The following is a 144,179-nucleotide window of genomic DNA, read 5'->3' as shown; positions in this document are numbered from 1 at the left end:
GCAATGGCTCAGCAGCCTTATTTCTCTCTGGAGCTACTTTAATCCATTATGGGCTGATATTTGACACTTAGAGAACAGTCTGTTGGCCTCATTTCCAAGATCTCAGTGGGCACCTCACCTGGCCCTCAGCCTTCACAATAAAGGGCTCGCCCCAGGTAAGTCTCTAGTTCCTTGGGTTGCTGACATAAAGCTGGCATCTCCTGACGCTCAGTTCAGTGTTTCCCACCACACTTCTTATCCATCGGAAAAATTATTTGGATGTAGGACTTGTTCTCAGCTAGTAAGGATTTCATAAGATCATTTGCTGTAAGTTGCTAGTGTTGACAGACTGTATTTTCATAGGAAACTGCGACAACCCACAGGAAGGATTCCAAGGGGTGGGAATTCTGGCAACACTGGAGGAGGTATCTGGGATCAGAGAACATTACTAATGTTCTTAAATGCTCTCAGGTTGGCTACCATCTGCTCCTAAGGGCAATCTAATTAATTCTGCAAGCCTGGGATAAAGAAGAAATGCTGCTGCTGCTGTTTCCAGGACTAATCAGTCACTGTCCTTCCAGATAATGTCTCAGGAGCATAGGGATTTCTCCCACTTTTGGTTACCCTCAGATATGGAAGGTAAGTTGATAAAATTTGATTAAAATCTCTGTGACCCAATGATATAAAAGTATTTGTTGAAAAGCAAAGATTTCTTATCTGCAATTGGGCAAGACACTAGAGATGGTCCCGTCCACCCCTCTCTTGTTTTGCAGATATACCGGAGGTGAAATCCAGAAAAGGTGCATTAACGTGTGGGAACTCACCCTGCGCTTTATGCCAGCTGTCAGCTCCTCACTTCTGGGACTTAGATGCAGTGAATCGCAAGAGGATACACCCGGATATGTCTGAACAAGAAATAACTTGCGGAAATGCACACCTGATACAACCCCCAGAAACAGAATCCTACGAGCTGCTGCCTGGTGTTCTTGAGGACATGGACGGCACATTGCAGGCCTGGGCCGGCCGTCGGTTTGTAGGTTGCCAGGGTGGTCCTGGTGGCTTCTGTCAGTTCTCAGAGCTCACCTGTGACTTTACAATCCCTGCCACCTCTTTCTTGTTCAGTTGTTTACTGTTGTATGACTTATGTGGTGTCTGCTTTTCAACACCGAATGTATCAGGGACTTGGTTGATTAATTTAGGAGAAAAGCAAATGGGCGTGAGGTGTGTGCAGAACATACTGAGTTTTCAAAAAGTAGGACTTATGGAAAGATAAGAGGCAGAATTCTGAGGACTTTAATTTCAGAGCCTTACCAAAGCATGATGTTCCACATTTACTCCCAAACTCAATTTTTAGCTAAGCCATTTACCCTTTCTGGATAACTATAATTTTCATTTGAAGCTACTCACATTTAGAAACGAGCTATAACCCAATTTGTAAGGCAATATGACCAACCTGGAGCCTCCCAGAATAATAAAGCTTTATATTTCTCTAAGATATAGTTTACAAAGAACATTATCTCATTTGCTCCTTATAAATACTCTGAGATCAATTTTATTATCCACATTTAATAGATAAGGAATTAAAGCTCATAAATTTGGGAGACTTTCCCAAAGTGCCATAGCAGAACCAAGACTTAAAGCAGGTCTATAGATTCCCAAAGTGCAGGCGTAAAACCAACCAACCAATCAATAAACCAGCCAAACCAAACCAAACCAAAACAGGGTTTTCATTCCTGACCGAGACTCCAGACCTTACTTTGACTCTGTTCCTTCCAGCCTTGATCTAGAGACATTCTGGCCTCTAAGGTAACTTCCAGCAAATCTCATCCATGATATATGGATTTATTTTATCATCAACAAGTTATAACAATTAACATCTACTAAACACAATGTACAGACATGGTAATGAATGCTTTACATTCACTGACTCATTTTATTCTCATAACAATCATCTGAGGTAAGTACTATTACTTAGGCTCATTTTACAGATAAGGAAGCCAAGGCTTTAGGTGATGACTTGCCAAAGACCACACAGCTCTTAAGCTGTGAAGCCAAGATTTGAGTTCAAGTCATTTTGACCCCTGGGCTCTTAACCATTAGGCAGTACTGCCTTCCAGGAGTAACCCAGCATCCACCTCCTGGGACACCCATACACTGAACACAATAAACAATGGCAAGTGGTACACTGGTGCTTGCTTTGTTGAAATTTAAGCTTAAAAGTTTAGAATATAATTATTAGAAATCAGTCCATGATCTGGGGAAAAACACCTACAGAAAGAGACAATGAGAAATCTGAGAACCCATTTGTAAAATCAAGCAGTCCACAGTACATTGCTTATTGCATAACACTTTGAAAAACACGTATTGTGTGATGAGCTTAGGCGAAACAGTGAACCAGGCACAGAGTCCTTGGGAAGGTGGCCAAGAATCACTGCCACTTCCACTCCAGAGGGGGGCGCTAGACACCAAAGCCAGAGAGAACCGGTCCCCTTCAGAGACTTCTTGCCATTTCTCAGACTCTGGGGGTTTCCTAATGCATAAACAAATAAATAAGAGTATTTCTATAATTTTCTATGTGAAAGCAATAGGCTTTTGGTGCTTATTTATAAAGGACATATCACAAACCCTTGATGTCCCAAAAAAAGAAAGCTTTTCAAAGAAACAACATTAAAAAGTTGTCCTGAGGCCTGTTTTGCTGATCATATCCTCCTTTGTTTTCTCCTGGGTGACTCAAAATTTTAACAATGAACAAAAGCCAGATGTGGCTGGAAACTAATAGGTCACCATTTGAATTAACGTAGATCAAGAAGAAAACAGAAAAATGAAAATCACAGATAAGACCCAAACCTCATTTCGACAATTAAGATTTTTCTCCTTTAGATATTTTACAGAACTGCTAATAAGTTGTCAATAATTACTTTATTGAGCATCTGCAAGGTGCACAGCAATATACATAGCTTTAAAGCATCAACTTGACTTTTCTGCATCCTCCGTAAAGCCATCCATGATTTCCATAGTTTTGTTGCTTTTCCTCCTGTGCTTCCGAAAGCAAGCTCTAGTACCCTTATGGCAGCACTTACTATGAAGGGTTGGTTACACATACCCATTGTACCAAGTTTCTCCCCACTAGATTTTGAACCCCTCAAAGATGGGATCTGTGCATTGTTCATCTCTGCAACTTTGGTATTCCATACATACTTGATAGACGAATGAATAATTGAATGAAGAATGTACTCCACTTGGGTTCCTTCTCCCAATTCCCTAGCCTGAATTTAGACAGAAGCACTAATGCTGAGTGAGAAGCCAACATTGAAAAGGCACAATGGAAAAGAGGAGAGTTAAAAGGTGTAGCTGACCCACAGACTAAGATCAGCTCCATTATCATGATGGGTTGACTGACTTCCCCAAGGGCCTGAGGACATAAGAGCCACAGCAAAATCCTCAAGCCAGAGGTGAGGTTCCTAACTTTGAACTCCCACCTCAAAGTCTGCAGGAGCTCATGGGGAACAGGTCAGCAGTCCAGCTACCTGCCGGGGCTTCAGGCCCAGAACAGCCAGTTCCAGTGAACCAGAGGCTCAGCCAACACAAGTAGTCCAGAGTCAAGGGTTTCAACCACCAAACCTTAAGGCTATTTTTCGCTTTATTATCACTTCCCAGATTTCAAATAAGGCCATGTGAGAATAAACAGAGAGACACTGAACAGCCATAAGTGAAAAGAAGAGGTTTTCAAATGGCTCTCAAGAGACACAGTTTGGATGCCCTGTCCTTGCATGCTGCCTGGGGGCTCAGGCTGCCACGGATGCCCTCTTTGGGCCTTTCAGAATGCAAATATGTACTATGAGGGAATAATGGATTCCATGGGATGCAGTAAGCTTGACGTTGTGCATGGATGGCTAACTGTCATCAGCACACACTCCAAATCCAATTGATTAGTCAGGGCTTGGACTCTGACGGTTTAAAACATTCTGCCACGGTCCAGGGAGGCAGGTGAATGGTAGGACATACACCACATATCTGGCATCCCAGGAGTGATGGGACATGTGCAAAAGACCTTGGCTTCTGATCCACCGTCAGCTAGCCATGAAATCAACGGCAAGACTGCTGCCTCCTTGTGCCTCAGGATCCTTTATTAAATGAGGATTTGGCCAGACTGTCTCTAAGGTCACTTCTAAGATTCTCTTTCTTTCATCCAGCAGGATTCTTGACCCATAGGCACCAAGGCAAAACCACACTGTTCCATTCACATTCATACAGTTGAAAAGAAGGAAAGCCCAACTATGAATTTTTATACTCACTAACAGAAATGTTGGTAAAATACTGCTGAATATTCTTAGATAGATAAATGTAGTGCATATTTCCCTATCTGGTGTTCATACTCCCCAACCTTGCTTCACAAGTCAATCAAGATGGCAGCTTGCTGGCTGCTGTTCTACTTCGGGTGCATGTCAATGATCTTCCTGCAAACTGTAACTCTCACTATACTCCCGTTTCCCATCAACCAACCCGATGCAAAAGGTTGGCACATCATTCTCTCTTTAAACATGTTGACTTTTTCTACCCTAATTTTTGCATCTAACTTTCTGATTACTGGTGGCCTGCACCCTCAAGATCAGTATTTTACACTGGGCCCTTCCCTACCTCAAGGCAACTCTTTGAGCACTCAAAAAATCCTGGTGATTCCATCCCAGCTGTGGAAGGCAGAGTAAGGTTTGGGAGATTTTGCTTCCTCCTGCATTTCTAATGCAAGATTTAAAACGACAAAGTGCTTTATCAAAAATTTGGTATTAATTGTGAAATTGAACTTGCATTAATGGGAAATCTGTGTTTTCCAACTTCAAACACACACAAAAATAATTACCTAACAGTATTTACTTTGTGGTTCTTTGTATATATTTATACCAAAATATTCATTTATAGACAGAAGTCGGCATATCGGGTACTTGTTTGATGCATAAGAAAGTTTGATCTAGCATGTTGAAGAACGTGAAACTTCATGTTAACTGAACATGTAGGTCTTTGAGCTCAACTTTGTCAGCCAGAGATGTAATATATACCAAGTCAATCCAAGTTTGGCTGAAAAGGTCCTAGGATCTACAGCACCTTCTTGGATCAAGGCCCCCACCCTTCTGGTCTCTTCCTTACACCTGAGAGGACTGTATTATGCTGTATTACACGGTTCAAGGAGCAAAATAGCATTACCTAAAAGAAAAATACAGCAGAGTTCAACGTGGAAAACAAAAAGAAACCCTCCCAGTCTTTGAGAACCCTGGAAAGCTAAGAGATACAGCAGATACTCTAAAACCAGCTAAGAAAGTTCTCTCAGCTGAGAGGCATCATCTGCACTTCACTAAGGTCAGTTGGGTTGGGAAGAAAAAGAAACAAGCATTAACAAACTGGCCAAGGATATTTACACATATTTTGCCTCTTGTCTCAGAAAGCAATGGGAGGAACATGATTCCTTTCTCCTTTCCTCGGAAGCCCTTTCATTTAAAGTTGTCCGATTCCTCCCTCTCCTGTAAATTTTATTATCGCAAATGAACACCAGAACATCTAAGGTGGTCATATCTATCTGAATGAGCGCCTGAACTTATTAATGGCTTGGAAATTTGCACGTATCACTGGAGGTACACAGCAGATTATCCACACGTAATCCCTTGGGTCAAGTCTAAATTGCACCATCTTCTTTGCAAAACAGGCAGACTCCCCCACCAAAGGCCAAAATGTCAAAGTAATTGACAGTGAACAAAAACCCACTATAAAGACAAAACATTCCACCTTTCTCTATCAAAAAAAAACCATATTCACTGTGGTTGGATACTATTGGTTTTTTGAATTCTATAACTCTCCAGAATTGTCCAAAGTAACCTTGTAGCCAATCCGTTTGAAGACACCAGAAATAACTTGAAACAGGCCACCCATGGTGCCAAAAGCAGCATCAAAGAGCAGAGAGACAGTACCGCCAAGGCCCACGGCAATGTCCTTGCACACGATCGGAATGGCGCCCAGGGTGTACACCGGGAAAGTGGCCACATCCACAAGGACTCGGACAGGGATGCCCAGAACACGGCAAACAGCCTTCAGCAGACAACAAAGGATCCGGAGGATGGCCCTGATGATTTTGGCCATGACCTTGAGCACCTTCCAGGGAATGCTCACCAACTCTTCCCCAATGGCCAGGAAGTATGAGACAGTGGCTGAGCCCAGGTGGTAAAAGCAACTTTCTAAGCCATTCATCACCTGCTTGGCAACATACCATAGGAAATAGACAAAGATCTTCAGGAGTCCTAACACAAGGTAATAAATTAATTGGAAAAGCCTGATGACTGGGGTGGCAATGAAGCCCATCAGTCTTCCCAGAAGGCTACTACTCTCTCCAGGTGCCTCTGGAGGCAACAGAGCAGACCTCTTCCCTCTTGTGCTGGAAAGGGGAATGGAACTCTCTTTAGATTGCACCATTCGCTCTTCATCCTGGACTTGGTTAACCATTTCAAGGATTTTTTTCATTTTCTCTGTGTCTTGCTCAGTTTCAGCACAATTATTCCGGAACAGCTGTACGTTAAATGGAAGCAGTTTCTCGAGATCTTTCACCATCACGTCTTCTATGATGTCACCATCCCGTGTGTGTTTGACAAAGCCCATGGCCCAGCCTCCAGGAACAGCACAACAGGCTGCCAGCCAGACAAACTTGGGGACTGCCACTTTGTCTTTCACTCTGTGCTCTGAGGGCACAGCACCTGCGATGATATATAGGTCTTCCTCATGACCGCACTGTGGGGTCAAGGCCCGGTCCATTAGGCCGTTGAGGTTCATGTACCACCGTTCCCTGAAGGATGGGGTCATCGGAGCTGCATTCGTAAGAGTGAATGTGGCTGTCTGGAGGGCATTGCTAAGGGAGACCGGGTACAGCTGTCCTCTCTGGTAATCAGAATCCAGATAATCTGTATTCAGGGCTTGCTTGCTCCCCAGATTGGTCACAGAGGTGATGGCGTCAGCTTCATTAATCACCTCCTCCAGGTTGCTAGCGGGGTCATCAATCTGAAAGAAGAGAACAAGTGTTGAGGTTAATCTCGTTCATGGCAGAGAGAGTGCACCTGAATCATTCTACCAAGATTCTAGAGAAATCCCTTCTTCATGATCATTTCGAATGTTTAGGGTTTGGAAGGGCGTGGTTCTCTGGTGCAAGCAAACTTCATTCTTAACATGCAGCAATTCTGGTGTTTGAAACTTCAAATAGGCTGTGTGGTGGTTTGAAGCTGTATGCACCCCAGAAAAACATGTTCTTAAATTTATTCCATTCCTATGGGTGTTAGCCCATTGTAAATAGGACCTTTTGATGAGGTTACATCAATTAAGAAGGTGTGGCCCACCTCAAGCAGGATGGGTCTTAACCCTGTTCCTGGAGTCCTTTATAAACTGAGTGAAATTCGGACCAAGAGAGAGAAAACCACAGGGAGCAAGAAGCTGAGATTCAATGGAACCAGGAAGAGAATGGGAGCGGGCAGAAGAGACCACCTGTGCATGGTCATGTGACAAGCCAAGGCCCAAGGATGGCCAGCAGCCAGAACACTGCCCACAGTCCTCAGAGAAAAAGCATCACACTGATGATGCCTTGATTTGGACTTTCTTTTAGCCTCAAAGCCATCAGCAAATAAATTCCCCTTGTTTAACCCGACCCATTTCATGGTATTTGCTTGAGCAGCCCAGGAAACTGAAACAGGCTGCTTCTTATTTTACTCCCCATGTGTACCTGACTCCTGCTCTGTAGTAACCACCACCCCACCACCAAATACGATATTGTGATGTTCATCTTTATCTGCTTTGGCTTTATGAATTTCATAGCCCTTTTTTGGAATATTTTTCTATGGGCTTCAAATTAGAAGTAAAAGGGAAAACAGAGAGAGTAGATCTCAACAGGCTCATAAAAATGAGAACTGCAATTCAGATAATCAGCTTCCAAAGATGGCTGCAATTTAACGCACACATTCTTAATGAATGTTTATACATTGTGGGGTATATGAAACTCTAATCAGAACATTTAAAGCAAATGGGGGGAATTGTATCATTTATATCAGTTATTAGATATTAACCAGGCCAAGCTAAAACTCAAATTTGACCAATGCCTTCATAATGTTGAATTTGGCAGTGATCTCTTACCTACGACATCAAAAGTACAAGCAACAGAAGAAAAAATAAATAAAACGCACTTCATCAAAATTAAAAGTTTTTGCATTCTAACTAAGCCACCTTAGCAGGTGATCTCACTGCCCTACCCCCTACATGGAACCTGACTCCCAGGGGTGTAAATCTCCCTGGCAACGCAGGATATGACTCCTGGAGATGAATCTGGACCCAACATCGTGGGATTGAGAACATCTTCTTGACTAAAAGGGGGATGCAAAATGAAATGAAACAAAGTTTCAGTGCTGAGAGATTCCAAATGGAGTCGAGAGGTCACTCTGGAGGACATTCTTATGCACTATATAGATAACACTTTTTAGGTTTTAATGTACTGGAATAGCTAGAAGTAAATACCTGAAACTATCAAACTTCAACCCAGTAGACTTGACTCTTGAAGACAATTGTATAGCAATGTATCTTACAACGGGTGACAGTGTGATTGTGAAAACCTTGTGGATCGCACTCCCTTTATCCAACGTATGGATGGATGAATAGATAAATGGGGCCAAAAACTAAATGAAAAATAGGGTGGGATGGGGGGATGATTTGGGAGTTCTTTTTTACTTTTATTTTTTATTTTTATTCTGATTCTTTCTGGTGTAAGGAAAATGTTTAAAAATAGATTGAAGTGATGAATACACAACTATATGATGGTACTGTGAACAGTTGATTGTACACCATGGATGACTGGATGGTATGTGAATATATCTCAATAAAACTGAATTTAAAAAACAAACAAAAAATAAATGTAGTATATAAAATCATAACTTTGTAGAAGAGCAATAGTCAAATCATTATAATCTCTTGCATGTGAATTTATTTTTGATGTTTTAAAGAAATATTAAACAATGGCAAACGTCAAAAAAAAAAAAAAGCTTTCACATGTTGACGGTCATTACCAAGAAAGTGAAAAAATAACCTACAAAATGGGAGAAAATAATTGTTAACTATATATCTGAAAAGGGTTTAATATCCAGAAGATATAAAGAACTGCTACAACTTAAAAACAAAAAGACAAACAATCCAATTTAAAAATGGGCACAGTACAACATTGTGAATATATTTAGTGCCACTGAATTGTATAATTGAAAGTGGCTAAAATGATTAATTTTAAGTTGTATATTCATTACCAGAACTGTACGATACAAAGAATGAACCCTGATGTATACCATGGACTATAGTTAATAATATAATTATAATAACAATGTTTCATCAGTTGTAACAAAGGTTAAAAAAAAAACAAAACAGGCAATGGACTTGAATACACATCTCCAAAGAAGAAAGACAAATGGCCGATAAGCACATGAAAAGATGCGCAATATCACTGATCACAAGGGAAATGCAGATCAAAAACCACAATGAGATACCACACACCCATGAGGTGTAAATAACAAGTGTTGGTGAGGATGCAGAGGAAGTGGAACCTTTATACATCGTTGCTGGGATTGTAAAATGGAGCCGCCCCTGTGGAAATCAGTTTGGTGAATCCTCAGAAAGTTGAACACTGAATTAACATATGACCTAGTATTACCACTTCTTGGTATATACCCAAAAGTATTGAAAACAGACACTTGAACAGATATTTGAACACCAATGTTCACAGCAGCATTTTTCACAAGAGCCAAAAGGTAGGAACAACCCAAGTGTCCATCGACAGACGAATGGATGTAAACAAAATGTGGTATATGTACACAATGGAATATCATTCAGCTGTAAAAAGGAAAGGAGTTCTGATAATGCTACAACACGGATGCACTGTGGAGACTCATATTGAGTGAGATAAGCCAAACACAAAAATATTATATGACCTCACTTACACAAAACACCTACAATCAGCAAATTCAGAGACAGATAGTAGATTACAGGTTACCAGAGGTCAAAGAGTGAGGCAAATGGAGAGTTATTACTTAATGGTCACAGAGTTTCTGATTGAGGGGATGTAATTAATACCACTGAACAGTACACTTGAAAGTGGTAATAATGGGAAATTTTGAGTTGTATATATATTACTACAATAAATTTTAATTCAAATATGACCAACTGCTGTTTGAATGAAATTTCCACATGACATTTGCTATTAACAAGTCATTTGGTCTTTGTCAATCTAGATATGTGTTATATCTATATATATATATCTCTCTATATATTATATACCAGTTATAATCAATATATATAATCCTTCCTTGGTTCTGCTTTTTTCTTTTTTTAATTCAGCAGTCTAATGCTGAAAGAACGCTTTGCCAATCTAAAAGGACAAAGGGAAAAGCACTCAAGAATACAGCTAGTTTTATGTTTTTATCTCCCAAACTAGACTGTAAAGTCCTGGAGACAAGGGTCTATTTATATTCCCCATAGGACCCAGCCCTGGGCCTGACACACCCTAGGATCTCAAGGCACTTTTAATCTTTTTGCCCTGAAAAGCCATCACAGTGGTATTTATAATAGCGGGGGTTGAACCAACCTATATTTTCAAAAATAGGGAAAAGCTAAGCAAATAATATTATATCCATCAAAGAAATACCTCAAAGTCAATATAAACGTTGTAATTATGAAGAGTTTGTAATGATGGGGAGATCTATGCCATAATGTTGAAAGGAAATGGCAAGATATAAAATTAAATGATAACAAATATATGTTTTTAAAGTATGAAAAGATGCAAGAAAAACCTCTTGAAAGAAGTACGTGAAAATATCACCACTGGTGGTTTGGTTGCTGGGGCTACAAGTAATATTTTCGTCATCCGTTCTCTTGCTTTAGTTTCTTTCCCTGCATCTTCCCTACCCCCTTAAACCCCCAATTTATTAATAATATATATTACTTTCAAAATGAAACAACAAAAAGAAAGTAATTAAAACAACTAAATTCTTGTTAATTGATTCCCTCAAGTTGGTGCTACTCACTAAACCCATTGAACAACCCCTACTGCCCCCAGGGGTGTCAAGGCCATGCAGATTGTGTCGTACCTCTTGATGGAGGATGACCCAATTGTGCTCTTCTCCAGCTCGGCAGTGGTGAATGTAAGCGCATGTGCATGTGCACATGTGTGTAGGAGTAGCAAGGGTAACGGATGAGCAATTTGGTGTGAAAGCAGGAGTCTTTGCTGAAGCCTAATGTGGAGTACCCCAGAGGCTGACCCTACTCAGCATCCCAATCTTGGAATGCACATTGATCCTTGATACTCTGCACTCCCACCATGTCTCCTACAGCACAGAGAAGAGAAGCTCATTCATTTTGCAAAGCTTCTGCCTCTGCTCTCCTTTAGCTAAGAGGTATGCCTCATGGAAATTTGAGCCTCATTCCTGAATCATGCAATCAAGATATGGCAATCTTAGGTTTAAGGTCAGGGATTTTAAGAGGCACATTTCTCCATGGTATCGCCATCACTTCCGGGAGAAGACTTGAGACAGTTTTTTATTTGGTAGCCCTGTGACAGAGCCTAGGGCAGCAGGCTGGTTTGTCTTCAGCCATCCAGGGGCTGGTGGTGGGTCTGAGGCATGAGCTGGGAAGAGAGACTCTTGGAAGAGGAAGGAGAAGGAGACAAAAGAGAGAGAGAAGTCAGAGAAGAGGAAGGAGAAAAGATAGGGAGGAGAAAAAAGTGTCTGTGTGAATGTGTGTGACAAATACAGTATCTTGCTCTTAGGCAGAAATCAGAACTGTAGGTTGATTCACGCTCAAACTTCAGAGCATGGTCTCCCAACCGTGGGGGTCACAGGAGACTTTACTGGCTGCCTCTGTATCCTCTTGGGCCACTAGGGTTCACGGGCTCCAGATTTCTGCCATGGCTAGATACGTGACAGCCAGGTCTTTCCTGCTCACACTTCACAGGTGCATGGGAAACGGGCCAGAATGGAGCCCAGTTGGCTGGGAAGGCCAGGGCCCAATTCCCCCATATGCCCTGGACACCTCGTTGTCCTGGGCCTCCCTAGGTAGGGCAGTAGCTAACTCTATACCATGAACATACAGGCAGAAAAGAGTACATCTTCCCTCCTCTTCTCCCTGCTTCTACAGCACCCCATATCCACGGTCACTATATTTTTATGACTCCCAAATTTGGCCCTATGGTTTGATGAAAAGCTAGAACATAGCATTTGAAATCAAGCCAGAATGCCTGGATACTGTACGAATATGGTGATCAGGGGTGGAGGGAATGGTCAGGGACTAATATTGATTGAACTACCAATTAGATGTTTTCAACATAACATTATATGTAAGATTTTTTTTTGTTGATGTTTTAACCTCATTTTACAGATGGAGAAATGAAGACACAGAAAGATGAAGTAACTGTCCCAAAGCCACCCAATAAGTAACGGCAGGAACCAGGTTTGAGCAGAGATTAGTATTTTTTTTCTCCCCAAAGCTTATTTTCTTTATACTAAGCCCTACTTTCTCCCATCTAAATGGACCCTTTATCAAAGAGTGGGGAAAAACAAAAAACCCACTGCACTATTTGTAAACTCCTTTTCTCTCTGTGTCCTGGAGTAAATGAGGATCCTTAAGGCTGTGGGGAGGACTGCTCTTTGCCTTTGCCCAAGGCGGGTGGCAGCTGAGCCGCTGGCCTCGCCGTCTGAAAACGTGGCGGCACAGGCAGTGGGCAGCAGGCCAGGGCAGGGTCCAGGGTGCGACAACCCCCGGAACCTGGTGTGCTGGTTGCTCCACAGGAGGCTCGCTTTCTACTAACCCTTTACGTTGCTACTCCCTTCTCCTCTCTACTCTAGCAGGGGCAGCACAGAGCAGCAAGAACCCAGGGAAAGCAAACCTCTTGGAGAGAAAGAGTTAAACCAGTCCCCCACCACAACCTCCTCCAATCCCACTCCAGAGAGACATTTAGGAAAAGGACCCTCTAGACCCAAGGTAACCTAGATAAAATGTACAGTTTAACCGAGTCTGGGCTGTATTCCTTGAGAACTTCTGTTTCCAATTAACAAAGACCCATTCAAGTTGCCTCCTGTAATAATGGGTTTATGGGAGCCAAGAAAAGTTGAACCAACAGGCCCCTCAAAGAACCAGGAATTTATCTCCCTTGGTGTTGCTGAAAGCAGAAATGGAAGGCAGGCAGTCCTAGGGAATCTTAACAGTAAGAGTTTGTGAATGAGACGAATTAGACACAAATGACTGCCATTAATGAGACCACCACACTTGACCTCTCTGTCTTTCTCTCCCACCTGGCTTCTTCACCTACTTCTTTTTGCATAACTTTACTGTTACTTCTGCTCCTGCTTACCTGTGGTTTTTTTCCTTCATAGCTGAGTCTGCATGTGCACCATCTTGGCCTGCCTATCCACTTGCTATATCATAAGCCTTCAATCTTAGCTTCTGCTGCTGCCTAATTTCCTACTTTGAACGCCCAAGAAATGGAATCTGATTTACACAGCTCATCTTTGTATCGGACCACATCAAGACAAGCCTATGGAGCAGCTGTCCTTGAGCCAAAGGCCCACCTCTGCCAATCAGCTGTGGCTGGTGCTGGAGCGAGGACTCTGGTGATGCACACAAGGCTGCCCCTTCACCGGCGACTGTGGGCGTGTCAGGCATTTTTAATTTGGCTTATCATGGCCTTAACACAACACATTAGTATGGTAAATCAGTGTGGATCCTCTGGCCAAAATTAAAGCACAAAATTTAAAAATAGAGAAACTTCACAAGGTTCACATAATCAAGTATTAAATTTCTGACAAAAATACCAAAGGATGTTTTAGAAAAAGACATGTTGATCTTCCATGAACCCTTTTTTCTCTCCCTTGAGAACACAATTAGATATACCTTGAGGCCTCTGTCTTTTATGTATCTTTATCTTCTTTTTCATATTTTATATCTCAGTCTCTTTTTAATGCAGGGGTAGGGGAATACTAGAGAATGTCACCTTCCCCCAAGTCTGCCCAACTGTCTCTCTCTCATTTTCCTTTAGCTCTCCTGGTTCTGGGTGCTCATTAGCCATTGTGTTCCTCCCAGGCGTTTCCTCCCATCTCCTGGGCCATAGGAGCTCGGCCCTGCCCTGTCCCAGTGCACAGGAGCCTGGCTGGGAGCACACCCTGGCCCTTCCTCCTGTCACCAACTTATTTAACAGGAATAAACCAATTAAATGGAAATTAAAGAATTTTTTAAAAATCTCTTTTTAGAGGTCTCTTGTCTACTTAACCTCTTTGTTGAGTTCTGTTTTGAGTTCAGTGGCAATGTTTGTCGTATCTAGCGTTTCTGTTTGGTTCTACTTCAAATCATCCTGTTTCCTTTTTTCTCTTGTGATGTTCACTCTTAATTTTTGAATAGTTTAAACATCTTTATTTTCAAGTCCCTTGAAGATTTCTCTATTTTATTTGTTCTCTCGGTTTGCTTTGTGGCTTCTACTGGTGGACTAAAGGTGATTGGTATATTTAAGTGCTGTGCAATTTTTGCTGGTGAGCTTACCTTCATTAGAGGCCCGTGGTGTTTTGTTGAAGAAGGAAAAAAACAAACAAACAAAAAAACAAATAGGATTGCTTTTGTGGTTGCCTCTGCCCGAGTCCTGTAAAGTTCAATGATTCTAGAGAAGTTTTTGAGTTATTTTCTCAGTTCAGGGTTTCCACACAGAAAAAGCAGTGTGAATTTTTGACCCCCACACAGGGAAGGTACTGGCTCTGGACTTACTTCTGGAGGGTGACTATTTCCACTCATGACACAATCACAGCTTGCAGGTAGCAATTTCCTGCCTGCAGCACTTCCCGTCTCCCAGCTTTACTTGGTGAGGCTAGTTCCAGTTACAGGCCACATGGCCTTGACTGTGCTCCCAGGCAGGCTGGGGCCTTAGTGCCCGAGGCCCAGGTGGCTGCCCACACATAGCGCTGGCTAGTGGTTTCCCATATATTTCTGGCACCTGAAAGTTTCCCTTTCTTATTTTTTACTCAAATATTAATTTAATTTTTTTAAAAGTACGTATTTTATCTGACATTTCCATGTGCTTACAGTGGAAGGGGAGGAATTTCACATTTGCTCAGGCACTTTGTCCAGATGTTTTCCCCATTGTCTCAGGCTTGAAAATTTTCTAAAGTATGACCGTTTCCCTTGATAATTCATTATAGATTTATTGTCCCAAAATTTACGCACTTTGGTTAAATCTCTTTTTTCTATTTGGACTACCTCTTGGATAAGTGTTGTGTAAGAGCTAAGTTTGGGATCCGATGCATGAAACACAGTCTCAGAAGTCCTGGGTTTGAATCTTGAATCAGCTCTGTCATGGCAATTACTGGAAAAATAACCTAACCTCTCCACACCTCTCTTTTTTTCATTTGTAAAATGCTGTTTTAATAAATCCAGCAATTGAGAGAATGTTTGACACAAGTAATAATACATAGTTGCTTTTTAAAAATATTAACTCTGTACAGAATTTTATTTGCATGTGCCATACTTATCTCTTTCAAGCTTCCTGAGATTGTCATTAGTACAAAGCTGTTTAAAAATATTTAGGCCTCGCCTTTACAAACTCTTCCTGATTTTATAGATTTGGAACATAGCCTCTCTCAGCCTCCACTTCTCTAGATTTGAGTCTTTCAAAGGGTTCTGTTTGCATACCGAAAACCTTGCATCCCTTCATCCATCCATCCATCCGTCTGTCCATCCTTCCTTTCATTTCACAGTATTTTGTTACACTTTCGTTGTATGGACTTACTCATTCATTTCTATCTTGGGATATTAGAAACCACACTCCATAGTCCAGAAGTAACTACTACTACTACAGCTAACTTTTAATGAGTTCTTACTATGTTCCAGACACTGCTAAGCACTTCATATTAATTCATTTATTCAATCCTTACAGCATCTCTGGGTTAGATATATTATGAAACCCACGTGAAGGTACTGAGGCTCATTTAGTGCTGGTAAGCTTCCTACAGTCATGCAGCTAGAAAAGATCAGTCAGAGATTGCAGTTTGCTCTGGCTCAATATGCAGCTGGTCCTTGTAACCACCCTGCTGTGTTTGGTGTAAGTAGAACAGGATTTTTCAAAACCTCTTCTATGAACTTTATAGGCTAAAGGACCTCACTAGGAATAAGCTGCAGAGCCTCCCAGCCCTTTCCTAAATCACATTAGCCAGCTCGTAAACAATCTGATTCTGTCTTCTTACTAATTCCTTTGCATAATCTATTACCCATAACTCTTTTGTCTGTTCATGTAGCTATCTCGGTCTTCCTGAAACTTATTCCCATTGATTTTGTATTTTACAACTTGGAGTCACGAAAAATTGGACATTACATTATGAACTCACTTTTCCATATCATTTATCAAAAAAAAAAAAAAAGATGTAAATCCCTGGATCATATAATATCCTGCCAACTGATCTCTGCTGAGAAAAAAAAAGAATGCCCATTAGGCATTTCCAGTTCTTCCTGTCTTAAAAACAGTTTTTTAACCAATGATAAACTTTCTTTGATACCAAGATGACTGATGTTTTAATAGACTTTGTTAAAGAATAATCTGAAAAATCTAAATAAAATGACTGTGCCAGCTTTCCATCATCATTCTGCAGTTAATTTTACATATCAACCAAGTATATTTTGGTAGGCTCTCACTTTCTGAAGGGCTGCCAAAGTGTGTATGTGTGTTTAAAATACTTATCTGATGTAAAGAACCTATATTAAAATAGTAATAGTATTTGATTAAAACATTGCTCATATATTCCTTGATCCACTGTCACTTAAAAGGCAGATGTATTTTTCCATGCTCTCTGCAGACATAGCTTAATGATCTGGTTATTGCAATTACAGTAAATTACTAACAACACTACTCCCTAAAGACAAAAATATACCTATGATGTAAGAGGTAATTGCAGATTACAATTTCTGGGTAACACCTGCCCTTTTGCGTGCACCACCAATCTTACTCTTGGTTTCCCAGTGGAATCTCTGGATGTAGAGGCATAAACAGAACTCTCTATCTAATCCACCTCCCTGGTTGACCTAGTCCCCTGGGCTGACAGTGTAATTTGATACAGTTCCTGTATTTAATGGAACTTTCTTTTTCTAATCTCAACACCGTTAAGTAGGTTTTAGAAGAGTGAGCCCTCCTCCTCCCCCTCCCCCAGCATCCTGTCCCATAAATAATCTTTTAATAAATTCCTTTTCAAATTTAGTACCAAGAAAAACTTTTCTCTCAGCAAGCTGCTCTGTTTCCTTATACTAGACAAGAAAAACTATTTCAACCCAGGGTGTTTCTTTTTTCCTTAAGAATTAAATGAAAGAAGACTTCCCATTTTTGTGCAAATATGCATGCAAGAGGAAAAAAAGGATGGAAAATTGAAAAGCAGTACTGGAGGGGAAATGGTTACCCGTTCATCGATATTTATTATGTATATATTATGTGTGCTTAGCATTGTAGGAGGAGGTGCAGAGACTGAAAATACCAACACTACAACTAATAATAACACAACCAACATTTACTGAGCACTATATGCCAGGATTCTGAGTTTCACATGTATTCAATTAGTAAATGGCAGAGCTAAGTGTTCACTCATTTACGCTCACAACAACTAGGTACTCTTTTTATCACCTTTTATAGGTGAGTAAACTGAGGTACCTCAAGATGAAGTAATTTGCCCAAGGTCACACGGTTAGTACGTGGTAGAATCAGGGTTTCAACTCAAGAAGTCCAGCCCCACCACTGGCATGCTTAATCATCAACTGTTCTATATGCCTCAAAAATAGGCCTTCACATCAAGAAACCCATTATCTATTTAGGGAAACAAGGCACAGATATATAAAAGTTAAATTGAAAATCCAGAGAAAAACAATTGTGTAGTACAGTTTATATTAAGTGCAAAATGAATGGTATGAGAAAAAGAGCAATAGAGTTGCAGAGAAAGGAAGGGACCAGTGAGTGCAGTCAGGGAAGACTGCCTGGAGGAAGTCAAACCCGAAACTGGACTGAAGGATGTGAAAGATTTTTATAAAGTTAGAGAAATAGGGCAGTAAAGATTCGGCATGACTTCTAAACAAAGCTTGGGGACACAGACAAGCAGCCTATGCAAAGAGGATTCTGAGTAAGGGAAAGTAAAAGATTTAATTGTAAGGAAAGCTGGGGATCAGATTATTAATGATCTGATATACAGATAACTAGTTAGAGGATAATTATCACTACCACTTATTGAGTGCTTACTATGTACCAGGCACCATGGTAAGTGCTTTACATCAGTTATTTTGTAAAGTCCTAACAACAGCTCTATTGTCACCTTTTTACAGAAGGGGAAATTGAGGCTCTGAGACATTGAGTAACTTCCCAGTGTCACAGCATCAGTGAGAATGGGTGGTCTGATTTCAGTGACTGTTTCTGCTGTCTGTGGGGCTTCGAATGCTCTGCTTCAGTTTGGACTTGACCTTGTACAAAGTGGAAATTCCCTGATGGTGTTTGGGGACTGGAGCACCATTATGCACGTTGTGATTTCAGGGAGATACACCTGGTGGCACTGCACAGAAAAGTTGAGACCAGGAAGGTAGCCGAGGGAATGGAAACGGAAGGTCGTGTGCGAGATTCCTGAAGGATGACGCCTTGGGATGCGGTGGCTAATGAGAGAGGGTGAGTGGAAGTGAAAAGATAATGTCAAAGGCTGGAGCCAAGGTCACTAGGGAAATGAGGGCTCTAGTAAAAGATAAACTAGGGGCCGCGGAGGGAAAGTGGACAGGTTGACCTTTAAATGAAATTAAACTGACAGGCAGAAATGTTTTCTAGCAGCTGGAGATACAGAACTGGATCCTAGGATCAAGGGCCCGGTTGGAGATACAAATCAGCAGCCATCCGCTATGGCTATGTAACAATAACAAAGCTCGGCATGTTGCATGCTTTCTGTGGTCCCCTGTGAGTGGCTTAATCATGATCTCCAACTTCCTCCCACCGTGGTGTGTGGAGCCCTGGTGGCCTTCCTGGTGAATCAGCATTATGCAAGTGAACATTTTGATTTTTAATAGCTGTGCACTTATGTTGAATGTGCATTGAAAAATATAACCAGCACTTCCTACCCATGATTTCATGATCTTATCATTTAGGACAAGACTAAATTTGTTTTCATGTGAGTTGATTTAAAGTCAATGTAAGAGCCCAATTTCAAGTAAATAATAGAACATGTAGTAGTCGGATATGGGAAAACCTGTAACGAGGGTTTGCAAATGACTAAATTTTGAAAACTTGGCTGCATCCCATTTACTCTTCAAACAGCCCTATGAAGTAGGCATCAGTATCATCTCCATTTCCATTTGCCACAGGAAAATTAAAAAAACTCAAATATAGGTATGTCCAAGGTCATCCAAGTAAGTGGCAGAGGTAAGGCTTAAGTCCACCGTCTGTCTCCAAAGCTCCTAACCACATGCCAAGGACAGCCCAAGCCTCTGATTGCAGAAGGGAAAGCAGAGAGCACCGGGCGGCCACCCCTAGAGGACAGGAGGACAAAGACACAACTGGGAGGCACGAACGGAGTGGCTGGAAAATCGGTTGCCTAGTGTCACAAAAAAGTCAGGGAGGAAAAAGCTTCAGCTAGAGGGGATCCACAGTGTGCGCCCTCTACCACAGGGGGAAAGGGAAGGGTGAAGAGAAAGGCCCAAGCCTCTGATGATTAGAAAATCTAGAACATCCCTAGTGAGATTTCAAAGGTAAATTTCCACAGAGGGCTGAGCAAGGAAGACAGTGACTGGACACGGGTAAGAGGAGGCTGCAGAAACGGGCCTCCTGTTTGAGAAGTCTTTAGGAAAAAGGCAGGAGATGCACAGGGCCTTAGCTTGAAGGGCAGGGGTTGTGGGGATAAGCAAAGATTGTCTTCCTGTCCCCTGCCTTTGCCCGAAGAAAAGGGAGCGTTGGGAGGTTGGGCTACTTCAGTCTCTACCCAAGGAGCATCTTGGGGTTGTTACTTGAGTTACCCTCGGGAGGAAGGATCAGAAGGTGAGTGGCTGGAGGAGCCCTGAGCCAAGCCCCGGTCCCTGAGGGTTTCTGGGCAGCAAAATCCACACAAACCTCAGGGAGTCACCTGGTGCAGATTTGCCTCAGGGAGTTTGTCACCCAGGAGGAGGAGCTGCTGGCCGAGTGTGATAATGAGCTGCAGAGCACAAATACGAAGCTTTGGCTGTTGTCAGCAGTAACAGCGCTCAGCAGCACACACTGGCTGTCTTCTCTTCCTCCCTCCTTTCAGTCTCTTCTCAGCTCCTTCAGGACAAGAATCACAATATCTTCACAAGCACTTACAATGAAATAGCTCCCAGATGTGCACATAGAAGGGAGTTCCTTTAAATCCCTTCCCAGAACAAAGCCTGTACAAGTATTTTGATGTGACAGAGAGTCCCAGAGGCCAGAAGATTAGGAGGTCACATGTCCCTGGTGAGACCTCCAAGATCAGCCAGTGGACAGCACCATGAGGGGTGGCCCTGAGAGTGGGTGGAGGGTCACAGATCTGTCCCAGAAAGCACAGGAGACCAAGGAGGCTTGCAGAGAGCAAGGCTGGCTGGCTGGGTGGGGAGGATGGGAATGGGAGGGCAGCTTATCATCAGAAACCAAAATTAGTTTTAAAGAGCACCCAGAGGACCCTAAAGGGGGTTTGAAAAGTCAAGAGGAAAGAGTTATCAGGAAAGAGAAAACTGCATGTGCCAGAGAGACTGTAAGCTGCTTGAGCATCGGCATCCTATCTCTTAAGCACTGCCCACCTGTCATAATGAGGAGCTCTGCACACCATAGGTTCTTGGTAAATATTTGCTGATGGTTGCACTGATCATTGTGACAGCAGCAATGGAATATGGGCACTGGGACAGAAAAGAGAAGTGCTATCAGGGACTTGTGAAGAAGAGGCAGCCTAGGATGAGGGGAGCCTCTTCTGAGAATGCCGAGGAGGATGAGAGGAGGGAGATGAGGGAGCTGGTGTTGGTGGCTTCTCAGGGAAGCGGTGGGTCAGTTCCCTGCAAACAGGATAGAAGGGCTGACCTCCAAGCCCGGGTGGGCAGGGCTGGACCTGCTGGTGAAGGCTAATGGCACTGCTGGTGTAGAAGAGATTGAGCCGGTGCAAGTGCCGGTGAAGAACAGGACAGGCTCAGGAGATGTGGGAGGGTGAGAAGGCTGGAGCAGAGGGCAGTGAGTCGGCAGCTCGCAGGTAGACGGGCCAGGTGTGGCCGGGCTGGTGAGTGGGCAGCTGCCAGGAGCAGAGCCCTCTGAGGAGTCGGGACAAGTGAGGATGGAATTAGGTAGTCTGACCACCAAAGACAAAGTGGGATGAGTCTCCAACTGCACCGTCTGTCTGTCCCACTGAATCGAGCGGTCAGGGCCAGTCTAGAACAAAGGCCCTGCATACTAGGCAGTGCCTGGTGTCATTGAAAGAAGGAGCTCATTTGACTTCCACAACAACCCTATGATGCACATAAGATTTCCTTCAGTGTGCAGGCGAGGACAGAGGCTCCAGAGGGCACTGGCTGGCCTCTGGCCCCACTCCAGGTTCAGCAGCAGCATGCAGAAAGTGGCCCAAGAGGAGGAGCATCAAAATAGTTTTTAAGCTTTGCAATGATTTGCCTTGGGAAGGACGGCGTTTCCTTCCCCTGGAGAATTTTAAGCTGAGGATAGATAAGCACATGCAGGGGATGATTCAGACAAGATCCTGTGATCAGGAGCTGGCCCAGAGAGCTTCAGTCTAACTCTGTGGGTACAAAGAGGCCGTTTCCTTTGGGGTTTGTTTCATTTTTCAACAAGATTTAAATAACAGAACGAGTTGAACAGTAAGTGTTCTATTTTTGTTTCTGGGCTATGTGTTACCAAGCTCATGTGCACACACACATACAGGGACATAAGAGATGCTCTCGTCCGCTGCCCATCACCAGGTGGGTGGGAGAGCCCTTCTCCTTACAGGGAAGCATGAGTGGAGCTGACAATCAACAATCAGAACATCAGATAATCTTATCAGAGCTGGTACTCTGGACGGTCACACACGTTAGAATGAACTAGATCTGAGGCCTTGGCTAAGTCCTAGCAGAACCTATTTGCTACAGAAAATACCCAGCCAGGGAAAGAGGTGCCTTTCAGAAAAGAAGGGCGAGGCTGGTAAGGGGACAAAAGCAGGATTAAGGACATTTAAGGAGGAGCAAACCACCTGACCTTTCACAGCTCAAAGGAAAGGAATACACAAAGCTCAGACCCACCCATAAAAGAGGGAAAAAAACACCAACAAGCCTTCCTGCTTGACATCTAAAATATTCTTTATCTGTGTGGGAATAAAACAGCTTTAAAAGAATTAGTACCTTTTTTTTTTTTTTTAAAGGAGCTAGAAGTGCAGCGTTTCATTTTCCTGGCCTGCCCTTTAGCACTAAGGCGGGCTCTCCATCCTCCCCACCCTCCTCCCGGTGAATCACCCTTCCCCTGGGCTCCCAGCGCCACTCACACACCTTCCTGCCTTGGCGTAGCAGGAGGCTTTCCCAGCCCTTGCTTGTGCGGTGCACACCCATAGGTGTTTAGTGTGTCAGACCAACTATGGAGATGGAAAGACAGATGACTAAAGGGTTTTCTCCTAAGTCAGAAGATAGTAGAACAGAAGAAATAACGAAATGGTTTCCCATTTCCGGTTCAGACTTTTCTATTTCTTGAAAATTTGGGAAAAAATCTAAAGCAGGCAAACAACAACAAAAAAGTCACCAACTCTAAATTGGCAACCAACGCAAGGCCTGAGGGAGACCGGAGGCAGGCCTCAGGGGAAAACAACCACCTGGGGATGTCTTGGTCTGCTCCTGCTCACAGGGCCCCACTGTGAAACTGCTTTGGGAGCCTCCGCCAAATGTGCTGACTCCTTTAAGACCGTTCCAGAGCCACACGACCTCCTCAGGTTACATCAGCCCGGTCCTCTCAGGTTTCCTTCCTCGTTACTCACAGAACCCTGTTTTCCACTCCACACTCGGCTTTCTTCTGCAGAGCAATTATTCTTAGCATTTGACTATGTGGTACAGAATTCAGAAAAACCAGGTGCATCAAGAAGTCACCATTTCTAGTTTTTCTACCTTTTGAGTTCAGACTAGATCAGAGGTGCTCAGTCTTGGCTACACATCAGAATCAGTTGCAAGCTTTAAAAAATACCATCCCCACCCCAGGGCCTCACCGGAGACCAATTAAATCAGAACCTCTGGGGGTAGAGCCCAGGCCCAGGTGTGTTTTTAAAGTTCCCTGTGATTCTAATATGTTCTGAATTGGGAACTCCTGGACTAGATCTTTTTCAGATTTCTAGTTATCAGACTCTAGTGGAATCAAGCCCCTGCCTTGAAAACCTCTACATGTAATGAGTGACATCTCCTTAAATCAAGAGTTATCAAAATTCAGTTTGTATTGGAAATCTCCTTGGGCCTTGTCAAAAATACAGATCCCTGCACTTCACCCTAGAGATTGAATCAGTAGGTCTGGGAATGGGAATACACATTTTTTCCCATTTTTTTAAATTAGCACAGTTGTAGTTTTACAGAAAAGTCATGGAAAATACAGACTTCCCATAGTCCCCTCCCCACTCCCCACCTTACGGGCAGTTTTCTCTATTATTAGCATTTTGCATTCGTGTGATACTTTGTTACAGCTGACGAAACCATATTATTATAATTATACTACTAACTATAGTCCATAGTTTACTATAGTGTTTATTCTTTGTGTTGTAGGAGTTCTATGGTTTTTCTAAATTTGTATTCTGGTTATATATAACGAACTTAAAATTTCGAAACCACTTTAACCATTTTCAAATATACAATTCAGTGGTGTCAATTACGTTCATAAACCACCACCCCCAGCTGAGGCTGATGCAGGTGATTCATGAACCCCACAGTGGAAAACAAACATTTAAATCATCTTTGAAGTAGCTCCGCTGAGTTTAATTTAGTCAGATGAGACTAATCCTTTGTGAGAGGCATCAGCTACAAATCACAAGAGCTGTGATGATAAAGTCAAGGTAGAGAACAAAGTATTAGTGCCATCTGGATCCTCCGCCTAATGTTTTGATTATATAACATGTGTGTAAACACGGATTTCATACCTTCTTCATGCATAGAATGAGAAGTCTGATTTTGCTACTGACACTCTTTTGAACATATCACTACTGTCTCGAGCATCTTCAATGACATACTGTTACTTCCTGGTTATATGACAAAATGGCATATTTATGGGCCACTCCACCCCCCACCCCCCAAAATTCCTTCCCCCTCTGTTCTCAAACTTTTCCTTCTACTCTACCAAATCAGTCCAATCCCTGTCCCCCAACCACATCATTTACATATCCTTGCTTTCCTCTGTACAACTGTCCATGTCCTTACTGGCTGGGGGTATCCTCGCCATTCCTCTCTGCTCCTTAAGTGGGGTGCCAAGCCCAGCTCACACCTCACAGCTCCTGTGAGGCAACAAGTTACGGTGACGCATCAGGGACTATCAAGAGCAGAAAGCTGTTACCACCCTAGGCCTGATGGAGTAGGGGCGGGCGCCTGGTGACAGCTGTGACTGTAGAGAAACTCCACCAGAGCCAGAATCCTGGCACCCAGTGTGTGGGGGTGGGGTGAGGGTGGGGTGCGGCTCCGGAGCAAGGGAGTGAATTCTTCAGTGTCTCCTACTCTCCTTGCCCTCCTCACTGGCTGCCCTCGTCAAAAGTCAGAGGGTCAGGAAGCTCAGGTGATGTCGTCCATAGAGTCAGCCTCCCAGGACAGAGCAGAGCAGGGTGGAGGATAGATCTGGGAGGCAAAAGGAGAGCTGGAGAGAGACCCTGGAGCCTCTATGAGACCATTTGGTTTCTAGAAGTTTCCGGGCTCCAGTTCCTCTGCAGATTGCATGTATCTCAATTCCTGTGCCTGCAAATCTACCAGTGATATCTTACAATAACCCTGCCCTGTGACCAAGTAAGTTTGGATGAGTTTATAATTCTTGTACCAACAAGCCCGAAACATCCAGAGTCCCAATCTTATGAGAGCCCAGTAAGCCTCCTGAGGGAATAGAGTCAGGCACCTTTTGGAAGCAGGAATCGTCTAGACACCAGAATTAAAGCTAGGAACAAATGAAGAGACAAGGCTGTCTTAGTCCCAGAAGTCTGGGAGCAGATGAAGGGGACATGCCAGAGGACAGAGAGAAGGAACTTCTTCCAAATCCTTCAAAAGAGAGGCATATGAGCAACAATGACACAGAGGATGTGCAGAGGCAGCTAAATCCAGATAGAAAGTTGAGACCAGTCATAGGTAAGATGGTGATGGAGAAGAGGGTGTGTGTGTGTGTGTGTGTGTGTGTGCATTTTGGGATGAGAGCAGGAGCATTTCAGCAATAATACTGGACAAAACTAGGATCATGGTAACTTCATCCTGGTTGACCCCAAGGCAGACATGTCTGAGAAACAACATACACTTCCTCATTGAGCACGCTTAAAGTATTTGTATTCAGGGCTTAGGTACAACACAGAGTGCCTTTTGCACACACTGTCTCATTGAATCTTCAGGTCTCCTCTGTGGGATCAGATGATTTATTAGCCCCATGCCACAGATGGGGACCTGAGCTCTGTAAGATTCAGCAATGTTTCCCAGGTCACACAGTTGATAAATGGCAGGGCTGGGACTCAACCCAATTTTGTATCACTACAAAACCCATTTTTTAACCACCTGTTATGCTCAGTCCTGACCCCCCCGGGGACTAACAGTCTAGTGGGAGAGGGAAGTACTTAAAGACACTTCTTACTAATGATCTGCCTTCCAGACTAGTAATAAGACGCCTGAGGGCAGGGACTATGTATTGTTCTAGGACTATGTCTCAGGCTCCTATTTCTTGACTTAGTTCTGAAATCTCAATAAATGGTTTTTGAGGCTGACGATAATGACAACACAGATAAAAGTATCACCTTTTGCATTGCTAAGATTCTAGGGCTGCTGGCCAAGAATGAATGAATGAGTGAACAGATGACCAAGCAAACAAATTAGCAGGGTAAGCTTGTTTCTGTCACTGAAGATCCATGTAATTCCATGCCTACCTCCTAAACCCCAGTTCAATGATAGAGATGAGAACAAATTAATGATAAACTCTTTTCTCTGACTGGCTGACATTTATTTTATGAATGGATGGTTAGAATAACTGAGAGAAACACACACACACACACACACACACACACACACATGCCTTAGCTTCCTCGTTCTTTGACAATAGCCTGAGACACAGGGCTAAAGCAGGGATCGGGGAACAGAAGGGTACCCAATAGTGACAGCAGCAGAAGCAAGAGCAGTGACATCCATGATCAAAGAACTAGCTGGGCATGGAATTACAGCCTTAGAGATACCACTGTCAACTCAATTATGGAGCCACCATCGGAAACCTGGGAGCCTGTCTCCACATAAGATTATAACTATGGGTAGCCTTTCTCCAAAGTCAAGGGGCAAAATTTACCCTTCATTTAAAAGAACATTAGAGAAAGGGATTTGACAGCCCTTAGGCCCTTTTTCCTTTTACCATTTTCAGGAAATGGTTTATTTGCATCTAACCTAAACACTCCTTGAGCTATTTAAGCTTACGACCTCTTGTCTTAAAAACAAAAGAGACAAAGAGCATCTGCTTCCCAATGCTGTATAATAAATATCACTTGATGCTAATAAATCTGACCTCAGGCAAAATAATTCCCATTTCCTTGGCCTTTTCTCCTAGGTTTTATGATTGTAGTTCTTCTTTAAGTTCCTCTATCAGAGACTGCAGGGCAGCAGAATTTAGTAACAGAACACCAGATTAGAAATTAGGAGATCTGTTGGCTCTGTCACTCACTGGCCTTGTAACTTTGGGAAGATCAGTAAATCCCTGGGCATCCATCTCCTCTTGTCTAAGAGAAGATAATGACTCCTCTGTTCAGAAACAAGGAAAAGAGAAAGAAGATATGATTATTTTAAGGCAGCCATAAATTACACTTTCGATTTCCTTGAAAGAAAAACTTGATGATGTAGACTTTGCATTTGAAGACCCCAGGTGTCTATTTCTAGGTGAAAATATTCAATGTAATAAATAAGTTATATTTATGGTCAAATTCACCCATCAAAAGGTCCCCTTCACTCTTGCACTCCATGGGTGTGATGATTGTTTGGGACTTGTCAGATGTGGCTTCACAGCGTCCAAAAGGATGCGGAACCTTATGACTAAAATAAAGGGCATGAAAAAGCATGACAGAGTACACGTGTCTCCATGTGTTATGAAAATTTCTGGAATGTTACACAAACACATACACATGCACAAACTGTGAAGACTGGTTATCTGTGAGAAGTGAGGTCTTTTTCTTCATATTCTTTTGAAATACTCAAAAACTATTTTTACCATGAACATGTAAACTTTTATAGTCATAAAAAAAAAAAACCTAAATAATAAAAATCACCACGACCACATGCCCTCATGGAATTTAGAATCTAGTTAGGTGGCACTCAGTCACAAAAATAAATGTACCATTGCAACAGGCTAGCAAAGAGAAGTGTATTTGTGGCTAATGGAAAGTATTATGGGCATGTGACCTTGTTGGGAAGATCACAGAAGGCATAAGAAATAGCAGATACAAAGGCCCTCTGATGGGAGACAACATGGAAATAAAAAGAAAACTGAAGGAAACAATGTGGGCAGAGCTAACGGCAAGGCAAGGGGTGTGATACGAGATAAGGTAGGCGGAGCACGGAGGACGGGCCACACAGGACTCCTGAGACTGCGATAAGGAATTTTGTCTTTATCTGAAGAGAAATGGGGGGCTCTGAAAGGTTTCCAATGAGACCACTGGAGTCACAAGATTAATGTTTTGAGAGGATTTCTCTGGCTGCAGAGAAAGGACAGAGGAGAAACAGGTGGAATGGAAACAAGGTGGGAAATTGTTTTGCAGGGGCCTAGATGAGAGACGATGGGAAACTGGGCCTCAGAGTATATGTAGATGGTAAGGATGTGAAGTCTGTCAACTGAGGAGCAAAAAGTAAGGTCATCCATCATCACAAGCAGTCAACCCATCTGTGAAGGAGGTGTCTGATATTACAATGGGTAAGACGGCTCCAGACACAGCAGAGATATGGAAGAATGAGGTTCATAAAACTTTCCTTTCTCCATCCTTCCATGTGTCTGAGACTGTAGTGGATGCCCAACCTTTCAACAGCGTAGACAGTGTCCATGGTTTCTGTTCAATCATTCATCCCAGGCAATTCAATCAACAAACTGATCAAAAGGGGAAAAGATCCAATGTGGATCCATTTCTTCCTTATAAGTAAGATAATGGTGAGCAGATTTCCTGAAACCAACACTACATCTCCCAGATGCATAGAGAAGGTACATCTACCAAGCTGGGGGTTTGAATCGAGATGACCCAGGATATAAGGGCAAAGGTAAGAACGTGTCGAGGTGAAGAACTTCAGTCATAAAAAACAAAGGACTTTCTGCACCTTTGAGAAGGTGGGATTTTCTGAGTCAGAGCAAAGTCCCTCTTCTGGTCCCAGAGTTGGGCGTATTGCATGTCTGGCTTATTCGATTTCTGAATGTGCTTTGTTCAGCCAGCTTGACTTCCCTAGGGAACTAGGGTAGGTGCACAGGAGGGACTCCTGACCTGGCTGGGGCTGGAGGATGGATGAGGGAGTGGAGGTTCTGCCTCTGCTCTGGAGGTGAAGCTCCGGAAGGTGTGGTGTGGCCGGCACTCCCTTGCCCCCCAGGAAACTGACATCTGGCCAGGAGCTGGGCTCTCCTCTGGCTCATGCACCGCACCCAACTGCAAGCCCTGCCTCTCTGGCAGCAACAGCTCCACACCCTGTAGATGTAAAACCCCTCCTTTATCCTTGCACTTCTTTCTCACAGACACCCAGGAGATAATACCTGCTGCTCGCCAGTTAACACAGTTTTTATATGATTCATTGCCCCTCCACCAATGCGGTGCCTTATGGAGAAAGTCTACTTGCACAGCATCATAGGAAATGCTCAGGACAGATTGGAATAGGGAAAGACTGCCATGGGGGGGCAGCACCCTCAGCCCAATGCCATGTTTATCGAACTTGGAACACACTGGAGGCTGTGATCATCTGACAGTTCACTGGCTTGTGGCTGTGTGGCAGGGAACATGTTCTGCTCCTTAAAATCCTGGTCAATGAATGTGTGAACTTTCAAAAGAGGAGCTTCATTCAAGAGAGTTAAATAGGAACTCTCCCAACACATTAATAGGTTTGGTAATGAGGGCAGCTCCGTGCATGTGTACTAGGGTCTGACAGCCAGGGTTCAAGCCCCAGCTCCACCACTTACTAGTGTGAACGAGGGTAAGTAATTAAACCTCTCTATGCCTGTTTCCTCCTCTGCCTAGGAAGGATAACATCAGCACTTACTTCCTATTGTTGCTGTAAGGATTAAGTGAGATTACATGTGAAAAAATATGTCTAGAAAAGTGCCCAGCATATTTCAAGCACCCAGCAGTCTCTAGACCCTAACTTCAAGCACCACTGAATACCTAAAGGCATCTCACACTTAGTATGTCCAAATCCCAGTTCTTGAGATGGCCCCAAACCAGTTCCTCCTCTAGTACTGCTTATCCTTGGCAACTCCTTTCTCCCAGTTGTTCCACCCAAAATCTTGCAAACACCTGTGACTCTTCCCTTTCTGTCACCACAGACTCTGTTCTTCAAAATAAATCTAGAACGACAGTGTTGTTACCAGACCAAGGCAGTGGATTCTTTTACCTGATGCACTCAAATGACCAACTCCTGAGACAACAGGGTTTCAAAGAGAGAAAGAGTTTTATTGCTAGGCTCAAAGCAGGAGAACAGATGGCCTATCATTCCAAAATCTGTCTCCCCAAACTGCAGTAATTATGATAGCCTTATAGCATCAAAAGATGGGCAGGTTTTAGGATAATGAGTACAATGGCCCCAGATGACGCAAGTAGAAGTGATCTAATTATTGAGCACGCGCAGATGGATTACACGTTTAGTCACAGAATGTATGTAAGAAAATGGTGGCCTTAATATGATGATGGAAGTGATTTTTAGTATTATAATGAGGTATAGGTGACTTGTAGTTACAGTCTAAGCTACTGCGCATTGTCAGGCGGGAGCTTTTTGGTTAGATCCAGGTTTGGTTATCAAGATAACTTTGGACTTGGGGTGGGTTAGTTCTGGGCTGACCCTAGACCCTTCATTAACAAACATTAGGGGCTGTCTTTAGTGATCATAAGACTCTAAAGTGGAAAAACTGGATAAATGGGTACAAGTGAGGGTCAGTCACAAGGTTTTTGCAATCACAAGGCCACAAGATAAAGGCTATACAATCATTATCAGAGATCAAGGCAGCTGGATTACAGTTCAGCTCAGGTATTTCCCTCTGTCTACTCTAATACACCAAAAAGTAAAAAGGAAAATCTATATGATTCAGTAATCATAATCAGTCCTCAAATCCTAATTCTCGGTTACTCTGTCACTACCCGGACACACCCTGCCGCCTCTTTGGCCCAAGCTACCACTGTCTCTGACCAGATTACTGAAGCCTCCTAAATGTTCTCTCTGCTTCTGCCCTTGACCCCATACAGTCTATTCTCAACGCTGCAGCCAAAATGATCCTATCAATCCTCTGCTAAGAACCCTGAACAGAGAAACCAGCCAAATTTCTTACAAATAGTCCAGAAGGCCCTAAATGATATACCATGCCCCTTCCCACTTCTCTGGCTTTACTCCCTGCTATTCTCCGCATCTCTCCTACTTTATCCTTCCCTAGCCACACTAGCTTCTTTGTCCTTCCACAAACACCAGGAATACCCTCAGGGCCTTTGCACATGCTGTTCCCTCTGCCTAGAACATTCTTCCCCCAGACACTGCATGGCTGGCTTTGTCACTTCCTTCAGGTCTTTACGCAAAAGCCACCTTCACCGTGATGCTTCCCTGGCAATCTTCTAAAACCTTACCCTTTCCTTGATATTTTGTATCCTCCTTCCTTGCTTTATTTTTTCCTTAGCACTTAACACTATTTGATATGCTATCTCTTTTACTTATTTTGTTTATCATCTGTGTCCTCTGTTAGACTTTAAGCAACACGAGAGTAGGAATTTTTGTCCGTTTGGTTCACGGCTCTATTTCCAGGACCTAGAGTAGTGCCTGACACATAATAGATGTTCAATAAATATTTCTGAATTAATCGACGGGGTTTTGTAAAACATTAGCTGTCCCTACCAACTGAAGGTCAATCAAAACTGAAGACCAATCATCTCTAAAATTAAATTACAAATCAATTAGAAAATGTAATTCAATTACTATTCATCCACTTGTGCTACTCCATAGAATTAAATTCACTCACATTTGCAGTTTGGATCAAAAACATCAAATGTCCTTCTGTACAGTTGTATAAAAATGTAGCTTATGAGGGATGACAATAGGATTGGGAAAGCCATAAGGACCACACTCTACTTTGTCTAGTTTATGGATGGATGAGTAGAAAAATAGGGGAAGGAAACAAACAGACAAAGGTACCCAGTGTTCTTTTTTACTTCAATTGCTCTTTTTCACTCTAATTATTATTCTTGTTATTTTTGTGTGTGTGCTAATGAAGGTGTCAGGGATTGATTTAGGTGATGAATGTACAACTATGTAATGGTACTGTAAACAATCGAAAGTACGATTTGTTTTGTATGACTGCGTGGTATGTGAATACATCTCAATAAAATGAAGATAAAAAAAAAAAAAATGTCCTTCTGTCAGGCCCTAGGTCAATAAAAACACAATTGGATACTAAACTGTACTTTTATTCTTGGTTCAACCTATACGTTGGTTTCTTTTTTATTTCTTCTTCCTTTCAGTGGCCAAACCGATATATCGGCAGGCAATGAATTATTGCTGAGATAGATGTCAAGTTCCATGGAACTAAAACGGTAAGTAGTCACTCAGGTGACATGATATGCATCTTGAAGGAGGAAAAAAAAACATTCTTGGATTAACAGTAATTCTAGGAGCAAGGATAGAATTCTAGGTCACTGAAAACAAGAACTAGTGGCAAGTGGGAGGATTTTTTCTCATATTTTCATTTTTAAAGCTGACATTTTAAAAGGAAGAGATTAGAAATCCAAAGAATAAAATCTTTATTCCCTAAGGAAAGCTCCATCCAATTGCCATGAGCTAATAACTGAGCTAATGACAATCTAAAGCTGGGGTTTTTAGAATGGTGTATTAGTAGCACAGCTGCAATCCTTGCAAACAAATAGATTAACTGAGTAAAATAAAATTAAAATCTAAACAGTCAATTTGGAATCTAGAAAGAAAACATTAGCACTTTAATTGGAAAGCAGCATGGTAGAATAGAAAGAGAGCTAAGAGCTTTGGAGTTGGGCAAACATAAGCTCCAATGCAGGCTTTGCCATCTCGTGGCTCTAAGACCTTAGATAAATTGCTCTAAGACCTTAGATAAATTACTTAACTACTCTGAGTCTCAGTTTCCAAAACTAAAAAACAGTATCTATCTGAAAGAATTGTAAGATGGATGAAATTAATTAACTTACAGAGATCTTGCACATCAAGAAAGGGATCAATAAATAATAGTTCCTTTCCTGGATTGTCAAAATTTGGGCCTGAACTGAAAGAATAGTGTAGAGAGCAGTCTCCTCTGTTTAGGAAAAAATGTTCCTAAACTTTCTGCCAATATAACAAAAGTACTTTACTTTGCTCCTGAGAATAACCTGCAAATCAAATGGAAATACTGAATTCAAAGATAAGGAAAAAAACAGAAAAGAAGAAAAGTGCAGTGAAGGACAACCTGTGATGCCTCTCCTGGGGCTGTTTGCATCACAATAAGGAAGAAATCGTGAATGATTTACTTTGGAACTATCCCTCTGACTCAGGCATTCCCCAGCCTTACCCAGGCTCAGCATAATAAATCGGAATGTTATTGTTAACTATGTTTTGTGACAACATGCCTCTTGGGTGCTCTGGCGAAATAGGGTGGAGGTATTTTTGGCACCTGTTTGTTAATTACCTAACTCCATCCACCTTACCATTCATTCAAAATCTCACCATATCAGATGAAGGTGGGACATACGCCAAGCACTTGAGAAGACACACAGATGGATGTTAAGATCTGGGGCCTGATCTCCATACCTTGCAGTTTAGGAGAGATTTGTAGAATTGCAGGATCAGCTCTCTAATCCCACATTCTATTCAAGTGTGTGTGTGTATTTGTGTACGCCTCGCACCTGTTAAGGTAATATCTTAATAAAGTAAACACATTAATAGTTATCAAGAGCTTACCACGTTCCAGGCCCTGTGCGACATGCTTGCATGTGTTATCTTCTTTATTTGTCACAACCACTCTATGAAGTAAACACTGTTATTATGTTTAATAAACAGATCAGAAAAATAAGGCTGGAAGAAGTTAAGGCCACATGCTTGTAAATGAAGAGGAGGGATCTGAACCCAAGTCTCTTAACTAGGAGATAAGAATCAGAATTGTCCTGTTTGGTGCATCCCTTACACACAGATTTACATGTGTGATGGGTTCTATATATCTGTTTTCTGACACAATGAAAAGAGGACTGCTATTAGACTGAATTAAACAGTGTCGCTGATCATTTCAGGGTGTGTAAGCAAGAAGCTACTGATGGAAATTAAAGATCAAGGACCTAATCAAGATTCTAACTCTGACAGGTGCTCACGTGCCACTTCTTACGATGTGAATTATGACTTCATTGGGCCCTCTAAGAAAATGCTTTTGCACTAAACCAGTAAATCCCCTTCATGCAGGAGCCACTGACACTCTGAGCAAAATTTACATGGCCTAATATGTGCTCCTACTTGTCTTACAACTGTCAAGAAATAGAAGTGGAGTAGAAATTCCATATAAAAGATGAGAACTAAAGTCCTAAGACCATTAATGCAGTGGATCTCACTGTAGGTCAAAGAATCTCCACACTGTATTGAAAGAGCACTGGACTAGGAGCAATTAGTCATGAGTTCCACTTTAACCTGTGTGAACTTAGGCACATCAATTAATCTCTTGGAGCTATATATCTAGAATAAAAACAATGATATCTCTCTCATAGTAGTTAGGTAAGATTAAATAAATATAAGCTCTTATTGCTGCCCATAAGGCCAGTTCCTTCCAGCATTCATGTTCACAAAATGATAGGCTCTTATATGTTACCTTCTCGCACGAAGCGACAATTTACTTTGGAACCTGATCCAAAAATTCTTGCATTAACTGGAAAGGAGTCAAGATACTAAAAGGTCTGAAGGTCCCTGCACTAAATCAGATCCTGGTTCTCAGGAGTCTTGACTAGAACCTTCCAAACCTCTTCCATCGTGTTAGATGGGGACACGTTTTCTCATCTCTTTCTTGCCTTCTCCCCATTCTCCCTTTAAAGGTGACCATATTCCACACAAAACCTACACAGCCCTGTTTATTCTCCCTCTTTTTAAATTTCCCATTTGGTCCCTTGGAAGGTCCTATTTAAATTCTCCAACATGGGCAGGCATGGAATCTTCTATCCAACACTGAAGGGCTGTTATGGGGTGGACTTACAGAAGATTCCAGCCCTGCATATGGAACGTGTTTGTAACCATGCTGCTAGCCAGCTACGGGAAGCTTCTGAAGCAGGAAGCTCCCCACGGAGAAAGCTAAAGCAGAATATCTCACCTATCCTGACGGTTTTGATCCTACTAACATCAAATTATTGCATCCAACATTTATTGTGGGCTTTCTGTGTGCTAGGCACCAGGAACATAAGAATAAGACACACTCCTCAAGGCTTAAGGGCTCAAGTTAGGGGGACAGATATATAAGCAGGTAATTATGAAACAACGTGAAAGTACAGAAATACAGAAATTATAAGGGCACTGAAGAGGTGAACCTAACACAAGAGGTAGACCTAAGTCTGGTGGGGAATTCTTTCTGGAGGTGTTGCCTCAGCAGAGCAGGGGAAAGAGAGGGAAGGGGCAGAATAGAAGGGGCATTCAAAGCAAAGGGAATCAGCAAGAGCAAAGAAAAACAGACACAATAAGCAGAGTGGTTTGTGAGAAGTACTGCAGGTGGCTGGATAATGCTAGAACATAAAATGTGAGGGTGGGGAGTGAGAAATAAATCTGGAGCTGGAGACAGGAGCCAAATCACAGACGGCTTTGTAAACTACATTCTGCAGTCTGAACTTTGTCCGGTAAGGGTTGGGCAGCCAACACCTCAAAGGTTTTAAGCACAAGCGTGACTGAGTTTCTATGATCTTTGATTAGGTGCTCTTTTCAAAGAGAAACTGAAGGACAGTCCTGAAAGCAGCAGAACTGGGCTTCGGGAGTGCCTGTCAGTCCAGCCTGGCCTGGCTCATTACTGAAGGCAAGCACAGAGCCTCCCAAGGTCTCCTCTCTCCTCCTCCCATCTGTTGGGCTTCTTGGTAACGCTGACCTCATAACAAGGTGATGTGGGCACAGGTGACTCAGCATTGCACACGGCTTCAAAGCAGCCAAAAGTACACAGTGAGCCCAGATGTCTCTGCAGTGGGGACCTTGGCTTGGAGGCAGCCTCGGGGAGCAGAGAGCAGGAGGTCTGCTACAGCAGGCGCTGGAGCCTGCTGGCCTCTGGTAGCAACTCCTCCCTTCCTTCTTTCCCTCCTTCCTAATAACCTCTTGTTCCTCTGTTTGGGGGGCAGCAAACCCACCTTGCAGGCAGAAGCGTCATGCTGTGCTCAGCCACTTGATCATTTGATCTTGCTGGCTGGGAACTCCAGCCTCCTGGACTTTTCAGAACTGCTATACATCTTCGTCCTCTTTTATCGACTCAGCCCCACTCCTCAAGACCCTATCCAGGGACCCAGCACCTCCACTGCCAATGTGACCTGGATCTGTCCACTTCTCTGGCAAATCATGCTCCTATGACTCCTTCACTACCTGCATAAGTGGCTCCTGCCTTCCTAAGCCTTCCTTGGGAACTCCTTCCTACCTGTCCCCTCCCTTCCATTACTCTTTATTCTTTCTATAACCTTTCACTTGTATTAGCTTGGCTGTTCAACCACTCCCCACACACTAATCCCTGAATCTGCTATACATTTCTTGCTCATGATGTTTCTTTTACTTGAAACGACCTCCTCCTTCTTGTCTCCCAGCCAAATTCAGCCTCATCCCTCCAGGCACAGCACAAATATCATTCTGACCCTAAGGCCTTCCCCTCTCACCTAAAAGGTTAAATCGAATAGGAATTTTTTTACATTTATTAAATTATGGTTTGTTTCGGTTTATTTGCTCATGGCATAATAGCGGCTAGTGCTTCGGTGACAGGCACATCTTTGAGAACTTGATGTATAATAAGGTATTTAATCCTGACAACCCGATGATGTAGATATTGTTCTTATCTCCAAGTTAACTTGCTCAAGCTTACAGCTAGTCAGTGGAGGAACCGGGATTTGAACCCAGACCCCCTGGCTGAAGACGCTGTGCCACCTCTCTACCCAGAAAGTTCCACTGGTCGACTAGGAGGCCCTGGGTTTCCCCAGCTACACTCAGTTTTCTTGGTATCCCAAGTACCTGACACACGATAGGTGATTACTAAATGCACTCTGAATTTCAGTGAAATTTGTTTAGCATGTCCCATGTCTTTCTCAGGTGTTATGTTCTGTCTCCCCAAGGAGTCCACAAGATCCTGAAGGAGAAAGAAGCAGGTCATCTATTTTCTTCACAACTCCATAACCCCAAGGCATAATAAGGAGCTGGGGAATATGCTGAGAGCTCTAGAGGTGCAGTTAGGGAACAAACTAATTTTAGATTAAAATACTTCTTAAATTTGTATAATTTACAAAGGCTTTTTCATATGCATAATGGCATCATTCCCTGACATCAACAGTGAGGAAGGCAGAATGGAGGTGGCAAAGACAAGGAAACTGAGGCACGGATTGCTTGAGACCTGGCCAAGATCTCAGAGTTAGAAATATCCGAATGGGATTACAACCCAAGACAGCCTGAATAAAGCACCTGGAAGGAGATCTGTTCACCAGTGTGGTCCTGGGCAGCTGTGGCCATCAGAAATGGGTGGGACTGGGGTGCTGGCCCCTCCCCCAGCTAGAGCAGCCTTGGAAGCAGGAGCAGGGCTGGGTGGCCTGGTGAGCAGCAGAGAACTGGCTAAAGGGGACCCCTGGCTGGGAGATCTGGAGAAGAGGGGCAGGGAGCAAGGGCACCACCCACCCGCAGGTTCAGCAGGGCCTCTGGGGCCTCTTGGAATGTTTGGTTACCGTCATCAGATCAGACAGGTTATGATTTCCAAGTGGTCAGACAACATAGATATGAAGACTTAGGGAAAACTGATTTGTCTTTCCCATCAAATGGAAGTAGTCAGTGTTCCCCTATTAATTGTAACTGTCCCATTGCTTTTTTAAAAATCTATTTTATCTATGGTCCTAACTCAGCATGCAACTTCAGATCGAATTTACTTGATGTCCTGTGTAGAAAAGGATTTTCACTCTAGGAAGGATTCTGCAGAAGGGAAGTTATTCCCTAGTAGAAAGGGCAGTGAACTTGTAGCCAAAAGATCTGAACCAGCTGCCGGCCGGGTGGTCTTCCGCAAGTCTCTTCCGCCCGTGAACCTTGCTCTTTTCCTCTGCAAACTCTGGATGAAAATGCACCCCCTCTTCGCCCCCCAAAAAGCCGTGGCAATGACCTGCGCCAAAGGCCTGGAAGCGCCCAGCCGAGGCGTTCCGCGCATGGATTCATCCCCTGGGTCTCTGCTCCCGCTCCTCGCGATTCAGGAAACCAACGAGACACTGCAGTTGTCTGCGCTAAAATGCAGCGAGAACCACCTCCCCAGGGACCTCCCGCCCTGCTACTTAAGCAAAACCTCGCAAAAAGCCAATCTCTTGCTATGGCTTTGACAGGCGGAGAGGAAGGCTCAACTCCGGAGGCGCGGAGAGCTGGTTCTGAAACCCAGGTTTCCTGACCCAAGGCACCAAAGGCTTGGGGGCCGCCTTTCCCAGCCCTGTCCCTCGGGGTGGCTGCAAAGCGTTTCTTGAAGGAAAGCCCAGCGGCACCAGCTCGCTTACCTGCGGCTCCACCAGCCAGCGCTGCTCCACGCCGCCAGCCCCCGGCCGCGCCGCACGGAACGCCGAGTACACCGGGATGCGGTCGCGGGTGCTGTAGAGCGTGGCGAAGCGCTCCGCGCCCTCCGAGCGCTGACAGATCTTCACGTGGGAGTCGGCCTCCAGGCCCGCAGGCGGGGTCTCGGCGTAGAAGAATTTGTTACATTCGCCAAAGCCGGCTTCCTCCTCGCCCACGATCCGGCCTCCTAGCCGCCCCGCCAGAGCCAGGAGGCTGCCCAGCGCCAGCCAGCGCGCGGTGCCCATGGCTGCCTCTCCGAGCGGCCGGGCGAGCGGCCGAGCGGCTGCAGCGCGGGCTCTGCGGGCCGGAGGGGGAGCGGGCGAGTCCGCCGCGACGGGCTGCAGGGGAAGTGGGAGCCCGGGCGCGGCGCCGGGAGCGCTTGGCGGAGCCCAGCGGGGCGGCCCCGGCGGAGGGGCGGGTCAGCGTCCCGAGACCGCGCCTCCCTCCCTCCCTCAGTCCCTGAAGATGGCTGCAGAGGCCCAGGACTAGGCTTGGGGATGCGGGCAACGTCCCCGGGACTGCACATGGGCCTAGAGACGCAGGTTCCCCGCCGCTGAACCGCCTCTTCACTGCAGTCCGCGGGGACCCGCGATCTCAAGAGTGGAAGGGCGGAGCGGGGTCGGTCCAGCCGGAAGGACAGGGAAGGGACGGCTGCCTGGGCTGGGGCCGACAAGCCTCCTGAGCCAACGCGCCCCAGGGGTCCTCAGGGATACAAAGGAAAATTGGGTGACATACACATGGAGCTGTGGCTCGTTGAGCGAATGGGCAGACACCCCCAATGAAATCTGATGAGGACTAGGCTCCCTCTCCGCACAGAAATGCACAACCGCCCACACACATATGATTTGCAAGCAGTTGTGGCCTGTCAGAAGCCCCACGGCCCAAGTTAAGAAATCCCGTTACAGGAAGTTGGAAACGTAGGCGCAAAGCACAGCCTACCATGGTTTACCTAGCACAGGTGTTAAAAACAAAATCAAAAGCGAGAATGGAAGGAGGCCAGGCGACATTGCTGGTTGGTAGACTGGTGGATTCATTCCTTCATTCTTCCTGGAGGTTAGTCAGCCATACCCTGAGCCCTGCAGGCCTGGCCTGGGTTAGGCCTGGGGTACAGAGGTAAACAAGAACAGGATCCCTGCAGCAGTGAAGACCACAGCCTAGTGGGAAAGCTTGCCATTAAATAAGCAAGCTATTCAAGGAATAGTTTGAAACTGGACCAATGAGAACCTGACGCATAAGCGGTTCTGAACAAGCGGCCTCTGAACTGAGACCTGATAGATGACCTTGACTAGGCAAAGAGAAAATAGCATGTGTAGAGGGGTCTGGAATGGGAACATGGTGTATTGGAGGAACTTAGGGAAGGCTGAGGTGAGAAGAGAGCAGAAAACTGGGGCGAGAGAATGAGAAATGGATCTAAGGAAGGAGGTAGGTGTCGTATCACTCAGGGTGGTATAGAGCAAGAACTTCAAATGTTTTAACAAGACCCACAATGAGAAAACAAATTTAATGAAATAATATGTATGCTTATGGCTGACAGTGTGAGCTGGTATTTCTATTCTATTCTACATTATTCCACTTTTATTTTTTTTAAGTACTGGTGGTAACCCACAAAATTGTTTCTGTGACCCACAAATGGCTTATGACCTGCAGTTTGGAAAGCAATATTATAGATCATGTTGAGGGTTTTGATCTTTCAGTGGTGGTGGCACAATCACTTTTGCTCTCTGGCTGGACGATGGAGGAGTGGAGCAGTTCACAATGAAGAAAGAAAAACTTGCAATAATCCAGATGAGACATTTTGGTCACTAGGACTAGAATGGTGGTAGTAGAGATAGAACCCGGGCACCTACTCTGGACCAGTTAACTTTATTTAACATCTTATTGTTTAATCTTATTTCCCCAGTGCCACATAGGGAACTGAGGACTGGTGTGTTTCAATACTTGCCTAAGATGGCACAGCCAGTGAGTCCTGAGCCAGATTTGAAACAGGTCTATCTCTTTCCCAAGCTTGGACTTTCTTCTAACTCACAGCAGATCTGTAAAGTGAGGCTACAAAGTAGGAGACTAATTTTCAGGAGAACAGAAAGAGTTTAAGAACAAATTTTTCACAGGTTCCAATACCTAAAAATGTTGACCAGATTTGCTCCCTGGAATGAAATCTAAATTTATATCTTAATTAAAATAAAAGACACAGTTACTGTATGCTTGGTGACCCTCTTGACTTGGGATTGAAATCCCTGGTCATCTGGTCCTAGTATCTCAGCCAAGTCATTTTACCCTTGTAGGCCTTCGTCTTGGGGATGATACCTGTCCTGGGATGCCGTGAGCTCTGGGTGTTCCCCAGTGCTCATGCACAGTGTCAACTGTAAAGAACTATACAGGTCAACATCATCAACATGGTGACATAAGTCATCCCCTGAAAAAGGCTCCTCAGAAATTTAGCAAATAAAAGGAAATATTCAGTTGCTTAGAATTCTGGAGGACAGTAGAGACTGGGGAACAACTCCACAAATGCTGAATCAAAGAAACAGAAAATCTCAAGTAGGAGAATTCTGTCCTGGACCATTGGTAGGCTCTTGTTTCCACTCCCCCTCGCTTGGTCCTGTGTAGCTTGGGAGTCACACAGAGGCAGCACAGCTCCCTCCAACCATGAACAGAGACTATAGACCCATTCACAGTGGTGAGTTAGAACTCCAGACACAGGGATCTAAATCCACAGAGACCCGGGACTGGAGGGGCTACATACAAAAGGGCTCCTGGGGGAAGAGGGGAATGAAAGAGAGAGAGACCACGGTAGAAAGGCTGGTAAGAACTGTTGTGAGCTCATTCAATCCAGTTTCAGTCAGCTGGACCACCTAAAGGCAAAACAGATTTTTCTGAAGTGACTCACCTTTCTGGATTAACCCCAATCTTGCTCCCCAAGGAGGATACCCTAATGGAGAAGAAACCAGAGGAAGGAAAGCCTCACAGAGAAAGAAAGAGGGAGAGGGTGGCAGTTTAAAATTAACTGTTGTAAGAAAGTACATCCCAGGGGTGTAAATCTCCCTGGCAATGCAGAGTATGACTCCCGGGGATGAATGTGGACCCGGCATCATGGGACTGAGAGTATCTTCTTGACCAAAAGGGGGATGCAAAATGAGACGAAATACTTTCAGTGGCTGAGAGATTCCAAATGGAGTCGAGAGGTCACTCTGGTGGACACTCTTATGCACTATATAGATAACACCTCTTAGGCTTTAATGTGTTGGAATAGCTAGAAGTAAATACCTGAAACTACCAAACTCCAACCCAGCAGTCTGGACTCCTGAAGACAATTATATAATAATGTAGATTACAAGGGGTGACAGTGTGATTGTGAAGACCTTGTGGATCACACCCCCTTTATCTAGTGTATGGATGAGTGGAGGAATGAGGATAAAAACTAAAGGATAAACGGGGTGGGATGGGGGGATGATTTGGGTGTTCTTTTTTCACTTTTATTTTTTATTCTTGTTCTGGTTCTTTCTGATGTAAGGAAAATGTTCAGAGATAGATTGTGGTGATGAACACATAACTATGTTATCATACTGTGGACAGTAGATTGTATATCATGGATGATTGTATGGTGTGTGAATGTATTTCAATAAAACTGAATTTAATAAAAAAAAAGAAAGAAAGAAAGAAAGAAAGTACAGGTCCCAGAACTAAACAGTGTAAGGAAAATGGGACACTGAGTGACAGAATTTAAATAAACCATAGGAGCTGGGAGAAAGGTCTTCACAAAAACAAACAGATCAAGATTCCTGGAGAAGGAACAGAGGAAAGGAAGCTCCCTGGTGGAGGTGAAAAAACAACTGCACAAAAAGTACAATCTCAAAACTTGTACTGCACATCCAGGGAAAGAATCAAATGAAGAGCTGAGAAAATCTGAACAGGTGAACATGGGTTATTCTAAAGATTTAGAATATAAGTTAGACCAAGTATCAAAGAAGAGCCTTAATACAAAGCCAATCAACAATAAAACCCTAGACAAGGGAGAAACAGACCTTCAGAGTTAACTCATCAAAATAATCACATGCCGGGACTCCTGGGCAGCGACGCGGGTCTGCCTGTTCCGGGTGGCGAGTTGTCTCGCTACAGCTCCTTGCAGTCATAGCATGCCCCCTAGGAATCGGGGATCCCCAGCGGGCTTGCTTAGAGAAGACGCGGCCCCCGGCGCCTCAGCCCGCTCCTCCGTTGGCAGAGAACTGCCGGGCTGAGCATCTGGGAGAAGCAGGCCAGCGCCTTCTAGGGCCTCGGGCCTGGGGACCTGAGGAGGATGAGCTGGCTCTTTCCCCTGAACAAGAGCGCCTCCTCCGCAACTGGGTCTCCCGGTGGCCTCACCAGCCTTCAGCAGCAGAAGCAGCGCCTGATCAAGTCCCTCCGGAACTCACACTCCAGAAACTTTTCATTACTCCAGACAAGAAATAAAGTGAAAGATGAAAAAAGAAAAAAAGAAAAGTATAGCTGAAATACAGAAAGATGTGGAGTACAGATTACCATTCACTGTAAACAACCTGACAATTAACATTAATATATTGCTTCCTCCACAATTTCCTCAGGAAAAACCAATGATCAGTGTTTATCCACCAATACGGCATCACTTAATGGATAAACAAGGAGTGTATGTTACCTGTCCATTAGTAAACAATTTTACAATGCACTCAGATCTTGGAAAAATTATTCAAAGTCTATTGGATGAGTTTTGGAAGAATCCTCCAGTTTTGGCTCCCACTTCAACAGCATTTCCATACCTATATAGTAACCCAGGTGGGATGCCTCCTTATGCTTCTCAGGGTTTTTCATATCTTCCTCCATATCCCCCACAAGAAGCTAACAGGACCATCACTTCTGTATCTGTTGCTGACACTGTTTCTTCAACCTCAAGTTACACCACAGCTAAACCCGCTGCTCCTTCATTTGGTTTCCTTTCAAATCTGCCGTTACCTGTTCCCACAACAGACACTTCTGCACCGGTAAGTCAAAATGGTTTTGGATACAAGATGCCAGATGTCCCTGATACATTTCCAGAACTCTCAGAACTAAGTGTGTCACAACTCACAGATATGAATGAACAGGAGGAGATATTACTAGAACAGTTTCTTACTTTACCTCAACTAAAACAAATTATTAATGACAAGGATGACTTAGTAAAGAGTATTGAGGAGCTGGCAAGAAAAAATCTCCTTTTGGAGCCCAACTTGGAAGCCAAAAGGCAGACTGTTTTAGATAAGTATGAATTACTTTCACAAATGAAATCTACTTTTGAAAAGAAGATGCAAAGGCAGCATGAACTCAGTGAGAGCTGTAGTGCAAGTGCCCTACAGGCAAGATTAAAAGTAGCTGCATATGAAGCTGAGGAAGAATCTGATAATATTGCTGAAGATTTCTTGGAAGGAAAAACTGAAATAGATGATTTTCTTAGTAGCTTCATGGAAAAGAGAACAATTTGCCACTGTAGAAGAGCCAAGGAAGAGAAACTTCAACAAGCAATAGCAATGCACAGCCAGTTTCATGCTCCACTATAGATTTTCCTGAAACATGAGCTACCAAGAGAGGAATGGGACAAACAACTAAGCACATTGTTTTATATTTATGATTTGTGAATTGTCCTTTCAACCCAGTGGCTGAATTCATAGACAAACTATATATATTGTATACAAAACTGAGACTGATTTTGTACAGATTAGAATGATTGCTGTGATCTTTGCCTTGAGAAATTTTTCTGTACTCTTTGCACTAAAAATGTTTATTTATTGTTGATCAATCCTATCATATTTAAGTTCCAGCGCTGTTCCCCTCTTATTAGAGATTAAATATCTGTGCATGTCATTAGCTTTTTGATACTTTATAAAATTTACTTCATTTAAATTTGTATCTTTAATTTGAAAAAAAAAAAAAAAAATCACATGCCTAGACAACAACAAAGCCACACTAAGAAACAGGAAGATATGGCTCAGTCAAGGGATCATATTAAAATTTCAGAGGAGACTCAGAAGTTGGAACAACTAATAAAAGAATTTCAAACAAATCTCCTAAAGCAATTCAAGGAAATGAAGGAAAATATGCATAAAGAGATTAAGGATATTATGAAGGCAATATGTGAGCATAAAGAAGAATTTGGAAGTATAAAAATAACAGAAATTATGGGATTAAAGGCACAATAGTAGAGATTAAAAATATACTAGAGGCATACAGCAGCAAATTTGAACAGGCAGAAGGAAGATTCAGCAAACTAGAAGATAGGACAATCAAAATCATGTAGTCAGAAGAACAGATAGAAAAAAAAGAATGTCTCGGGGATTTGAGTGGCAGCAAGAAGCGCACAAACATACATATCATGGGTATCACAGAAGGAGAAGAAAAGGGAAAAGGAGCAGAAAGAATATTTGAGGAAATACTGGATGAAAACTTCCCAACTCTTAGGAAATATTTAAGTATACATGTCCAAGAAGCAGAACATACTGCAAATAGAATAAAATAGAATAAATCCCAATAAACCTACACTGAGACACATACTAATCAGAATGTCAAATGTCAAAGAGAAGGAGAGAATTCTGCAAGCAGCAGGAGAAAACTGATTTGTCGCATACAAGATCCTCAATAAGACAAAGTACCAATCTCTCATCAGAAACCATGGAGGCAAGAAGGAAGTGGTATGATATATTTAAGGTAATGAAAGAAAAACTGCTAACCAAAAAGTCTTTATCTGGTGAAACTGTTGTCAAAAATGAGGGAGAGTTTAAAGTATTTACAGATAAACAGAAATTGAAAGAGTTTGTCAAAAAGAGACCTTCCCTACAAGAATTATAAAAGGGAGTTCCACAGGCTGAAAGGAAAAGATGGGAGAGAGTGGCTTGAGTATTGTGAAGAAATAAAGATTATCAGTAAGGGTAACTAAAAGGGTAAATACAAAACCCAAAAGAACTGTATCCTCAATATACAGCTATACTGTTTAATTCATATAAGAATCAGAATGCAGTTGAACAACAAAAAGACATATTTCCTGAAAACTGATGTACAAAACATAACATGGTAAAGTGACACAGAAACAACATAAAGAGGGGGAAATAGAGGGATATGGTAGCAGAGAAAGTGTATGCTACTGAAGCAAAGTTGGTATCTTTTCAAATTGGTATAGATGTAGGTTATAGATGTAGGATGTGTAACAACAAAGAAAGTATTTAAAATATATACAGAAACAGAAATGAAAAAGGTATCAGTCAGATACATCACAAAATATCAGCTATACAGAAAAGGAGATTGCAATAAAGAAAAAGACAAAAAAAAAAAAAAAAAAAAGATATGACATAGAAACCAAAGGACAAAATGGTGAAGTAAGCACTGCCTTTACAGTGATAACACTGAATGTTAATGGATTAAACTCCCCAATCAAAAGGCATAAGTTGGCAGAATGGATTAAAAAAAAGCATGATCCAACTATATATTGTTTACAAGAGACTCACCTTAGACCCAAAGACACAAACAGGTTGAAAGTGAAAGGATTAAAAAAGATATTCCATGCAAATTTTAACCAAAAAAGACAAAGGAGTACACTATATGTTAATAAACAGGACAATCCACCAAGCAGAAATAACAATCATAAATATTGGCAGATAGCATGATCCTATGTATAGAAAGTCTCAGAAAATCTACGACAAAGCTACTAGAGCTAATAAGTGAATTCAGCAAAGTAGTGGAGTATAATTCAACACAAAAAATCAGTAGTAATGAGCAAGCTGAGGAGGAAATAAAGAATTCCATTTACAATAGCAACTAAAAGAATAAAAAAATCTATGAATAAATTTAATAAAGTATGTAAAGGACCAGTACACAGAAAACTACAAAACACTGCTAAAAGAAATCAAAGAAGATCTACATAAATAGAAAGATATTCCATGTTCATGGATTGGAAGACTAAATATCATTACAATCTCAATTCTACCCAAAATGACTTACAGATTAAACACAATCCCAATCAAAATTCCAAGAGTCTACTTTGTAGAAATGGAAAAGCCAATTATGAAATTTCTTTGGAGGGGTAAGGGGTCCTGAATGGCCAAAAACAACTTGAAAAAGAAGAACAAAGTTGGAGGACTCACACTTCCTGATGTTAAAGCATATTACAAAGCTACTGTGGTCAAAACAGGATAGATATATTGACCAATGGAATCAAATTAAGAGTTCAGAAATAGACCTTTGTACCTATGGTCGATTGATTTTTGACAAGACTGCCAAGTCCACTTGATTGGGAAAGAATAACCTCTTCAACAAATGGTGCTGGAGAACTGGATATCCATAAGCAAAAGAATGAAAGAGGACCCCTATCTCACACTATACACAAAAGCTAACTCAAAATGGATCAAACTCCTAAATATAAGAGCCAGAACGCTAAAACTCCTAGAAGAAAATGTAGAGAAGCATCTTCAGGATCTTGTGTTAGGCAATGGTTTCTTAGACTTTTCACCCAAAGCATAAGCAGCAAAAGAAAACATAGATAAATAGGACCTCCTCAAAATTAAAAACCTTTGTGCATCAAAGGACTTTGTCATGAAAGTGAAAAGACAACCTACTCAATAGGAGAAAATATTTGGAAACCACATATCCAATAAGGGTTTAATATCCAGAATATATAAAGAAATCCTACAATTGAACAGTAAAAAGCCAAACAACCCAATTTTAAAAATGGGAAAAAAGACTTGAATAGATGTTTCTCCAACGATGATATACAAATGGCTAAAAAGCACATGAAAAGATGCTCAACATCACTAGCTATTAGGGAAATGCAAATCAAAACCACAATGAGATACATTTCACACCCACTAGAATAGCTACTATAAGAAAACAACAAGTGTTGGAGAGGACGTGGAGAAATAGGAACAGTCACTCATTACTAGTGGGATTGTAAAATGGTGTAGCTATATGGCAGACTGATTGGCGGTTCCTCAGGAAGCTAAATATAGAATTACCATATGACCCAGCAATTCTGCTATTAGGTATATTCCCAGAAGAATTGAAAGCAACAACTCAAAACAGATATTTGCACACCGATGTTCATAGCTGCATTATTCACAATTGAAAAAAGATGGAAGCAACCCAAATGCTCATCCACTGATGAATGGGTAAACAAAATGTAGTATATACATATGATGGAATATTATTCAGCAGTAAAAAGGAATGAAGTCCTGATGCACGTGACAACATGGGTGAACCTTGAGACCATTATGCAGAGTGAAATAAGCCAGACATAAAGGACAAATATTGCATGATCTCACTGATATTAACTAATTATAATAAGCAAAGTCAGAGAGTTAGAATCTAGAATATAGGTTACCAGGGGATAAGTTGGAGGTAAAGATTGGGGAGCGGATGCTTAATTTGTGCAGAATTTCTATTTAGCTTGATTGTAAATATTTGGAACCGGATAGTGATGATGGTTGTTAGCACATTATAGTGAGCATAATTAACAGTGCTGAATTACATTTGTGAATGTGGTTGAAAGCATAAGTTTGGGGTTCTGTATGTTACTAAAAGAAAAATTAGAAGATAAAACATGGGACTGTATAATACAGTGAACCGTACTGTGGACAATGGACTGGGGTTAATAGCACAAGTATAAGAATATTCTTTCCTAATATAACAAATTTAAGACCCTATTACAAGATGTTAATAATAGGGTGTGTGCCAGTTTGAATGTATTATGTCCCCCAGAAAAAGCCATATTCTTTGAGGCAATCTTGTGGGGCAGACATAATAGTGGGGATTAAGTTGGAACGTTTGAATTAGGTTGTTTGCATGGAGATGCGCCCCACCCAACTGTGGATGATAATTGATGGGATATTTCCATGGAGGCGTGGCCCCACCCATTCAGGGTGGGCCTTCATCAGTGGAGCCATATAAATGTGCTGACTCAGACCGGACTGAGTGCAGCTGTGAGTGACATTTTGAAGAGGAGCAGGCTTGCCAGAGAGGAACGTCCTGGGAGAAAGCCATTTTGAAACCAGAACTTTGGAGCAGATGCCAGCCACGTGCCTTCCCAGCTAACAGAGGTTTTCCGGACGCCACTGGCCATCCTCCGGTGAAGGTACCCGATTGCTGAGGTGTTACCTTGGACGTTTTGTGGCCTTAAGACTGTAACTGTGTAGCGAAATAAACCCCTGTTTTATAAAAGCCTATCCATCTCTGGTGTTTTGCATTCCACAGCATTAGCAAACTAGAACAGGGTGGTAATGGGGAAAAACATACCTAATATAAACTATGGACTATAGTTAGCAGTAATATTTTAATATTCTTTTATCAATTGACCACACCAATGCAGTGTCAACAATGGAGAGGAGGGGTATATGGGAACATCGTAATTTTTACATGACTTTTCTGAAAACCTACAACTTCTCTAATTAAAAAATAATAATTTTTAAAACATTATGCTAAGTGAAAGAAACCAGACACAAAGTACTACACATTGTATGATTCCATTTATATAAAATGTAAATATAAATAAATCTGTAGAGACAGAAATGGATTGCTGGTTATGTAAGGCTGGGGAAGGATAGAGGGATTGAGGTGACTGTTAAGGGGAATGGGGTTTTTCTTTTTGGAGTAATGAAAATATTCTAAAAATTGATTGTGGTGATAACTGCATAATTCTGTGATTATGCAAAAAGCCATTGTACACTTTGGATGGACTGTATGGTATGTGAAATATCTCAATAAAACTGCTTTAAAAAAAAGAACTATAGAAACACAAATAATTAGGAATAAATCCCTCCCTTCTCTGTGCTCTCCATATGCCTGTTTATTGTGAGAATTATCCTGTTGGGTATTAATGATTTCTGTGTCAATCCTTCCTGCTAGATCATGCACTCCCCAGGGGCAGGGTGTCTCTTTCTAGATCCCCACTGGCTACCACAGAATCTGGAGTATGGTGCGTGATGAATGTAAAATAGGATGATTATGTTAAACTTTAACAAATGCAGATTATTATAACAAGTAAATTCTCGGCCTTTATGACGCAAGTATTTATAGCACTTTAATTTACTCTTTTGCAGACTTGCTTGATCCCTGCCCACCCAGCCCCCAGGGAAAATTCTAGTTTGTTCCTATCGCCCCTGTCACTGACACCCACAGTGCCTAGAATATACTAAGAGTGAATGAACGACTGCAACTTCATTTGGGCTTTTATTGCTCTAATGCATTCATTTAATTTCAAAATGCTTTTTGAACATCTACTACGAGCTGGCAATTGTGCTAAATATTGGGTATTCTGTTCGCAAAGTAGACCTGGCCCCTGCCTTCATGCCCTCATGCCAGCACCCTCAGAGTCACATGGGTAGCAAGATGAGAAAGCAGAAGACTTTCATCCTAGACCTGAGTCTGCTGTTAACTGGCTGCCTTGGACCGGGAAAGGGCAATGCCAGGGAACCTTCATGGAACCGGAATTCCTTAAATTTGAGTTTGTGCTGTGTCCAGCCCTATGACAGTCCAAGACTGATAAATTCTTTGCACCATGAAACTTGAAGTATGGCAGGAAAGCCAGAAGACTGCAAAATTGAGATGCATTTTACACTTAATATTATGACAGAGTTTAATTGTCTCAGTGGTATATAAAATAATGGTGCATCTTAAATCAGCAGTGTCTTAAATGTGATGAAATTAAGGATATAAGACTTAGAAAAGTGCCTAGCACATAGAAAAACTATATAATAATTTGATAGATAATACCAACATAAAATATAGATCTAGCATTTCTAACCTCATCAGAGCCAATCAATATAGCCTATTTTAAAACAACTGTCCAAGATGGTATGGCAAATAATGATGTGATTGTCCTATTTTCCAGGAAAGAGAGCTCTTGAGATCTGATTTTTTGGAGGAGACATCTGGTATCCATCCCCATGTCTTGGACAAGATCTCAGAAAGGTGAGATAACAGAGCTGCTGAAACATGTGGAACCTTAGACAGGCTAATAAATTTTGTGTTTCTTTAGATTGATATTCTTTACCTAGTTATTTATTGGAGAGACTAGTGTTCTGAGAGAATGGCAGAGTGGTAGGATCTTTGATGGTGGGGTTCAGCAATCCAGCTCTGACCACAAGCGCACACGCCAGGGAATAAAATGAAAGCACTATGGCTGACTTGAGTATCCTTCTCAGAAGCAAAGACAGTGACCATCTGGTGACTCAAAAATGCCCTTTCAAGACTTCATACCCTTCCTCAAATGGCAAAGTATGTTTTTCAATCGCATACGATACTCTCCCTAAGAAGGGTTTCCATAAATACATGTAATTTTTAAAGTATCATCACCTTTCCAGTGGTGCTTTAGTGACACAGAGAGTGGTCCGATGAGCAACACCCTAGGCTGCCCCTCACCTTAATTCAGTTCAACTTTTGGGCTCCAAAAGGAGTCTATTCAGCTGACAGACACGCAGACGTGCATGAATGCTGTATATTTAGAAAAGCAATCAAAAGGAGAATCCCTGGCATATTGTCTCTTGCTGATCGCAAGTTCTTTAAAAATGTATTTAACAATCAATATGAGAATGTATAACATTCCATTTTAAACCTATGCATTTTTAATGTTCTTTTTGCTCATCTGTATTTTAACAAATTTATCTAGAATGAATATATAGTGTTTTTGAATTAAGAAAGTTTAAGAAATTCTTCCAGGAAAAAAGGAAACTGCACTGCTAATAAAATATTTATAATGGAAGGCAAAATTAGAAAAGTAGAATATAAAATTATATTCATGACATGACCACACCAGGAAACCATAAGCAAAGGACAAAAAGACTGAGAAGAGTTAAATAATTGCTTTTGTGTGATAGGGTGAGCAAAATAATTGTATCCTATTTTTGTATATTTAAAATTTTATAAAGAAAAATTATATTATTTTATGAGAAAAGCATAAAACACTTTCCTAAAGTAAATGATATTAAGTTCAGTTGAAATTTGGAAACTGCTGTAAATCTAGTAAGCATCAATTTTAGAAAAACTCTCAGGAGAACTTCCATTTTACCAGATGTTCATGGATCACCACAGCACTTAGCCAATCTTCCCTATAGTGCAAACATCATAGGAGGGAGATGCTGATGAAGCAGGATAGCCAAAATCCACATTCCCCAGACAGCAGCTGAAGGCAGCAGTCTGCTCGGGGGGTGAAGGAGGTTCAGACTGTGCCTTGAGACTTACCATTTAATTTAAGTAGAGGGTCTCTTTCAATACTGATGAGGACAGAGGATAAATTCATTCATTCAGTACACCGAGTGGTCTCACATGGGTCAGGTGCATATGAACTTCTGGGGACACAAGAGTGAATAAAACTTGGTCTCAGCCCTCCTGGAATCACAGTGTAGGCTTTCTGCCACGTCATCTCTATTTTCACCACAGAATGTTAAACATTTATTTCAGAAATCTGTCTGCCTAAGCATCTAGTCCATTGTAAGTGCTTCTGAATTTAAAACTTTTGTTGTTTATTTTCATAACTAGAAAAAAAAACTAAGGAAAACATTCAGTCCTATTTCTAAGTCTGTATGTGTGAGCCTACATGTTAACAGCATCCAGAAACTATAAACGAACTCCAGAAGTGCGGACAAATGGAAAAACCATGGGCATCAGGGGACTGGGGTTTAAATCTGAGCTCTAACTTAAAGACTGTTTGAGCTCTCTGAGCGTTAAACCACTCATATCTATAAAATGGGAATAATAATAATATGTACTTCATATTGTCAAAATGAGAATTAAATGAAATGACCTATGTGAAGCACCTAACCTACAGCAAAAACTCAGTAAATGCTGGTTCCTTTCCCTCATTTCTGTGAGAAGGCAACTAACCTTTCATTTAGATTAATGCAACTACAAAAATCCACAACATACAAAACAGGTATTTTAAGGACCTGTTTTTTTTTTATTTTCAGGAAGATTAAACTCAATTTGTAAACTGGTTAGTGGCAGGCTTCAATTTCAAATCAAAACAAGACTTTTAGATCACAGAACCTTTCAAACACAACCCCTTGATAACAAAAGATGCTTTATGCATTGACTTTGATGGAGTCTCAAACACTGCCATCATTTTGGGCAAGAAATGCTTATTAAAGATAATGTCTATTTGCATGTGGATGCATGTAGGAGGCAGTAGAGTCAGACATGGCATGCAACACTAACTTACACAAGTGTTTAGGCAACTAAGTAGAATTTGAAAGAAAAAAAAACCCACATGTGCTAGACATTAAGAAACACTTACATTATCTTGCAGAAGTGAGATAAGAGCATTCTGGAAATGAGGAAAGAGGGAAAAAAAAGTCCCAGAGAGTCATGCTTAGATGCAGGAGGTTCGTGATTTGTCTGAACAGGTTTTATTGAGAAAAATAGAAAGGAGCAGAGAGAACCATGTTATTGGCCACATCAGTTGAAATATCTACTGTCCCCCTAAGCTTGCTACCTGGTCCTCTGGGTCCTAATCTTGGCCACCCCAGGGTGACAAGGTGACTTGCAATTTTCCCCATGGACCTGAGTATAACTACTTGTCTGCTGCATGATGAGGCTCCTCTTGATGCTTGATAATCTCCCCACGTTCGCCCCAAGAGCTCTGCCTATATTTCCAATGGCATCTAGACTGTGGAGTCAGTTCCTGGCTCTTGCACAGGCCTGTCCACTTTGCCTTGCACAACACAGTTTGAGCCTCCTCCCCCCTACAGCAAATTCTGCTATTAAAGTCACTGGGCATTTGAGACTTTTGTCTTGGCATTAGTTATCTGCTCTGCATGTACTCAGAAACCAACAATGAGAGCATCTGTTGCAAATCTAATATTAGCAACAAACACAAGTCACATCATCTTGTATAAAGAGAATATTGAGGGAGAAACACTCGGTCACTAGCAGAGAAATGGCAGCATTAAACAAGGAGCTCTGTCAAATGCTGGGGCTGTCAGTTATTGGAGGGTGGAATGGAGCATGGGGTGGGAGGAGAAAATGAGAAGGGAAGGGAGAAGACTAAAATGTATAAATCTTCCTTTCCTTCTGTCCTGCTGTCCTTTGGAAATAGGACACTATTTGGCACGAGATCAGACAGAGAGGTCTGCTGTGACCCTAGGAGGACAAACAGAGGACTTGGATGGAGCATAGTCAGAAAATAGCCATGCTTGGACCCAGGTATGTTGAAGGTGTGCTTTTGGCAGAGGGTCTACCAAACTAATAAGCACAGAACAAGTCACCTGGCCACATGACTTAGAGTACTCCAGCTGTCTCACCTCTGCTACCAGCGCCAAAGAACAGGGTCATTTAGTTTCATTGCCATGGCATGTGGGACCTTTGTAACCCAAGCAGCGTGTTTAGAACAGGGGTAACCTCTCACAGGTCAATAGGCCAATAGAAGGATGGAAATGTTTGATTTGGCCAGCGGTGATTTTAAGATTTTTTAATTAGCTACCAACATTTTAAAATCTGAAGATTTTTCATAAAATTCCAAGTTCCCAGTTTCTCTTGAAAATTCAGAAAAGGACAGCCCATGACCCTCATTCTCACATAATAACAGACAATCCTCAGCCGTAAGATGGGGCATGAACCGTCTCTCCAGCAGTTCTGCTCATGTGGATAACTTGTCTGATCCCTGTAGGAATTTTAATTTTTGACCAGGGCATCCAGGGTCTCCCATGGAAGGTCTAGCAGAGATCTCTGACAGGGGTTTCTCTCATCAGGCAGCCCCTGGGTGCTGTGAGCAGTGGCCAGGAGCAGAAGAAGGAAGGGCCCCATCTCAGGAAAATACAAACTCCCAATGAGAAAAACCAAGCCTCATCAGCACAGTGACCTGAGCGAAAGAGACAGCTCTGGCCAACACAGCCTGGACACAGAGAACCAAAACAAAGAGAAAAGAAATGTTGGCCAAGAAGCTGGCACGCAGCCTTGTCACGTGCCCTGTTCACTGGAATGAAGACTGGGAAATGGCAAGGGTGGGGAAAGAAGAATGTGGCCCTTCGTCCTTCCACTGGGCCTGAAAAAAGGAAAACACACCAGAGCTCTCACTGGCAGCTGCTGAGAAAACTAAAGCTTCCATCCACTCCTGCAGCCTAACTCCCCAGGGACCAAATGCTAGATGGGTGTTTCTCAACCTTGACTGCACATTAGAAACACCCAGGGAGTTTTTAAATTTTGTGCTCTAGCCAATTCAAACAATTTCTGGGGGGTAGGGCCCAGCATGTTTCTGATGTGATTTCAATGGGAAGCCAAGGTTGAGAACCAGTGTGCTAGAGCAGTGCTCCCCAAATTTAAACTTGCCAGTGAATCACCTGGGGATCTCAGAAAACGCAGTTCTGAGTCATAGCGTAGGGTGAAGTCTGAGCGTCTGCATTTCTAACAAACCCGCAGGCAATGTCTGTACTAGTCAGGATTCTCTGGGGAAATAGAACCAACAGGAGATATCTGTAAATATTATGAGATTTTTATAAAAATTGTCTCACATGACTGTGGGGATGCACAAGTCCAAATTCCGTAGGGCAGGCTGCAAGCTGGGAACTCTGATGAAGGTTTTCGATGGATTCCCCAGAAGCTGGCTGGCTGAAGTAGAGATGGAAATTCTGTATGCCAATTGCTGAAATCATCACCGCTCCTTTTAAGGCTCCAACTGATTGGATGAGACTTCTCACATTGAAGGCAGTCTCCTCAGGTGATTGTAGATGTAATCAGCCACAAATGCAATCAATTTACTGATGATTTAAGCCCTGGAAATGTCCTCACAGTAACAATCAGGCCAGTGCTTGCTTGACCAAACAACTGAACACTATCATGTGGCCAAGTTGACACATGAACCTAAGCATCACAATGTCCATACTGCTGGATCCCCAACCACACTAAACGAGGGTTTAGATCCCTTTTCTTTGGTCAATCTGTTTTCAGTACTTCAGTAGGGAAGACACCAGGTCTGTCACTTCTAAGTCTGAAAGTAATAATAACATCAATAATAGCTATGTGCTGCTTCTTTACAACCTCTGGGCTGCAGTTACTTTTATTTACTATTTCATCAAGATGTTAAATAATAGCTGGTTCTTACCTTGAGCTGCTTTCAACTCAAAGGCCTTTATTTTATATTAACTTATTTAATCCTCACAATTCTGGTGAGTATGAGCTGTCATTATCATTCCCATTTCAGGGAAGAGGAAGCTGAGGCGCGCAGAGATGAAGCCGCTAGCAAAGGTTATGCAAATCTGAAGCCTTCAGCTCATCCGCAGTCACACTGATAGGTGGCAAAACTGGCGTTCAAATCCCCGTCTGCTTTACTCTACAGAGTGTGCAAACAAAGTGCTGGTTGGGTTCTTGGCACATTGTGGACATTCTTTAGATAGTATTTTCCGGTCCCTTTTCCCTGCTTATCTCACCTTTCTCTTGGAGTAGCCAGTGTGAAGTTTAGACAAGTAATTTGGGAGATAGATTGCGGGAAGAGAGAAAAGAACATAGGAAATGGAATTTAAATGACCCGGCTCCGGAAAGGAGCCAAGGAATGGCAATGGCAAGGGCGGAGGCGGGGAGGGATTTGACGGTAAGCCACGCCCTCTTCCCAGAGCAGCCAATGGGGCGTTGAAAGCCGCCCGCCCGAAACCCTGCAGTCTCAGCTGACGCCTGGCAGGCGCTGGCCGGAAAGAAACCCAGACGCCTGGGACAGTCATCGCTCCCAAAATAGGCGGCCTGCGTCCGTGTGTCAGGCTCGACTGGGAAAAAGTGACCAAGAGGACTACTGTGAGCCGAGGACGGACTGAAACAGCACCGAGAGCCCTGTGCGGACTTGGCCCTGAGGGTTCCGATAAATATTTCTTAAGAGGCCCTAAACCCAGCAGCTTGGGAGAGACTGGGTATTGCTATGGTTTTTTCAGAGAAAGGTGTGGCGTGGGAAACTGCCTAATGGTTTGTCTTTCTCTCCAGGCTGACTCTAAGCTCCGTATTATGTTGTCTTCTCAGCACCTGGTACAGTGCCTGGCACAGAGAGAATGCTCAACAATATTTGTTGAGTGAATGAATGAAAGTCTTGTGTTGGAATGTGAGAAACAGAATTTATAGTTTAGCTCTGTAAGTTATTTCAACCCCAAGCTTACAAATGGATATCTTATTTTAGAGGATAATTAATGTGAAAGCAATAACACTATAATAGGGACTATTTATTTATTTTAGCTCTTTCTTATGATGGTAGCCTTTTTCTTTTCATTGACTCCTCACTGTATTGAGATAACCAATTGTATTAAACTGATTTAATCAGTGGGATAAAATATAGGTCAAATAAAGTACTTAAAATTCTGCAGGATTCTTAGAGGGTCATATATAAGTATAGTCAAGATGATGTCTTCACAACAGAGGTGAGATTAGGCCACCTGGTTCCCAAGGAATTTCTTAGGAAAGGGACAAGGAGTTTTGCTTAGTCAGTAGATCCTAGACATTGACAAGGAATGGATCTTGAGTCTTCCAAATTCCTAATCCTGGTACTTCTCTCTGTGCTGCGATTTCCTCACAATCCAAATGGACCGTGATCCAAATGGACTGCCTGTTCAATTCTCATACCTTATCTCTCACCTGGAAGCTAATTTTCAAGGGAATTCCTGCTGCAGTTTTCTCAGGAGCTTACTGTCCCCTTCCTTCACACTGGCTTCATGGCTCTCTGCATTAGTCAAATAAGGGGCTCAGTAAAATTCCAAATGATCGATCCCTGTCATTGGTTTGGGGTTGCTACTTATAAATAGCTGAAATGACAGTTGTTAACTTAGTGATTACCAGGATCTGCCTGTGTGCTAGAGTCCAATCCAATTCAATGTAATGTATGAAGAACAAACCCATATCATGTTAGCTGATATAGCAGTGAACCAAAAAATAAACAGCAGTGTCCTGCTGTTATGGGACTTATACATGATAGAAAAGTCAGGGCCAGTTGCAGGGCTGGCTGTGAACTGAGTGCTTTAAAAGGCTCTATGGTTGCCAAATTTCTCCCCCTCCCATCTCACCTAAAACATCTACGGTGCTGATCACTCAGAGAGACATTTTATACCTGCTTCCCCTCTACTCCGTCACTCCAACACCTTTGCTGATCCATGAGCGCATTAAGGTTGCTTCCGCCTCAGGGCATTTGCAGGTTTTGTCCTCTCTGCCCATATTGACACCCACTCCCATACTCACATGGCTCACTTGAAGACCACCTCCTCAGAGAGGCCTTTTCTAACCAACCTACCAAAAATAGCAGTCCCTGTCACTCTTTAACCCCTTACTCTGCTTTATTTTTCCTCATGGTCCTTACATGACTACTTGACATGTTATTATATATCAGTCTTTATAACGAGAATATAAGCTCTAGGAGGGCTGAAAATTCATCACTGTTGTGTTCCCAATTCTAAGAACAGTGCCTGGCATAAAATTAGTGTTCAATAAACAGTAATTGAATGAATGAGCCCTGAAATACATAGGTAGACACAATGTAAATCTTTTGAGAAGAGGCTCTGGAGGATGGGACAGAGGAAACATTTTGATGAGAACAGGGTAAGATGCTCTCTGAGGCCTACAGGCCTGGGTAGTGATCCTTCTTTTGGGCAGGGGCTCTGAACAATTACAGCACAAGGATACTGGATGCCAGTGTTCTAGAGGTAAGGTAAGAAAATGCAGAAACCCTCAACACAAATATTACGTTTTTGTAGGGTAGTACCTCCAGCAATGAGACCCTTCCCCTCCTGTGCTCAGTTCTGCTCCTCCTTTGCTTACCTCCTTAATATCCACCACTTGCTGAGTGTGGTGGATTGAGTTATGTAGCCCAGAAAAAATCCATGTTGCTAATCCCATTCCTGTGGGTGTGAACCCATTGTTAATAGACCTTTTGAAGATGTTATCATTAGATAAGGTGTGGGCAACTGAATGAATCAGAATGGTCTTAATCCCAATTACTGGAGTCTTCTATAAGCAGAAGAAATTCAGACATAGTAAGAGAAAGCCACAGGGATGAACCAGAAACTGGAAATCAGCAGGAACCAGAAGAGAAAAGAGAGGGCATTATCATGTGATGATGGGAAGCAGAGATATAAGCCAAGGAAACTCAAGGATCACTGGCAGCCAGCACTGGAATGTTACAGAATTTGGGGACAAAGCATCACTTTGCTGACATCTTGATTTTGGACTTCTCCTAGCCTCAGAACTATGAGTCAATGAATGACCGTTGTTTAAGCCAACCCATTGTATAGCATTTGACCTTGCAGCCTGGAAACCAAGACACTCACTGAGGATTAGTGAGAAATTCTCAATGTATTTCTCTAGCAGTCACCTCAGGTCAGTGGGAATGAGGAACAACAAGAGCATATTAAATATTTCGGTTACAGAGACTGGAGGGCAGAGTGGGAGCACCGAGGCAGTCAGGGTGAGTTGCTGTTTTTCACCAAGGTTCTGTTAAACTCCGATTTCTGCTTATCTCTTTAGCCAATTCCTAGAAAGTGTTTGTGGTTTCTTATTTAAAGTGACGATAGCTAACATGAACATTGAAAAAAAAAGCAACTGTAAAATCCATATATGGCCACAAACCAATGAAATAGATATGGTAGAGCTATTTCTAAATATCTAGAAAGAACTGCTTAACCATACAAAAATGAATTAGTGCAATGGCTAATTTATATGAAAAATTCACTGAGGTCAGGTAATCAGATGAAACCCATAAGTGACACTTTTTAAACAAACCTTGGGGGAATCCCAAGACCCAAACACCAATATCTGCAAATGTGCATTCAAGTACAGTTTCTGTAATACATCTTACAAGTTTGGGCTCATAAGTAATAACAATAACAGCTAACATTTATTAAACACAAATTATGTTTGCCCTGCTCTGTACTTTTCAGGTGCCTAATCAGGTGAAATGTGGCTAAGTGCTCCCTTTTGCCTAAATAAGGAAGCAGAGAGCCAGAGGAGAGAGCTGATTTATTGAAAGATTACTCAACAAGGCAGTGTAGGGGTTCTGAAGATTGAGTTTGCTGGCTCCTAACTGTTTTTGAAATCTTGACCTTGCCTTGGTAACACTGCAACAAGGCCAAATACAACAAGGAATGGAATTTGCAAATAGGCATGTTTGACCTTTTGTACAAATACGCAGGTAGATTATGAGAAAAAAAGAACAATTTTCTATCCTCAATGGTAGTGCCATCAATGTACTATTTACTACCATTAGGTGCCATAATGTACAGTATACTATCATTAAGTATTTGGTGATACTGTGGGGTGGTAGTGAGGGCATTGGTAGACCCAAGCATTGCAGGAGAGGCGTGGGGCTGTGCCCTTGGCCTTGTGCTCCTCCTAGAGGTGAGAGAGTGTGTGGATGCACAGAGTAATTCTCATTCAGCATTCATGAGCACCCCCTATATGCTTCACTTTTACATTCCACTGTTTCTTCACAAAAATCCTGCACTGTAATTTTGGCCCAAAGAAAATTAGTGCTTTGCTGAAGGTCACGCAATTGGCAACAAGCAAAGCACAGGTTCAAATGTTGGTTTGCTGACTCTATATCCAGTTTTCCCTCCTAATGAACTCCAGGAAAGGCAAAAGCACAGACTAAGGGAACGGTTTGCTATATTAAATACTTCTCTTTTCAGAATCAACTTTGTGCATATGCATCTATAGCAGGTGTATCAATCAATGGGCTCAGTTTGTGGATGGAAGAAAAACATAAAGCCACATCGATGGCATCATCACTTATCTACCTCACCATTAAAAGAAATTAAGAGGCTGTGGGGAGACACTGGGGAAGTAATAATGAATAGGGAATCAGTATTACCGTCCAGAATAATTGCTTTTCTAGAATTTTCCATCCCAAGGACACAAGACCATTTATAATGAACAAGCAGAATCAGACTTTTCTGGGAGTCACCCTCTCTTTGATGGTGAGGAAGGAAACCCTTTTGCAGCTCTCTGGAGCTGAGCCAAGGAAGATTGCCTCATAGCTGTGCAACAGTGCTGGGAGTGGCTTAGCCCTGGGGAAATCTGGCTCAGTTCATCACAGCCATCACTTTGAAGCAGGCTTCCAGGTCCCTGTTTACTGGTGGGATGACTAATGACAAGAACGTGCAACAGTGCAGAATGAGAGGGAGGAATGAGTGGTAGAACTCAGAGTAGGGAGTATAGCTTTCCAGGAGTAAGACTCAATCATAATATCTCTGATTTATGGCAGCCAATATGAGAATCCAGTTCAGCAACATGAACTCCTTTCATAGTGACCTCCATTACAGCTACTTAAAACTTTTTTTAACTTTTTATCTCAGATACTGCAAAGGTCATCTGTAACTCCAGTTATAATAGAAATTTTTCCACCCCATGAACATCACCCACAGGACTGATTGTCTTCTTTGGCCAACAGCAAGTCCCCACTGTCTTTGAGGCGGCTTACATCAGAAGCTCTAATTGGTGACAGGCAGAAGATTCTCTAACACAGCCCCCTACAATGGGCATTTCCACAGACACCCAGACCCTCGTTCCTAATTCTGGATATGCTACTAAGAGAAAGAAGAAGTCCCTCTCTGAACATCTTCTCCAGCACTAGTTGAGGAATATCACAAGGGCCTTTGATGTAGCTAAGTTCTCCAGATCCCTCTACACCGAGGCAAGCTTGCCCAAGTGCACTCCCTTCTCTGCAGTACACTCCAGGGACTTGGCCAGTCTTCTTCATACCTTTGTAGTTTTGCCCATTCTGTTCTTCTACTTCCAAGCCTGGATGGAGAGAGATAATTGGCCCACCCCCACACTTCCTTGCAGCTTCAAGGAGAGACCAGGTTTCACTCCTTATCACTGCAGCAGGACGCAGTAAACTTGCACACATAGTAGTATGATAAATACCGTCCCTCCCCAAAGATCAAAAGATGTGAATGTTATCTTATTCCAAAAAAGGAATTTGCAGGTGTGACTAAATTAAGGCTCTTGAGATGGGGAGATTATCCTGGATGATCTGGGTGGGCCCTAAATGCAGTCATACATATCCTTATAAAGAGAAGCAAAGGGAGATTTGATACACAGAATGAAGAGGAGAGGGCAATGTGACCACAGAGGCAGAGACTGATGTGATGTGCCCACCAACCAATAAATGCCAACAGCTACCAGAAGCTAGAAGAGGCAAGGAATGGATTCTCCCCGAGATACTCCAAAGGAATAACAACCCTGCCAACACCTTGATTTAAGCCCAGGGATACTGACTTCAGACTTGTGGGCTGCAGAACTTTTGAGAGAATATATTTCCATTGTTTTAAGCCACCAAGTTAGTGGTAATTTGTTATAGCAGCCATAGGGAACTAATATGCACACATGCATACAACTTCAGGACCTGACAAAGTTCTTAATATCCTTGGTGTAACTCCCTACTCCCTTCCCAGATAGTAACTATAGGTTCTCTTTGCACTTCCTATTTTTATTCTTCAAAGAGTGTTCACCTAAACTCTCCCCTTATTTTGACCCAGACTTTTCCAAAGGCCATGCAGAACCCATATGCCCAGATGGTCTCTAACGAGGCAATAAAAACAAAACAATGATTACTGTTGAGCTCTTACTGTTCACTTTGAGTAAACAATAATTACTTACTGAGCTCTTACTGTATGGTAGGCACTGTTAAAACATGGGTTACACAGACTAGCTAATATGGTCAATCCTGTGAAGCAAGCAAGTTATCCCCATTTTATGGATGAAGAGACCAAGGCTCAGGGAGGGCAAATTAACTTACTCCTACAAATTACAAATTTGTACAAATTAACTATTGATTCAGAAATTTGTTAGTGGAGTGGCCTAGTGTCAACCAGTGAATTGCATCAAAATGGAAAATGAAAAAAAAGTTTCTCTACTACAGACTTTCCTTAATAATTGTGTTTAAGCAAATGTTTATTGGATGAAATAGATGCCTCATTTCATCTATTAGAAGTGAACTTGAATATAAGGCAGAATCATAATACCTTTTAAAGACAATGTTAAAATGGATTATCAAAAGTAATCAAAAGATTTAATGTACATATAAATATGTTGCTATACCATATTTATTATTAATATTTGAATTGTCCTTTGAAAAAGAAAAAAGATAAAGGAGATTTAACTATGTCCATGTAACAGACCACTTTCTTGAAGACTATTATTGTTTTAAATGAAAATGTTTGTCAAGGGGTTGTAGGATGTATGGTCTTGGGGTCTGTGTCTAAAAACCTTTGTTCCCATGGTCTGGAAATTAAAATCCTTAATTCCTCTGACAAAGTGTACGTAGGTGGGTTCCAGTGTTGTTTTTTCCTGGAATGGGGAGTTGCTGGGACTTTTCTCATGGCATTTCTCAGAAGTGATGTTCTCCAGAGCACATTTTGAAGTCTGTTACTTCAGGAGGTAGAGTGATTAGGTTGAGAGGTAGACTAATTACACATGGGGATTTAGGACCCAATCATGTGTAGCCAATTCATGTGTAGGTTGTGCTGTATAAAACCAAACACACAAAACAAAAAATGCTTTGGTTTGACAAACCACTGCTAGATAGGTGTTCTCCGTCATCTTGCTCCCAAATCATTTTAATAAAGGGAAAGCAAGGTGCACTTGAAAAAGGACTCTGGCATCAGTTCATAGGTATATACAATTAATCCTCCTCTTAGCCTTCTCCAAAGGGACCTGTGGTCACTTGGCAGGTAACTGTGCAATGGGGAAAGAGAAACACTCAGACCTTTCAGTGATTAATGGACCACGGCTCTGAACTAAACTGAATTTCCAGAAACTCCAAAATACCACTGAGGTTCACTACCCAGATGTCGTGGATGGAGGCACTCAGGTGATCCAGGTTCAACAGTCCTAGGAAGATGACCCTCTGCCAGGGTTCCTTCATCAGTTACTATGAGTAAAATTAGAAGAAAGAACCTCAGCCACTGTCAGAATCCCCACTTGGGGTAACTGAGATTAAGGAAAGAGTGCCAAACGGAAGCCCTTGACACTTAGTCTTCCAACCAAAAGGGTAACCAAAGTAAGTACTGTCCTGGTGAGATTACAGAGATTTGTACCACATCAGATCCCAGGAGATGGTTTTGGTGACATGCTATATTATTTAGGTCCATGGTAGTTGCTATAACAAAGACAATAGAAACTTATCTTACCTTCATGTAACAGTCCTATGAGAGTTTTCTTGATCAGTAGGTAGTTTTCCTCTCTGGTGTTTTAGGGACCCACGCTCTTTCCATCTGGTGGCTTTTCCGTTTTTGACCTTCATAGTCAGAGAGTGGAGAAAGCATGATGCTTAACAAACAAAAATCAGACCAGAAATGCCTACATTCCATGGGTGAGAACTTGTCATGTGGGCACAGGAGGATAGTCAGCTGAAACTTTTACCAACTCATCATCACATAGGGCACTGGATAATTTTGTTGATAAAATTATTCTGATAGGGACAGGAGAACAGAAAGTAACAAATATTCTAGGTACCTTGGTAAGACACATTGTGTATCCGAAGATGAAAGAGCAACATGATTGTAATATAGATTCCTTTTAACCCAATAAAGTTCTCTTAAGCTCAAGTGGTCTGGAGATACAGGGGTACCGCCTTCAAAGTGAAGGATAAGTTGATGAACACTGAAGGTCTAAATACTAAGAAAGAGGCACAAAGTTTGGTGGGTCTCTGGAATTTGGAGGAAGCATATACCATTCACCAGGTGAACCAAAGGCTGCTTGCCCCTACCTACATGCACAAGGTTAAGGTTGTAGTAAAAGCAATTTTGCCACAAATTCCTTAAAACACAGCTGATCCCATTGTACTCAAAACCTCTGTGGCAAATTGGGTTCCTCTGTGGCAGTGGTTCTCAACCTTGTCTGCATATTGGAATCACCTGATTGCATTCCACTTGGGGCACTTTCAAAAAACAGAAGCACAGGTGCTTAGGTCCCACTTCCAGAGATTCTGATTTAATTTGTTGAGAACCACCAACCTATGGAAACTAGTGTTTCTCAAACTTTTGAGTGAATCAGAATCATCAGGAGGACTTGTTAAAACAGATTGCTGAGTCTCATGCCAGAGTTTCTTATTCAGTGAGTCTTGGAGTTGAGGCCCTAGAATTTGCTTTTCTGACAAGTTCCCAGGTATTGCTGATTTTGCTGTTGGAGGAACAAGAGTCCACACTTTGAGAATCCCTGATGTAGAGCATGGCAAGTTCTAATAGGAGAACCACAATGGAGTCTTCTAGGTTCTCGATAGACAAAGAATGAACCAGGTACACTGATATCATATAGGAGCTTGTTGAACAAGCATAATCTCAGGCCTCAGGCCAAACATTCTGAATTGGAATCTTCATTTTAATATGGTCCCCACATAATTCAAATGTACATTAAAGTTTGAGAACAGCTGTTTGGGGATTCTGAGCAAATTAGAGCTACCCAAATAGGGACACTTAATATATGACAGAGGTAGCACAGCAATCATTTGATAATGAAGGAGGTTTTCAATAAATAGTGCAGGGAAAATTGGTATCAGTGTGGAAAAACTACATTGAATCCCTTTTCACACCATTTATAAAAATCAATTCCAGTTGGGTTAAAGTCCTAAATGGTGAAAGATGCTACTATAAAGAGTATAGAGTATCATATACAAGACCAAGACACACACACAAAACTAACCACAAAAGATGTTCAATAAATTTGACTACATAAAAGTAATTCATCCTATTCATTGTATGAGTCAGAGTTCTCTAGGGAAACAGAACCAACAGGAGATATCTGCAAATATGAGATTTATAAAAGTGTCTCACACAACTGCAGGGGTGCACAAGTCCAAATTCCATAGGACAGGATGCATGAATCCAAAATCTGTAGGGCAGGCAGCGAGCTGGCAACTCTGATGAAGGTCTTTGATGAACTCCCTAGGAGAGGCTTGTTGGCTGAACAAGAAAGTTCTCTCTGCTCCCTTAAAAGTCTTCAGCTAATTGGATTAAGTCTAACTGATTGTATTCTTTCATTGCGGAAGACACTCCCTTAGATGATCATTGATGTAATTAGTCACAGATGGAATCACTTGACTGATCATTTAATAAACCAGCCTTTTGGTTTATTAACCAGCCACAAAATGTCCTTGCAGTAATGGGTAGGCCAGTGTTTGCCTGACCAGACAACTGAGCACCATCACCTGGCCAAAGTTGACACTTGAACCTAACCATTACATTCATTAAATTCATCAAATGACACCATAAAGTGAATTAAAAAGACAAGTTACAGAGTGGGAGACAAACAGAGCCAGAAAAAAATATAGAATTCTTTTGTGTCATTAAGGAAAAGAGACAATCCAGTAGAAAGGTAGATGAAGCCTTGAACAGACATTTCATAAAGGAGGATATCAAAATGGCGAAGAAACACATCAAAGTTTCAACCTCATTAGTAATCATGGTAAAGAAAATTTAAACCAAATGAAATTGTCCGTCATATGTGCAAATATTAAAGAGTTTGATAATACCCAGTGCTTGTGAGGATGCGGAGCATTTTGAACACTTTTTTCATTGATAATGAGATGATATATTGGTACAATCACTTTGGAAAATAGTTGAAAATTATGTAGCAAATTGAATGCGCACCTGATTTATGAATGTGTACCTGAAAAGCACACATACACACACACACCTGTATCAGGGTGTATATATAGGAATGTGCATAGCTGCCTTATTCATATTAGCTCAAACTGGAAACAATCCAGATGTCCATCAACAGTAGAGTTGAAACTCAATAGTGTTCTATTAATAAATCAACTAATATACAGCAGCAAAATTAACCTCAACCAAATGTAACAATACACAGAATCTTAAAAAAATAATATTGAGCAAAAGAATCAGGACACAAAAGAGCACCTAAAATATGATTCTAAGTAAAGCTGAAAAACAATTAAAACTAAGCTATATTTTTAGAAATGCACAGAGATGATGAAACTGTAAAGAAAAAAAAGCAAGGAATTGGTCATCTTAAAGTCAGGATAGTAACTTGTAATTGGTGATAGACAAATGGGGCATATATAGTTCTTACAGTATTTCCTTTTTTGTCCAAGGTTGTGGTCAGAAGGTGTTTAGCTAAAAATTATTAATTAATCCTACTTTTCTGTGAGTATATTTTTAAATGAATTGTTTAGTTTCAAATTTTCATGATTTAGTCTATTAGATCAATAGGAAAAACAAGTTTCTCAAAATATACTGAAAGAGCATTGGTTCAAATTAAATAGATATCCTTTTTTTGAAAAAAAATTCTTAAAATCTAGATATGGAAGCGATTTCCTAAACATGAAAGGAGGAGATAAGTTTGTGTTTTTGTTTTTATTCTCTTTGTGGTTTTTGGGTGTTAGCCCAGAGGAGAAGGGGGCAGAAAGTTTTTATCCTATAATCTTAAAATCAGAATTCTGCAATTTGTTCTTTTAGTAAATTTACTTCTCAACACATCAGACATTTATTTTATATCATTTATTTTCTCCTCAAACTCCCTCTACCTCCAGCTCTCTCCTCCAACTCTCTCCCCCAGCACACACACATACACACTACCAGCATATGATCTGACCACATTCCACTGGAAAACAAATTTCCTTAGACCTGAATACCTTCGTTGTCCCACCACAAAAATCCAACATACTTTCACCTGAACTTACATTGTCTGCCTTCCATCTTGTTACACTGGAAAAAGTGATTTTGCTCCTATCAAATAAAACCCCTCCACTTGAATTCTGAATCCAATTGTCTCTAAGCCTCCTTGAAGACTGCCTTTCTGCAAATATCACCCTTTTTGGTGCAGAATCAATTTCTCCTTCCCACGCTATCATATCTTGAGCTGAATAACTGATGTATCCCAAAATGAAACTGTTTATTCTAAATGATGAGTGATGAGTGATGATGTAGTATGCATCGGTCCTTCATCATTAGTGCACAAATTAAGAAACGCACATCATATCCACACAGAAGCTGAGGACTCCAGAATTCTTACCTCTAGTCCTGATCTCTCTCCTGAACCTCAGGTTTGAATATTCAACAGCCCACTTGGCAGTTCCTCTCAGATATTTACTAGGTATTTCAAATTTAAAATGTCCAAAATGAAACTTGTGACTTTCCTTCCTCAATTTTTACCTCCTCAGTATTACCCACCCCAGTAAATAGTACTATCATCCATTTGGAATCCCAAGCCAATAACTGAGGATTCTTTGTTAACTCTATTTTTTTCATTCACTCCCCTACTTCCATTCCATGATCAAGTCTCATTGGATCTAACACAACATATCTCCTGAATATGTCCATTTATGTCTATTGTTACCATCTTAGTTCAAGTAACTATCACCTTTTTTCAGAATAACTGCAAGTCTCACAGCTTCCACTGTTGGCCTCATGCAATCCATTCTCCACTGCACACCAAAGCAATCATCGTAACATGTAAAACAAGTCAGCTCACTCTTCTGCATTAATCCTCTGAATGGTTTTCTACTGTATAAAATTGAACCACATAATCGCCCTTATCTGCTATCCTCTCCTTAGCTCTTTGGTCTCCCACTTCTATATTTTTCCCATTCAAGGAACACAGCAAGATTATTCTCACCTCTGAGCATTTGTACTCTCTGTTCTCTGTCAGAACACACTGCCCTTACCGTTTCCATCTTGTCATGCAGGGGTTACCTCCAACATGACATTTGTAAGGCCTTCCCAGACTATCAGTTCTAAACTAGTGAATCTTAACTTCTTCAAATCTTCCAGATCACTTCGCCCTGGCATTGTCCTTATTACTATTACTTATGAAACTCTCTTATTCATGTATGCATTTACTTGTTTCCTGTCTTTTCCTTGAAAGCAATGTCCTATCTATCTTATGTATTCCCAGAGCCTAGACTAGTGCCTGGAACATGGGTTGAATGTTTCAATCAAGTTCTGTGATAGGTACAAGAATAAAAGAAGCGGTGGTGATACAAAATGGGAATTATGGTGGTAACTTTTGTTCTGCGTTCCTGACTCTATAAAAAACTCATAGTGCATGTGCCAACCTCTCTGCCTTGCACCAGCTCCCCTGCCCATCTCTGCCAACAACTTCATTCCTTATGTTTTGCATTTGACTCAGTATGGTGATTTAAATTCCCCTGTTTTTAATGTGCTGCCTTCAACTTGTCTTTTGACTAAGTATAATTTTTACATTAACAAAGTTTCATGGATATTCATGACTTACATTTCATTGTGAATGTTAGCTGTTAGCATTATAAAGAGTCTTTTGGTGTACCTTTGGATTCTAGTTTGCCTGATAAATTTTTGGTTTTTGTATTTTCTTGTTATACCCTTGCCCATTTTATTTTTAACCTTTCTGACACATCTCTTTTATATAATTCTTATTTTAAATATATATCTTTTTCTAAAACTGAGTGTGAGTGTGGTGAGGAATGCACAACCATGTGATGATACTGTGAACCATTGTACACTTTGGATAGATTGTATGATTTTTGAACATATCCTCAATAAAACTGGAGAAAAGGAAAAAAAGAAAAATATATATATCTTAAGGATTATTCCTGTTTGCTTTGCAGACACACACCAGGAACAACAAATTTAATAAACAATAATATAGAACATTGCTGAGGACAAAACTGCCTGACAGACTCAATAGGTCTAAAGGTCTGGTTTCTAAATGAGCAGTAGCATGGGTGGTGGCTGGGAGGCATATCAGAGTTGCCGGAGTGCTAGTTGTTCCTGGGGCTCAGTTGGGGCTGTGGCAATATCCAGAGCTGGAAGCCAGGGTTAGTGACTCAGAGGTCCAGATGCAACTTGGGGATAAAGAATGGACTTGGATTCTCAGCATCATCCAATATCAATCCAAATTATTTCAGGGGCTAGAGACATACCACTGGAGGGGAGACACCCTGAGGGCAACATCAGAAACAAGCAGTGCACATGGCACTGATCTCATGCTAGAGGTCAGAAGCACATCAATATCCAGGAATGGTCTGAGATTCCCTAGGAAATATTACAACATCCTATGGGCAGCCTTGGGGATGGGGAGTTTCACTACAGTGGCTACTGGGAGCCCTGGTTATCACAGTAGGAGAAAGCCTCTGGCTCCCTGGGAAATGTTCCAGTTCTTGGAGGTAAAAGGGTCTCCATTGGAGGGAGCTGCAGCCCAAAATTGGAGTTTGGTTTGGAGCATCTGAAGTTTCAGGAGTTTGGCATCCTCTTCAATCGCCACTGGCTCAGGGGTAAGAACATTCGTTGGCGTCAGACGTATCTCGGGACTCAGAGGGGCAGCTGTGTCCAGCTTTGGTCCCAGGGAATCACACTCTGGGTCCCAGGAAATTCTAGCAACCTCATCTGGGACTAGGATCTTACAGGCATAAGAGTGGTCCATAGCCACAGCCGCAGCCAGATTCACAGGTGCCTTGCAGTCCCCAGCAGAATCCTTGGGGAACTTTTTCAGAGGCACAGTGACCTTGGGAGGAATCAGCGGGACAATGTCAGGAAGATTCACAGTGATGGTGTCCAAGGACAGCAGGCACTGGCCAGGATGCATTGGAGAATCAGGGTCCAGTGGGGGCCCTAAGGGTTGAAGGTCAGGGGCACAGCAGCACCCGGAAGCCTTAGTAGGGTGCCAAGTTCCAGGGCTCTGGGAACTAGCATTTGCCATCAAAGATACGTCTCCAAACTGGGACTGAGCCTTGCGGGCTGGAATTATGTGCGCTGTGACATCCGAAAGGCGCCTCTTAGCGGGGGGCTGAAGGGTAGGCTCTCGGCTCCCAAGTTCCCGAGGACGACGACCACGACCCTGTCTGCCAGTTGACAGGGGGAGATGCGGGGCACTGGAACCCTTGGGCAACGGCGGGACCAGGCCGGGCTCCGAGCTGCTGCGGAGGTCGGCGGTGGCCCGGGGCTTGGGAGCGGCGCGGCGGCCGCGCGCGGAGGGAAGCGGGAGCGCAGGGCGCACGGGGACGCGACGGCGGGTCCCACCGCTCGCAGCCAGAGGCCGAAAGGCGCGCGGGACCTGGCGGGGCGGGAGGTGCCTCAAGCCCTGTGCGACTCGCTGGGCCGCCCAGACCTCCCTCCACGTGGTCAGCTCCTGGCCGGCGGCCGCCGTGGGCTCCGTGTGGTTCACAGCAGTCCGGTCTTGACCCCGTTTCCACAGCTCGTAGCGCTCGGGTTGCAGGATGCGCACGAAGGCGTCCATGGAGAAGGAGACTCCGGCCTCCCCGCAGCTGCACTGCGAGGCCACTTTGCCATAGTCGATCCATCGCGGGGTGGCGAAATTGATCGCTTCCGCACAGTTGAAGCCGTGATTGAAGCCAGCATGGTAGCCGTAGGGAAACGTCACCATGAACTCTCCAGCCTCCTGAGTGATCCGGCTGACGGGGATCCCGTTCTCCTTGAGGACGGTGGGCGAGATGAGAGCCACCTTGTGCCGCAGGAAGGCCTCACAGCCCAGGGAACTGCCCGGGAAAAGCTCCCTGGCCAGGCCTTCCAGGCGCCGGCCGTGTTCCGGGGGCACTGCGTACCAGGTTTTGGGCTCCCCAAAGTGCAGGTAGTTGATGCTGTAAGGTCCATGTCCTCAGTGTGCCAAGCGAAGGTGGTTCTTCCACATGCCAAAGTACAGGTAGGGGGTGTTGACGCCTTCGATGACGACTCCACATTCCTGCTCCAACAAGTCCTGAATTGTTCCCAGGTTGTCCCAGGTTCCCACTGCTCAGTTGTTTCATCAAATAAGGAGCCGCTGATGTCAGCCCCATAAATCGGAGGGTGTATAAAAGGCTCTCCAATATTTTTGCTCTAAATCTTCAAAGTTTGTGGTAACTGGAGTCTGATATTCTTGCTTTTTGCCAAGTTCCGATACTCTCCCACGGTCATGGCTTTCTTTTTTTTATGGCATTGTGTAAACACACCTTCTCGCCCCGAGACCGCTTGCTGGAGGGGAGTGGCTATTAAGAAATCATCTAAACCATCATAGGTCTGCCTGGCTTTCCATTCTTTCGGTGGAATGATCTTAGCTAGGCCTGCTCGGTGTGCACCTTGGGATTCCATGTAAGCAATGTATTTGTTGAAATCTTTAAATTCTTCCATGGTTGGGCAGAATGTCATGATTGTATAGCTTGGGTTCTGGGTACCACAGTTCTCAGATTTCATGGATGCAATTGAAAAAGCAGTAGACTCTCAAGTTTTTAGGTAGGTTCTAGATACCTTAGAAAGCTGAGGAGTAATTTCTTTCCTTTTTCTTCCTCTCTTCTTCTCTGAGGCAGTAACTGAGACCTAAATTTTACAAAAATGAGATGGTATCTTTCTTAGGTTTGCTAAGACCAGGGGGACACCACTGTGGTCAGCTTTTTTTTTTTTTTTTTTTTTTTTTCCCCCCTCCTCAAAGGGAATAGGATAGTTCCCTGTGGAGCAGACACTCGGAGCCAGGTCCTAGCTCACCCTGCAGTGCTGTGAGTTTCCTCAGATCAGGATGTAACTCTGCCCTGTGTAGCCTCTCCGGATTCCCAGGCTTGGAAGCATGGGCAGCTCCTTACCCCACTGAAGCAGAATGTCTCTTCAAAGAAGTTTAAAAACTAAGCCTAAAGAAAGAATAGAGAGTATTTTAGAAGAAGCATTAAACTAAAGAAAATTAGTATAGCAATGTTATCGAAATTAGAATTTAAAATGACAACGTAGGCAAGAAAAAAGAAAGTACAAATAAAAAGCATTAGGATGATGAATAGGGGATAGTAAACTAAAACGTAGTCAAGATTGTTTTTAAAATTATAAATTGAATTTATCTCAATAAAACTGAATTTAATTAAAAATTATAATTCAATCTTATGAAAATTATAATTGGATCTTATGAATAACTGGGTGCTAATAATTTTGAAAACATGGAATAGGGAAAGGTCTCAATTGCTTTATCAAAAAAATACAGGGTACCAATGGAGAAATCTAAAAACAACATGCACCTAAATATTTGTTCATTGAATGCATAAATAAATGAGATTTTTAACAAGAAAAAATTTGCTTTTGATATAAAATATCATTTTAATCAGTTTTATACATTAAGGAGGGAAAAAAAACAGAAAAAAAGTGTTTACCTTCTGCTAGTCTAAAATCTTGATTTCAAAGGAAGATACTCAAGAACCCAGAAAGATTATTTCCTTTTAAGGATTCACCCTCTAAATTTAACACACTGGGCTTAAGGTCAGTCTGTATATGGCCCTCACAATTCTAATTCAATCAGCCCCACCCTAATTCTAAAATCAATCACAATTTCTAGTCTAATCCTATATCCTCTCTGAGGCCCTTTCAATTGATCCACTTTTTCCCATTTTTAGAAACCTTCTCATTTCCATTGATACCAGCTCACTAAATGCTGTATTTTTTTTCTGAAAATCTTTTAGATTTTTATAAGAAAAGATCTTTTTAAATGCAAACCCCATAAGTCTAAAAATAAGTTTAAAATACTTTCTTTAAACTCAAAGAAGTAACATCCCGGTGTATAGTTTTCCACCTTAAATCAACATTTAAAACTAACAAGCAACTTCTTTAAACTTGTAATTGGAAAATAATATTCTTGTCCACAAGCAAAAAATGACAGAAAAGTATAGTGACCTACCTTCTTCGACCAAAATCCTGATTCCAGATGAAGCTACTCCAGGATGCAGAGGGATGGTTTCCTCTCGGAAGGAATGAAGCCCTGTGCCCTGATGGTCCTGACTTTATACCTGGGCAACTTCCTGATTTAATCAGTGGCCCCCTAATGTAATCACATGGCTAAGTCGTGATTTGCCATCTCACTTTTCCAAGATGGGTCTTTTAAACCAAACGTAAAACAAAGCAAACTAAGACTTTGAAAATAAAGGGGTGGGAAAAAGATGTTAATAAGAGGAGGACTATGTGTAGGTAGGGGAGTTTAACAGAACACTCTGTACTAGCTGCTCAATTTTTTCTTTGAATCTAAAATTGTTCTAAAAAAAGTCTATTAATAAAAAACAAAGAAATAGTGAATAAAAAGAGAAGATGTAAATAAACATTAGAAATGAAAAATTTGAGAAATACAATCAAGATTTTCAAAAGTCTATAAACAATGCTATATAAAACAATACAACACAATATAAGCCAAAGGATTCTATAAACCAGTTTATGCTCTTAATTTTTTAGAGCAGAAAGCGTTCTTCTAAACATTTTAAAGTGATGAAATATGACTTGTTTACAGAAAATGCCTGAGGCATATATGTACAATTTAACAAATAACTGTAGAGTGAACAGAAATGTAATCATCGCCCAGGTCAAGAAATAAAACATTGTCAGCAACCCTAGAGCCTGACTACTGTTCCTCCCCAATTCCAGCCCCATCTCCCCCTAGAGTAATCCTATCCTAGCTTTCTTGGATCCAAGAGAATTCCAAGCCTCCCTTGCAGTTCAGTAAGGCCAAGAAATTAGTTGCAGCCATAGGGCTGCAAGTGAAAAATGACCTTACTTCCTATTGATAGAATGACTGCTTGTAAAATTCTGGGATGAAAAATCAATTTCCTTCACAATTTTTATGATATTGCTCCATTGTTCTGTTGTAGCTATTGAAAAGAAAGATGATTTTGTTATTCCTAAACCTTTGCAAATAAACTAGTTTTGTTCTGTCTGGAAGTTGGTAGTGATTTCTCTTGATCCCAATGTTCTGAAGTGTCATGATGATAGTATGTGGTGGGGATAGTTTTTCAATCATCGTACTCTGTCTTTTCAGCCTGGGCACTCATGCTCATTATGGACATTTTTCTTTCGTGATTTCCCGTTATCTCTTTTCTCTGTTCTTCCATTAGTCAGTTATTGGACCTCCCGGATTCAGTCTCTATTTTCTTATCTTTCCTTTATTTTAAAACTTTTTCTTCTGTTCTACTTTATGGCAAATATTTTTGGCTTTCTCTTTCAACATTTCTATTGACTTTTTAATTATTATCATAATTTTAATTTCCAAGAGCTCTTTCCTTTACCTTGACCTTTTTTTAATCCCCATCTAATCTTGGTTTCATGAGTGTAATATCTTTTATTTTGACAAGCATACTAATTATAGCTTTAAATTCTCTTGCTTCCTACATTGTCTTTGTTTCCTCTAAGTCTCATTTTTCTTTTTGTTTGCTTTCATTTTTATCTTTCATGTTGGAGGTGTTATCAAAGGTCAGATACTACTTGGCCATCCATTTTTTTCCCCCATACCCCTTATTCCCCCCTATTATTTATTTATATTTTGACTTTATTTTTTTATTCATCTGTCCATAACACTGGATAAAGGAAGTATCAATCAGAAGATTTTCACGATTACACGGTCACACCGTAAAAGCTGTATAGTTATACAATCATCTTCAAGAATCAAGGCTACTGGGTTATAGTTCAACAGTTTCAGGTATTTCCTTCTAGCTATTCTAATACACTAAAGACTAAAAAGGGATATCTATATAATGCATAAGAATAACTTCCAGAATGACCTCTCTAATCTACTCGAAATCTCTCAGCCACTGAAATTTTATTTTGTTTCTTTTCTCTTCCCCCTTTTGGTCAAGAAGGCTTTCTCCATCCCACGATGCCAAGGTCAGGCTCATCTCTGAGAGTCATGTCCCATGTCGCCAGGGAGATTTACACCCCTGGGAGTCATGTCCCAAGTATTGGGGGAGGGCAGTGAGTTTACCTGCAGAGTTGGCTTAGAGAGAGAATGGCCACCCATTCTTAATTAAGGGAATGGACGAAAAGTTGATTGGGAAGCCCTGTGTGCACTGCAGGTATGGTCTGGTATTCAGTCATATTTTCTTCAGGGGACCAACAGAACCTTCAAAGCTCCTGCTAGAGGAGAAAAACCCTGCCTGATGATATTCTGGAGCTGAGCCACAGAAGGAGGCGACAGGATTTCACCATTCAGGATCATTCTTAATCACCTTTTCAGTCATGCATCTCACGCGCATCCTCCACTGTGCCTGGAGTCATCAACTCTCACCTGTATTTTAGATGGTTTAACTACTTGCCCTTCCCAGTCCCCCTTGTTCTCCACAGAACAACTAGGCAAATTACTTAAATATGTAAATCACTTTATGTCAACTACTGTTTTAAACTCCAAATTCCTTCTCATTTCAAGTTGAATAGAGTTCAAATGCTTTACATGATCTGGCCTCTGCCTGCGTCTTTCATCCTTCCTCTCTATGCCCCATACACAAAAGAGCTTCTTTTCTATTCCTGGAAAAACAAAACCGCCAAGTCCCACATTAGGTTCATAGCACTTGCTGTTTCCAGGGTCTGCTTTGGACCTTCCCTTCCTGTCAGGCAGGCCTCACAAACGTCTCCTGCTCTAGGAAGCTTTCCCTAACCACTCAGTCTCAGCCAGCCGCTCTCAGCCTGCTGTAGCTTCTCAGCCCACTTGAGTTTCTTCACACCACATGTTACTGAAATTATCTTGTTCATTTATCTGTGGACTTGTTTATTGAGCTGAAGCAATGAATTAAATGTGAAATATACAGCTTTGAAAAGCAGTGGAGACTTGGAGAGAAGATAGTCAGAAGGTGACACTGTTTCATAAGCTTATTCCTCTCTCCCAGCAACCTTTTTTGCCCTGCCCAGCCTATCACCTCATGGACTCCACTAAGTCATCTGGCAAGCTGTGACTGCAAACCAAATCACCCCAGCCAGCCAGCCAAACCCAACCAACCACCCCCAAATTAATTCACCACTGCCCACACAATGTAACCAGTCCATAAAAAATAAATTTTGCCTTAAATGTTTGAATAATAAAGTGCACCAAAGAACAATCCCTCCCAATTGGAAGAAACTACAATTATACAAATAAAGTCAGATTTAAACATTTTAGTTACCTTTAATATATTTGTGAATAAACACTGGTGATAACACATATAAATACATCAATTCACACAGGTCATAAACTTTCTCTGAGGCTCTATTGACCTAATTGGCCAAAAGGGCCTAGTTTCTGCAAGAAATAGGAAGATGTAAAGGGACTGAAGAAACCATTCAGAAGTACAATAAGGTCCAGAGTTGGCCAAGATAATGGAAGTCTGGGGCAAATCAGGTTCCAGTAATCTCAGCGGGACACAGTTCTTGGAGACAAAAGAGTGTCACTGATGCAGCCTAAGCTGACGACATAAAAGTTAGTTAGTAGTGTCCAAAGATATTCCGAAAGAAAGGAGAATGAGGTATGACGGACTTGGTAAATACCACGGACTCAGCAGCATTCAGCCGCATCTCATGAGGGACTAGCAAACTGTCCCAAAGCTCTGCGATGCAAATGTGACCAGTCTCAGCGTGTCTCCACACGGAAGAGAATGAGGTACCAAGGTGACCTCTGGGACTAGGGGGCAGGGGCACAATAGCACCCGGAAGCCTTGGCAGGATGCTGGGGCCCAGTACTCAGAGGGGCAGGGTTATGGATCAAAGGTCCATCCCTTGGCGGGGGCTGAGCCTCGAGCCCGGGGGCTGTGTGCGCTGTGGCCACCGAAAGGCGCCTCTTAGCGGGGGGCTGAAGGGTAGGCTCTCGGCTCCCAAGTTCCCGAGGACGACGACCACGACCCCGTCTGCCAGTTGACAGGGGGAGATGCGGGGCACTGGAACCCGGGGGCAACGGCGGGACCAGGCCGGGCTCCGAGCTGCTGCGGAGGTCGGCGGTGGCCCGGGGCTTGGGAGCGGCGCGGCGGCCGCGCGCGGAGGGAAGCGGGAGCGCAGGGCGCACGGGGACGCGACGGCGGGTCCCACCGCTCGCAGCCAGAGGCCGAAAGGCGCGCGGGACCCGGCGGGGCGGGAGGTGCCTCAAGCCCCGCGCGACTCGCGGGGGCACCCGGACCTCCCTCCACGTGGTCAGCTCCTGGCCGGCGGCCGCCGTGGGCTCCGTGTGGTTCACAGCAGTCCGGTCTTGACCCCGTTTCCACAGCTCGTAGCGCTCGGGTTGCAGGATGCGCACGAAGGCGTCCATGGAGAAGGAGACTCCGGCCTCCCCGCAGCTGCACTGCGAGGCCACTTTGCCATAGTCGATCCATCGCGGGGTGGCGAAATTGATCGCTTCCGCACAGTTGAAGCCGTGATTGAAGCCAGCATGGTAGCCGTAGGGAAACGTCACCATGAACTCTCCAGCCTCCTGAGTGATCCGGCTGACGGGGATCCCGTTCTCCTTGAGGACGGTGGGCGAGATGAGAGCCACCTTGTGCCGCAGGAAGGCCTCACAGCCCAGGGAACTGCCCGGGAAAAGCTCCCTGGCCAGGCCTTCCAGGCGCCGGCCGTGTTCCGGGGGCACTGCGTACCAGGTTTTGGGCTCCCCAAAGTGCAGATAGTTGATGCTGTAAAGGTCCATGTCCTCCGTGTGCCAAGCGAAGGTGGTCTTCCACATGCCAAAGTACAGGTACGGGGTGTTGACGCCTTCGATGACGACTCCACATTCCTGCTCCAACAAGTCCTGAATTGTTCCCAGGTGTCCCAGGTTCCACTGCTCAGTGGTTTCATCAAATAAGGAGCCGCTGATGTCAGCCCCATAAATCGGTGAATCATAGAGGCGGTTTTTCCAATATTTTCGCTCCAAACCTTCAAAATCCAGGTGTGGTGGAGTCCGGTATTTTTCACTGTTTGCCAAGTTCCGATACTCTCCCACGGTCATGGCTTTCTTTTTTTTATGGTATTGCGTAAAAACACCTGCCCCCCCAGAGACTACCTGCTGTAGGGGAGTGGCTATTAAGATGTCATGTATATCATCGTAGGTCTGCCTGGCTTTCCATTCTTTCGGTGGAATGATCTTAGCTAGCCCTGCTCGGTGTGCACCTTGGGATTCCATGTAAGCAATGTATTTATCGAAATCATTAAACTCTTCTTTGGTTGGCCGAAATATCATTATGCTACAAGTTGGGTTCTGAGCACAGTTGGCCTTAGACTTCATAGTTTCAATTTAATAAGCAGTAAACTCCCAAGTTTCTAGGGATATTCTGAAAAGTTAAGGATGCTGGAAAATGGTATTTTTAAAAAATGGGTTGGTGTATCTGTGAGGCAGCAGGAACTACCACCCAACTTGTAAGCAAATGAGATGATACTCTTTCTTAGGTTTGCTGATTCAACAGGAGGCTCCACTCTGGGCAGCAGCTCTTGGGCAGCAACTCCGTGATGATCCTATGTTGGTGGCTGGCTCTGTCGTCATGAGGCCTATTGAATTACCCAGACCTGGGTGAGTGACCCAACTGTAGTGGGTGTAACTTCAAGGCTGTGCTTAAAACCAAACCTAAAATAGAAAATACAGAAAGGTAGAATATTAGAGTTTGCAAGAAGTTATTGGGGAATACAAATTAAATACCCAACAGAAAGACTAAAATATTAAAAGATGGATAATACAAATGATGGTAAGGATGTGGAACAAAGGGAATTCTCAAACCCTACTAGAGGGAATGCAAATCACTAGAATCACTTTGGAAAGCTATTTTGGCAGTATCTAACAAAATTGAAAATATGCATGCACTATGATCCAATTATTCCACATGTCTAGGAAATGAGTATGGCTGTGCACTGCAAGTCACATCCAAGAATGTTCATAACAACATTATTTCTAGTAGCCAAATACTGGAAACAACCCAAATGTTTATCAACAGTAGAACGAATAAATACATAAATAAATACCATAGAGCAATGAAAATGAATTTTAAAAAGCTACATGTAAACACAAGAATAGATTTTACAAATATAGTATTAAGCAAAATTATCTGGGTTCAAAAGAATACCTATTGCATGATTCCATTTATATATATATTAAGATCAAAAAGAGGAAAAGTAATCTATAAAGTTAGAAGTCAGAATAGTGATTACTTTGGGGAAAGAGAGGGGTGGAAGAGAGGTCTGTGGAATAATGTTAATATTTGATTCTGAACCTTGATTCTGGTTACACACACACCCAACAGAATGGCTAATTGTGATAGTTCATCAAGCTATGATGATTTTCACAACTTTCTGTATGTTCACTTAAAAAAACAGAATATAGGGTGAAAAGCATTAGAAAAGACTAAGAGGGATATTTCATTGTATTCAAAGGAAAAGGAAGAGCAATTTAAAATAATTGAACTAAACATTCGATAAAGAAGTTAGCAAAAAGAAGAGGAAGGAGTAAGGAAATAAAGAATGAAAATGAAATTAACAAAAGATAAGACATACAAAACAGAGGGATGATGAACAAAAACATTCTTTGAAGAGACTGATAACAGCACCACAGGCATAAATGATCACAAGAACAAAGAGAAGGTAAAAATAAAAACCATTGAGAGTGAAATAGAACACAAAGCTAGTCATATACTAGGGAGATTTTAATCTCAAAAGAGAATCTTTATTGTGAATGTACTTAATGCCACTAAATTATGCACTTTAAAATGGTTAAAATGGTAAGTTTAACATTATATGCACTTTATCACAGTTTAAAAAAAAAAAAGGGAGAGAATCTTATGAGCACTTTAACATCAAACTTTTTCCAAACATAAGAGAAAACAATTTCCTAGAGAGGAAAAATATCCAAAACAGATACAAAAAACAAAAATTGAAAGCTTGAATTTCCCAAAATAAGAATCCCCTAAAAACCACGAGACACATTGTTTTATAGGTGAATCCAGTATATCTTTAAGAAACATTTAACCCTTATTATGCAAGTCCTTTCAGAATATAAGACACGCTGGAAAGCTACTCAGATATGAGACTAATCTTATCTCTGAAAGCAAAACCAGAAAAGGACAACAGAAAATAAAGCTTTAGGCCATCTTCATTTATAAACATAGTTGCAAACATGCTAAATAAAATATTATCAAATCAATAACCATATACCAAAAGAATAATACATTGTGACCAAATAGAATTTATCTCGGAAATGCAAGGACAATTCAACATCAGAAAATCTAGTTATATAATTCAGAAAATTAATACGGGAAATATCTTGTAGCTACAGAGATAACATATGATGAAACCCAATATCCGTCCATGATTTAAAATCTTTACTTTTAAAATATTAAAGATTTATATAAGTAGGATAAGGGGTTTTAAAGGTCATCAAAAAAAATTAAAAAGCATCATCCTTAACAGTGAAAGAATAGGAACATTCTAATGTTTCTATATTTCTATAAAAATAGAAAAAGATGCATAAACAAACCATAAGAAATGAAAAAAGACTGGCCCATTAGTTATATATAAGATGAAAATGCAAAAATGTATGGCATTCGGTATGTTTTAGTTACTCCTCCAGGAAAGTAGGTAGAAAGCCAGGAACTGTGTGGACTGGACACCACAGAGCAATCTGACTTTGGGCATACTTCATACAACACTCATGAAAACGTGGAACTGCTGAGATCAGCGAAATCTGTAAGTTCTTGCGGCCAGGGGACGCGCGCCCCTCCCTGCCAGGCTCAGTCCCGTGGGAGGAGGGGCTGTCAGCTCCGGGAAGGAGAAGGGAGAACTGCAGTGGCAGCCCTTATCGGAAACTCATTCTGCTGATCCAAACTCCAACCATAGACAGACGGAGACCAGACACCAGAGAATCTGAGAGCAGCCAGCCCAGCAGAGAGGAGACAGGCATAGAAAAAAAACAACATGAAAAACTCCAAAATAAAAGCGGAGGATTTTTGGAGTTCTGGTGAACATAGAAAGGGGAAGGGCAGAGCTCAGGCCTGAGCTCAGGCCCTGAGGCGCATATGCAAATCCCCAAGAAAAGCTGATCTCTCTGCCCTGTGGACCTTTCCTTAATGGCCCTGGTTGCTTTGTCTCTTAGCATTTCAATAACCCATTAGATCTCTGAGGAGGGCCCTTTTTTTTTTTTTTTTTTTTTTTTAATCCTTTTTTCTTTTTCTAAAACAATTACTCTAAGAAGCCCAATACAGAAAGCTTCAAAGACTTGCAATTTGGGCAGGTCAAGTCAAGAGCAGAACTAGGAGAGCTCTGAGACAAAACGCAATAATCCAGTGGCTGAGAAAATACACTAAACACCACAACTTCCCAAGAAAAGGGGGGTGTCCACTCACAGCCATCATCCTGGTGGACAGGAAACACTCCTGCCCATCGCCAGCCCCATAGCCCAGAACTGCCCCAGACAACCCAGTGTGACGGAAGTGCTTCAAATAATGGGCACACACCACAAAACTGGGCGTGGACATTAGCCTCCCCTGCAACCTCAGCTGATTGTCCCAGAGTTGGGAAGGTAGAGCAGTGTGAATTAACAAAGCCCCATTCAGCCATCATTTCAGCAGACTGGGAGCCTCCCTACACAGCCCAGCAGCCCAGAACTGCCCTGGGGGGACGGCACTCACCTGTGACATAGCACAGTCATCCCTCAACAGAGGACCCGGGGTGCACGGCCTGGAAGAGGGGCCCACTGGCAAGTCTCAGGAGCCATACGCCAATACCAAGGACTTGTGGGGCAGTGGCAGAGACAAACTGTGGCAGGACTGAACTGAAGGATTAGACTATTGCAGCAGCTTTAAAACTCTAGGATCAGCAGGGAGATTTGATTGTTAGAGCCACCCCCCCCCCTTCCTGACTGCCCAGAAACACGCCCCATATACAGGGCAGGCAACACCAACTACACACGCAAGCTTGGTACACCAATTGGACCCCACAAGACTCACTCCCCCACTCACCAAAAGGCAAAGCAGGGGAGAACTGGCTTGTGGAGAACAGCTGGCTCGTGGACGCCACCTGCTGGTTAGTTAGAGAAAGTGTACTCCACGAAGCTGCAGATCTGATAAATTAGAGATAAGGACTTCAATTGGTCTACAAATCCTAAAAGAACCCTATCAAGTTCAGCAAATGCCAAGAGGCCAAAAAACAACAGAAAATTATAAAGCATATGAAAAAACCAGACGATATGGATAACCCAAGCCCAAGCACCCAAATCAAAAGATCAGAAGAGACACAGCACCTAGAGCAGCTACTCAAAGAACTAAAGATGAACAATGAGACCATAGTACGAGAGACAAAGGAAATCAAGAAGATCCTAGAAGAGCATAAAGAAGACATTGCAACACTAAATAAAAAAATGGATGATCTTATGGAAATTAAAGAAACTGTTGACCAAATTAAAAAGATTCTGGACACTCATAGTACAAGACTAGAGGAAGTTGAACAACGAATCAGTGACCTCGAAGATGACAGAATGGAAAATGAAAGCATAAAAGAAAGAATGGGGAAAAAAATTGAAAAAATCGAAATGGACCTCAGGGATATGATAGATAATATGAAACGTCCGAATATAAGACTCATTGGTGTCTCAGAAGGGGAAGAAAAGGGTAAAGGTCTAGGAAGAGTATTCAAAGAAATTGTTGGGGAAAACTTCCCAAATCTTCTAAACAACATAAATACACAAATCATAAATGCTCAGCGAACCCCAAATAGAATAAATCCAAATAAACCCACTCCGAGACATATACTGATCACACTGTCAAACACAGAAGAGAAGGAGCAAGTTCTGAAAGCAGCAAGAGAAAAGCAATTCACCACATACAAAGGAAACAGCATAAGACTAAGTAGTGACTACTCAGCAGCCACCATGGAGGCAAGAAGGCAGTGGCACGATATATTTAAAATTCTGAGTGACAAAAATTTCCAGCCAAGAATACTTTATCCAGCAAAGCTCTCCTTCAAATTTGAGAGAGAGCTTAAATTTTTCACAGACAAACAAATGCTGAGACAATTTGCTAACAAGAGACCTGCCCTACTGGAGATAATAAAGGGAGCCCTACAGACAGAGAAACAAAGACAGGACAGAGAGACTTGGAGAAAGGTTCAGTACTAAAGAGATTCGGTATGGGTACAATAAAGGATATTAATAGAGAGAGGGGAAAAATATGGCAAACATAAACCAAAGGATAAGATGGCTGATTCAAGAAATGCCTTCACGGTTATAACGTTGAATGTAAATGGATTAAACTCCCCAATTAAAAGATATAGATTCGCAGAATGGATCAAAAAAAATGAACCATCAATATGTTGCATACAAGAGACTCATCTTAGACACAGGGACACAAAGAAACTGAAAGTGAAAGGATGGAAAAAAATATTTCATGCAAGCTACAGCCAAAAGAAAGCAGGTGTAGCAATATTAATCTCAGATAAAATAGACTTCAAATGCAGGGATGTTTTGAGAGACAAAGAAGGCCACTACATACTAATAAAAGGGGCAATTCAGCAAGAAGAAATAACAATCGTAAATGTCTATGCACCCAATCAAGGTGCCACAAAATACATGAGAGAAACACTGGCAAAACTAAAGGAAGCAATTGATGTTTCCACAATAATTGTGGGAGACTTCAACACATCACTCTCTCCTATAGATAGATCAACCAGACAGAAGACCAATAAGGAAATTGAAAACCTAAACAATCTGATAAATGAATTAGATTTAACAGACATATACAGGACATTACATCCCAAATCACCAGGATACACATACTTTTCTAGTGCTCATGGAACTTTCTCCAGAATAGATCATATGCTGGGACATAAAACAAGCCTCAATAAGTTTAAAAAGATTGAAATTATTCAAAGCACATTCTCTGACCACAATGGAATACAATTAGAAGTCAATAACCATCAGAGACTTAGAAAATTCACAAATACCTGGAGGTTAAACAACACACTCCTAAACAATCAGTGGGTTAAAGAAGAAACAGCAAGAGAAATTGCTAAATATATAGAGACGAATGAAAATGAGAACACAACATACCAAAACCTATGGGATACAGCAAAAGCAGTGCTAAGGGGGAAATTTATAGCACTAAACGCATATATTAAAAAGGAAGAAAGAGCCAAAATCAAAGAACTAATGGATCAACTGAAGAAGCTAGAAAATGAACAGCAAACCAATCCTAAACCAAGTAGAAGAAAAGAAATAACAAGGATTAAAGCAGAAATAAATAACATAGAGAACAAAAAAACAATAGAGAGGATAAATATCACCAAAAGTTGGTTCTTTGAGAAGATCAACAAGATTGACAAGCCCCTAGCTAGACTTACAAAATCAAAAAGAGAGAAGACCCATATAAACAAAATAATGAATGAAAAAGGTGACATAACTGCAGATCCTGAAGAAATTAAAAAATTATAAGAGGATACTATGAACAACTGTATGGCAACAAACTGGATAATGTAGAGGAAATGGACAATTTCCTGGAAACATATGAACAACCTAGACTGACCAGAGAAGAAATAGAAGACCTCAACCAACCCATCACAAGCAAAGAGATCCAATCAGTCATCAAAAATCTTCCCACAAATAAATGCCCAGGGCCAGATGGCTTCACAGGGGAATTCTACCAAACTTTCCAGAAAGAACTGACACCAATCTTACTCAAACTCTTTCAAAACATTGAAGAAAATGGAACACTACCTAACTCATTTTATGAAGCTAACATCAATCTAATACCAAAACCAGGCAAAGATGCTACAAAAAAGGAAAACTACCGGCCAATCTCCCTAATGAATATAGATGCAAAAATCCTCAACAAAATACTTGCAAATCGAATCCAAAGACACATTAAAAAAATCATACACCATGACCAAGTGGGGTTTATTCCAGGCATGCAAGGATGGTTCAACATAAGAAAATCAATCAATGTATTACAACACATTAACAAGTCAAAAGGGAAAAATCAATTGATCATCTCAATAGATGCCGAAAAAGCATTTGACAAAATCCAACATCCGTTTTTGATAAAAACACTTCAAAAGGTAGGAATTGAAGGAAACTTCCTCAACATGATAAAGAGCATATATGAAAAACCCACAGCCAGCATAGTACTCAATGGTGAGAGACTGAAAGCCTTCCCTCTAAGATCAGGAACAAGACAAGGATGCCCGCTGTCACCACTGTTATTCAACATTGTGCTGGAAGTGCTAGCCAGGGCAATCCAGCAAGACAAAGAAATAAAAGGCATCCAAATTGGAAAAGAAGAAGTAAAACTGTCATTGTTTGCAGATGATATGATCTTATATCTAGAAAACCCTGAGAAATCGACCATACAGCTACTAGAGCTAATAAACAAATTTAGCAAAGTAGCGGGATACAAGGTTAATGCACATAAGTCAGTAATGTTTCTATATGCTAGAAATGAACAAACTGAAGAGACACTCAAGAAAAAGATACCATTTTCAATAGCAACTAAAAAAATCAAGTACCTAGGAATAAACTTAACCAAAGATGTAAAAGACCTATACAAAGAAAACTACATAACTCTACTAAAAGAAATAGAAGGGGACCTTAAAAGATGGAAAAATATTCCATGTTCATGGATAGGAAGACTAAATGTCATTAAGATGTCAACTCTACCCAAACTCATCTACACATTCAATGCAATCCCAATCAAAATTCCAACAACCTACTTTGCAGACTTGGAAAAGCTAGTTATCAAATTTATTTGGAAAGGGAAGATGCCTCGAATTGCTAAAGACACTCTAAAAAAGAAAAACGAAGTGGGAGGACTTACACTCCCTGACTTTGAAGCTTATTATAAAGCCACAGTTGCCAAAACAGCATGGTACTGGCACAAAGATAGACATATAGATCAATGGAATCGAATTGAGAATTCGGAGATAGACCCTCAGATCTATGGCCGACTGATCTTTGATAAGGCCCCCAAAGTCACTGAACTGAGTCATAATGGTCTTTTCAACAAATGGGGCTGGGAGAGTTGGATATCCATATCCAAAAGAATGAAAGAGGACCCCTACCTCACCCCCTACACAAAAATTAACTCAAAATGGACCAAAGATCTCAATATAAAAGAAAGTACCATAAAACTCCTAGAAGATAATGTAGGAAAACATCTTCAAGACCTTGTATTAGGCGGCCACTTCCTAGACTTTACACCCAAAGCACAAGCAACAAAAGAGAAAATAGATAAATGGGAACTCCTCAAGCTTAGAAGTTTCTGCACCTCAAAGGAATTTCTCAAAAAGGTAAAGAGGCAGCCAACTCAATGGGAAAAAATTTTTGGAAACCATGTATCTGACAAAAGACTGATATCTTGCATATATAAAGAAATCCTACAACTCAATGACAATAGTACAGACAGCCCAATTATAAAATGGGCAAAAGATATGAAAAGACAGTTCTCTGAAGAGGAAATACAAATGGCCAAGAAACACATGAAAAAATGTTCAGCTTCACTAGCTATTAGAGAGATGCAAATTAAGACCACAATGAGATACCATCTAACACCGGTTAGAATGGCTGCCATTAAACAAACAGGAAACTACAAATGCTGGAGGGGATGTGGAGAAATTGGAACTCTTATTCATTGTTTGTGGGACTGTATAATGGTTCAGCCACTCTGGAAGTCAGTCTGGCAGTTCTTAGAAAACTAGATATAGAGTTACCATTCGATCCAGCGATTGCACTTCTCGGTATATACCCGGAAGATCGGAAAGCAGTGACACGAACAGATATCTGCACGCCAATGTTCATAGCAGCATTATTCACAATTGCCAAGAGATGGAAACAACCCAAATGTCCTTCAACAGATGAGTGGATAAATAAAATGTGGTATATACACACGATGGAATACTACGCGGCAGTAAGAAGGAACGATCTTGTGAAACATATGACAACATGGATGAACCTTGAAGACATAATGCTGAGCGAAATAAGCCAGGCACAAAAAGAGAAATATTATATGCTACCACTAATGTGAACTTTGAAAAATGTAAAACAAATGTTTTATAATGTAGAATGTAGGGGAACTAGCAATAGAGAGCAATTAAGGAAGGGGGAACAATAATCCAAGAAGAACAGATAAGCTATTTAACGTTCTGGGGATGCCCAGGAATGACTATGGTCTGTGAATTTCTGATGGATATAGTAGGAGCAAGTTCAGAGAAATGTTGCTATATTAGGTAATTTTCTTGGGATAAAGTAGGAACATGTTGGAAGTTAAGCAGTTATCTTAGGTTAGTTGTCTTTTTCTTACTCCCTTGTTATGGTCTCTTTGAAATATTCTTTTATTGTATGTTTGTTTTCTTTTTAACTTTTTTTTCATACAGTTGATTTAAAAAAGGAGGGAAAGTTAAAAAAAAAAAAAAAAAAAGAAAAACAAGGGAAAAAAAAAGATGTAGTGCCCCCTTGAGGAGCCTGTGGAGAATGCAGGGGTATTTGCCTACCCCACCTCCATGGTTGCTAACATGACCACAGACATAGGGGACTGGTGGTTTGATGGGTTGAGCCCTCTACCACAGGTTTTACCCTTGGGAAGACGGTTGCTGCAAAGGAGAGGCTAGGCCTCCCTATGGTTGTGCCTAAGAGCCTCCTCCCGAATGCCTCTTTGTTGCTCAGATGTGGCCCTGTCTCTCTAGCTAAGCCAACTTGAAAGGTGAAATCACTGCCCTCCCCCCTACGTGGGATCAGACACCCAGGGGAGTGAATCTCCCTGGCAACGTGGAATATGACTCCCGGGGAGGAATGTAGACCTGGCATCGTGGGACGGAGAACATCTTCTTGACCAAAAGGGGGATGTGAAAGGAAATGAAATAAGCTTCAGTGGCAGAGAGATTCCAAAAGGAGCCAAGAGGTCACTCTGGTAGGCACTCTTATGCACACTTTAGACAACCCTTTTTAGGTTCTAAAGAATTGGGGTAGCTGGTGGTGGATAACTGAAACTATCAAACTACAACCCAGAACCCATGAATCTCGAAGACAGTTGTATAAAAATGTAGCTTATGAGGGGTGACAATGGGATTGGGAAAGCCATAAAGACCACGCTCCACTTTGTCTAGTTTATGGATGGATGAGTAGAAAAATAGGGGAAGGAAACAAACAGACAAAGGTACCCAGTGTTCTTTTTTACTTCAATTGCTCTTTTTCACTCTAATTATTATTCTTGTTATTTTTGTGTGTGTGCTAATGAAGGTGTCAGGGATTGATTTGGGTGATGAATGTACCACTATGTAATGGTACTGTAAACAATCGAAAGTACGATTTGTTTTGTATGACTGCGTGGTATGTGAATATATCTCAATAAAATGAAGATTAAAAAAAAAATGTATGGCATTCCTATACACCAATAAAAATCATTACAAAATAGAATAGCAAAATTTCTTATTTTCTTTTTAAGACAACCTTATAAGGTACCTAGGAACAGAACTTTAAAATGATCCACGAGACTTTAATGGAGAAAATTCTAAAACTTTTATGAGATAAACAGAAGACCTGAATGAATAGAGAAATATTCCATGTTAATGATTGAGAAGATGTACATTCATATTGTCTGTTATTCCTACCCTATTTCACCCATTAATTCATTTTTAAATTCAATGTAATTTAAATCCAAATATGAACTAGATAACATGATTCTAAAATTAGTGTTTACTAATAAAAATTTAAAAATAGTAAATACAATTATGAAAAAGAAGAATAAAGAGGCAAGAGGTCTTACTCTACTAGATATCAAATATGTTATATATTATAGAAATTAAAGTGTGATAATGATGCCAAAATATTTATCAATAGAACAAAATAGCTGAGAAACAGGCCTCTGCTTAAAAGTACTTGCTTTTTTGCAGAGGTGAAATCCCATATCAGAGGGAGGAAAATAAATTATTCAAAAATGAGGCTGGGATATATAACAAAGAAAACAAAAAACAAAGAAACAAAAAAAAACAAACACAAAAATGAGGCTGGGACAAGTTATTTTTTTCTGGGTGGGAGGGGGCACCTCTCCCTCACCCCACCCAAAAATACCCAGAATAAGGGATAATGGAGAAGAATGTCTGTATGCATTCAGGATATGGATGAGTTTCTTAAATGAGGGATTATACCTTTATCTTTAATGTTTTATTTTATAAAAATAATTGAATACAATTCTAATTGAATAAAAATACATGCAACAAATATGAAAAAAAAATTATCAAATGCTATATTTGGGTAGTGGGATTCTGGATGTGTGTTACATTTTTGGCCTATTATCACAGCTTTTCTCTTTTCTGAAATAAACAATTAAAGGGAGAAAACACCTCAGAAACCCCATTATCTTCCAGTCCCCAGTTTTCAGTGTAAACTACTCATAAAATTTCATGTTTTAGTGTAAATCTTTCTTTGAAATTTTAGCAAAAAGCCTTCCTCAAACAAATCTAAAACACCAATTCAAAAATTAAAAGCAGTTTTTAAACTTAGAGCATTGTGTCTCAACTAGGGGTAATTCCTCCTCCCCCCACCCCCAGGGCATTTAACCATGTCTGGAGCCATTTTGGTTGTCACAACTAGGTGTGGGGGGCTACTAGCATCAATTGGGCTGACACCAGGGATACTGTTAAACATCCTACGAAGCACAGAACAGACCCCCACAACAAGTTATCTGACCCAAAATGTCAACAGTGCTGAGGCTGAGAAACCCTGACTTGGAGAGACAGTCAGTACCCACCCACCCCCGCCCTATTTTATACAAAAAGAAAATTCCACATATTTCTTCCTGCTGCCATTGCAGCTGAACCTGCTGGCAAAAGGCTCCCAACTCTGCTTGGTGTTTTCACTTTCATTTCATAACACAAATCTCAAGTGGTCCCCATAATACTGTTTGCTAATCCTATCATACTCCCTGGATTTCTTAGTTTTTCCACTCTCCAAAAATTCTATTTCACCCTCCTCTCACCTAAAACTTCCTGCATGCCTATTCCAACCCACTTAAAATTCTTAACATGTCCTAAAAGTCCCTAGATGATCTGGTCAACCCTTCCTCCTGACCGTAGCCCTTCTCTACTCCCTGTTTGTTTCTCACGAGTCAGGTGGCACGTTCCTGTCTTAGGAACTTCGCTCACTGGCAACTCTCTGACCTCCTTCAAGTCTCAGCTCAGTTATCACCTCAGTGAGGTCTTTCTGATGATGTTTTTGTAACTTGCAACCTTCCTCCCCCTCCACTCTTCATTCTGAATCCTCCTTACACTGACCTACTTTTCTTTTTTCCAAGTACCCTAAAATTTACAGTGTAAGCTCTACAAGGGCAGGAATATGTTTTCTGTTTTTTTTTTTCCTCCCATTGATGTGTCCCAAGTACCTTGAATAGTATCTGGCAACAAGGAATGCACAATTATTATTTGTTGAGCAAATGAATTATTAGACACATCTGACATTTACATTATACAAATATCACTCACTTGGGACAATTTTATTTTCTACTTTCAGTTATTATTTGTTTTTTTCCCTATAAATTACCGATATAATTTAAAAGGACTATACCATGTTTAAAAGTAGATTGCCAATGTTATCAGCCCCTTATGCCCCCAACAATTTATGTTCCCTGAGGTCAGGGACTTTGTCTAGTTTGCACTGAATTTAATTGGGAAAAAAAATCCTAATGTGAAAACTACCGTTTACTCTAGTTACACTTCCAACAAGATAAAAAGAACAGAATAAAAAATAATTTATTCTCTTGAATCTAAAAGCCTAATTTCAAATTAAGACCCTCCAGGACCCAGAGAGCTAATTTTGTCTCAGGAGAAGCCTCTAAATAAAACATGGACTTTTGGTCACCTCCATGTGTGTCTTCAATTCTAATCAAATCAGCCCCACCCACCCCAGTTCCCTCCGCCCTAGTCCAATCACAACTGAATCCTATCAGCTATCCAGTCACTTCTAACAAAATCGCTGCCCTTCCCCATTCTAATAAACAGCCTCATTTTTCAAAGATACCAACCTACAAAAGACAATTATTTTGCTTGACTACTCTTCTGAGATTTCTTATAAGAAAACATAAGAGGGAAAATGCCTGCCAATTCTTAACAAGTCTGAAATCATATTTAAAAAAAATTGTAAACTCAAAGAAATGGTGATCTCACAAAGCCCCAGTTTCCAAAGTTAAAAATATACATAATATATACCTACACTATACCACATATCATTTTTTAAGAAATGATTAATAATATATTTCAGCAGCCTTTTACAGTGCTAACAGGAATAAGATTTTCATGTTTTAAGCAAAAAAAAAAAAAAAAAAAAGAAAAGAAAAAAAAAACCCGGAAAAAGAAAATAAAATAATTTACCTTCTGCTAACCAAAATCCTGATTCCAAATGAAGACATCACAGGTCCCAGAGAGATGTCTTTTCTCCATATACAACATCAAAATAAGACCCCATGTGCTCATGGTCCAAGCTTTATAACCGGATAATTTTCTAGTTTAATGAGCTCCACCTTAAATGCTTTCACATGGTTATCTCCCTAGCAAATCAGGCTGTGATATGCAAGTCATTCAAATGACAATAACAACCACCAACAACAATAAAACCAAAAACAAAACCTTAAAAAAAAACTACAAAGTTTGAAACTAAAAGATGGAAAAGACATAGAAAGCAAATACCAAATTAAAGAGTACTGATAAATATCAATATCAAAAGTATCATTAATTTGATACTACTAAGGAAAAAAAGATTTTCCAGTATCAGAAAGATAGCATTACCAGGAAAATACACACTCTGAACTTCTCTTTCCTAGCCACATAGCCTAGAAATAGAAAGCATAAAAAAATGAGAAAATGAAGGAAAAATGAACAAATTCCTAATCATTGTAGGAGATATTTTTTAATACCAACCTCTCAAAAACTAATAAATGGAACAGATAAAAACATTTGAAAGGCTATAAAAGGTTTAAACAACACAATAAATAATTTGAAGTAATATTACATACATAAAATCCTGCAAAAATTATCAAATACAGGGCCTTAAATAAACTCAACAAAATCCCCACCATCACTGTCAGATGGAGCAGAAACTTTCACTACAAGGCTATCATGTTGAAAATTAAAAATACAAAGACACTCCCAACCCATTCCTTTAGAAATTAGCAACTTCATTTTTTCAATTAAATTCAGTTTTATTGAAATATATTCACATACCATACAATCATCTATGGTGTACAATCAACTGTTCACAATACAATCATATAGTTATGCATTCATCACCCCAATCTATTTTTGAACATTTTCCTTACACCAGAAAGAATCAGAATAAGAATAAAAAATAAAAGTAAAAAAGAACATCCAAATCACCCCCCCAGCCCACCATATTTTTCATTTAGTTTTTGTCTCCATTTTTCTACTCATCCATCCATACACTGGATAAAGGGAGTGCGATCCACACTGCCACCCCTTGTAAGCTACATTGTTATACAGTCATCTTCAGGAGTCAAGGCTACTGGTTGGAGTTTGATAGCTTCAGGTATTTACTTCTAGCTATTGCAATACATTAAAACCTAAAAAGTGTTATCTATATGGTGCAATAAGAATGTCCACCAGAATGATCTCTTGACTCCACTTGAAATCTCTCAGCCACTGAAGCTTTATTGCGTTTCATTTCGCATCCCCCCTTTTAGTCAAGATGTTCTCAATCCCACAATGCCAGGTCCAGATTCATCCCCGGGAGTCATATCCTGCATTGCCAGGGAGATTTACACCCCTGGGAGTCAGGTCCCACGTAGGGGGTGAGGGGGGGCAGTGAGATCACTTGCCGAATTGGCTTAGCTAGAGAGAGAGGGCCACATCTGAGCAACACAGAGGCACTCAGGGGGAGACTCTTAGGCAAAATTATAAGCAGGTTTAGCTTCTCCTTTGCAGCAACAAGCTTCATAAGGGCAAGCCGCAAGATAGAGGGCTCGGCATACCAAGCGGTCAGTTCTCAACGTTTGTGAGAACATCAGCCACAATCCAGGTGAGGAAGCCCAACACTTCCGCATTTTCCCCTAGCTCCTCAGGGGGCCCCGGCATATATATTTTTATTCTCTGCCAAAATTACTTTGGGATGTGAGCAACCTCATTTTTAATAGTTCATTATTAAAATTTTGTGTTTAAGTCTAGCAGTCAGAGAAAGAAAAACGAAATTAAGCAAAAGAAGGTAAAGGTAAGCTATCAATAATGATAAAGGAAAAAAATCCTTAAAGGAGAAAATAAACATATAAAATTATAGAGGTATGTAGTTAAACCAGATTCTGATACTTTTAAAGACTTTTTAAGAAAAGGACGATACTTCTAAGGAAAAAATATAAAGCAGAGACAATACTGATCAGGGAGAAAAAAACTGGAAAGGTACAAATAAAAGAATTGCAATCAAAATTATAAAAATCACAAGATAATACGGTGATAACTTCATGCCAAGTAATTTCTTTTTCAAGAGTACAATGGTCTTTTAAAAAACCTTTTAGCATACATGTGTGAGGTATACATACAGAGAAGGACATAAAACATTTATAATTCAGTATTTTTACAGGAAATACACCTGAACCATCCACCCAGATTAAGAAATGAAATATTTCCACCAACCCAGAAGCCTGCTATGTGCTCCTCCCTCATCATTCTTCTGTCCCTCCCCAGAGCTAACCACTATCCTGACTTTTATGGTAAATAATTTTCCTACTTTTCTTTACATTTTTAATATCCATGCTGCATTCCTGAACAATACATCTGTTTTTGAAGTCTATCATAATGTTCTTATTATTTTGTGCCAAGCTGGGGGCCCTTCACTGGAAAGGAATTTACACACTGTGTCCCAAATTCCTGAACCCTGGCCTGACTCTCTTTGGGATGATGGGGGGGCCTTGTGCATCCCTGTGCCTGTTCCCTTCCTCCTTCTCCCTGCACCAACAAAGTCATAACAGGGTACAGCCTACTGACTCTTAGTTAAAAACTTTTGGTACAGCAGAAAGGTTAAACTGGGTTCCCCTAAGGATGGGAGACAACCCTCCTGAGTGGAAGTCAGGTCACTGGGAGAGTCAGTAATCAGAAGGGGCTGAACCAACCTGGAGGTCTGAAATAACTGCCTGAGGTAGTTGGCAGCAGTGGTGATTGGACCTGTGATCTGTGGGTCCAGAGGTCATCATACCCCTGAAAGGACAGACCACACCTGGCCATGAGAAGGGCCAGTGGTTCAGGGGGTGCACTGTATGCCTGCAAACCATGGAAGCCAGGAACTCAGGAGTCTTGGGGTCAGTGGCTTCACCGTGAGAGGACAGCCCAGAGTGGAAGGTGGCAAATTGCAGCTGGAGCCACGCCTCTTCGAGGAAAAAAAACTACCTGTAATTGATTCCTCTGTGGTCTAGGAGTCCTTTAAACCAGAAGGACTGGGAGGAGGGAAAAAGGACAAAGGTTAGCCACCTCAGGATTAACAGTGGGGTGGTTTGAGTAGCTTTACACCTGAAAAACCATGAGGGTTCATTTGGGAAAATATAGGCAGATATTTGACAAAGCATCAGGCACCCTCTACAGGCAGAGATACCACGACTGGAGGAATTGCTAGAAGATAGCGTGTAACGGTAGAGTTGATTGGCTGGCAGACTATGTGGAGGAGTTAGTGCAGGGCTCCCTACTGCAAGATAAATGACCTAGACTGACTTGTCAGAAGAGAGCACATGCCTACTCCTATCTTAAACTGGGTGCATGAAATCAGAGGAGACTTCCTGGAGATTCTGAATGCGTTGGAGCCATTTTACAAAATTTTCAGGGAAATTCATGACTTCCTGGTTTGGGGCAAATTCCCTGAAAGTTTGCCAGAAACTAAAAGCAGATCCCAGTTTTGTGGGGTTGCAGCTTATACAAATTTGGGGGCCCTCTTATGTACAGGAAGATCTCCCTGGGAAAGCTTCCAGAATGGGAGGGAAAATAGTACAGGAAAGCTGGCACAATTATCAGAATTCAGGTCTGCACAAGAACCATGGGGAGGAGAAGAAAACCTTGCAAATGCAATGGGGTGAGGAGGAGCTCCTAGGGTGGGAGAACCTCCTTCCATTAGAGACCGAGGAATTTAATCCCCCTCACCCTGCAATCTTCCCAACAAGACTGCAAAAGGTGGGTTTGCTTGTTACTTCTCACAACTATAGAAACCCACCACAGCTTCGGTAGTCCCTGCCAATCCTGGTGCCAGAGGCCCTCTACTCTGCTCAGGGTCCATTTAGACAAGAGGAATCTAGGGCTAGGACCCAATTCTTCACTTCACCCCATCCTGGGAGGTTGCCATAATTTGTCTTCTTTGACTACACAAGCCCTTTTTCCTTATGGGTCTGGAGCAAAAATAGCCAAGGAAGGGCTTATTTACTGTGACCCCTCCTTATGGCTTTTATAAGAGTGTTTCAATCAATGCTAGCTGCAGACTCAAATGCTAATGGCAGGGACCATTGGAGAAAGCAGGAGTAGCTCTTGGCACCTCTGTCTTGGCTGGACTCAGACACCTGGGCATCTGCAGGCGGTGGGATGAGGAGGATCAGTACACTCCTCTGCTTTTCCAACTCTAACATGAAAAGATAAATGGAAGCTTTACACCTGGTAGAAACAGTCCTAAGTCTCTAGAGAACTTACTGCTAATAAATGGCAAGGGGCGGAGGGAGGGAGTGATGTAGAGGGGAAGAGTGGATGACAGTCTGGCTCATCCTTGAGAGGATATGATAAAGCCAATTAATTTGGACCCCAAAGTTGGGTGGGAGTCAAATATCTCTTTATTCCTATTCCAGATATACACAATGAGTATCCAGGGTCATGGGGATAGACCACTATGAAAGGAGCAGGACTATCCAAAAATGATCCTGTATGTTCATTTTGGGATCCTGAACAATGGCTAGTCCAGACCTATCTCCCAGCTGGATGGGAAATGCTCAAGTTCAGCTTCCCATGGGAGTAATGGTTTCCTCCTCATGGCTGGGGGACTATACCATCCAAAATGACCCAAGGTCCCCTCGGTCTCATGTGTTATGTACCTCAGTCTTGTATGTCTTTAACCCATTCTGGGTTACTTTGTGGTATTATCCCCCATGTTGGCAGTCCTGCAAGGACCAATCTAAAATGACAGAATTATTCCTCATAGAGAAAGGGGCACTCAAAAGGCATGAAGAAGGCAAACAGTTAGGTACCATCACTGTTAGGAGTCTTCCAGGCACGTATGACTCAGGAAGAGAGGGATAAGTGTCTTGATATATTAGATGAAGGGATTTTGGAGTAATTATAATGATAGATCTTAAATTTATCCTAGGTTAAAAAAAAAAAAAGAAAGGACATGAGAACATGAGGGTGGTGATGGAGTGTGAACAAGTATTTGACTCATGGGCTAAAGTCCTCCATTAGGTCAAATAATTGTGTTAGAACACTAGGAAATAAATGTAAGCTAAAAAGAGAAATGTAAGCTTGAAACATTTTTTAAACTCAGCTTTTAACTGAGTGTCCATCTGTTGATGTCGTGAAATCTTCCTGAGTTTTGATTTTATGCTATTAAACTTCAAACTGTCTCCCTCTGCCCACATTCTCTCTTCTAAAATTTCCCTTCCTTCTTAGTCCTCAAGTTCCACCCCTTCCTAAGTATATGTCCTTGACCCCTGATCTTCCTTTGCTGTCCCAACAAAATACCATCTCTTCCCTGATCTCCTGTAGTTCCTTCGGCACATATCACTTCTCCCTTACATAATGTGAATAGCAAGAGTCATCTTTCTATAACACTTCATTTTACCAAGCCCTTTATTAAGTACTTTCTATACAGTATCTCATTCAAACCTCATGACTAGTCTATGAAGTTGGTATTATCATGAGTCTCATTTTATAAAGAAACCAAGGTGTAGAAAAATTAATCTGACTCCATAGCTGTGTTCTCAACCTTTAGAATTATTTCTGTGATCATCTTATCTTCCATTTAAAAGTATTTTGAGACAATCATCTGTGTCTTATTCATCATATTATTTTCCAAGGATCTTGGTACTTTTTGCATTGTAGACACTGAAAACATTTTCATTAAAGAAATAGGTGAGGCCATTTGGCACATACTGCAGCCTCTCTCCTCTTGCCTACACCCAGTCTTTCTTCCTGCTCTCCTTTCTGTGTCACAGGAAGGCTAATCTCTCTATTTGAACCCCTTACATCAACACCTCTCCCGTGATCTAGGTCCATGGTCAATTTAAATAATCTCATCTCTGTCTTTCTTAAATCATCAGTCATCACTCTCTTTCCTGGTTTAAGCTACTGTCCCTTATCTCATCTTCCTTTCAGTCCCAAGCATGTCAAAACCATGAATGAAAATACCCTACATTCACAAACCCATTTCCTCATCTCTTTCTGTCTTCTGGTTCTGCCCCCACATCTCTACTGAAAATTGGTCTCTGTAAATAATCAAATCGTCTCCCAAATGCTGCTCTACTGGTTGCATTTTACATCTCTACATTGAATCATGAAACACCTCCTTCCTCCTAAAACTCCTCTGATATTCCTCAACTCTCTGGGTCTTCATTCTCTTTCTCCTTGATTCCACTTCCTCTTCTTACCACACAAATGCAGACTTATCTTAAAGTTCAATTCTCTGGCCTCTTAACTTTCTGTTTATTTTCTCCCTTTAAATTTCCTGTTTATGCATATGCCTTTCATTAATATTGCACTCTCTCCCTTTGAAGATAATCTTTATTGTCATGGCTTTCTCTAATACTGACTCCTAAGCTTTTGCTTTGCTTCTTCTTGGATAACTCACTGTGCCCCCTTACAGTCAATATGTTCAGTACAAATTAATCATCTTTCTCCTGAAACTAATTTGCTCTTTTAGATGTCTTTGTTGATTTTTCTTTTCCTTCACTCTGTGGTATCTCACAATTATGTTCTCACTCATTGCAAATAATTTATAACCATAACATTTTATGGCTTTGATGTTTTATGTAGATAAGTAACTAAGCTATCCCCCATTATTGAATAATTATTTTGTTTCCACTTTTCCACAATTATTGATCATCATTTTTACCTAACATTTATCCCATATTTTAGTTTCTAGAGCAATATGCCAGTAAAATTTGGTTAAATGAATAAAATTCCTTAGATTAGATACCTAGAAATGGAATTACTGAATTGTAGGATTTAAACATTTTAAGATCCTTAATACATACTGCCAAAACTTTCCAGAAAGAATATATCATTTTACATCTTCAACCCTGAGTAACTTTACTTTGAAAAAAAAATCTTTACTAATTGGGTAAGTGAAAAAGTATACTTCAGGCTTTAATTTACATTTCTTGGATTACCACTAAGGTTGACTTTTTTCATGAATATTAGACACTTGGATTTCCTCATATATATTGGTTCATGTCCTTTGCCCATTTTTTCTCTAATGGGGTCCTTGTGTTTTTTCCTCATCTATTTATATGAACACTTCACATATTATATGATTATTTTACATATATTACTTATGTAGTAAATCTTTTGTTAGACATGATAAGTTTTTCTCCCAGTTTGCCATCTCTTTAATTTTAAATTACTTTAATTTACTTCCGTTAAAAATGTTTGTCATATACTTCAATTTTTATGTTGTTGAATCTATCTTTTCTTTTGTAATATCTTTCATGTCTTTTGTGTTTAGAAAATTATTTCCCCATCCAGAGGCTGATAAATATTTTAGTTTTTCCTTTTTATGCGTTAACTGTAACTTTAATTATGATTCTAAGTTATAAATTTAATTCTGATTTTGGTTTTAACTTTTTTTGTTTGGTTTTGTGGGACTTGGTATGAAGTGAGATGTATGTAAGTCTGATTCCTGGTCCTTTATATATGACCTGTTAAGATTTTTTTCTCTCTCTCTGAAAGTTTATAAGAGCTTTTCTTTTTAACAGTGTTCTTAAATTTTATCAATCTCAAAATTCAGGTTCTGTAGTTTTAGAACTTTTCTTTTACATTATTTCTTTGATGACTTTGAGTTCTTTTCCCTTATGCATTAACTCCCGTTATTGGTTACTGGACATCATGGACTGGACCACTAACTTTTGTATTTTTTTTTTTCTACCAGTTTTCTATCCATTTATCACTATGCTCTATCTTCTGAAAAAAATGTCCTCGTCCTTATTTTCCAAACCTCCTTCTACTGTCCTTTTCACTTCCCTTATCAAAATTTTAATTTCCAATGGGGTCATTTCTGCTCCCTTAGACTGTGTGTGTGTAGCTTCCTCTTTTTTAGATTATTATTATTGTCCTGTTCTTGTGTTCTTACATGGGTGCAATTCTTTTATCTCTCTGAAAATACTAAAATGTTAACGACTTTTTGAAGTTGATTTTTCCCCCCTGCATGGGCTGTTTTTTCAAAATTGCTTTTCTCCTTTTTTCTTTTCCCCCTGTTGTTGTTGCTTCTGTTTTGGTCTTTTATCTTTCACATTTAGGCTTTCTTCAAATGTCTGGTGGTTCTTATTAATTGGTTCACATAAAAGAGTGTAGCACACACACACACACAAAAAAACGAAAACCTGATTGGAACCACTAACTGCATGGGCAGATTTGGTGATTTTAACATTTCCCTGCATGGGGATCTGGCTAGACTTTCCTGGGTGAACTCCTGATCCAGTTATCTCAAGGGCTCGTCATATTCAACAGTGAAGGATTCTTCAGTCTTTTGCCTAGAAGGTACAGTCCTGGCTGCCCACCTTCTGGGAGCCAAATGGTAAAAGACGCCTGAAAGTTCACTTAATCAACTTGTTTCTCTCTCTCTGATGACACTCTCAATTCTTCCTGAAAATTCCCAGTCCAGAAACCATCTCTTTAACCCACTCCAGAAAGCAGTCTTCTGCCAGGGTGAGAGGGGCAGTTTACCCAGCTGTTCAGAGGAAGGAAGGGATACAAGGCTCTAACTTCTTTTTAGAAAGACAAATCCTCCTTAGCTTCCAGAGGTATGAAATCCTAGACCTTTTGAGTTCTGTAGAGACAGTTGCATTGTTTTCTTGGCTTTCCCACTGCCAATTCAGGATTCAACTTTCTAGGGTTTGATATATCAGTTTCTACTTGTCCATCAGATTTCCAGCTTGAAAAATTTTGTTGCTATTATCTTGTCTCCTTTACCATTCTCTTTGTTTTTCTAAGTTTATTTCTTAAAGCAAAAATCCTGTTACTATCACTTTAGTGAGGTTTGGAAAGGGAGCAAAGCAAATTCTTGTGTTTAAACCACAATCAATCTCTTTTTTGCTTTTCCCAAATGTCTCTCTCAGTAGTTCCTTAAACAAACTCACAAACTCTTGGCCCCAGCCAAATTCTTCTGGTCATTGTCCCTGACTCTATGCTCTTCCTCACTTTACTTGTCCATCCCTTCTCTTTTCTAAGTCATAACCCCTGCCCGCCAGACCTATCTGAGGCCTTCCTCCTGAGGAGCCTTCTCAACAACCCCAGACTTGGTGGGGATTCTATCCACTACACTATGAGCACTATTTTCCTGTGCCATTCACTTGGTGCTTAATACAAACTGTTGAGGTGGGAGCTCCTCAGAATGAGTTTTACTTGACAGCTACCTTTCACCTCTCATGGGCACTTATCTAAGGTAACAAATCCCTTCTGTGAGATGTGGTTGCTTCCCTCTCCAAGTTATCTCCTTGCATTTGCCCACAAGCTTCAACATTCTTTTTTTGATAAGGTACAGGGGAAAGGAAGATTAAAGGTTGATTTTCCTGTACTCTTTGTGCCTACAGATGCCAATATTTGGCGTGAGCTTCCTATGAGGAATATCTAGAAAGAATGTAGATATAAAGAAAGAAATACAAAAGGTGGAAAGCATCAGGAGGAACAGCATAGATTACAACCATGGCATTAAACCTGAAGTTTGGGAAATGCCTTTAAGTCCAGCAACTTAAATGTCACCATACGATTTCACTGTGATATATAATAAATTGAGCATATGACTATTAACCTCATTAGGGTCTTCTGTATTCATTTTCCTTCATTACATATTCTCTGTGGCAGTAACAGCAATTACTGGCAGCAGAGAGAAAAAGGAGCTAAAGTCCTCCTGAACTCCGTATCTCCAAGGGACACAGTCACTCTTGTGAGTTTTGAGGCAACTTCTAACAAATGCTTCTTTGTCTTGTTAATCAATTTTAAATACATTTCTTGAATAACATGTAAGCCTGGTTCTTGGGCCCTCTCAGAGATACTGAAAGCTATTCAATATTTTTGTTAAAATCCCCTTTGACTTAAGGAGTGGATTCTATAAAACGCACCTAGAGAACCCTGACCAATACACTTCCTCCTCCTCCACCTCAAAAGCAATCACTCCTACTTAACTTAGCTGTTTTTTTTCCCTGTTATTTTGTCTAGATTTTTCAGTTCTAGACATGAACAATAATACTATAAAAGATGTTGATTTATTTCTCTTTTGCCCACCTCCAGCACATATAGACTTCCCCTACTCCATTGCCCCATATAGCTATATCAACTTTTTTGGTTAAATCAAAAGTTAATTTTTTTAACCATATAAAAATTATTCACAGATGGATCATGTAGTGTACTGTGATCACACTACCTTTCATGTACAAATTTTTATTTATCCTGTAGTTAATGATCATCTCAATCTTTCATTTGCTTGGTTTTATACTTATTCACTCCCAAATTCTTTTCTAGAAGTGTAAATTTCATCCAAATAAATAAAACACAACAGGTAATATGTCAGTTTTACATCTCTTCTCAGAAATATTCTTCCTGGCACCGTCAATATGGCTGCTTGAATCTACAATGGCCACTCTTTGAGTTATCAGATAGCCTGCATCCTGCGGGTTTCCTTTCTCTCTCTGTTAGATCCCCTGATTTCTACATTTCCAGTCTTGTTTCTTGGTTTACTCCCTTATTTTGGATATTCTCCAGGAGTTTCCTTGGAAAGAATAGAGGAGAGGAAAACATTGAGACTCATGCATGAAAGCACTTTAGTAGAGAATATGAAGTAGCTTGAAGATCTCCAGGAGAACAAAGAACAGGGAGGCTTTACATCCAGGAACAATACCCAAATTATACAACAAACTGTATGAAGGTATTCCTACACCTTCCCTGGTCAAAGGCACCAAAGACCCTGAGCAAAGGACATTACCAACTAGAACCTATGCCACTGCTGCCTCTGGAAGCTCACTGTCTCACCACCCTCTTCTAAGAACAGATTCTGTGCAAAATCAACTTCCTCACATTTATCCAAATTGATGTCTTGTATGGAAATGTCTCGTGGGAAAGTCTAGGTCATATGCCTGTGGTTTGCTGCAACAGATGCTGGATAATTGGGCTCTGGCATCAACCTTTGCAAGGCAGGAGTCACAACGTGGGGATTTCCCCAATTATAAAAAGGGATTCTAAAGTTGTTCAGTGGCCACAAATATAAAAGCTGACTACCAGAGTTCCTATGTCTGAAAATGTTTTTATTCTACCTTCACACTTTTCTTTCAGGATTTTGAAGACTTTGTTCCATTGAATTCTAGCTTCTAGAAATCCAAAACCAATCTGTTTTCTGATCCTTTTTATAACCCATTTTTTCTCTCTGGACACTTTTAGAATATTCTCTTGTTCCTTATTTTCTGAGATTTCGTAAGATATGACTGGTTATGTCTTTTTTTATAAACTACTGTGCTAGACCTTTCAATGTAGAAGCTCAAGTTCTTCATTACTATGAAACTTCTTGCCTCACTTTGTTGATATATTCCTTCTCACTACATTTTCAGTTCTCTCTCTGGAAATACAATTAGTTTAATATTAAAACATCTTGGACTGATCCTCTCATTGTCTTTTCTTAATCTTTGGTCTCCTATTTTTCACCTTTTTGTTCTTTTGTTATACTTTATTTTTCAAACTTTCTTTCAATTATTTTTAATTTCCCAAATTTATTTTTTTTCTCTGAATATTCCTTTTATTATAGACTTCTGATATTTTTTTATGGCTAAAGATTTTCTCTTCTCTAAAAGTATTAATTATAGGGATTTTTAAAAAGTTTCCATTTGCTCTCACCATTGTATATACTTCCTCTAAATTCCCCCTTCCAGGATGTTTTTGTGCATGTGGTTCATGTTGAATGCTTTCCTCATATGTTTAGTTATTCTCGGTATGTTTAAAGTCAGGCATAGCTAAGCTTCCTATGTATGATTGGTGGGCCTCCCTGAGAGCTCTCTGGCTGGGATCCAGTCATTTCCTTTGGGGATGGGGCATCAATCAGTATCTGAAAGTAAGTGTATAATAAAAAGACTTTAAATTTATACATCCTTCTCACTTGAAATTGGGGCCCAGGAATTTATGGTGTCAGGGTTTTTGTTTTTGAGACATTAAAAATAGAGCAACCAGAGAGAATATATAACAAAAACTTGTATTCCAACCAGCCAGAATTGATATCTTAATGTTTTTGTCATGTTTGCTTTTTCTTAACTTTACTGAGATATAATTTACATAACATAAATTTCACCCATTTTAAGTGTACAGTGGTTTTTATATATTTACAGAGTTGTGCACAATCTGATTTTAGAACATTTCCATCACCCACTGATCCCCCCACTCCCAAAAAAACCTGGTGGCCATTTGCAGTTACCCACCATTCCCACCCCCAGATCAGGCAATCACTAATCTACTTTCTGTCTCTATGTATGTGCCTTTTCTGGATATTTCATATAAATGGAATCATACAGTATGTGGTCTTTTGTGTCTGGCTTCTTTCACTTGGCATAATGTTTTTAAGATTCATATAGGTTGTAGCATGCATCAGTATTTCACTTCTTTTTATGGCCTAATAGTATTCTATTGTCTGAATATACCACATTTTATTTATCCTTTTATCAGTTGATGGACATTTGGGTTGTTTCCAGTTTTTGGCAACTATCAAATAATGCTGCTATGTATAGTTGTATACAAATATAGATGAACATATGTTTTAATGGCTCTTGGGTAGATACCTGGGACTGGAAATCCTGGATCATATGGTAACTCTACGTTCAATGTTTTGAGAAATGGCTAAACTGTTTTTCATAGTGGCTATACCATTTTACATTCCCAACAGCAATACATGAGGTTCCAATTTCTCAACATCTTCACCAACAATTGTTATTGTCTTTTTTATTAAAGTAATTCTAATGGATGTGGACTGATTTTGGACTTGTAGTTTCTTAATGATTAATGAAGTTGAGTATTTTTTCATATTCTTATTGGCCATTCACATACCTTTTTTGCATAAATTTGTATTCAAATCCTTTGCCCGTTTTTTTTTAAATGAGCTGTTTTCTTATTATTAAGCTATAAATGATCTTTATATGTTCAGATTTCAAGTCCCTTATTGAATATATCATTTGCAAATATTTTCTCCCAGTCTGTGAGTTGTCTTTTCACTTTCTTGGATCATATCTTTTGAAGTGCACAAGTTTTTAATTTTGATGAAGTCCAATTTATCAATTTTTTGTTTCATCACTTGCACTCATGCTGGTGTATTTATGAAAGTATTGCCTAGCCCAAGGTCATAAAAATGTATTCCTATGTTTTCTTCTAAGAGTTTTATACCTTTAGTTTTTACATTTAGATCTGTGATCAATTTTGGATTAATTTTTGTTTGTGGTATGAGGTAGGGATCCAAATTCATCCTTTTGCAATGTTCCAGCATCATTTGTTGGAGAGACTGTTCTTTCCCTGTGGAATTGTCTTGACACTTTTGTGGAAAATCAATTGACCATAAATGTAAGGGCTTACTTTGGACTCTCAATTCTATTCCATTGATCTTCATGTCTAACTTTATGCTAGTACCACACTATGTTAACTACTATAGCTTTGTAGTGAATTTAAAATCAGAAGTGTGAATCCTCAAAATTTTGTTCTTCTCTTGTTCTTCTCTTCATTTCCATATGAATTTTAGGATCAACTTTTCATTTCTGAAAAAAAGCCAGCAAGATTTTTATAGGGATTTCATTGACTGTATATCAATTTGGGAGTTTTGCTATCTTAACACTCTTAAGTCTTTAGATCTTCTTTAACAATGTTTTGTGGTTTCCAGTGTACAAGTATTGCACATCTTTTGTTAAATTTATTCCTAAGTATTTCATTCTTTTTGATTCTATTGTGAATCATATTGTCTTAATTTTATTTTCAGACTATTCAGTGTTAGTGTATGGAAATCAATTGATTTTTGTATATTGATCTGGTATCCTGAAACTTTGCTGATCTTATTAGTTCTAGTACCTTTTTAGTAGATTCCTTAGGATTTTCTATGTACAAGACCCTTTCATCTGCAAATACAATCTAGATGCTTTTTATTTCTTTTACTTTCCTTACTGCCCTGGCTAGAACCTCTGGTAAAACGTTGAATGAAAGTCATGAGAGCAGGTATCCTTAAGGGTCTTGCTCTTCCTTTAAGTACTTTTAAATAAAAGAAATAAATATCTCATATGAAATGGACATCCTTTTCTGATTCAAACATTCAATCCCATACTCCTTCTTCCTCCTCATAAGCAACAATTGTCATGAATTTGGTGCATTTTCTATCCAGAGATGTCTGTTCAACTGTATGTGTGTATCCATTAATGATACAGAGAATTGTTTTGTGTATCTGTTATTTTTAGTTTACATAAATGATTTTATACTAAGTATGCTAATTTTTGCAATTTTTAATTCAACATTATGATTTCAAGATACACATATACTATATATATAGGAATATATTTATTAATCCGTTTCCCTATTAGTGGGTTATTTATATTGTTTCTTATTATAAACAATGCTGCATTAAACAGCATTAAACAACATTTTACAAGTGTCCTTGTGCTTATATGTGAGAATTTATCTAGGGCAGATACTTTGAATTATTATTTCTAAGTGATACAGAAACTACATTTTGCATTTTATTGGCAATGCTTTGTAAAGTGGCTACCCTAATTCACACACCCACCAACAGAGTAGGAGAATTTTTCTCTACACATCCAGATGCACTTGATAAAGTCAATGTTTTAACTTTTGATAATTTGGTAAAATAATTTATCTTTTGTTTTGTTTTATTTTATTTATTTACCTAATTTTTTGGTATGGGCTTTTTCCTGCTGGGGTGAAGTGCTCTTCAATTGATTTATTATGAATAGCCAGTTATATCCTTTGCTCTTATTCAGTTAGATTGTTCATTTCTTTTCTATTGATACGTAAGAGTTCTTTAAATGTTTGAGATACTAATTCTATGTATATTGTATTGCTGCAAATAGTTTATCCCAATCCCACCACCTCCATTGAACTATATTTATGGTGTCTTTTGTTAGATATTTTTAAAAACTAAATATAATCAAATTTATTAATCTTTTCCATTATAATATATCCCTTTACATCTTGTTTCAAAAGTCTATCACTTCCTGAGGTCATTAAGGTCCATTTTCTTTTCATTATTTTAATTTCTTTGTTTTTCATCGTTATTTGTTTTACCCATTTAGAATGTTGTATTGTCATTTTTGATGTTGTTGAGAGGCAGGGATTTTTTTTTTTTTTTTTTTTTAATGAAAATCCTATTATCTACTACCATTTTCCCCATGCAGTTGGAATCCTCTCACACACCAGGCTTCCATATAAGCGTGGATCTTTTTTCTAAACTCTCCATTTTAGCCCACTGATCTTTTTGTACATTTCTGAGCCAAAACTATACTGTTTTAACTACTACATAGCTTTATACTTTATATTGATAGTTGGTAAGGCAAGTTCCCATGTCCTGTTCATCTTTTTCAGAATTAATTTGACTAGATTTTTAAAGTTAGTCTTCACAACTGATTTTAGAGTAAATTTGTCAAGTTCCATAAAAATCCTTTTGGGATTTGATTTGGAATTGCAGCGAAGTTAAAGAAAAATTGGAAGTGGACATAGTTTTCCTATGGAGCATCTTTATATTTTAACTGGTATATTTCTCCATTTATTCAGATCTAGTTGAATATACTTCAGTATATTTTCAGAATTTTATTCATAAAGATATCTCTTTCCTTAGACATATTCTTAGGAACTTCATAATTCTTTGGCTACATTGTGAATGAAAGCTTTTTTCTACTAAGTTTTCTTACTATTTATTGATCTTATATCCCATTCCAAACCTTATACCTCTTATTTCTTATTAGTTCTACTAATCTGACCATTGAAATTCTAGAGTTCTCATGTAGATAATCATATTTTCTGAAAAATCACAAAAATTATACCTCTTCTTTTACAATATTTATACTTGTTCCTTTTTTATCTGGGAGCTTGGCAGGAAGATGTATATAACTAGATACTATTTCTAGAAAATGTTGAAGGTTGACCGAGTTAGCAGAAATTCTTTGCACACTTCACATTTTAATAAGAATGGCTCTAAACTTTAACATTAAGTTACACCCTATCATTTATCACCTAATCTGAGATACTTTTGAGAGTGAAAGGCAGACAGGGTTAACAGGCATAAATCCAGTCCCTACTGATAGATTAAGCAGTTAAAAAGCAATGGGCATATGGAATATTTGAACAATACAATTTAAAAATTGGCCTAATGGGCATATATAGAATTCTTATTTCCAAACTGCAGAATTGAATTATTTTTCAAGTACTATGGAAACTTTACAAAAATTAACCATATAGCTGTGGCAATAAGGTTAAGTTTTAACAAATGACAAAGCAATGAAACCATGCAGAACATTTCCTTGACCACAAAACAATAAAGTTAGAAATTAATATGTAAAAGATAACTAGAAAATCTCTGTGTAAAATTTAAAAAACCTATTTTTTGGTAAAATTTCAAAACACCAAATAACCACTTCATTAAAAAAGAAGGAGAAGAAAAGAAAAATGGAAAGTAGAAAATATTTTAAACTAAATGAGAATAAAAATACTATATTTCAAGTCTTGTGGGATGTTAATAAATAGTAGTAAAGGGAAAATTTATAGACAAATAAATATTTAAGGAAAGAAAGAGAGCTAGAAAACTAAATGAGCTAACTATCTCAGGAAATTAAACAAAAAGAACAGCAAAGAAAGTAGCAAAAGGGAAATAATAAAAAAGGAAGGGAATAATAAAAATAAGACCAGAAATTGATAAATTAGAAAACCAATATAAACCCATGAATCTCGAAGACAATTGTATAAAAATGTAGCTCATGAGGGGTGACAATGGGATTGGGAAAGCCATAAGGACCACACTCCACTTTGTCTAGTTTATGGATAGATGAGTAGAAAAATAGGGGAAGGAAACAAACAAACAAACAGACAAAGGTACCCAGTGTTCTTTTTTACTTCAATTGCTCTTTTTCACTTTAATTATTATTCTTGCTATTTTTGTGTGTGTGCTAATGAAGGTGTCAGGGATTGATTTAGGTGATGAATGTACAACTATGTAATGGTACTGTGAACAATCGAATGTACGATTTGTTTTGTATGACTGTGTGGTATGTGAATATATCTCAATAAAATGAAGATTAAAAAAAAAGAAAAGAAAAGAAAACCAATATATAGCGAGAGGATGAACAAAGACAAAAAAGCTAGTTTTTAAAAAAGACTAATAAAACAAACAAACCTCTGGTAAAAATAGAAGGCACAATAAACAATATTAGGGGAGATGACGAGGTCATTATTAGAAATGCTGCAGACATAAAAAGTAAATAAAGATATTATGAACAACTTTATGCCAATACATTTTCAATTTCAGATGAAATAAATAAATTCTTTAAAAAAAGTACAAGAAGAATGAGAAGGCTGAGTATAGCCACAACCATCAAAGAAGCTGCAGCAGAAGTCAAAACTTTTCCCACAAAGAAAATGTCAGGCCCAGATGGCTACAACAATGAGTTCACCAAACATTCAAGAAAGAAATGATTCCAACCTTGGACAAATATCCCGAAGAACAGAAAAAAGAATACTTCCCAATTCATTTTATGATACCAATTTTATGATATAAATCTCGAACAAGGACTCTATGAAAAGGAAAATAATGGGCCAATCTCACTTATGGACATAGATGCAAAAATCCTAAATAAATCTGAGCAAACTGATTCCAGCAAGATATATATCATGATCAAGTTGGGTTTATTACAGGAATAAAAGATTGGTTGAAACTTAAATATAAATTAGTGTAATAACACATATTAACAGATTAAAGGAGAACATAATATATCATCTTGTTAGATGCAGAAAAAGTGTTTTGATAAAATTCACCATCCATTTAGCAAACTAAAAATAGCAGGGAAATCTTTAATCAGATAAAGTACATTAACCCAAAACCTTCATCAAACATCATATTTAATAGTGACAAGATCAGGAAAAAGAGAAGAGTGCCTTGATCACCACTCATTCTATATTGTCCTGAGGTCCTAACCACTAGAAGGTGACAGGGAAAAAAGGGTAGAGAAGGGTGAAGAATAGGAAAGGGGGAAAAAAAGTTGTCATTATTGTCAGATGATATGATTGTATATGTGAAAAATCCAAAAGATCTATGAATTAACCTATTTTAATTAGAGCGTTTTACAAGCTCTCTGAATTTAAAAGAGTAATATATAAAAATCAATTATATTTCTATATATCAGCAACAAACAATTAGACAATCAAAATTTTAAAAAAGATGCCCTTTCAATAGCATCAAAAAATACACTGTATCTAAGGTTAAAGCTACCAAAAATTTGCAAGACTTCTATGAAGATAATATAATTTTATTTAGAGGCAATTAAAGAAAACCTAAGTAAATGGAAAGATATAACCTGTTATTGCATTTGAAAACTCAATATAGTATAAATGTCAATTCTCCTTAAGTTTACTTATAGATTCAATGAAAATTCCAAAATTATTTTTGTGGAATTTGACAATCTGATCCTAAACTTCATATTGACATGCAAAGGACCAAGAATAGAAAGAAGGCCAAGGTAAGAAGACTTGCTCTACCAGATTCCAAGACCCCTCCAGCATACAAGGCACAAAAGTGAATTCCTGATGGAATTGTAAAAGGCATAAGTATAAAAGCTTTAGAAGCTATCTGAGAAGTTCATTATTATCTCTAAGTAGACAAGAATTTCTTAATCAAGAAATGCCATGCACTAAGCAAGAATGAAAAGACTGACAAACCGAACTATCTTAAAATGAAAGATTTTTTGTGTATCAAAATACACCAAAAAGAGACACCAGGAAGTGGGAAAGCATATATGCAGTACAAATAACTGACAGAGAACTGGTACCCAGAGTATTAAGAATGACTAGAAATTGGTAAGAAAACGATAGCCAATCCAGCAAAAAGATTGGAACAGATATTAAAGGAAGAAATCCTAATGGTTAATAGACTTATGAAAAAGTTATTAATAATTAAGGAAATACAAATTAATACCTCAATGATATATTGCTATATATCCACCAGATGAGCTAAAATTTAAAATTTGGACAACACCAACTGTGGTGAGATTATGGAACAAGAACTCTTATCCTGCTGATGGGAGTGTTAGGATATATATATATATATATATATTCTAGAGAAATGCACACACAGGCACCTCTGCACATTTATAAGAATGTTCACAGCAGCATTATTTGTAATACTCCTATACTGCAAACTTAATTATCAGAACAAATAAATTATAGGTTGTATAATTCTATAATACACAACAATGAAATCCTATATAGTATAGAAATTCTATATAGTATACTAAAGTTACACATAGTATACATTAAGCAGAAGGAAAAAAGCAAAACACAAAAGAATACACATATATAATATTGGCGAGACTAAACATGCTTTAGAAATACACATATATGTACTTCTAGAAATTTATTTTAGGGCTTAATATTTAAATATTTTTTGTAAAAGTTCAATGTTTATGAAAACGTGTATGCTCTTATATTGGTTGCAGGATTTTATATGCATATATTATGCAAATGTAATATACATATATCATATATACATATTTGTATACACATTTATATATTAGATCAATGTTGTTAATTTGTCTGCTTGAAGTATCAATATTGAGAAATTTAAATTTAAAAAATTCCTACCATGATTGTGGATTTGTTCGTTTTTCCTTTTAATCTTTTTTTTTTTTTTTTTTTTGCTTCATGTTTTTCAAGGCTATGTGGTTATTTGTATACATGTGCACAATTATCATATTTTCCTAGTGGATTTTTCTTCATGATGCAATATGATGTCCCTCTTTGTCCTTATTAATGTTATTCAATTTAAATATTTTTTATTATACTGCTACAAAGAGGTTTCATTTGTTTAGAATTTGCCTGATGTGTTTTTTTCTATCCCTTTCCTATATGTTAGTTGTTTAGATTTGGGTTTTTTTATGTTTTGTTTTTAATTGCCTTAATAATAATGGTCTGGCCAGTTAAGGAGGGAGCCCGTATGGTTAGATTAGGTGGGAAATGACTAAATTACAACATTATCTAGTAATCTAGCCTGGACCATCAGCAAGTGGCATTTAGTTTTGAGGCTGTCTTCAGGAAACAATTTTTCTGGGCTCTGGAATGTCTTCATGTAAAAATTAGGATTTTGTTGGTAGAGGCTTTATTTTTCTGTTCTCACTTGTTAAAACAAAGACTAAAACGTTAGCTTTTTATATGGGAAAAAAAGGTATTTTTCAGGTTAAAAATTTAAAGCAGTTACCATTATTTATATTACTTTGGAAACAGGCATTATGAAACAAACACCTCTCAAAGTTCGAGAACTTTTTATTTTTTAAGGCTTTTAAAAATTTTTTAAAAGCTTGTGGCTATTGGTTTTTTCTGTTTATTTTCTTATTAAAAGACTCAAAGAAACATTTTCAAGTAAAAACTTCACATTTTGTGGGCTGGTGGCTTTGTAAATGAGGGGGTTTACTAAAATTGGGAAAGATGATTCAATTGGAAGAGATGAAGACAGGTAAAATTAGAATTGTGATTAGATCAGGGGTAGGCTGATTGAATTAAAATTTTGATGGTATATATAATGCCTGATCATAATCACATGATTTTTTATTTAGAGACTCTCTCCTGAAAGGAGATAATCTTTCTGAGTCTTGGTGTATCTTCTTTCAACATCAGGATTTCGTTCTAGCAGAAGGTAAAGTACTTTTTTTCCCCTTCAAAATATAAAAGATAAAAGCAATAACTTTTTACATCAGAATGCAATTTTTTTCCTGCTAAAACTCATTTGCTTATTCATCCATTCATTTACTCATTTGGAAACTGTTTATTTTATTTTATTTTTGTCTGTTGGTGCCAGGCATTATTTTAGGTGCGTGGCTTACATCACTGAACAAAACAAAGATCCATGCCCTTGCAGAATTTATATTGTGCATTGGAGAGGTAGAGAAAAAGCAGTAAGTCAACATAATTAAACTACATAGGATCATGGGAGATGACACATGTTATATCAAAAGAAAAAAGTAGAACAGGTTAAGGGAGATATGGAGTGTAGGGTGTTGGGAAAGAAAGGGGGAGGAAGGTTGCAATTTTAAATAGGGCTGTCAAGGTAGTCCTCATCAGATTTGAATGAGAAGGGCAAGATTGTTCCGGGTGGGGGAAACCCAGCGCAGGGGTGCTAAGGCAGGAACTGCTGTGTGTGTTCAAGCAATACCAGAAGGCATGTTGCCAAGAGGGGCATGAGCAAGAGATGAGGTCAAAAAAGTAGGGAAGAGGCTAGATCAGGAGAGCTTTGTAGGCCATCATGTGGACCTTGGCTTTTGTTGTGAGGGAAACAGGAAGCCAATGCATCCCCGCTATCTGATTGGACGCCCTCGTATCCCCATCCCATCCAGATGTATTACTGATTTTTTTAAATTGTTGCCAAACTGATGCTGAAAAGTGAAAATTGTTAGCTCAGTGTAAGATGATGGTGGCTTGGACTAGGGTGGTGGCACTGGAATGAAAAGTGATGGCCAAATTTAGGGCATATTTTGAAAGCAGAATTAGCAAAACTTGCAGATGAACTGGATGTGAATCATGAGGGAAAAGGAATTCAAAAACGAACCTTGGGATTTTGGTTTGAGTAATCAGTATGATGGTAGTGTCATTTACTGAAATGTTTAAAAGTGGAGGAGGAATACTTTCAATAAAAAATATCAAGATTTACATCTTGGAATTATGGGGGAAGGGACTTTATTCCATTGTTTTTTGTTTTTGTTTTTGTTTCCGTTTAAAAGTTCCAAAGAAAGAGTTTAGGGGGACCACTTTTAAATGTTCAGTTTTGTGAATTCTTTACATCTGAAAATGAGTTGGGGAGGTTACACTTTCACTTATTCAACAAATAGTTAGTGAGTATCTACTATGCGTCAAGGACTAAGTGATGCACTATCAAGATGAGCTAAGCAAACAAGATCTCTACTTTCAGGGTGCTTTTTTTTTCCAGTGAGGGGAGAGGGGAGATGTCTGATTTTTTTTTTTTTTTTTTTTTTTTTTTTTCCTGTTGGTGGTCTTATTTAAACTTCATCTAACGCTTGAGTAGCCATCTTATTTATAACTGCATCTCGTGCTGCTGGCAGTTGGGCCCACCATTCTAAGAGCTCAATGTTCGGGGAATAAACGAATGAATCTTTAATATTGACATCTCCCCTCCCACTAGAACTTAGCCTTAAAAATAAATAATTTTAACAAGCAATACGAATACAACCTTTGCCTTGAAGTCTAATATTTTTGCAGGAATGGTACCTTTATAAAGATCGTGGTTGCCCCCGTACATATTTGTTCTTTCTTCACATCCAATTAAATGAAAACACTAGCTTTTCCGTAGCCCAACTCTCTAGGCTTGTTGGGTCTAGTTCAGGAGAAAAGAAGCAGGAGCCGTTGGGTTTAAACAGTTTGGTGTAATCCTTTTCCACGTTCCCTCCCGCTAGTCGGGGACGTGGTATCGGCTACACGGGGCTTTCCGTCCACGCAGTACCGGAATGAAGGAGTCTGGGAGGGGGTCGGGGAAGGAATAGACGGAAGAGACATTAAGTAATTGGTTCTTGAAGGTATAAAATGATATTTAGGGTCTACTCTAAAGCTCTGATTTCAAACGCCCGCCCCCTGGGCAGTTTCGGCCCCGCCCCTTGTTGTCGTCACGCCGACTTCCACCTTGGCCTCTGCGGATTGGTCTTTGTCTCAGTCTCTGAGGAGAGGCTAAAGCACTTGGGTTTTGCTTCCGGGTCTTGGGGTCTGGCCCTGGGCGCAGAGGTTTTTGGGAGTCAAGAGTTGTGATGGTCTCTGTGTGATCTCCGCCGGCCCCTGCTTCGGACCTCGGCCAAAGTGAGAGGCTAGAGGGTAGCGGATTCTCTTTCTCATCTGGGAGGTGGAGCGAGAAAGGGAGGCTGGGATCGGAGGTAATGGCAGGTAACTGAGCGCGGACGGAGCTGCTGGGCTGGCCACTGGGAGTGCGGCCTGAAGGCGGCCCTGCAGATGGCGTTAAGCAGGTCCCGGGTTCCCCTCACCGTCCAGTCGGGCACTGGTGAAGCGTCGGCGAGTTCCTGGTGACAGCCGAGGGCGGGATCCTGGGGGAACGAAGTGATAATAAATAATCCGGGGTAGTTGTGGGAAGCGGCTGCGCTGCAGCGGCAGGAAACCCTGTTTTTCCCTTTTGAAAAATCTAAAAAAGTATACTGAAAATGAAAAATCCTTTCAGTTCTCCCAACCTTCCCACATAGTGACTTTTCCGACGCCTACGGGCTTTAGTGTCACATCTGCTAGGCAATATTCTTTTAGCTGACTACTCAAAGCCAAAAGCAATATAAGGAATGGACCGCTGATTTTTGGTTGTCAGAATCCTGTGAGGGTGAGATTCTTGAATTTATTAAATTCTAACCTACAGAAAAATCTGATTTGTAGTTTGATGGCTGTTGTAGGAGAATAATTGGGTCCATAAAAGATTGCTGGAGAATTTTGCCCAGGTAACTGTCATTTGAAGTTTAACAAGCTTTTCTCCAGTTTAACTTTTCTCTAGGATACTTAGTAACTTTGTCAGTGATATTTAAAAGTATTTTTGTGTTTCTGTGGCTACTAGCCTATTTGCTATTCTGTGTGCTTTAGATAAAATGAAAACCTTATGGAATCCAGTTGAGTTGAGAGTTTTTTAAGTCATTCATGGAAGTACTGTATTTTGCAAGTGCTTTGACATGGTGAGTCTCATAATTCCCAGTAATCTTAGGAGGAATATCCCCACTCTACAGATGGTAGAAACTTAACTAGGTGACTTGGATGAGGCCACACAGCCAGAAGAACTGGAACATAAACTCAGGTCTTCACTACAGAATTTTGTAGTGAATTTTGTAGTGAATTTTGTAGTGAAGCCTGAGAGCTGCCTGAGTAGCTACATTCCTTGTATACCCTGAGCATCATAATTTGTTATCTCAAGAACTTTTGTTTGAAAAAATTAGGTTTTGGAAATTATTTCACAAGTTGGCTATTGATTAATACTTTATAAAGTTAGAGTTTATCATCTTGGAAATAACTTGATACTATTTTTCTTCAAAGTATAAAAGATGACAACAGCAGCCAGGCCAACTTTTGAACCTGCAAGAGGTGGAAGAGGAAAAGGAGAAGGTGATTTGAGTCAGCTCTCAAAGCAGTATTCAAGCAGAGACTTACCCTCTCATACAAAGATAAAATACAGGTAATAAAGATTTTCATTTTTTCTTGTTCACAGAACAAGACCAAGTATAATGAATTGCATGGTAATGAGACAGTAGCAAGTTTGGGTTATATCATTTAAGTTGTCTGCTTTCATAGAAATAGAATGCAATAGAGTAAGTTTAATATTAAAATCATGCTCTCAATATTCAATAGAATGTTTTAACCAACATTCCATTAAACAGAAATTCCTATTACTGGGAATTTTCCATATGTAAGTGGAACAATAATTGATACCTGATTACCTCAGAGAGACCATACATCATCAATGCTGATCAGTATGAGATTAAAAGTGTTACTATAATGAAGCCTGAGCTGATATAATACTAACAGAAATTAATCTGCAGCCTTATTATGGCAAATGTGATTTCATTTGGGTTCTTAAAATATTAGAAACATCACAAGGGTGCCTGTTAGTAACTTTCAGATTAAGTTAATGATCTTTTCTAGTTCCCTCTTATTCTTGAGAGACTAGAGACAAACGAAGTTTTTTTTTGAATTGCCTCCATTGCTACAGCCATGTGTTTGTTCAGTAACATTTTTGCCCTGGTTTGTTTCTACTTTAGACAAACTACACAGGATGCCCCCGAAGAGGTTCGTAACCGCGACTTCAGGAGAGAGTTGGAAGAGAGAGAGCGAGCTGCTGCAAGAGAAAAAAATAGGGATCGCCCAACCCGAGGTATCAACGCTATCACAAACATTTGTCTCATAAAATTACATGTTAGAGATAGTTTTTCTTTCATCAGATAACTGGAAGATATGCATATATATATATTTAAATATTGGTATAAGCTGTAACATTTTCTTAAATGATTAGAGATGTTATCTGAGAGTCGTTCCATTTTCATCTTTTTATGTTACCTTATCTGATCCAGAGATACTCAGCTGCCATCATGTCTATTCAGATCAAGGGGTTTAAGACTGTTGACACTAGCCATGTTTTTTAAGATCCCATGGTTTCTGACTATGAGGTTTTCCTGTTTCTGTCTCTGATTATTGGAGGGCATCTAGAAGCATCAGACATAATATTTTTTTATGTTTCCAGGGTATGTAAACTGTTCCCTAAATTTCCTGAGAGGGGCTAGTCACTGTGCTAGGTACTCGGTATGATCCCAGTTGTCATGATGTTTAGAATCTAAACTCTGTGTGCCCACAAGTCTCTAAAATGTTATAAGAAGTGCAGTATTTGTTTTAGTAGGCTAAATGCTGATTGTTTTTCCCCAGAACATACAACCTCCTCCTCAGTGTCAAAGAAGCCTCGGTTAGACCAGATTCCTGCTGCCAATCTTGATGCAGATGATCCCTTAACAGATGTATGTTTTATTTATTTCTTTCATCTTGATGCAGTAATTTATTGATCATGGTTTTCTGAAATACTTTTTTTCTTTTGCCTTTAAGAAGTGGCCTGTGTTTATTTTACTGATTGACCTCATTGCTAAACTTTAGTTAATTTTAAAGCAAAAGCATCATTTTGCCATTGACTTCAAGAACAGCATGTTTTATTCTGGAGAACCAAATAAGAAAACGGTCTATTAAAGGGTATGTTTCCCTAAAAAACTATTTCCTGTATAAAAACCCGGAGATTAGGCTGCCATGCGTACAGCTCAAGAGGGCACTCTTGACACTAGACTACGTAAATAAATAGCCAGGGGAATTCTTCACATTTAATATGTTATAAGTGGTGCCCCTTCCAGATATGCAATGAACTTAATGGCTCCCTCTGTGCCAAGGGAGGGAAGTGATCTAAGCGGACAATTTTTAAGGATTAACACTTCTATTAATATTAAAATTTAGTTTGACCCTATAGTAATTAGTTCTCTACATTGGAAAAATCTGAATGGCCTTTCATGGGTTGCTTCTGTATCAGTAGTTAATTCTAGAGTTGACTGAGATTGAATTCCTAAAAATGTAATTAAATAATTATGTCAGGAACAATTTTATGAGATTAATGATTATTCATTTGAAATTGTATTCCTTTCAGAATTTAGCCTCCTTTTAAAATTCTTTTAATTATCCTTACTTTCTAGCTTAAAGCTGTTTTGAGGTATATAAAATTATTTGACCCTCTTAGGGTGATATATACCATATACATATGTTCCATGTTTCAGTAGAAAATGTTAGTTTTCTGATTTTAGAAATATTTTCACATTTGCATTCCCTTCTGGCCACAAAAAGTACTTTGTGCAGTTATAATCTCTGAAACACGTTAGGGATTGACATTTTAGTAAGTGTTCTCAGGCTATCTCATGGGATTTTATTTTACTTTTTTAGTGAGTTGTTGATTTTAATCTTGATATTTGAGTGCAGTTATCATTCCCCTCTAGGAAAGATAATCCTACCCCAAAGATTCAATAAGTACAATTCTTATGGAGAAAATGAGTAATGTTTGTTTTCTCTCCAATCTTGGGCTATCACCATTCTTAGGAGGAAGATGAAGATGAAGATTTTGAAGAGGAGAGTGATGATGATGATACTGCAGCTCTTCTTGCAGAACTAGAAAAAATTAAGAAAGAAAGAGCTGAAGAGCAGGCCAGGAAGGTAAAATCAAAGTGTTAAATATTTACATCTCCCCCATCTTCTCATATACACTAAAGTAGAAATTTCTTTTAATTCAAGTAATATCTTCTTGTATTAGAAATTTTTCTTGCCATGACTAGATATTATAGCTCCTGTGGAGCTATAAATCTGATTATTTTTCTGGCATCTGAAGTCTTCCGATTATGTTTGAAATTCTTTCCAAATAGTACACACATACCTAGTAGTACTCATCAAATTGTTCTTCATTTACCTATTTGTTCAACAAACATTTAGTCAGTGTATATTAAGTGTCAGAAGAGTCAGAGATGATTAAGATATAGTTATGGCCTGCAGAGAACTCCATTATAATGAAGCCATCTTTATCTCTCCCCTCCCACCCTTTCTTTCCAGACACTTGTGGCCATCTTTCAAAAGCTTTTATATAACCTAGGGCAAGTTATCTAAATCAACTGAGACCCCAAAATCTCATTTTACACAGTGGGAGAAGAGACTGTCTAACTCAAAGATAGTTATGAGAATTACATAGGATTAGAAGTTAATTTTGACAAAAAAACACACCTTAATTTTTTAAATTGTTTTATTGAGATATATTCACATACCATACAGTCATCCACAGTGTACAATCATATAGTTGTGCATTCATCACCCCAATCAAATTTTGAACATTTTCCTTACCCCAAAAAAATAAAAATAAAAGTAAAAAAAAAAAAAGTAAAAAATCATTCCATCCCCCCATCCCACCCTATTTTTCATTTAATTTTTATTCCCATTTTTCTACTCATCTGTCCATATACTGGATAAAGGGAGCGTGAGCCACAAGGTTTTCACAATCACACAGTCACACCATATAAGCTATGTAGTTATACAGTCGTCTTCAAGAATCAAGGATACTGGGTTGCAGTTCAGCAGTTTCAGGTATTTCCTTCTATCTATTCTAATAAATTAAAACTAAAAAGGGATATCTATGTAACATATAAGAATAACCTGCAGAATGACCTCTCAACTTCATTTGAGGTCTCTCAGCCACTGAAACTATTTTGTTTTCATTTCTCTTCCCCTTTTTGGTTAGGAAGGCTTTCTCAGTCCCACAATGCTAGGTCCAGGCTCATTCATCCTTGGGAATCATGTCCCACGTTGCCGGAGAGATTTACACCCCTGGAAGTCATGTCCCACATAGAGGGGGAGGGCAGTCAGTTTACCTGCCGAGTGGGCTTAGAGAGAGACAGGCTATGTCTGAGAACAAAAGAGGTTCTCTGGGGGTGACTCTTAGGCACAATTATAAGTAGGCTTAGCCTCCCTTTTGCAGTAACAAGCTTCATAAGATCAAGCCCCAAGATCGAGGACTTGGCCTACTATGATGGTAGCCTCCAATGCTTGTGAGGCTATCAGGAATTCCCCAGGTGGGGAAGTTTAATATTCCCACATTTTCCCCATGCCCTCAAGGGGGCTTCCTGCAAATATCTTTTTATTCTCTACCCAAATTACTTGGGAATGTTATGGGGATTTCACACTAACCTACATGAAACTACCAGATCTCACTTCCTATCAAAGTTCCGTGTACTTACAATATTTGAATAAACTTTGTACAAGTTAAATTACTTAGTGTGCTGCAGAAAATATAGATTCTGCACCAAATAAACATCTCTTCCATTGGTCTCACACAGAATTTGAAGTTTTAAAACACAGTCAATATCTTTTACCCTTTGGCCTGATTTGCCTTGGTCCTAACCAGACTTGGTCTCTAATTAAAGTCTGAACTCTTTTTCAGCTTTTAAATAGTTGCTGTATGAGGTAATACTGACATTCATAGCTGCTGAACTCTAGCTCTGAGTTTCAGGTGCCATACAGATACCTAAACTTCCACAGTCTGACCTGATTATAGACAAAGAGCTCAGCATCTCAGAATTTGGGGATAACCATTACAACTCAGGAATAGCTGTGACTGCTGTAAGAGCTTAGAATCTAGGGTCCATTACAATAAGCGTTCCCCTGGTAAGCTGTGTTCTAAGATTCAGTTCTCAGAGTCTACACATTATAGTTAGTCCATATTAGTGAGCATTATAATGTTTGTCTTCGTTTCTGGTCTACTTCACTCAAATGCCGTCCTCAAGATCCATTCACGTAGTTGCTTGTCTCACAGCTTCATTCCTTCTTGCAGTTGTTCAAAATTCTATTGTATACATACATCACAGTTCACTATTCTGTTCATGTACCCTTAGGCCACCTCCATCCATTGCAAATTGTGAATACTGCGGCCATAAACACTAGTATGCAAATGTCCATTTGGGTCCCTGCTCTCAGATCTTCCCAGTATATATCCCATAATGAGGTTGCAGGACTTATGGCACCCACATACTTAGTTTTTTGTAGAACCACCACACTGTCCTCCGGATAGGCTACACCATTCTACTTCCTTACCAACAGTAAATAGGTACATCCCTTTCTCCATATTTTCTCCAGCACTTGTATCCTGCTGTTTATTTTTCCCTGCAATTTTATTGAGATATAATCACATACCATACAATCATCCCCAGTGTACAATCAGTTGTTCACAGTATCATCATATAGCTGTGCATTCATCACCACAATCAGCACTTGAACATATTTATTACTTCAAAAACAATTTTAAAAATAATAAAAAAGATAAAAGAATAAAAATACAATCCAATACAATAATAAGGTCAGACAATAACACCACTACCAAGAATCCTATATCCCTCCCTTATATCCCCCTCTCATAGACACTTAGCTTTGGAATATTGCCTTTGTTATATTTAATGGAAGCATATTACAATGTTACTGTTAACCATAGACTCCAGTTTTCATTAAATCTATTTTTTCCCTAGTACCTTCCCTTTTCAACACCTTGCAAGGTTGACATCCATTTGTTCTCCCACATGTAAAAATATTTTCACATTTGTACATTTAGTCACCATCATTGACCACTCTAGGTTTCACTAAGTTATACAATCCCAGTCTTTATCGTCTATCTTTCCTTCACAACAACTTAATTGCTTAGTTGAAAATGTTTTTTGGCTTATTTGTGATTATCAGGATTAAATTGGATTGTTTATATTTGGAAATTTGTTTAAAGGGGCAATCTTAATCTTTTCCTCTGGAAACCAGAAACCTTTTAGTTCTTTGGAAAATCGGCAGTACCGAATTTATAACTTCAGTGCATAAAACTTTTTTATGGGATCATGTTGAAAGTGGAAATCGAAACTGTTTACTGGCCTAGTATGTTACTAGTCAGTATTACTAGAATATACACATAAACATACATACTAGTGCATCACATTTTATTAAAAAGCTCTTAAAACATCACAGGTATTTTAATGCCAGCTCTTGCAAGCGCTGTATCATAAAATGCTGTTATAGTAAGTGTTTTAATGAGACTCATTTGAAACATGTACAAAAAGTTTGTTTTTGTTAAAATAATCATCTTTGGTGGAGGGATCCATTGATGCTGGTAAAACAAAAAAGGAATCCATGGAATCTTGAACTATGTGCTTTTAACCGTCATGTCCCCTGAGAGTTAGGAGACCTGTTTTGAAACCATAATTGCAATTGGCTGACTCTGACTTGATTTTTCTGTGACTTTTCAAGTCTTACAGTCAGTGAAAATAGAATTGTTTTTGAACAAATTCCTAAAGAGATTTGAAGTGTCCTCAAGGCACTGTAATGGAGGAATATCTATGACAGATAAATCATATTGGCTAACTTCATGAATGAGTTACCATGGATCCATGGTGCACAACTAAATGTTTACTGAATTACTTATAGTAGTGATGATAAAAAATGAAATTAAGGAGGCAAATGCAGGTTTATAAGCCATGCTAAAGGAATTTGGGTTTTATTCTTTTTTTTTTTTTTTTTCTTATTCGATTTTATTCTGAAGGATATGAGGAGCCAGTCAATTTCAGCGGGAGGTTGATAAGATTGGATATGCATTTTAGAAAGAAATTTTCTTGTGCAGTTATGAGAATTGTGACAGGCATTGGAATTGAAAAAAAAGGTGAACAGATGCTAATGGGGACATCAAGGAAGTAAAATTGATCAGATGTAGTGACTGATTGGATGTGGCATCAAAGATGATCCCCAGATTTCTGGGTAGATGTGTCATTAATACAGGGAAACCAGAACAGCTCAGCTGTTTTTAATGGGCTTCTGTTTAAGATTTCATTTGAGCAAAGGATTGTTCTGCTTAAAAACAGAAGAGCGGGAAAAAGACTTGGAAAAGACATTGACATAGGTTAATGCTAGGAATCTAGGAAAGTAGAATTTATATGGATTAGAAGGCTCAGAGGAGAATTCAGAAAGGAGGTAGAATTTGGAATAGGCTTTGAAGACTGGTGATATTTAGGTGAAAAAAGAAAAGTATTAAAGTATAGTTCTCATCAAAGTGGAATAGAAGAGCCTAATACCTATAATTATCATTTTTATCTGATTTTTTAGTCATAATTGTAAGAGCATTCCTAATACCACTTGCACATCACTAGAGGGCAGTTCTGTTTCACATTCCTTATGAATTTAAGGATTGGGTTTTCCTTTTCTGCTGGAGAAGGATTCCACAAATGCTGGTATCCGCGAGCCAGCTGTTGCGAGCACACTCCCTTCCCTTCCTCCTCCTCGAGGAAGGGACGGCGGGCACTAGCGATCAGCGGTGGCAGCCTCCGCTCCTGGGGGTGGTGGGCGGGGGATGTTCTGCATGCCCCAGGCCAGGCCGGCGACCCGCTCCCACCCGCCACCCGCCGCGGAGCAGGCTGCGGGCACCATGGACTCGCGAGAGCAACGGTCGCGGCCGCCTCATACACCCCACGCTCCCCAATAAAGCTTTATTTACGAAAATGGGGTAGTAAGGATTTGGGCTGCAGGCCATCTGACCTCTAGTGTTTGTTCATGAAGTATAGTGTATCTGGTACTTGAAATATTCAAAGTGTTCATGAATTATTTTCCCCAGTGCTGTGTGTGACAATCATCCAGTTACTTCAAGGGAAATATTCCAAATGTAAAAAGGCCGAGACCTTTTTATTGTGTATTCGTGTACTATTTAAAGCAAGTTTGTATGTACTTCAGGAAAGAAAACAGATTTAAATATTCATTTAATAATGAATCACATTTATTATTACAAGTTTGGATATTTTGTATACTTGAGCTGTTATTTTTCTAGCACTTCAGAGAAATGTCTTTTCACTTTCAGCAATTTTAGAAGTAAAATATATAGTTTTTAGAAAGCTGTCTGCTCTTAATCTGTGATGGATGGTTCCTGATGTTGTTTGCTTAAGATCTAATCAGTGATCTAAATGAATTTTCTTGTTTATTTCCCTGCAAATTGCATTTTCTTACCTCCCAGTTTTTTGTTCTCATAAAAATGAAATCCATTGTTCACATTTAGATATTAAAAATAAAGTATCAGTAAACTTTATGGAAAATTAGATTATTTTTCTCGGTGGTCTAACGCAAACTAAAAATTCCTTTTAAATTGACTTCCAGGCAGCCCCTTTTACCTTAATCCATTGTCATCAATTTGTCATCCCCAAAATACAGCAAAATGGGATCTTTTTTTGGTTTGAGATAGCCTGAAATCAGGTAAATCTGGAAATTGTAACAAGGAGTTATTTTATATTTCTAATTCTAAGAATAGAACTGAGGATGATTTGAGTTAAAAAAAGTTAATAAAAGTGAAGAATGACAGTGTTATAACTGGTGGAAGATGAGAGGTGTAAAACTAAAAGGTCGGTATAGAATCATAAGTACAAAACAGAGAAACGCCAGGTGAATTAGTAGAAATGCACATTAACCGAATATAATTTTTTTACCTGGTAGTTTATTTTACTCTAGGAAATACTTCTCGATTAATTTTAACTTGTCAGCAATCCTAGAGACAGTTTACATTATTAGTAATTCACAATTATTTTTAACCCCAGTTGTGTACAGTTTGCACCCCTTCTTTAAGGTAGTAGCCTTACTAAATATGTTTTGTGGATGTTTAATGTGTTCTTAAATTACTAGAATGTTTATTGGTATACTATCTTAAGCAACTTTGTACTTTAAGAAAATAGATTTAAATATTCATTTCATAGAATTTCAGAGTTGGAAGAGACTAAACAATGTATGTGTGATGGTGAGCATGAAATATAATAAAAAGGCCAAATTATTTTATTTTGATATGTGAGACTTTTCCTGGTATGTGTTCAAAACAAAAAACCTAACTTGATGCTTACCTGTTTTCCCTGTAAAATCATGACGGTTTTTTTTTTTAAATATGAACTATAGAAGTAAATTGACCCCAGGAATTAATGAACGTATGAAATGTAAATAAATGTGAATCTGCTGCTATCATTGACAGGAACAAGAACAAAAAGCTGAAGAAGAAAGGATTCGTATGGAAAACATTCTTAGTGGAAACCCACTCCTTAATCTCACTGGCCCATCCCAGCCTCAGGCCAACTTCAAAGTTAAAAGAAGGTATTATACTGTAATGAGTTGGCTATATGTACAGATTATAGTTGGATAGCAAAGTACATTATGTAAAACTTCTAAAACCCTACCTTCCATGGACAATATTCTTTACTGGATTTTGGAATAATGGAAGAAGGAGAATGAAAGAAAAATTTATTTTCAACAAATAGGTAGAATAACCAGCTGTGTCCCAGATATTGTTCTAGGCACTAGAGTTAGAACATTACTGAGCCCTTGACCTTATAAAACTTGCATTTTAGATGTATGTGCCAAGGGTCCCCAAGCCTATCCCACCACCACCACCCCGAGTTCAGAGATTTACCCAGGAACTCAAGGGACTCAGCTTGTAGTGACACTAATGTGTAAGATTTATTACAGTAGTGTGGTAAAGGTGCACAGCCAGATCATAAAGGGAAAAGACACAAGCTGAGCTTTGGAAGAATCCACTTGCAGGTTTCCTTAAGGTCTTTTGCTCCCTTGAGAGGTCACACAGTGCATTCTTCCCACAGCAATGAAACCGCAGCAACAAGTGTGGTATTTCTGACCTGGGAAGCCCATTAAGACTCATTGCTTAAGATTTTTATTGGGGATTGGTTGTGTAAGCACCCCCTGCCTAGCACATACCAAAATTCAGACTCCCAGAAGGAAAACATCTAAACTGGACTCCTCCTTGCACCCTCACCAACCTCTCCATCTATATCCCCAATTCTTAGCAGTTTAAATGTAAAATGATACCAGCAACCTGTTGTAAACTTCCAATGTTCTTCCCAACTCATTTGGGGTAAAAGTGCAAGTCCTTGTAATGGCCTATAAAGCTATAATGACGTACCCCCTCCATGCGCATAGTCAAGGAAGGTTTTGCTGATTACACTGTATTAAGAATTATTTTATCATTTTCAGTGACATTGCCACATTGAATGATGTATATTTGGGCATTCATTATTGTAATGACATAGCTTTGCGATACACATGGTATTCTGGTCTTCTACTAAGTATTATAAGAATGTGGTATATCACTATAAAATATGTTAAAGAGTATTGAAAGAGTTCAGATGTTTTACTGTCTAAAATTTGTATTCGTAGATAAAGTGAGGAATATTTCTAGATTAATATGTAAAACGGTATAATAAGAGTGATCCTAAAGTATTTAAATTCTGCTTACTTTTCTTTCTAATCTGAACTCTTGGGGATTATGTCATACTGTTTTCTTTAGTGTTTTGTTTTGTTTTTGTTTTTGTTTTCCTTTCAGGTGGGATGATGATGTTGTCTTCAAGAACTGTGCAAAAGGTGTAGATGATCAGAAGAAAGACAAAAGATTTGTAAATGATACGCTCCGATCTGAATTTCACAAGAAGTTCATGGAGAAATATATTAAGTAGTACAGTTTTATGTGCTTAATTATTAAAAGACCATAAAATGTAAAGGATCATTCTGGCTTATTATCATTTGTTTTTTTGTTTTTGTTTTAGTTCCCCCCCCCCCCAATTGTGCATAGGCTTCCCTCATTTTAAGTTCCAAAATACCTTTTCCTTTAGTGATACTGTATTTGATAATGGACTTGGGAATTGGTTTAACCCAATTTCCATTCTTTGAATGTTCCCAGACGTGTTTTTTTTTAATATGGGAAAATGGAATGACTTGTAATAAATACTTTAAGAGTTTAAATACCAACTGTGTCCCCAACTTTTTGTAATTTGTGCAGCTTATAAAAAGTACATATTTTATTTTGAAAAGAAAAATTAGTTTCATGTATTGTGTTTCTTTGTTCATCAGTTTTTCTCTTTATATTCTCTGGCACGATTTAAGGTCAGTTAATTCATGGTATCATGGTATTTTCTCTGTGTCTTTTCCAAAAGAGTGTGACCAAGATTAAAGGGTTTCCATTTTGGACTACATGTTGATATGGAAGTGTGTCTCCAATCAATGAGCTCCCTGAGTGTGTCTGAGGAAATACAGGGTGCCTCTCCCTTTCCTGGTCGCCCCTTTCTCATCTTTTGGCCTTAGACGTCAACTCTGTAAGCATGTCTAGGAAGCATGTGGTGCTCAGCTGTGTTCTGGATGCTCATTTGCCATGTTTCTCTTGAAACAATGAGATAGCATTTGCACACTGGCACACAGATGCAAAGCCCAGGAAAGTTTAAACTCAAAGAATACATAAAATAAAGCCTTTTGGAAATAGGGTTTTGCTTGTGTATTATCTTGGAGAGTATATCTGGGAGGTGAGAAGGAGACACAGCTGAACTTGAATAAAAAAACACTATTGGGAAATGAAGCTTTCCTAACCCTGATCTGTGATATAAGGGTGCCACTTGGGTAGGAAATTTGGGACCTTCTACAGATAGAAACCACTGATAGGATTCCTCAGCTGTGAATGATGCTGAGCTTGGTTAAGGTTAGAGATCAAACTTTAAAACAAAAATGGCAGGTTATTTATGACTTGCTCTAAAGATCATACTCATTTCCCCAGTGGAAACTTGGACACAGGTTCTATGTAGCCTAGCTCTGGGGTGGAGTTGGAAATGGGGCCCAGGTCTTGACTCCAAGTTCATGTTCTGTGTTTTTTCAGACTGAACTATTTGCACAAAGGTTTGAATATTTTGGCTAGCATTTTTAGCCAGTGCTTCCTATATGCTGGTAGAGGCAGGTAGGAAGAAACCATGTTTGAAGTCCGTACTATGTGCCTGCCAAATACTTATGCTATTTAATTCCCACAAAACTTTACTAATATTAAAACCTTATTTTTATCTCCAACTTTGCAATTTATAAAGTTCCTTTACATTCATTTTCAGTGTTCTTTACAGCAACTGTTAGTATAGAAGTACTTGATTATTCAAAGTTGAGGAAAATGAGACTCAGGCTGAGTAACTTGATCAAGGTCAGAGTTAATACATAACGGAACAAGCACTGCTTTAAAAATACATAAAAATGTGCTTACAGATGCAGGGAAGCAGCATTAGAGTCCCCAAACCGTAATTCTTGGAATTGGTAAACTTCTTGAGGAAAAGAAGTACCAGCACTTAATCACTGATTTTAAAAAGCTCACTCTTTTTAAAATCAGGAAGGCCTATGACTCATACCCAGGGGTCTGAGTTGGGTGCATCATTAATCCAAGATCCACTTATTTCAGATTCCCTTTTTGAGCCCAGTGGGTTCAAAAAGATGATTAAAAGAATCAGTAAAACTTTTTCCATGATTTCTGTTTCCCTATGAAAACAACACTGACCTGAGCCACAAACAATGCTTCAGTTTCAGCTTTATGAACAGCCTACTTAGCTAAAAATGAGTTGCATCCTCCTTGCAAAATACTTCGTGTTGGAGTAGTTGAGGGTCTATTTTATTCCTTCAAGGACCAATGCTGAGTGGAAAGAGCCAGGGCTTTGAAGCCTGACCCACCTGAGTGTGAAGTGCAGCTCTGTCACTTTGGGCTTTATTAGAACTAACATTTATTTAGTGTTCACCAAGTACATTTGCACTGTGTTATTTCATTTTGTTGACACTGCTCCTTGTAAGGTAGGCATTATGACTTTCCCTGATTTATAGACAAGGAAATTGAAGTTAGTAAGAGAAATTTAAAACTAGCAAGGTCATACTGTACAGGAGTAGGGCTGAGATTTAAACCCAGAACTGTCTTCCAAACCCATTATCTTAACTGCTCCTATGCCTAACTGCTTCTTCACGTTAATTCTAATCTGTGTTTTCTCACTTTTGGAACAACAGTAAGAAGAAAAATTTGAGGGGGTTTTGTGGGAATTAAATACTGTAAGGTGTGTAAGTATCTGGCAGGCACATAGTACAACTTCAAACATGGTCTCTTCCTACCTGCCGGCATATAGGAAGTGCTGGCTAAAAGTTTGAAAGCCTGTTTTGTTCTGCCATAAAGGATTGCTCCAAAAGTAGGTTGTTTCTTGGCCCCTTAGGGCTTGGGTTGGACGACAGGTATAACCTAGACAGGGATGGCTGGGTTGCAAGGATTAGAAACCCAGTCACAGAGACTCAAGAAAATCTAGGTTTATTTTAAGACTATTTAGAAAGGCAACTCCTCTGCCCAGCTCTTTCTCTTCCTCTATTCATCTGCCCACTTCCTCTGTAAGACCTTTGGGTTCTGCCCCCCAAAACTGGAGGTCACTCCCTCATGATCCTGCCTTCCCTGGGAGTCTGGCCTAGTTCTTTGTGGCCAATAGACTCTCTCTACCCCAGTTCCAAATTCCCGAGATGAAGCTGGTCCAATGACACATGGCTAGGAATCAGATTACCTAGCACAAATGTGGACAAGGGCAGGAAGACACTGACAGTACAATCTTAGGACAGGCATGACTTGACATACCCAGCTGTACACATTGTAGACAAAACCTGGAACTAGTAATGATGTCACAGCAATAACTCCAAAGTCTTCTGGGAGTGCCCATCCTTCCCCAAAGGATCTAGCACCATGCTGCACATGGCAGAGCAGGGGCTCTTTTAAATACTAGGCAGCCTGGATTGCATGTTTGCTATTTTGGAGGAAGCATTGTAGAAGGGAAAGAGCACAGGAGCCTGAGAGAGTTAGAATGAACTTTAGTTATATCACTTACCAGTTTTATGGCCTTGAACACGTTATATATTTAAATCTCTGAGCCTCAGTTTGCTCCTTTGTACAGTGATGATACCAGTACCCTCCTGCAAAGTTGAAGATTAGAGGTAATGTTAAATTCCTAGTGCCTAGAACTATCAGAGGCTCCTTAGGAGGTGGTGCTAATTTTCCTCTTGTCTTCCTCCCCAAGTTTCCAATCAGCTAAGAAATGGAGACAAAAGGTTGCTGAGGATCTGGGCTGGCTTCCTGGGTACATATATATATACACTGTTAATAGTCACATAGGGCCCTGCCCTCAGAATAATGCTCTGCCATCGCCCTCTTGAAATTCTTGGTAATTTCATTTCAACTTGTGTTTTCTAAGTGAAGTGGGATGGGACAGGGCAGTGTGCCTGGGAGTCTTGGCTCACAAGAGGTCCTGCCTCCCTGCAACGGAATCTCTGCTGCCCACTCCCGACCCACGGCCCCCTCACCCACCCACCCCTCCACCCACGCAACGCCTGCTGCTGCCCTCTGTACCCAGCGAGGGCCTGGCACTGGTGGAAAAGCTGCAGCCCAGCAGCAGGCCCTGCCAGGCCAGGTTCCTACTGGATCCTGGAAGCACGGGCACCCAGAGTGTAAACTGGGGCTTGTCTTGTCCTCGAAAAATATTTTTTGGAAGTAGGACTAACTGGATTAAGCCACTCGTGGAGGGAGAGGGTGGAGCAAGTGAAAGGGGACAGCTGGAGTTTCCGAAGGGTGGGATGTTGGCCCAAATTCCCTCTTCTCGGGGCCAAGGCGGGAACATGGAAGAAACAGGCTCAGCCTTGGCACAGTCTTTCAATAAAGGCCACGTGTCCTTTTATTTGTGGTGTTGCCACTGCTGTTGGAATGGAGCATTAGCGCCTTTCTCTCACTCATACTCCCGGGGAGCCCTCCCACGTACCTCCTAGCTCCTGAAGTATTTTTATATGGAAGCTCTTTTGGAGTTTTTGATGTTCATTTTTTTAAAATGTACTGTTCTCACCTGACCTAGTTCTCGAGGTACTGTAGGGGAGAAGAGAAGAAAGAAATTGGTCCTTTTCAAGCTCCCGGGAGAGGCTCTGGCAGACTTCCTCTTCAAGGGTAATTTTACATTTTCAAACAGCCTCCCTTGAGAGAGGCAGAGAAACGCTCCTCAAGTCCCCACTCACTGGGAGCAACTCCCTGGGAGCTCAGCCATCTCTGCATGTGTTAAGAGCTCCAAGGAAGTGGGAGAGCGGGAAGGAGACTTATCTAATCCTTTTGACTTCTCCAGAGGGGAGGGTTCTAATTTCACGTTGCGATTTCCCCAATGCTTGTCCCATGCATAACTCCACCTTGAAAGTCTAACTCTTGGTCTCCAGGGCTATTTTCACAGGGTGGATTAAACAAGCAATGGGAGGTGAGTCACCTTCTTAAAGAGTTTACTTCAAAGAAGCCACTGAGATAGCGCTGCCTGCTGAGGAGAAAAGCTGGGATAAGAGAAGTGGCAAAGCTTGCCTCGAGCCGCTCCCTGAAGACCCCACAGCTCCCACCCAGCCTCCCTGCCTTGGGCCATCACCCAGGTGGAGCTGCTAATCAGACCAGGTCCCTGTTCAAACCCTTCAACAAACACACAGCAGTGAGGAAATACAATGGGGAAAAGACCCCTTCATGATGGCTACAGAAAATGCAAATACACATCATCATAAATTTAAGAAATAGGCCGGACCTAGGTGAAGAAAATTCTATTACTCTACTGTGGGGCATAAAAGAAGACTTTAATAAATGTGGAGAGCCATCTATTTCTCTATGAGAAGACTTAAAAGTGTAAAGATGTCAATTCTGTACCCCAAAGAATTTTGAAATTCCAGTCAGTTGAGATTTTTTTTTCTAATTGGTGTCTTGACCAAATTATTTTAAAGTTTTGTTAGAATAAGTTTTAAGAACATATAGAAAAAAAAATCTGGCAAGGAAGAGTAGAGAGGGCTTTCCCTACCAATTTAAAAATGGATTATAAATATACAAAAATTAAATCAGTATTGTTCTTGCCCTGGAACAGAGAGATGAGGGGGTAGGGGAGTCCAGAAACAAACACAAGTACGTAAAATAATTTAGTATAAAAGAAATTTTTTTAAAAAAGAGAAAAAAGAAAATGAGTGCACAAAGACTGAACTATTCAGTAAGTGGTGTCAGGAAAATTTTTAAGCCATTTGGTACAAAACAGCAGCTTGGCCACTTTCAAGCACCAGGCCAAGGCAAGACTAATAGAGTCAGCCAGTAAGAGACAACAAACCCTTTTTGAATTCAGATTGTTCAGTACTTACATAGACAACGAAAGGAGGAGTTGCCAAAGTGCCAGCTCCCTGTGGCCTTGTGCAGGTCAACATCCAAACAAAAGGGACCAGGTGACAACAACACAAATGACAAGGGTGACCTGTTAAAAACCAGTGTGGCACTGCCGCTAAGCAGCAGATTCATAGCCTCCCGCTGTACCCCCAGGGGTGGGGGTGGGGGGCAGCGGAGCAGGCACAAAGCCATCACCAGAACCCAGAAGGTGATGAGAAGCTGTCTCATGACCTTGGCAGACAGGGAAGCCAGCGAGACATGGCCAGGTAGCAACTCACAAGCCTCCCGTGCTCTCCGGTTCAGTTCCAGGAGAACCACGAGGCGTTTCTGCAAGACCCAGATCAGCTGCAGTTCACGTCTTGCCTTCATGGCCGGGGTGGAAACAGGAGAGGTTGTGAGTGCCCGCGCAGAGCTGTTCTCCCACAGCCAGCTCACAAGGGCTCCAGGATACATTTAATGCGGTTTCAAGATTTAAAGGAAAAAGAATAGAAAACCACCCCATAAATGTACTGGAGAAAAATGTAAGTAGATATGTATTTAATATTGAGCTGGGGTGTTCTTTCTAAAAAGTAGAAACATAAAAGTAAACTTAAACAGATTAACTTGATTACATAAAAATAAAACGATTTTATAGATCAAAGAATTTTAAACACCAATATTATGATTACGTTTCTATTCTTATACCCTTTATTTCCTTAGATTTCAGATTGTCTTTCTTCTTAAACTGTCTTCATTTATTTATCTTCATTTTTAAAAAGTATTTCATTATATGAGATACTTAGTCAAGTCTCTTTTTCCAGAAGATGCTGGAATGTTCTAGTCAGAGTACAGCTCTACAGCCCTGGGCATGAGTGTCACTGTGGGACAGCCTTTAATGCTCTGCTAGGTAGAATCCCATATTTCCAGTATCCCATGTCTTCCTCCTTCTGGATTTGCACCTTTGTTTTCATGAAGTACATCCTCAGATAACATCCTAAGAAAGGATGTGTGAGGGGCACGTAGCTGAGTCTATGTCCACATTTAGCTTTATTTTACCCCTCCCCCTGCCACACACAAACACACACTTAATTGATAGTTTTCCTGGATATAGGTTTAAAATAAATTTCTCCTATAATTTGAAAGCATTGCTTCATTTTCTTCTAAATTCCAATATTACTCTTGAAATCTCTGTTGTCAATCTCCTTTTATTCCTTTATATTAGAGCTAGTTTTGTTTTTAATTCCTGTAATCTTTAGGGATTTTCTCTTTTTCTTTGCTGTTTTAAAATTTCACAACCATGAACCTAACTTTGAGTCTTTTACTGTTTGTTGTGTTTGGTTCTTAGTGGGCTCTTTGGTGATCCATGGCTTTCAGTTCTGCAAAAATTTCTCATTCTTTGATAATTTCTCCCCTCCATTTCCTCATCTCTTTTTAGAAATCCAGTTGGTTAGTAGATCCACCTATATTTTCTTTTTTTCTCATATTTTTGAATTTGGTCATTTTTTCTACTTTCTAGGGCATTTTCTAATCCTTCTTTTCCAACTATTCTGCTGATTAAAAAACTGTTGGCAACCATATTAAAATTTATCAAGATCTCTTTCTTGTTCTCTAAACCTCTCTCCTATTATCCCAGTGATTCTCAATCTTGGCTGCACTAGAACTACCCAGGGCCTTTGGAAAATCCTGATGCCCAGATCATACCCCAGGCCAATCAAATCTGAATCTTTGAGGATAAGATCCAGGTATCGATATTTTTTAAAGCTCTCCAGTTGATACCAGTCTTTAGTCCAGTTTGAGAACTACTGCATTATCCTGTCTCTGTTTTAGACTTGCAATTTTTTTCAATATTATATATGTATATTTATTGTAGAGATATAAAATATTTATTTCAACACAATTCCTGCCTTATAGATAGCAGGTATCATTCTCAAGATCCAGATTCAGGCATGAAAAAATAAATTTTTAATTTTGCCATAATGCAACTTAAGTTCTATTTCCAGCCTCTGTTCTTGCAGATGGAAGAAAGAAATTCTATCTTAGTCAATTCAGTTTTATTTCAGTTCTGGGTTTAGACATGTGAAGTCTTTTGAATTTCTCTTAGGTAACTTATTAGGAAGAGGGGATAAATGTGGTTAGTCATTATTTTTAAACCAAAGCACCTGTTGAATAAATTATTAACTGTTGAAATGTAGCAGGGTCAGTGACACTTTGTTTTTCTTTATGGAGCCCAGAAATGGATGTCATTGGTCCATGTACTACTCACAAATTAACTAATATGTTCTGAATTTTATCAAAGTTATCAGTGTATTTGTCTCATCCCTCTAGTAGACTCTATTTTTTGCCCTGTCAAAGGGAGGAACTGCATTCTATGCCTGCACTATATCTGACAAATAAAGGCCATTTAAAAATTGTTGAATTCTGGGTGTTTTGGTCCAGATGCAAGGGCAGGTGTTCAGAGGATAGTCTGGCCTCAAAGTAAATATAATAAAATGTTTTTACAGACAAACACACACACCTGTATATACCTGCACACACACACACATATACTTATTTCCTCCCCTGCCATCCTTTGCCTTCCCTCTAACCGTATGCACACGTGTGCATGTGCAGGTGGTTTCAATCCCTCTCTCTCTCTCTCTCCCTTTCACACACACACAATCTTTCTTCCTTGACCTGTGCTGCATCGCCACAGTGCTTCGCCATGACCTGAGAGGTGACGTGCCGTCATGGCTGCCCTAATTGCTCCCTAAGAAAGGGCCAGGAGAAGGGACCTCCACCCCCAGCCCAGATCCCAGGGCAGTTGACGGGGTTGTCGTTAGCAAGGCTGGAAACCAAACTCAGCTCTCTGCCTGTCCCTCTGCGATTCAGGCAGCTTTCATGTTGAAAGCACATTTTGAGAATAATAAGAATAAGGTGCCTCCAACATGACAGGAAGATGTATGGGCTCTGAATGTATTATTTTTAACCCATATGAGGCATTCTTCAATCTGATTTACGGATTAAGGCTCTGCCTACCTTGACCAGAGCTAGACTAAGTACAGCTTATGCAGAATTCTTCCTTTTCTCTCTTCTACTCCTCCTACATTAGTGCCCCACCAGGCAGCCCAGGTTAACAGCCAGATGTGTATCCTCCATGTTTTCCTCCATGTTCACATAACCACACACACACACACTCACACACTCACACATGCATGTATTCGGTTGTTTTACATATAGGGGATCATATGACATAATTCTCTGCCTTCGTTATTCTTACTCAACAAAATTTCACAGAAATATTTCCAAGATAACTAGTCTAGTTCTAATTCATTCTTCTTAATGGCTATGCCCAAGACTCCATGGTGTTCTGGAAAAAGCTAATATTTAATAATTAGCTCTTGCAAGGACAGAAATTGCGTGAGCTGGTTATTAAAGCATAGGAAGCTTGAAATCAGAATTGGCAAACACTACAAATCAAAGGATTCTTTTTTTTTATTTATCTTTTTTTAAAGAGTCAGTTTGGCAGCACATTACTGGTCACATTGATTGGTTGTTCATTTCATTTCTCTTATTTTATTTTCTGTTTTTCTATGAACAATGCTGTAATAAACACAAAGAAGATTTGAGCAGTGCTCTACTGCAGAGGTTTGGGCAGTTGCCCCCACATCATTCTGGATCTAGGCTAGGCAGGCTAACAGGGGAGCACCGGGCAGCGTACCCCGTTGCAGCTGCCTCTCTCCCTGCATGGCACAAACAAGCGAGGCCAGGCCGTTTAATTGTTTGAGAACGTCCCATGTGGACACTTCCTCTGAGGGCCTCCCGTGGTACTGATCCCTCATCCTCTTCTTCCATTTCACAGCCTCCCCCTTTGAACACTTTCCTGCCCAGTGCCCTTACGTGCCTCTTCCTCCTTCAATATACTGAGGAAGATCCACTGCTTTCATAAAATAACCAAGTCACAGTCTCCTGGATTTTTAAAATTCTGCAACATGAGAAGTCAGGTTGTGTGGAGATGGGGTAGAGATGGGAAGCAGTTTGCTTCACTTGGTTTAAGCTCTTTCAGAAAGCAACGGTACCAGCCTTATGCTGCTAATCCCCATAATGGTCCCTCCAGCACAGATCTATTCACCAACCTCCAGCTCTTTATTTCCAATCAATGCTGAGCATCAACACTTACGGCCCACAAGCACCTCAAACTCAACAAGCATCTCCAAAGTGAAACCCCTCGTCTCACCATCTCTGCCTCTTACTAGCACCATGACTTTGGATGGGGCTGCCATGTTTTCCTCTCCATGTACCCTAACTTCATTTCTGTGGGGATTTAAATGGTATTATCCATGTCAAAAGCCTACTGTTCAGCAACTGTTAGTTCTCTCTCCTCCCTCTCCTGTGCTTTCTTCCATCCCTTCTTTCTTCTTTTCTCTCTTTTCTGGAGGAATAATACTCTCAATTTAGGGAAAAAGAAAATTAAGAGTTGCCAAAGAGAAATATCGTTGCATCTAAAGGTAGCAAATGCTCTCTAGACAGAGAGGCCACACACAAGAGTCTAGAGAGGAAAGTGACTTTCAGAGTCATTATTTTTATGACTTATTCATTGACTAAGATTCATTGAGAGGTGAGATGAGGTGGGAGACAAGGAAGGTGAAGATTGGGCTCGTCCTGACTTTTTTGTCACCAGCTACAAAAGGACTCCAGCCCCCAGCAGCCTGGAGCTGCTTGGAAGACTGGCCCCGCTGAGGAATAGGGCGTTGTCCAATTGAGGCCACCACCCAAATCAAGGGGAAAATGTTCCTCTTGAGTTTCGGTTTTTCCAACACTTGGAAATTACCGAAGGCTGGCAGGCACATCTGTCAGCCCGGGATGAACACAACTATATCCATCACCCCATTATCTTCTGAGCTGAGTCATTGGAAAAAGCTCATAAAGCATGTGACAATAGAACTTATATAATTATTTAATAGGCTGTCAGAAGCCTGAGAGCACCGAGGCCCAACAGCATACCAAAAAGTGAAAGATTGCACATGGGAGAAGTTTGTGGTTTTGAAGAAGAAGAAAAAGAAACAAGAAAAAAAATACAGAGGAAATACAGCTGGCATGTGGTTTGTTTGCAACAGAGAGTCAGTGCTATTAGGTGGGATGGGTCTGAAAATGTGCTTTAAAACAGAACACCTACTAAGTGCAAGACTTTAAGTTAAAGGTGGGGATTCACAGATGCATATGACACAGTGCTAGATCTCTGACACATGGCCTGGGGTCAGACAGAGCTGGGTTCCAATCTCAGCTGCACTTTGTACTTGACTTTGCAGGCTTAGTTCTTAATGGGGATTATCACCCCTGACACAACTTCCAGCCACATGTCTTTACTCAGTGTCTTAATTTCCAAGGGGGAAATTTAACCCTGCCCTCTCCAGGTGATTGGTAAAGCACATGGATCTACCCCTTAGAGCAGTATGTGGCAGTTATAGCTCAGTTCCTTCCACAGGCTACAGCCATGAACACTTTCACATTCCAGTCATTGTAAGAGCCTATTATGAGAACTAATGTTTATGGAAGAATGAAAGCAGAACATCTAGTTTCTCCATTCATCTACATGTTATGAATTTTATTTATTATTTGGATCAGGCTAGATCCTGGACCAACGAGTTTGGCCCCCATGGAGGCATCTCACTCAACAGCTTCTCTGCGTGGGCTGTAGCTCCCCACTGCACAGCCGCATGAGAGGTCACCCTGAGGAATGTCCCATTGCGGTTTTTGCGGAGCTTTGGTTAGGACCATCCCTGCACCTCATCATGACAGTCTCCGGATGAGGCAGTGTGGGGGGCTTCCTCGCAGCCCCAGGTCTTGGCATCAGGGAAAGCAGTGCATCTTGGGAGCACTGAATCGGTGCTACCTCACAGACTTGTGGGTGCTGTGGAGGACGGGGCCCCTCGGGGCTCGGTCATGAAGAGGTTCTGAGGCCGATGTGAGCAGACCCCCTGCCTCCCACCAACTTCCACGCTTCCTTGGCTAGTCGCTCCCCAGGCCTATTTGTCCTTTGCCTGGGTGCCCTGCACTCTTTATTTTTAACGTTTGGGTCACGTGTGCTTTTCTAAGTTCCACAAAACCTTTCCAGAAAAAAAGAAGGAAATACACATTAATTTTGGAGATTATAGGATGTCCTGAATGGTTTCCTAATGGTTTCTCTTATGCATATTTTGTTTTCTTCTTAAGGTATAAGCAAAACAAGATTTGGGAGGGGGGGATCACCTGTGGAGGATAAAGGGGAGCGGGAGCAGGAGTAGACGGGAGGGCCTTTGGTCTGTAATGCAGGCCTGACACCCTGAAAGGAGTGGGGAAGGAAGGAAGGAAGGAGCACTTGGTGAGAGGAGCTTCCAACTGCAGTGAGCTCTGAGGTCTCAGCCAGGCCTCAGTCCTCCTGCCATGATCAGCTCGTGGCCGGGAACGGCTGAGAATGGCTGGGGACCGCATGGCTGCAGCATGAACACTTCAGTGCATCTGAAGCATGGCCGCTGGGGCTGGGGCCAATACCCTCCTCACAGCTGGTTCTTGGAAGTGGGATCTGATCAGCACACCCCCGTGGCTGCCACACCTATAGTGCCTAACCATTGCTGAGTATACAGCAGGTGCTCAACACACTCCAATCCAGAAGTCTCTTCAAGCAGTGCCCTTGCTTTAGACTTTTCAGTTTCTCATCATTATCAAAACTTAGTTGTTTTTTGAGTGAAATAGGCCAGACACAAAAGGACAAATATTGTATGATTTCACTTAGATGAAATACCTATAGTAAGTGAATACATAGAGACAAAAAGTAGATTTCAAGTTACCAGGGGCTAGGGGAAAGGGCAGTAGGGGAAACAGGGAGTTATTGCTTGATGGGTACAGAATTTCTGTTTGGGGTGATGAAAAAGTTTTGATAATGAATATAGGTGATGGTAGCACAACATTGTGAGTGTGATTAATATCACTGAATTGTCCACATGATCATGGTTCAAATGGGAAATTTTATGTTGTATAAAATCTACCATGATAAACTTTTTAAATAAAAAGCCATTTGAAGTTGTTATTAGCAATAGTATTCTAGAGGAAGAACTGTGATTGCATGATGTTTTGAAGTGATAAGTTGCTTTATCTGGGTTCTGTTAAGGCAAGGGAAGAGTCCATAAGAAAAATTTAATTCTGATTTATGTCCCTACAGATTGTGGGAATTTGGGCATTTAAAAAGATATTAAGAGATGAGGAAAAAGACCCCACATTTCAGGAAGAAAATGAAGAAATTGGAGGAGGGGCAGAAGGCAGACAGAGTAAAAGGAAGAGACTTTTTTCTAAAGAATTATGGTGTATGATGGATGGATTTGGGGACGACCAGAATCCTTATTGAGTCGGTGGATATTCTTGAAGACCTTGTCATGGTCTTTGTTCTAGTTTGCTAATGCTGCCAGAATGCAAAACACCAGAGATGGATCGGCTTTTATAAAAAGGGGTTTATTTGGTTACACAGTTACAGTCTTAAGGCCATAAACTGTCCAAGGTAACACATGAACAATCAGGTACCTTCACTGAAGGATGGCCAATGGTGTCTGGAAAACCTCTGTTAGCTGAGAAGGCACTTGGCTGGCGTCTGCTCAAAGTTCTGGCTTCAAAATGGCTTTCTCCCAGGACATTCCTCTCTAAGCCACAGCTCCTCATCAAAATGTCACTCTCAGTTGCTCTTGGGGCATTTTTCCTCTCTTAACTTCTCTGGAGCAAGAGTCCACATTCAACGGCCGTCTTCAAACTGTCTCTCATCTGCAGCTACTCTCTCAGCTTCTCTGCATTCTTCAAAGCATCCCTCTCAGCTGCACTTCAAAATGTCACTCACAGCTGCACCAAATTCTTTCTGTTTGTCAGCTCATTTATATGGCTCCAGTGATTGAATTTAGACCCACCCTGAATGGGTGGGGTTACATCTCCATAGAAATTATTCAATCAGAGTCATCACCCACAGTTGGGTGGGGCACATCTCCACGGAAACACTCAAAGAATTCCAATCTAATCAGTACTAAAAGGCCTGCCCACACAAGACCAAACCAAAGATAATGGCGTTTGGGGAACACAATACATTCAAACCGGCACAGTCTTCATCACTGAAATGACTCACAAGGCAATATCAATTGGAAGCGAAGGTCGAGTACGCATTGAAGATACCATCCTCTTGATTTGAAAGAACTCAAGGAAGTTTGCTGGGGTTAAAGACCAACTTCTATGAATGAAGAGTTGAAATGAGCTAGAAAAGCATTTGATGAAGCAAACTATGGCTCTTGATACTTTTTGTACTTTCTGAAGCTTCCTTATCTTCTTGGGCAACTATCTATAGTAACTGTATATTTCCTTTAGTAATGTCCTGATATCTAACCATGAAAATGAAAATTGGAGAAACACACAGTTTTCAGCCTTTATTTTCTTGTCTTCGATTTTACAGTATTTGAACCTTTAATTGCCCATCTTTATATTGTCATACTTGAATTACTTATTGGGTTTTTATGACTATGCATAAGTTAAAGTACCTTGTAATTCATGTAATTCCTTCTGACTTTTGACTATCCAGATGATGAGTAGTATTTATGTGTTACGTGTCATTTTGCCACTGTAGACTATAATGTAGCTGTTTAATAAGCGACACCCAAATGGCCCTTTTGATCCTATGATAGCTGAGACATGTGCTTTATGTTTTCTCATGTTTCTGGATAAAAGTAGTTGTAAGATTATTAATGACAGTGAACTGGTTTGTGTTTCTCTTAAGGAGAAGATGATATGGAAAATACAGTCTTTTTAAAGAATGCTTGAGTGTCTTACATGGTAATTTATTTTAATTTTTTTCAGATAGCAAGAGTGAATATTTTGACAAACTGTGTTTTATGTGAATGGCACAGTGTTGGAAGGCTTTTTTTGATTTAAAACCTTTGGGGCTTATACAAACTGTTTTTCAAGTTTTAGGAGAACTAATTTTCCCAGATCAGATAAAGCTTCTAAAAATAAATGCTTTCAGTAGCATGAATGGCATTGCTTAAAAAGCTGATGGCAGGATAAGCATTTGGGGTAATGTTTTATTAACATATTTGTTAGTACTTGTTCATTGTGGAAATGTGTACTCGACTAAAGCCATATGTGGTCATGGAAACCACTTATAGTTCAGGATATACAGGTTGTGTGTAGCTATATTGTATTAAATTATTATTGCACTTAGCTTGAAATAAGGATAGAAATTGCATTTAAAAGGATCATTGAATGCTACTATCTGCAAATTCAATGTTTTGTGTGCCATTTATTCACGTTATCTATAAATCAGTACTTGGGAAAATCCTACTTTCTTAACCTACTGATCCAGGGAATAAAGTATGAAAAGTTAAACAGAAAAAAGATATTAAAATACATGGCTATTGGGGAAATCTCAGCTGTTTTGCCTGCTGTTCTCTTAAGATATTGTGTCCCATTTTTTTAGGATCTTGGAAATGATGGCTGTAACAGAGAGGTGAAGAGCGCAGGCTCTGGAGCCAGACTGGCTGGGTTCATAGCCTGGACCCACTGCCTGCTTGTGAGCCGTGGGCTCTTGGGCAAAGTACTAAACCTTGTGCCTCAGTTTCCTCACTTAAAATTATGATATAATAATAACTACCTCATGGTGTGAAAATTAAATGTTCCATTAAAGCACTTAGAACAGAGCTTTGGAAATAGTAAGTTCTCAGTCAATATTAATATGATAATAGCACCCGTCAACACTTTTGCTTTTGAAAATTTGTTTTCCCATTTGAAAACTTCTGGTAGACATTCCAGACAGACTGGCAGAAGGCTTTAAGGAGCACTGCAGATCATTCATGGAGGCCAGTAGCAATTTAGTCAGGCCTTGGAGTCAGACATAAAGCTGTTAGCATATAGCCAAATACATAGTAAGCACTCAAAAATGGTAGCTATTCCTACCATGGGCACCGTTAGAGTTAGTCTCTGCCTCCATGTAATCCTTTTCATGTTTCATTTACTTAGTAAACATTTATGTGCAGCCACTGGGTGTCAGGTGCTGCAGTAATAGTCAGGGAATCAAAGATAAATCTCACACAGTCCTTGCCCTCCACAAGATCAGTGGCTAAGAGGAGAGAAGGTACAGGCACAAAAATTCACTATAATACAGTGTGCCAGTTTGATGTATCAAGTCTCCCAAAATGCCATTATCTTTGATGCAATCTTGTGTGGTCAGACATATTAATGTTGATTAGATTTTGGAATCCTATGGGTGTTTCCATGGAGATGTGATTCAATCAACTGTGGACAAGATCTTTGGTTGGATAATTTCCAGGGTGGGTCTGAATTAAATTACTGGAGCTATATAAGCTCAGACAGAAGGAGAAAGCTTGCTACAGCCAAGAGGGACACTTTGAAGAATGCACCGGAGCTGAGAAGAGAGAAGCTGCAGATGAGAGACAGTTTGAATATGGCTGTTGAAAGCAGACTTTTGCTCCAGAGAAGCTAAGAGAGGACAAACACCCCAAGAGCGACTAAAAGTGACATTTTGGAGGAACTGCAGCCTGGAGAGGAACGTCCTGGGAGAAAGCCATTTTGAAACCAGAACTTTGGAGCAGATGCCAGCCACGTGCCTTCCCAGCTAACAGAGATTTTCCAGACACCATTGGCCATCCTCCAGTGAAGTTACCCTTTGTTGATGGACACTTTATGGCCTTAAGACTGCAACTTTGCAACCAAATAAACCCCCTTTTATAAAAGCCAATCCATTTCTGGTGTTTTGTATTCTGGCAGCATTAGCAAACTAGAACGGACAGGATAGAAAGTCATTAGAATCCTAGCAGGGGGCTGAATAGAGTGCTAAGAGAGTAGAGAAGAGGGAGAAACTGCTTCAAGTTGGGACATCAGGGAAGACATTCCGGAAAGATGGCGCCTCCACCTGGCCCTTGCTTGCCAAGATCCAGACCCAGGAGGCTGGGCATAGGCAGGTAAAGGGCCCTTTCCAGAGGGAGAGATGTGGGGCACCATTTGTCATCTGACACAGCCTGGCCCAGGGGCTGTGTTTTCAGGGAGGCCTTGCTATGTTGTAAAGATCTTTATCTGCATAGTCAGGTGCAGCAAGGACGAGTGGCACCAGAGATGTATGAAAGAGAAGCTTATTAGTACCCACAGGTCCACAGAGGGGAGCTGCAGGCCCCGCAGTGGCACGTGGGGAAACGTGGCTGGAGTTAGGCTCACCCCAGCAGGTGGGGAGCAGAGGCCATGGCGGACCTGGGCCTCTCCTTTACAGTGTTACATGGGTGGAGCTGTAGGTTGGTCAAGCAAGAGTGGGGATTGGGGAGTTTGTATTTGACTTTTGTGGGGGTAGGATGTGGGGAGGAGAGGGAGAAGCTGTTTATCTTGCATAAGCAGGGGTCGGGGTGGCCACTGAGGGACCTAACGATAGCGTGTGAGATGCTGAGGCATCATGACAGTGGAAAAAGCCCCCACTTTATATTTTAATCTACAAATTTACTACAGTTGTCTTACAGGAACCAGCTGCCTCTCAAATTGCATCACCATAAACTGCAGAATTACACAGTGCATCAGAAATAATAACAATGATAGTCTCAAGCCCTATCATCAGTCCCTTTTGAGCATTCCATAAACAACATTCATCTCTGAAAGGCTGATTTTCTGGGATTCACGAGAAGGGCATTGGGGCCTTTTCCTTTGTTTGGGGCCTTTAGTGGGATAATTACAAGAGGTGCCTGGGTGCCCGGGTGCCTGGTGACTCCATCCCTCAGGGGAATTGCCTCCTGTCTCCTGCGTAGCCCGAATTTGCTGCAAACCGTGTTGCTTGTTCTATTTGATAGTCCTCTGCCTTCACAAACCTCCACCTCACACATGCCCCCTGCTAGGCTTCTTCTAAAATGCCTGCAATCTGAGGGCGCCTTGCCAAGTCCCTCGGGCTTCTGTTCTCAAAGTCTCCCCTTGAGATGGCTGAGATTCCAGTAAGAATGGAGGGTCACTGGCCACATTTCAGTGGCCCCTATTTGTGAACCATTGGATGGACCAGTAGGGAATTTAGGTGTTTTTTTTTGGTTTGTTTTTGTTTTGTTTTTTATCTGCCTTTAGAACCATGGGAGGCATCGGGGGATCTCATTTAGGTTTTCTGATTTGATTGTGTCAGTCCTGGTTGTAAAGTGGGAAGAGAGCAGGGGAGCATGCAGCACTTCAAGAGGCGAGGGAGGGAGCTGGATTCCTGGCAACACTGGAGGAACCTTTCCCTGAGATGGGAAGGACGGGGGGAAGGAATTGGTTGGGGAGAATGGGAGCTGGGGAAAACTGGAGTTCAATTATGGGCATGCTGCATTTTGAGATCCCTATGAAACCATCCAAGTAGAGATGTAGAGTAGGCAGTTAGAGATCTAAGTATGGAGTTTTGAAAAAAGGGTTGAGGTTAGAGATATAATAGATAGAGATAAAGAGTAAGATAAATTTTGGGAACCTATAAGTGTTATTTAAATGTTATTTAAATCAATAAATTATAATTATTAATAAATTATAAGTGTTATTTAAATCAATGGACTGAATAATATCACCAAGGAAGTGAGTATTTATAGGAAGATCTTGAGAGTCTTCCAAAAGTTTAGAAGTAAGAGAGAAGATGATGACCCAGCAAAGGAGATTAAGAAGAAGTAGCCAAAGAGGCAGGAAAAGATCCAGGAGAATTTGGACCAGTGGAAGCCAAATGAAGGCAGCATTCAAGGAGGAGGGGGTGATCAATCGTGCCACATGACAAATAACTCAAGTGAAGTGACAAGTGAGAACTGACCATTGGGTTTAGCAATATGGAAGTCGTTGGTGACCTGAACAAGAGCAATTTTAGGGAAGTTTGCTCGGACTTCTGAGCCCTTGTTCCTTCTGTGCTAACCTTCTGGGTTCCAGCCCCCTGCCTACACTGATCTCTGCTTCCTCTT

The 144,179-nt window shown here is 40.5% G+C and overlaps 4 protein-coding genes and 2 pseudogenes across 7 annotated transcripts in view; 3 read left to right on the top strand and 3 right to left on the bottom strand.

Moving 5' to 3' along the window:
- ENDOD1 (endonuclease domain containing 1) overlaps positions 1-38,493 on the bottom strand; it is a 39,277-nt gene extending 784 nt beyond the window's left edge. The window contains exons 1-2 of the mRNA XM_037841161.1: positions 38,100-38,493; positions 1-7,014 (exon numbers count right to left, since the gene is read on the bottom strand). The exon at positions 1-7,014 is cut by the window's left edge and continues 784 nt beyond it. Of these exons, the coding sequence (XP_037697089.1) occupies positions 5,815-7,014; positions 38,100-38,399 (1,500 nt within the window). The 5' untranslated portion in view covers positions 38,400-38,493 and the 3' untranslated portion in view covers positions 1-5,814. The remainder of the gene's footprint in view (positions 7,015-38,099) is intronic.
- Positions 38,494-42,751: 4,258 nt separating this feature from the next.
- On the top strand, positions 42,752-44,053 carry LOC119538290 (vacuolar protein sorting-associated protein 37A-like). The gene has a single exon (XM_037841162.1). The coding sequence runs from the start codon at positions 42,777-42,779 to the stop codon at positions 43,695-43,697; it is 921 nt and encodes a 306-aa protein (XP_037697090.1). The 5' UTR covers positions 42,752-42,776; the 3' UTR covers positions 43,698-44,053.
- Positions 44,054-69,180: 25,127 nt separating this feature from the next.
- On the bottom strand, positions 69,181-71,255 carry LOC119537266 (annotated as a pseudogene).
- Positions 71,256-75,950: 4,695 nt separating this feature from the next.
- Positions 75,951-113,758, bottom strand: KDM4D (lysine demethylase 4D). The gene is made up of 2 exons (XM_037841160.1): positions 113,415-113,758; positions 75,951-78,342 (listed from the first exon to the last, which is right to left on the bottom strand). Exon 2 carries the CDS (start codon positions 78,004-78,006, stop codon positions 76,438-76,440), a length of 1,569 nt encoding a protein of 522 aa, XP_037697088.1. The 5' UTR covers positions 78,007-78,342; positions 113,415-113,758; the 3' UTR covers positions 75,951-76,437.
- A 102-nt stretch (positions 113,759-113,860) lies between these two features.
- CWC15 (CWC15 spliceosome associated protein homolog) lies at positions 113,861-126,041 on the top strand. Of its 4 annotated transcripts, none has more exons than XM_037841298.1 (7): positions 113,861-113,993; positions 115,215-115,353; positions 115,937-116,049; positions 116,595-116,683; positions 117,795-117,908; positions 124,258-124,376; positions 125,620-126,041. In XM_037841298.1, exons 2-7 carry the CDS (start codon positions 115,223-115,225, stop codon positions 125,747-125,749), a joined length of 696 nt encoding a protein of 231 aa, XP_037697226.1. In that variant the 5' UTR covers positions 113,861-113,993; positions 115,215-115,222; the 3' UTR covers positions 125,750-126,041. The 4 variants fall into 4 exon arrangements, with proteins under 4 accessions (XP_037697226.1, XP_037697227.1, XP_037697228.1 ...); XM_037841299.1 differs by having other exon boundaries at positions 113,898-114,008; XM_037841300.1 differs by having other exon boundaries at positions 113,920-114,067.
- A 12,368-nt stretch (positions 126,042-138,409) lies between these two features.
- LOC119537265 lies at positions 138,410-139,527 on the top strand (annotated as a pseudogene).
- Positions 139,528-144,179: the final 4,652 nt, after the last annotated feature.

Source organism: Choloepus didactylus, chromosome 6, assembly GCF_015220235.1.
Source record: "Choloepus didactylus isolate mChoDid1 chromosome 6, mChoDid1.pri, whole genome shotgun sequence".
NCBI lineage: Eukaryota > Metazoa > Chordata > Mammalia > Pilosa > Megalonychidae > Choloepus > Choloepus didactylus.
Note: the sequence above shows the minus strand (reverse complement) of the source record. Positions and strands in the feature narration are given on the sequence as shown.

Coding starts and splice junctions, on each gene's coding strand:
- LOC119538290 (XM_037841162.1), top strand. CDS start 42,777: ATGGATAAACAAGGAGTGTATGTTACCTGTCCATTAGTAAACAATTTT.
- KDM4D (XM_037841160.1), bottom strand. CDS start 78,006: ATGAAGTCTAAGGCCAACTGTGCTCAGAACCCAACTTGTAGCATAATG.
- CWC15 (XM_037841298.1), top strand. CDS start 115,223: ATGACAACAGCAGCCAGGCCAACTTTTGAACCTGCAAGAGGTGGAAGA. Junction 117,909..124,257: donor CTGAAGAGCAGGCCAGGAAG/GTAAAATCAAAG, acceptor TATCATTGACAG/GAACAAGAACAAAAAGCTGA. Junction 124,377..125,619: donor AACTTCAAAGTTAAAAGAAG/GTATTATACTGT, acceptor TTTTCCTTTCAG/GTGGGATGATGATGTTGTCT.